Source organism: Cornus florida, unplaced genomic scaffold (assembly GCF_030987335.1).
Source record: "Cornus florida cultivar Cherokee Brave unplaced genomic scaffold, ASM3098733v1 CherokeeBrave_3.0.0_Hap2_Chr01, whole genome shotgun sequence".
NCBI classification, from domain to species: Eukaryota; Viridiplantae; Streptophyta; class Magnoliopsida; order Cornales; family Cornaceae; genus Cornus; species Cornus florida.
In genome coordinates, this window is record NW_026775571.1 from 58,701,509 (window position 1) to 58,845,687 (window position 144,179).

General features: G+C 34.5%; 4 protein-coding genes, 1 non-coding gene and 4 pseudogenes across 5 annotated transcripts; 7 read left to right on the plus strand and 2 right to left on the minus strand.

Annotated features, from left to right (window-relative positions):
* Positions 1-29,823: 29,823 nt before the first annotated feature.
* On the minus strand, positions 29,824-30,423 carry LOC132272946 (NDR1/HIN1-like protein 10). Its single transcript, XM_059774007.1, has one exon. It carries the CDS (start codon positions 30,421-30,423, stop codon positions 29,824-29,826), a length of 600 nt encoding a protein of 199 aa, XP_059629990.1.
* A 7,553-nt stretch (positions 30,424-37,976) lies between these two features.
* Positions 37,977-64,191, plus strand: LOC132272954 (probably inactive leucine-rich repeat receptor-like protein kinase At5g48380; annotated as a pseudogene).
* Positions 64,192-70,945: 6,754 nt separating this feature from the next.
* LOC132298171 (wall-associated receptor kinase-like 8) lies at positions 70,946-78,151 on the plus strand. Its single transcript, XM_059794960.1, has 2 exons — positions 70,946-71,890; positions 72,126-78,151. The coding sequence occupies exons 1-2, from the start codon at positions 71,071-71,073 to the stop codon at positions 72,131-72,133; spliced, it is 828 nt and encodes a 275-aa protein (XP_059650943.1). The 5' UTR covers positions 70,946-71,070; the 3' UTR covers positions 72,134-78,151.
* LOC132298203 (wall-associated receptor kinase-like 5) lies at positions 72,252-107,350 on the plus strand. Its single transcript, XM_059794961.1, has 2 exons — positions 72,252-72,341; positions 105,935-107,350. The coding sequence occupies exon 2, from the start codon at positions 106,112-106,114 to the stop codon at positions 106,664-106,666; it is 555 nt and encodes a 184-aa protein (XP_059650944.1). The 5' UTR covers positions 72,252-72,341; positions 105,935-106,111; the 3' UTR covers positions 106,667-107,350.
* Positions 96,312-96,410, plus strand: LOC132283168 (small nucleolar RNA R71; annotated as a pseudogene).
* Positions 99,592-100,918, plus strand: LOC132298187 (wall-associated receptor kinase-like 5; annotated as a pseudogene).
* A 2,918-nt stretch (positions 107,351-110,268) lies between the features above and the next one.
* LOC132298737 (wall-associated receptor kinase-like 1) lies at positions 110,269-115,290 on the plus strand (annotated as a pseudogene).
* Positions 115,291-117,024: 1,734 nt separating this feature from the next.
* Positions 117,025-117,122, minus strand: LOC132282517 (U6 spliceosomal RNA). Its single transcript, XR_009471789.1, has one exon. It is a non-coding gene; the product is annotated as a U6 spliceosomal RNA (small nuclear RNA).
* Positions 117,123-121,743: 4,621 nt separating this feature from the next.
* Positions 121,744-123,174, plus strand: LOC132272971 (uncharacterized). Its single transcript, XM_059774027.1, has 5 exons — positions 121,744-121,939; positions 122,052-122,098; positions 122,147-122,314; positions 122,411-122,638; positions 122,752-123,174. The coding sequence occupies exons 1-5, from the start codon at positions 121,744-121,746 to the stop codon at positions 123,172-123,174; spliced, it is 1,062 nt and encodes a 353-aa protein (XP_059630010.1).
* Positions 123,175-144,179: the final 21,005 nt, after the last annotated feature.

Here is a 144,179-nt window from a genome sequence, read left to right on the forward strand (position 1 = left end):
ACTATAATACAATTATGACTACAATCACCATCAACCTCAATTCGTGCCTTAATGACCAATCCCGTGTCATGCCAAATATGTAACACAGTTATGTATATGCGAATCTAATCTAGCATACATCATATGTCATGCTCTTTATATTGGAATCAAAACAAGTTAAACAGATAGCATACCACATATAGCACATAAGCACCTAAACATGTTATCAAACCAAAATATGTTATCATGAAGCATATAAGCACGTAAAATAAAGCAATAGAAATGTGATATGCACCCAAAACCCGTCGTCTCAAGGTATTCAAACCTGGGAGCTCTAATACCACTTGTGACACCCAAGTTTTGTAAACCCAGTGCGTCAGTGATGACCAAAAGATGACCCGATAACGGATCTGAAATGCGGAAGCGAAAGGAGAAACAACGGTCTCTAGAGATACAATGCATCTCTAAGACACCAATGTGACCCTCAATGAGGTCGTGGAACCCAAAGGAAAACAAATACGGAAGTGTCGTTTCAAAAAGGAACCCAGGGGCAAAATGGTCATTTTGTAAAAAAGTGGATTCAAGTGCTATCGAGTACACCACTGGGAAGACAATGAAAAACTAATCATGATGGACTCAAGAATTTTATTATTCAGATTCCGGATGAAGGAGAAATGACAAAACAAAGAAAAACGAGCAATAAAGCTAAAAGGGGTAAACTGGTAATTATCCAGAAATATCTAGGTGCAACCGAGCATACTGTTGGATAGACAATGAAAAATTAATCAATTTCAAAAAAAAAAATTCACTTGATTTGGAGTCCGGATAAGGGAGAAAGGTCAAAAACAAAATCGACGTCGCGACGGCCCGACGAAAGCTGTGACAGCTACAGTGCCGTCAACCCACTACTGCTGCAACTGAGAGTAAAAACGGGCATCTAAACGGACTTTTCTGGAAAAACTCAAAGAAGAAACCCCCCCTAAAATCAAGTTTCCTACCCCACTCGTGAGCGAAAATAAATAAAAAAAATCCATTGTAAAATGCCCAGAATGCCCCCAAGAAAATCTGGTCAAAGGGGTAAAAATTTCTCCGAGCTGCTGCCAAAAAGAAAAGAAATAGGGCTTCGGGAGGTTTTTAAATTGCCTAAATTGAAAATAAAATCTTAAAATACACCCATAAGACCCCCGGAAGTTTCAGATCGGTCGTCACACTTTTCAAAAAAAAGTCGATGAATAGTACTAAGTACATTTGCACTAAAAATCTACAAAACCTGGCAGCAAGGATTTTTCAGACAAATATGGATTTTTGAGGGCCAAGATGGCCTTTTTTGGAAAAACACAAAGAAGAAACCCCCTCAAAATTGAGCTTTCTACGTGACTAATAAGGAAAAATGAAAAAAAAATGTATTGTGAAATACCCAAAATGCCCCTGGAACAGAATAGGGTAAAACTCCCTAAAAATGCTACTTAGAGTTTTTGTTTCATCAAGGATGGTGTTGTTTGCCAAAGTGAGTATGCAAGTGCATGCAATATGATAAAATAGATGTACCAACATGGCCTAAAGCCTCTTTACATTCCATTAACAAGTTTTAGCATACAAAGCCTCCATAGTTGATAAAAATACATTTTCAAGCAAAATATGGCACCAATTGAATACAAGTGCAAATATAAACTTGCTTGGCCCTTGGCCTCATGTCCTACATGTCAAATGCATTAAAAAGAGTGTACTTATGTGCACTTTACATGCGTAGAATCAAAGAATACAAGTTTGATATATAAAGCTACCAAACGATCCAAGGCAATGAAATCTTCAAGTCTTGAGTCATGTACCAGAAATATGCCCCAGTATCGTAGGGATGAGTAATATAAAGCTACTCGTAAGAGATGAGCATGCATCGACCTAGCATTTTACAATTTTATCACCTTAAGGTGAAACATATCAAAGGGGTTCATGCCACCTAACGTCTATGTCAAAATGAGACTCAGGAAGTATCCTAAGCTACCTTAAAACATTTCTAGCATAATCACATTGTTCATGCAATTCAAACAATATGGAAACATGTTATACAAAGCAACAAGATATAGATTCTCAAAGTCTTCAACTTGAAATCCAAGATACGAAAACAATAAGAGTGGGTCATGCCACCTAACGTCTATGTTCAAAGTAAATCTATAGGATCATTCCTAAACTACATTTGAACATCAAAACACAAATTATGATATCGATGCAATTTACCCAACATTGGAACTTCCAATACAACACTTAAATCATGATTTCTCAAAGTTAACATCTTGCAACTTAAAATGGGAAATCAAACAAAGAACAACAAGTTACGATATCATCTAGTTATCAACTTGAAATGAAATACGAAATCAAACAAAGTGGATACTCAGACGTCACGCCGGATCAGACTGACAACATAGTTACTTTAGGGTTACTAGCCCATGGGTAACCTCCCTATGTGCGCACTAGACTATATAGAGGGGCAATCCCCCGTACTAGAACCAAGTCCTAGCCGTAGCCAACAATGACATCCCCAAGTTTCCAAAATCTACAAATTGTGCAACAACGTATATATATCAACATGTATATACAAGATATCAACCATTTACTAAGCACAACCCAATTTTGGAAACATATACAATACATGCTCAAGGTTTACAACTACTACGGCATGAAAGATATCAAATACAAAGTGTGCAATTCCTTACACATAGCAACAATATATTCAATAAGGAAAAACATATTCTCATAAATATAAAAGTAACAACTATGTTATCCAATACTCAAAAGTAATCAAGTGAACATATACCAAATCCAAATCCATGATTTAAATATAAAAACAACTTCCAAAATGCAATTAAATCCATGGAGTAATAAAATAGAATTTAATTAGACATAAATAGTTAAATTCTCTAAATTCCAAGTTAATCCCAAATAACCTCAATTTAATATTTATTGAAGGACATGTCATGGTCATCACATATATAACATCAAATGACAATTTAAGTGATTAAAGCACTTAAAACAAAATTAATCAAGCTAATTAATTAATTTCCTCTAGATTTTTAATCAATTCCAAATGCCCTCAATTTAATCTATGTTAGAGAACATGCCAAGGCCTATTTAAATACCACATTACAACTTGATTTCATGCTTGATACAACCATGTAAATTAAACTTTCACTAAAGATAAATATTAAATAAAAGTTGTAATTCTTAATCAAATAAGTCGAATTTAATATATATTAACCAACATATCCAAGCATAATTTCCTAGCATGTTACAATTCAATTCCAAGTCATACATATCTGTGAGCATTAAATCCTTTTAAATCCTTTACAAAGAAATTAATTAAAATTAAATTCCAAGATTTATACAAAACATGCATACAAGTTGTATAAGCATTTATAATCATCAATACAACACAAATATAATCCTAAGACATCCCCTACCTCAATTTGAGATGAAAATCTCAAAAGCCATCAAAACGAAACGGCTCCGAATCCGACAAAACTCCTAGGTTTTGTCGGGGACAACACGATCTATATGAATCTCCAAGAAGCCCCATGAAAATCCAAACTTGGCCTAAATCCCAAACTCAAAATTTGGTCAGAAGTGGTTTCTAATGAGGGCTAATGGTAGAGCACGACGAGGCAAGCAACAAATGCAAAGGCCGAAGGATTTTCACTTAGGAAAAGTAGGTTAAATGAGGAAAGAGAAGATGGAAGCTCCATGGTCATCCATGGCTGCCTTTGGTTGTGCAAGGAGAGGAGGAAGAAGAAGAAAATCTAATTTTTCTTCTTTAAGGCACCTATTTATAGTAAATTACAAAAAGTGCTCCGAAAGGGCCTCGCGCAGGTCTGAAAAAGGAGATTTTGAGTAAACAGACTAAAATGGCAAAATTTTGTGAACAAAAAAGATTCAAAATGAGAAAATATGAATAAAGGAAGAAACGGCATCAAAAATCGAGTCCCGAGCAGAAAGTTATGCCCCGAACAATTTCGGCGGCAACCGGATCCAGAAACTCTGAAACTGGAGAAAAATGACCAGAACGGAATTCTATGAATTTACAAGTCAACAAAAAGTGAAAATGAATCCCGTACGAGGATCCAGGCTCCAGACAAGATATTTTGCAATAACTTTCGTTAATTGCACAATGGCCCCTACAAAAAGGGTTAACTGCGAAACTGCCCCAGAATGAAAATATCTTCCAAAAGATATTTTCTTAGATGCCCCTGAAATAAAATATCTTCAAAATATATTTATGAAAAACACCCCAAGAAATGAAATTAATTCTAAAGATTTATGCATCCATGACCCTATGGGCACCGGAAGCAACAAGAGTATTTTCTTGCAAAAGTAAAGATACGTATTTCGTGGAAACCACTCATGATAAGGATACGTGAAGCCAAAAACCAACTCCGAGCACAATAAGTGAGGTTGTGCCAAAAACTGACAAACGGAGATAAGACGAAATAGGGAAAATGACAGAATAGGGAAAAGACGAAATAATGCATACTGTCCAAAAACGAAAAATACGAAAATGACTCAGTCTCAAAGGAAGTTGTCAATTCACATGAAAGAGTCTCAGAAACTAATTCTGAGCACTCGAGATGACACTAAGGGACGAAAAACCATCCACAGAAAAGAAAAGACAACGGAAAAAATTTATCCGCAAAATTTGAGGAAAAAAGGAAAAGGAAGAAAATGACCGGGTCATTACAACATCTCTTCGTCTATTACTTTCTTCTAGTCTACACTTTCTGAATCTCTAACAGCTTGTCTATATGTATATGGAATATCATCATTAATGGGTAGTGCGTATGCCACCATGTGTAATGACCCGGTCATTTTCATTCCTTTCCTTTTCTCGGATTTTCACGGATATTTTTTTTTCCGTTGATCTTTTCCTTTCTGAGTTCGATTTCTTATCACTTAGTGTCATCTTGAGTGCTCAGGAATGGTTTCTGAGACTATTTTCCTTGGATTGACTACTTCCTTTGAGGACCGAATCATTTTCACATTTTCACTTTTGTGACATTATTCACTTTTGTCTTTTTCCCGTTTATCACTTTTTTAGCACGTCACTTTTTGTATTCGGATTTGATTCTGATTTTGCATGCATCCATGATATTTAAATTCCGTGCTATGTGTATTTTTACTTTTGTAGAAAACTATGCTAAATGTTTACTTTTCTTGTAAGGGGTATGGATGCATAACCTTTTGTAAATACTTTTAACTTGTGAAGTTTTAATGTAATTAAATAAAGTAATTATTTTTCATCTTAAGGACCATTTTGTAATTTAATTTGGAAGATATTTTCAAAAAGGACCTTTTTGCAATTTCTAAAAAATGTGACAAGTGTCACACTCTCATTGGTCCACTTGTTGACATTTGTGTGGGGACACTTTGATGCCTTGGATGATGACATGTGGAGGGTGGAGATTGAACCACTTGTTGACCTAGGATTGGAGCACTTGTTGGCTTGGATGGTTAACAAGTGCAGGCTTAGGATTTAGCCTAGGATGAGGCCTTAGATGAGTGACAAGTGGATGCTCTAAATTAAATCTTGCAATTATTTTTGGACTACTTTGGGATTATGGTTTTAAAAAAGGGTTTTTGTGCAATTAACCAAGACTTGTGTGTGTTGACCTTGGTGTAAGACCACATAGTGAGTGGAGGATTTCTATTTCCTCCACTCACATTCTTTCACACTTAATTTCTATCTCTTCCCTCTTTTGTAAAGAAAACACTAACCTCCATGAATGGAGCTTGAAACCTTTGGCCTTGATCTTGATTTTTGATAGCCTTCCACTCAGCTTAGACCATGAAGCTTGGAACACTTTTTGTTCCCCTCATCCTCCTCTACATAACCCTTGATGGGTTTGCCATTTTGTGTTGATTTGCCTTGGATTCTAGAGAGACTCTTCTCTAGTGAGGTATGGGGTGTTATAATTTATTTTCCAAGTTGTTTTTCTTGCTCTTGTATGAAATATAAGTTGTATGCATGACTTTTGTTAATTTGAGAAATTAGAGATTCATCATAGCTTGCATATAACTCATTTTAGACTTGGTAAATGGCATGGCCATGAGTTGATATTTGATATATATTAATTTGGAATGATTTAGATGAGTTTTCAAATCTAGAGATTAAATGGATTTAATTTGATTTAAATTCTAGTAAATTGTGTTTGGCTTGTATTCCATTTTAGACTTGATACATGGTATGACCATGAATTAGTGCTTGATATATATTAATTTGAGATCATTTGAACAACTTTTGAAATCTAGAAGTTTAATTGATTTAAATTAAATAAATTCTATTTGATGATATCTTGCTCATCTTGCACTTTTGATTTAATATATGTAAAGACCATGATATGTTGCTTAACATATATTAATTTGAGATTATTTGGAATAGATTTGAAATCTATAGACTTTTCATGATTAGGTTAAAAATCTCTTAAAATATGGCATTTTAATTATCTTGTGAGCATGCTACTAACTTGATGTAGAATTAGTACTTATGGATCCTTAACATGGTAATTGGACTTAGCATGATATGGAATATCATTGACTTGAATGGCTTGTTTACATATATCTTGTGTAGGTATATAACTTGTTAGAATATTATAATTGACTAGAATATCATTGCATGACTTGTCTTAATATGGTTTACTATACTTGGAAATGTATGCTTGTACGTTGTATAATATGTTTTAACATTGCTTAGTATACTTGAGCATGTATACTTGTATGCCGTAGTTTATCTTAATTGCATGAGTAGCTTTGGATGCTCCCTGAATCTCACCTTGATATAGACATTAGGTGGCATGACCCTTTTGAACTGTATCATGTTAGTCCTAAAAATCTCTAAAGAAATTGAGTCGATGCATGTTCATCCTCTACGAGTAAACTTGTTTACTCACCCCGAAGTTACTGGGGGGCTGTTTCAGGTATGAAGACTTGGTTCGTGCTGTTCATCATTGCTTGGATGGTAGTTGACTTGAAGGCTTTAATTTTTATAAAGGTTTGCTTGAAATGCCACTTGTAGCCTCAGTTGTCAAAATGTGTATATTTGATTCTATTTATATAGTGTGTACATAAGTACACTCTTTATAATGTATTTGACATTTATAAGATAAGGCCGGAGGCCAATGACATGTATTTTGTATCCTATGTAATCTATAACTTCATGAAATATTATGGAATTATTGAAAAATGCCAAGTCATTGGGTCACCATGTTTGCATCGGGTTTGGGAATTCCATTTTGATTCTTTCGTAGGATCTCATTAGTCATGTATGAGGTGTGGCCAAGGGCCAAACGGTCATTTGAGGACATTCATTAATTTTGGATTTCAAAATTTCCATTTCAAGTTCATTTTCGCCTTTTTGGCCGTTGGGGGGTCGGATTTTGACTCGGCTATTTTTGGGAGCCGCAAACTATTCCCACATGCTCAAAATCACTTATTATGTGTGCGTGCATATTTGTTTCAGCTTAGAAGTGAATTTGGGGTCAAATGTATGCTTGGTGCAAAGTTGCATTTTCGCCGTTTTGAGCCTAAACTAATCTAAGGGCATTTTAGGGATTTTATTTTGGAAATAAATTCCATTCTCAATTTTGTCACATAGAAAATATGATTTTAGGGGGAGTTTCCTTTTCATGTTTTTCTGAAAAATGTCATCTTGACCTTATAAACCGCGTTTCAAGTTCAATTTGCTACTAAAAACACTGTTCCTGCATTTTTTGAGGTTCCAGCCCATGCCACTGCCCCATTTGGTGGGCCCCCATAGCCATTTGGCGGGCCCCCATGGCTTACTTCCACATTTGGTGGGCCCCCATAGGTTTTTGGCAGGCCCCCGAGGGTATTGTTCCTGCTTCAAACATTTTTTTTCAACGGGCCATATCTTACTCGTTTTAACTCCGAATTGGTCCGTTCTTAAGTCTAAACTGACCGTGTCAAAATAAGCTTTCCAATGGTACCAATTAGAGCTTTAGATTCCATTTTTAGCTTAATTTATTCATGTTTTAGTGAAGTAGTGTCAGGATTTGGTTCGAATCGGGATAGGGTTTCCTTCCTTCGACTTCGGGACTTGATATCTTTTCGGTCCGGACTCCGAACCAGGTGATTCTTAAGTCTAACTTCATTAATTTTTTGTTGTATTTCCAATGGTACCAGTTTTAGTTTCAGATTTTTCTCCTAACTCAAGATATCTTTGTTTTAGTGAAAGGGTGTTGGATTTGGTTTGAACCGGGATTAGGTTCATCTGGGATTTCTCTTCCCTTGGCCTTGGGACTTCATGTGAAGTTACCAAATGATGTTTTAGGATTTTTTAGATCTAATTTGACTTGTTAAAAGTTAAATTCCTTCCTCTTAGGATAAAATGACCATTTTACCCCTGGCTCTTCTCTTGTAGGGTTTTGATGCCCTTCTCTTCATTTTGTTTCCATTGAGTTTTGAAACTCTTTGAAAGTCAATTTTTGTGCTCTAGGGATGACGTACATCTCTAAGGACTTGTCTTTGTTTTGCTTCCACACTTTATTCATTTGAATTTCGTAGTTTCATAAGGAGTCATCGTGGTGCCTAGGGATGACGTACATCTCTTGAGGCCATTTTGCTTCTTTTACTTCTGCATCTTGGATCCGGTTTGGGTCATCACAGGACACACTGGGTTAAAAAATTCAGGGTCGTTACAAGTGGTATCAGAGCTCCTAGGTTTGAACACCTTGGACGACGGGTTTTAAGTGCATATCATGCTTATGTTGCCATGCTTTATGTGCTTATATGCTTCATGATAACATGTTTTGGTTTGATAACATGTTTATGTGCTTATGTGCTATATGTGGTATGTTAACTGTATAGCTTGCTTAGATTCAATTGTAAAGAGTATGACATATGATGTCTGCTAGATTAGATTTGTATATGCATAACTGTGTTGCATATTCGGCATGACACGGGATTGGTCATTGAGGCACGAGTTGAGGTTGATGGTGATTGAAGTGACAGTCTCGTGGTAGTATAGGTTGTTGTTGACCTAGGATCGACTTTGAGATAGGTGGTGAGACACCTTTTGTTTAGGCTCTCGTGAGGTGAGTCATTTGGCATTGCCGTAGTGCTGGATTTGTTGGTTTTAGGCCATGATGAGGTTATGGACCTCTTAAAATCCTTGGTTGATCGGGATGATTCCTCTAGGATTACAATTTTCATGGGCGGGTACATTTATAGGCGGGTGCATGGCACTGTCATGCTACCATACTAGCTAGCTACAAGTGCAGTTCAGATGGAATCAGCGTTGGTTTTGTTGTGATAGGCGTTGTCCTTTTGAACAAATGATGATGATGTTTATTTTGGAGATCAGTCGTAGTGATTGATTTGGTTGTTGTTGGTATGGCTATAGTTGTAGTTTTCTTTAATTTGGTTGTTGTTGGTGGTTTTCTTTGTTCTGAGATGGGTTGTTGTCGCATTGGGTTATTGGAGACAGTTTATAGCTAGGACTAGTCTTTCCTTTTACCTAGACATTCTAGTACGCGATGTCCATAGGGTTCATTATTGCATAATTTTTATCTTCTGCAGTTTTGTTTACTACCATGTTAGTAGTATAAATATGATATTGTGATGCATGAGTAGGTGGAAGTGTGTCCACATTACTTTCTTGTTGTATGGCATTAGCATGCCTCATTTATATGCTTAGAGATGCCATGTTGTTACTGTACTTTAGTGACATGATTTTGTGCTTACGTGGAGATGTGCTGCATGTGACCTTGATTTTATCTATGTGAGTAGATTTACCTTCTTGGTAGTTGCATTTCCTTGTTATTTGCATGACTTCCATGTTTAGTTCTTCCTTTTGTTCCCCTTTCGTACTCGTCGTGTTGACATTTCTTCTCTTTTCTTGGTTCGAGTAAGGGACTTCACAAGGAGTGAGTCTCTTCTCTTCGTTGCGTTATGCACATCTTTGAGGTTGGCTGGTCCGTGAGGATCACCATTGTTGTCTTGAGTCCTTGGTGAGGATTTGGTTGATTTTGGTCGACTTACTTCCATGTAGGGGGTGAAGTCTTTGACCTTGTGTCTTTTGTTTTAGAGACAGAGTTGTGGTGTTGTCCTTCTTAGGATTGGTGGTTCCCTTTCTTCCGTGTCTTCCCTTAGGGAGTTTTTGCCATGGTTGTTGATGGGTGGTGGTGCTTAGAGTGAGTGGATTGGTGTGAGATCATTTTTCAGGGACTTGTGTCCATATCATTGAGGATTTGTTTGATTCGTGAAGTGAGCTCGATGCTCTTTTGAGTATCTCTTTTGGAGACTCGTTTCAGTTTTGGAAATCTTGATGTGGTTGACTTTTAGGAGAAGTTTTGAAGGATCATTGTTGGATATGGCTTGTTTGTGGAGTCGTCTCATCCTAGTTATGACTAGGTATAGTTTTGAGGAATCGTAGTTCCAGTGATTGTTTATGGATGGAAATTGAGGAATTTTGACTTACCTTGGTGTTACCAAGTACGGTTTTGAGAGACTCATTTTGTGATTTTGATTGTTGTCAGAATTTTGATATGTGTGCCACTTGGTGGACTTGTGTTTTGAGGATCTAGTTATCCGTAGGGATGTGAATCCGATGTTTGACTTCGGTATAGTCTTGTAGTTGATCTGTTTCAGGGAGATATGTAGGACTTTCGATGAAATGTCTTGTAATGAGATTCATTTTGGTTTCTAGATGTTTTGACTTATTTTTCAGGATTGGGACTCTTGATTGATATTGTTATGGAAGTATTTTGAAACATTGGAGTTGTCAGCTTTGTTGTATTGAGAATTTAAGGCCGGAATCTATGGCATTGTTGTCAGAGTTTGGGATTGGCCAGGATGGTCCAGCCGGACGTCTTTGGACCATATCTCAACTCTCACAACTTGTCTGGCCTCCGTGGTGCTTTTGGTATTGATCATTTTTGACATTGATGTCATTTGTATCGAGAGATTTTATGGGTAGACCTAGTGGGGGCAGGTTATGAACTAGTGCCTTATACTGTCATGCTACCATACAAAGTTGTGTGTTGTGGGTGAGTGCTAGTTGCCGTCGATGCTACCTTACTGACGAGTAAGTGTGGGCGGGCACTAGGTACTGTCATTGCTACCACACATTTGAGTATGTCGTAGGCAGGTCCTGGTCGCTATTCGTACTGCCATGTCGTCCTTGTTCGGTACCTTGATTTGATACGTGGTTATCTTGGAGTTCTTTTGGTGATTGTTTTCAGATCCGTATGATAGTTCATCAAGAGGGATGCTTACGGTTATGGTCTTCCGTTCCTTTGTTTGTCCTTGAGTTATGTGTGTGAGTTTTGACTTGTTGTGTGGCCAAGTGGTCACTTTTCTTTTGAGAAGTTGTCTTGTCGTGAACACGTGGGTACGAACGACATTGGTTTGTGCTTTGTCTTTCAATTCTGGGATTTGCTTTTGTAGCATGTTGTGTGGGATACTCGGAGATGTACTCCGTAGTTACCATGGTTTCGCCTTTTATTTTGTTGAGGCTAGATTTCGGGGACGAAATCCTTTTAAGGTGGGAAGGTTATAATGACTCGGTCATTTTCATTCCTTTCCTTTTCTCGAATTTTCATAGATATTTTTTTTTCCGTTGATCTTTTCCTTTCTAAGTTCAATTTTTTGTCACTTAGTGTCATCTTGAGTGCTCGGGAATGGTTTCCGAGACTCTTTTCCTTTGGATTGACGACTTCCTTTGAGGACCGAGTCAATTTCACATTTTCACTTTTGTGACACTATTCACTTTTGTCTTTTTCCCGTTTATCACTTTGTTAGCACAACGTCACTTTTTGTGTTCAGATTTGATTCCGGTTTTGCATGCATCCACGATATTTAAATTCCGTGCTATGTGTATTTTTACTTTTGTAGAAAACCATGCTAAGTGTTTACTTTTCTTGTAAGGGGTATAGATGCATAACCTTTTGTGAATACTCTTAACTTATGAGGATTTAGTGTAATGAAATAGAGTAATTATTTTTCATCTTAGGGACCATTTTGTAATTTAATTTAGAAGATATTTTCAAAAAGGACCTTTTTACAATTTCTGGAAAGTGTGACAAGTGTCACACTCTCATTGGTCCACTTGTTGACATTTGTGTGGGGACACTTTGATACCTTGGATGATGACATGTGGAGGGTGGAGATTGAACCACTTGTTAACCTAGGATTGGTGCACTTGTTGGCTTGGATGGTTGACAAGTGTAGGCTTGAGATTAAGCCTAGGATGAAGCCTTTAATGAGTGACAAGTGGATGCTCCAAATTAAGTCTTGCAATTATTTTTGGATTACTTTGGGATTATGGTTTTAAAGAAGGGTTTTTTGTGTAATTGACCAAGACTTGTGTGTGTTGACCTTGGTGTAAGACCACATAGTGAGTGGAGGATTTCTATTTCCTCCACACACATTCTTTCACACTTAATTTCTATCTCTTCCCTCTCTTGTAAAGAAAACCCTAGCCTCTATGAATGGAGCTTGAAACCTTTGGCCTTGATCTTGATTTTTGATGGCCTTCCACTCATCTTAGACTATGAAGCTTGGAACACTTTTTGTTCCCCTCATCCTCCTCTACATAACCCTTGATGGGTTTGCCATTTTGTGTTTATTTGCCTTGGATTCTAGAGAGACTCTTCTCTAGTGAGGTATGGGGTGTTATAATTTATTTTCCAAGTTGTTTTTCTTGCTCTTGTATGAAATATAAGTTGTATGCATGACTTTTGTTAATTTGAGAAATTAGAGATTCATTATAGTTTGCACATAACTCATTTGATTTTGTATAAGTGTCGAACTTGTTGATTTTGGAAAGCTTGTGAGGACATAAATTATGTGATGGCTAGGGTTTGGCTCTAGTACGGAGACAAGAGTCTTTTAAGTCATAAGTGCACACTAGGTAGTACCGTGTGGGTCGTAATTACCAGAAAATACTTGTTTGGTCTGGCGACCACATGTCCTAGTCTTTCAAGTATTTGATTTCACACTTAATTTCAAGTTGTTAATCATGGATTACTTATAGCTTGAGAATTAATGCTTACTTGGATATTTGAATCCTATTCAGTATACTTGAACTTGTATACTTGCTCCACGAGTTTAAATTGCATTTAGTATACTTGTGCTATGTATACTTATCATATGTGCAATCTTATTAGGTTAGTATATTTGTGTCAGTATGCTTGATTTACAAGATTTTCATATAAAATGCATACTTGTGTAAATACGCTTAGACATTGCACGACTTGTCTTAATATGATTTAGTATACTTAGAAATGTATGCTTGTACATTATATAATATGTTTTAACATTGCTTAGTATACTTGAGCATGTATACTTGTATGTCGTAGTTTATCTCAATTGCATGAGTAGCTTTGGATGCTCCCTGAGTCTCACCTTAACATAGACGTTAGGTGGCATGACCCTTTTGAACTGTATCATGTTAGTCCTAAAAATCTCTAAAGAAATTGAGTCGATGCATACTCATCCTCTACGAGTAAACTTGTTTACTCACCCCGAAGTTATTGGGGGCTGTTTCAGGTATGAAGACTTGGTTCGTGATGTTCATCATTGCTTGGATGGTAGTTGACTTGAAGGCTTTAATTTTTGCAAAGGTTGGCTTCAAATGCCACTTGTAGCCTCAGTTGTCAAAATGTGTATATTTGATTCCATTTATGTAGTGTATACATAAGTACACTCTTTACAATGTATTTGACATGTATAAGATGAGGCCAGAGGCCAATGACATGTATTTTGTATCCTATGTAATCTATGACTTCATGAAATATTGTGGAATTATTGAAAAATGCCAAGTCATTGCGTCACCATGTTTGCATCGGGTGTGGGAATTCTATTTTGATTCTTTCGTAGGATCTCATTAGTCATGTATGAGGTGTGGCCAAGGGCCAAATTGTCATTTGAGGTCATTCGTTAATTTTGGATTTCAAAATTTCCATTTCAAGTTCATTTTCGCCTTTTTGGCCGTTCGGGGGTCGAATTTTGACTCGGCCATTTCCGGGAGCCACGGACCATTCCCGCATGCTCAAAATCACTTATTACGTGTGCATGTATATTTGTTTCAGCTTAGAAATGCATTTGGGGTCAAATGTATGCTTGGTGCAAAGTTGCATTTTCGCCGTTTTGAGCCTAAACTGATTTAAGGGCATTTTGGGGATCTCCTTTGAGAAATAAATTCCATTCGCAACTTTTTCACATAGAAAATGTGATTTTAGTGAGAGTTTCCTTTTCGTGTTTTTCCGAAAAATGTCATCTTGACCTCATAAACTGCGCTCCAAGTTTAATTTGATGCTAAAAACACTGTTCTCGCATTTTTTAAGGTTCTAGCCCATGCCACTGCCCCATTTGGTGGGCCCCCGCAGCCATTTGGCGGGCACCCGCGGCTTACTGCCACATTTGGCAGGCACCCGCGGCTTACTGTCACATTTGGCAGGCCCCCACAGGTTTTTGACGGGCCCCCGTGGGTACTATTCCTGCTCCATACATTTTTTTTTAATGGGCCATATCTCACTCGTTTTAACTCCGAATTGGTCTGTTCTTGAGTCTAAACTGACCGTGTTGAAATAAAATTTCCAATGGTACCAATTAGAGCTTCAGATTCCATTTTTACCTCAAGTTATTCATGTTTTAATGAAGTAGTGTCAGGATTTGGTTCGAACCGGGATAGGGTTTTCCTTCGTTCGACTTTGGGACTTGATATCTTTTCCGTCCGGACTCCGAACCAGGTGATTCTTGAGTCTAACTTCATTAATTTTTCATTGTCTTTCCAATGGTACTAGTTTTAGTTTCAGATTTTTCTCCTAGCTCATGATATCCTTGTTTTAGTGAGAGGGTGCCGGATTTGGTTTGAACCGGGATAGGGTTCATCTGGGATTTCTCTTCCCTTGGCCTTGGGACTTCATATGAAGTTACCAAAGGATTTTTTAGGATGTTTTAGATCTAATTTGACTTGTTGAAAGTTAAATTCCTTCCTCTTAGGATAAAATGACCATTTTACCCCTGGCTCTTCTCTTGTAGGGTTTTGATGCCCTTCTCTTCATTTTGTTTCCGTTGAGTCTTGAAACTCTTTGAGAGTCCATTTTTGTGCTCTAGGGATGACGTACATCTCTAAGGACTTGTCTTTGTTTTACTTCCACACTTTATTCATTTGAATTCCGTGGCTTCATAGGGAGTCATCGTGGTGCCTAGGGATGGCGTACATCTCTTGAGACCATTTTACTTCTTTTGCTACCGCATCTAGGATCCGATTAGGGTCATCATAGGACATACTGGGTTAAAAAATCCAGGGTTGTTACACCATGTCTGCAGGTTTCTAGATCTTTCTCCTTGGTCTACCAACTACAATCGAATATAATTGTTGTTCATACTCTTGGGTTAAAGCCTTATTTTCATTTGTACATGTTTCCTCATCATCTGAGTTACTGACAGGTCTCTGTAGAACAATTGGAGCCTAAAACTCCCCCCGGTGCAAAACTCCCTTGGTTTTGTTCTATATAAGAGAACCTTTCAGCATCAAAGACTCTTCAAAAGTGACATCCCTAGTTTTAGGAAGAGATTTTTGGAATTTCTTTTAGCAACCTAAAGGCCTCCAAACATTCTCTAAACCTCCCAAACCTTATTTCCATCATCCCAAACTCTAAAATAAGATCATATTCTCCTAATTTCAGCCTTCAAAACTCCATTGAAGACAAAAAAAGAAGAAGATAATCCCCATTTTCGAAGAAGGAGCCTTCACCACTTGAAGATCTGGGTTGAAATAAGTTGATCCAATAAAGAAAGTCTCTTGTTCTTATTTTTTTATTTTTAGAAGACTCAAGGTAAGGTTTCTTCTTCTCTGCATTCCTCCTTCTTTAGTTGCATCTCTAGGGTTTTTATTTTGATTTTTCTATTTATCGTTTTTGCATATTCCCCATCTTCTACTTTCCTTTTTCTTTTTGCATAGTTTGAGCCCATATCTGTGTGCAAGTACCTTGCTTACCAATCTCTTTACAGTAGGCTAAAATGTTGTACGTCCGATTAGTAGTATCACGCACTGGGTGCCTTGATACGTGCCGAAACTGAGAGAATGTAAGCACCTCCCATGGCTAACCAACTTTTTCAACCCTAGAACCCTTTAGCCTTTTTACCTATATATATATTTTTCTTGTGTGCATTCATAAAAAATTATCATGTTTGATTAATTTAGCATGTTAAAAAATCATAAAATAAAAGGAAACATTATCAAAATTTTGTTAAAATTGGTTTAGACTTTTTTTTTTTACCCTGGCAATAAGAAAAATAGTCATACGGCATCTACAAAGAATGCCAAAAATGGTCGTACAAAGACAAACAAATCATGAAGCAATAGAAGAAAAACTAAAGAACGGGCTCCTGATTTGTTGAGAAACAACACAACAGCGGAAACCACCAAGAGAGGAAATCAGCAACGGGAGTGACCTATAGGTCAGGCCATCGTCAAGGCAACTGCTCCAAGGCTACATCCATAAGGGCCCGCGGACTGGAAAAAAACCCCTTAAACCCCGCACAAGAGGCAGGGACAAACAAAATCCACATAGAGGCGAGGACCGCAAAATCCGCACAGAGGTAGGGACAACAAAACCCGACATAGATCAGAGATCAAGCCGGAGACAAAAAGCAGATCTACCTTATCAAGCCAAAAACAAGCCTAATAGGAGCTGGTCTAACAAAACAACAACAAAACGGCATAAAAACCCACCCACCGAGTAACTAATTACAACACGCCGAGTTTATTAAGCAGTGGGAGGCGAGGATCGGCACCTCCCCACCCCCATGCACCTCCCCACCCCCATGGGAGGGGGTGGGGAGCAAATAGGGGGAAAGAACGAAGGAGGCGGCTGAGGGTTAGAGAGAGGCAAATTGGTTTAGACTTAACCATCGGCTAAAATCATGATTTTAATAAATTTTATAGATTCTCCAACAGGTTTAGATTAATTTAATCATTAGGATCATGCACCTTTAGGTCCCATTCATTAGGTTAAGATTTAGGACACTCCCATTGTTCTGCGGAAATTTTGACAGAATTCGAAAATCAACAGTTTTGATTATTTTGTAAAAAACATTTTTCAAGAGGTTTTCATGGTGCTTTTAGAAAAAATTAACATTCATTCTGGAGTTTCACTTTTAAGTCTCATGAAAACCCAATAAATTATTTTAAAAATTTGCACTTTTTTTTAAAATTTGTCAAAACTGGTAGAATATGTCAAAAGCAAAAAATTTCAAAAAGAAAAATATTTTGATTAGATTCCCAGCACCTTTTCAACTTAAAAATACTTTGGGAATAATATTTTCATCACCCAAAAAACAAAATTCTTTCTATCATGGGTTCAATCCAAGTTTTGTTCAAATTACTACTGTTACTATTTTGCCTTGGTTTTTAAAATTAATAATACTTTAGGTTGATTCACATTTTGGCATCTTATTTAATCATTTATAGTTCTATCATTTATGTTCTTAAAATATTATAAAAAAATATTTCCATCGCGTTCATATGTACATATGCTAAGCGAAAATGCTACTGAAATCATGAAACGGCCTCCTTTTGACCCATAAAGTGTTGTTATCTAAATATTCAAAATCAAATAATTTTTCACACTTTTCCAAAAATTTGAAATTTTATTTTGATTGGTAAACTCATTTTTGTGGCCCTTTTCAAATTTACAAATATTTACCAAAGATAAAAAAATTTGGCAGCATTATTATTTAACATAATATGCATATTTTGCATGGTTTTAAATCAGTTACAAGAGCATATTTTGGACAAATTCATAAACATATTTAGGTGTTTTTAAGTTTTGATCATATCATTAAAATATGGTCCCTAGGTCCTTAAGACATTAACCTAAGTTGGTACTTGTCAAAATTTCATCAAGGGATTTTCCATGCATCGTATTGCATACCATTTAAAACTTTTAAAATTTTCATAAATTTTCCAAAGGGTTCATAAAATACTCTCAAATCACTTTTACATTCAAAAATATTTCTTTTCAAAGTGTTCAAACACTCACTTTTGAGGAAAAAAAATCTTATCGGATTTGAGACAATTACCACTAGGTCAAAACTTGTTTTGTTCGAACTATATTGGATTTGATTCTATCATGTTTAAAGGAGGGATATGTAGGCAGCCTAAGGCCACCCTTGGGTTCGATTCCATCATTAAACTAACTTAGGTTTGTCTAAACTTCACTTAGTATCAGTTGCATTTTTCATTTCCCACATAAAATGCTTAGGTCATTTTTGGAATAGGTTAGTTCATATCGTCACTATGCTTGAGTCAAGTCTTTGGATAGTAAATTATTTGCATTGTGCCAATAAGAAATGAGTTTAGGTGATCATAGATTTAATCTCATCTTAAAAAGGCCAAAACAATAAAGAATCTTTTATGCTCAATTCAGTAAATAAAAAATAAAAAAAATAAAAAAAAATAAAAATAAAAATAAAAATAAAAATTGATGAAAGGGAGAGAATTAAAAAGGGATGGATGAGACATCCCTAGGAAAAGATTGTATATTTTTTTTATTTTTGTTTGGTTGGATATAAGAGAAAAGTATAAATTTATAATTTATTATGTTCATTAAGAGAGAATGAAAGAGAAAGTTTTAATTATTTTTACCATTATATCCAATAATATTTATTATATTATAATTTATAGAGGATAATACTGTAATTTAAAACTTGTATAATTTATGATAGTATTTAATTTTAAACTCCTATAATAATACATGTTGACCAAAAGGATTCTATCCAAGGACAATCTAAGTGTTGTGATGATAACAAACCATTAATGGTGTTTAAGGAATAATGTTTACATTGAGTATTATAGATGATTTACATTCAAAGAAGAACCTCAATGAAGATCATAAAGACCATTCCAAGTATTACATTACTCAAGATCACATCTATGGAAAGCAAAGGAAAATGAAGTTGTAAGGAACCAAATGCAAAGTCCATCCAAAAATAGCTTGGACTACAGCGAGCAAAAAAGTAACTCAAACAAAGGAACAAAGTATAACTACCTCAAAGCCTACACGATCATGGACAAAGCATGAAGAAATGGGTAGATAGGTTAGTGAGTGTTTAGGATTCATTGTCAAGGTATTTATGAATCCATTTAAAGCTCATTTCTATAGGACCATGCATATCATACATCATTCATCTGCTTCTATATCCATTAACAATAGACTATGCACTTCATTCATATAATTGACACATGAAGTCTTTACTAAAAAAAATGAGTTAGTTCAAGCTTGCATAAGCTTAGAAAGAACTCATCACTTGTGCTAGAAATGCTAAGACCATGCACATCAATCACATGATTCATATTAGTCAACAATTAAGGCATAAAAAGCCTTCATTACCATAAGTTGGTAACGGACTTTAGGACCCTTGTATGCGTATCATGAAAACTGTGTTTTTGACTAAGTGTGAAAAATGAATTTTTGAAGAAAACATTTTTCTAAGATAATTTTTCTGGTAAACTTAAAATAAATAGACATATAAATACTATAAAGATATTTACTTAAATGTTTTCAATGGAAATAAGTTGTGAGCAGAAGTCCTGTGCAAAAGCCTGTTGCAGACCACAAACAGTTTGAATTTCTGGTAAAATGCAACTGAGCCGACTTAGTCTCAAACTAAGTCGACTTGTGTTGGCCGAGAGTTGTATAAATGAAAACCTCAACTTAGCCGACTCAATTAACAATTCAGACGACTCAATTAGGTCAAGGCTCATCAAGATTAAAAGACAACTCAGCCAGTTCAATTGATAATCCAACCAACTCAATTCACAACTGAGCCAACTCCCTTCTCAATCCAGCCGACTCAATCAAGCCGAGGCTTATCACTTTCAGGAACTTAAAAATACATAACTCAGCCAACTCAGTTATTAACCGAGCCGACTTGTTCTTGAACTGAGCCGACTCCGTTCTCAACTAAGTCGATTTCTTTTGTTGGTCAAATAGATTTGGTATATAAATCCTTCATCTTTCAACCCGTGCTTCACTTTATGCTTTTGCAGTTTCTTACCCATGCGTATACTGACATAATGACTATACTGTAGCTCTGTTAAATTGTTTTAATCTTGAAAGGGAATAGTCAACGGCTATATTTTCTATGAAAGGGCCAAATACATAATTCTAAATTAGATGTCTGCCCAATGCATAGAGCATCTCTACCAAAATAAGGTTTCTCTGTCAAATGAAGTTTCTCTGCCAAATAAAGCACTGATATGTCTTAATCTCGAAGAGGGTTTACAACGGCTATTGACCAAGGAAGAGTCTATATATGCTGATATATGTTGTTTGCAAAGGGCGTGATTAAGCTTCAAAGAAATAGAGCTGAGGGAGCCATTTTCATAAATCTAAGAGAGCCTTTGCTTTACCATTCTACAGGGCTTTTGTTCTAGTATTACTCTTTGATAGAGCTCATGTTCTGAATAATCATTCAACCTCTCATATACACATAGCCAAAACATAGAGAGAGAAGTTGCGAATTTATTGAGCATTTTTCATACCATCATTCAGAGCTTTTGTTCTTAGATATTCACATTGATACAGAGCTGATATTCTGTTTTTCATCCTCTCACATTCATCACACTTAAAGAAAGAGATCCACTTGCATTCATTGATTCTCTAGAGTGAGTTATAATCTGTAAATCAGAGAAAGTGGGAAGCTTGTAAACACTTCTATATTTCAGTTGAAAGCCTAAGAGAGGTTGTCTCTTAGCAAGGATATTGTAAGGGCTGGTTTATCCTAAAGGAAGTCTAAGAGAGGGTGTCTCTTAGCAAAAAGAAGTAAGGGAGTTGTTTCACTACAAGGTTTGCTCTCCACGCATAAGGAGAAGCCATAGTGGATCGGGAAGTCTTAAGAGGGGTCTTGAGCCGAGGAGTAGGAGTTTCCGAACCTCGCTAAAATCGTCGTGTCTATGTTTGCAATATCTCTTCCCTTATCTCTCTTATTGTTGTGCCATTAACTTGCTGAATTTATATCTCTAATATTACACAATAGCTACAATTTACTTACTAGAAATTGAAGTTGCATAATCTTAAAAGTCAGCAACAGCTTGCTACTACATCTATTTGCTGATTTTGTTTTGCTCATAGTTATCAAATAAAAATTGCAACTTGCACATCTACTTAATTTAAAATCTTTTATTATTAGATAATGGACTCTATTCAACCCCCTTCTAGAGTCCATTCTTGTGCAATAAGTGATATCAGAGCCTAAACTCTATATAAAAGACTTAACCGTTTTAGAGTACGATCATGTCTAACATTAGTATATCCACTTCCTTAGAAGGACATTACATTGATAGACCTCCTTGTTTTGATGGAATTGAATTTATCTATTGGAAAATTAGAATAAGAGTCTTTCTAGAAATTATTGATATTGATGTATGGGAAATCATAGAAAATGGTGACCATATCCCAACCAAAGTTATTGAAGGAAATGAATATCTTAAAGCAAAAAAGGAATGAACTGAAAATAAGCATAGATTAATTAAATGCAGTGTTATTGCTATATGCTATCTTTATTGTGCATTAAGTAAAAATGAGTTCAATAAAATTGTCTTTTGTAAAACGGCTAAAGATATTTGGAACTCACTTGAATTAACCTATGAAAGTATATGTCAAGTTGAGGAATCAAATATGCACCTCAATGAATATGATTCTTTTAGCGTGAAAGACAATGTATCATATGTTGAACTGTATTCTTGTTCTACCAACATCTCTAACCATTTGAATGTTCTTCATATAACTCATTCATACTCCTATAGTGAAGAAGATGGAGTAACTCAAGAAAAGAGTATAGCTCTTTACTGTTCTAGCAAAGAAGCAAGTGTCATCAAAGAGGAAATTAAAAATCATGAAGATGCTGCCTTGTGTCTCATGGCCTTTGAAGAAGAGGTAAACTCTAATCTAGACTCATTGTGTGACGAAGTTATGTCTTGTAATGAAATAGTTGATGAGTATAATGAATTGCAAAATGTCTTTAAAGATATTCATGATAAGTTGGGAAAAATGCTTTTGAAATGTACTTCTCTTAAAAAGGAAATATTTTCTTCAAAAGCTTGAAAAGATTGAAACTGAAAATGAACTTTTAAAAGAAGAAAATGATTGTGTTTTGCATAAGGAATCAATTGACTTATGTTCAGAAAATGAGTCATTAAAACTTGTCATTAAGGACCAAATTGATGTTTTACCTAAGCACACTACAGAAAAGGAAAACCTATCAATTATGCTTGGAAAACAAAGAAGTGTCTACTTCAAAAATGGGATAAGATTTGATCCTTACAGTAAAGATGCATGTTTATTGAAAAAGAGAAACTCTTTCGTTAAGAATTATTCTCAATGCATTTATTGTAAAAAGTTAGGACACAAAATTCACAATTGTCCTTTTAGAAAGAAGATAAGGACTAAGAAGATTTGGGTTCCAAAAGGAACTTATATACCATTGTCTAACTTTCATGAACCAAGAAAATTTAGATACCAAAAGAAGAATGCTTGAATTTGTCTTGTAGGCTTGCTTAATGGCATCGTATTCATTCAAGGATTTCCAAGGAAGCATTATACCTTGGAACAACTTCAGGGGCAAGGTAATCAGTAAAACTCTAAAGGATATTTCCATGCTCAAAATTGCTTGACTATGTACTTTCTTGATATGTTGAAATCATCTATGAGCATTAAAGGGCTAAATGAAAATGTATTCATCATGCCATAAATCATTATATATAAAGAATCCTTGAATAAGGTATACAAGATCGTTGAAGATAATACGCTATACATTGTGGAATTTTTATCATCTTGGTATAAGCACACATTGAAAATGCAAACTGTTTTGGAATGAATGTTTGATTAAAAAAAGTTTTGGTCATGCATTACCATCTAAATATTGCTTGAGAATGAACTTTACTTTCCATTATGCTATCACTCCTTAATAATGAAATTTTGATTATGGAAAGAAATGCATCTTCCTTATTATTGATGAATACTTAAGGATTATAAAATAGGAACTTTATTCATTCTTACCTACTTAGGAAGATTTTTGTTCCTCTTTGTCAATGCTTGAATCTCACCATTGATAACGCACATGGAATTACACAATGATCCATATATGAAAGTATACCACTATAATCAATTTTTATTCATTTCATATGGATTCATTGAATTGAATGCAGCCATAAGCATGTATACTCATTGAATTGACAAATACACTAGCATGCTAGAAACATTTAAATTGCCAATTTGGTTTAAAGCATGTTGATTAAAGAGAGCATCACATTTGTGTTTTATATTGAATTAAGTTTCAAAAGGAACCTTATCAATGTGTACTAACTCATAATAACTCATAAGGACCCTAAAAGTGTTGGGTATCAAAGAATTCCACTTGAGTGTGTTTTGTAGGTTTAAAATCATATTCACTCAAGAACAAGTGGATTCTCAAAAATGGATTACTAAAGTGCATAAAGAGAAATCAAGTCAAGATTTTCTCTTGCCTACAAAAGGATGAAGGATGCACTACATTGAGAAATCATGCAAAAGCTAATGGAATTACTTACTTCGGTAAATATCTCCTTCTTTATCACAAATGTGCTTTTAGTTGATAAGCTTAAATACAACTTGATTGTGCTAGATAACAGGTAATGCATGATTATTTTCATGGCATAATTAATGTGGATGGTGATCGTGACATGAATGCTACATGTTGCTAAAAATGTCTATATTATAGATTTTGATGACTTATATGAAATTAGTAAGTTTTGGCATATTGTTGACTCTTAATACTACCTCATTCAAAGTTAATCAAATCTATTAAAGTAGCTATGTACAAGAAAGTCATTTATGCAATTTTGTGATCTTAAATGGTTTATCTACATTTTAGTGGTATCATTTCTTGTGTATATGAAATGAGGTTACTAAACTTGAAATATTTTGTTGGACTTAAGATAATGAAAAATCAAATAAGTCCTCACTTGAAAATCTTAAGGAACAAAATTTATTAGAAGATCCATCTAATGTGATCTAAGAATGAAAGTTTATAATACCTTCCTAAGAGTTAAAGAGTAGTTCACCTTCATTTGTTGATCCATTATTGGTGAACTTTATAAATGTGCTAGTTATTGGAACAACTTTGTTTTGCTATAATATTATCTTAGTTCCTTAACTTTGTTTTCACATCATAATATGCAGCATGTGTCATCATTTGGCAACTAAGCTAGAATATCTTCCCAAGTCTTCAACCATGAAGAATGAATTAAATGAATGACTTTGTGCACATGTGACTTTGATTAAAGGAACAAAAATGCTACATGTTTTTACATGAAATTACTTTTATCAAATGCATAATTTATTGACTTCATATCTAAAAATTCTATTGAGGAAAAATCACCCGAATTTGAAATGTATAAATTTTGAACTAGATGTTTAAAATTATCTTTTACATTATATACTTATAAACAAGCTCCTAGAGCTCATTTGGAAAGGCCCAAGTGATTTTCTCATGAGTGATAGTTTTTGACATAATTGGTATTTATGTATCTCACCACTTTCAAAACCATTGCTGTCATTATGTTGATTGCACTTGTATGGATGATATTGTCTTTAAATCAATATTTATGTTTCGTACAAAGAAGTTTAACACTAGCATGCAAAATGAATTAAAATTAGCATGATGAGTAAACTTGAATTCTTCTAAGGTTTAAAACAATACATGTGTAATGAAAATTAAATTTCATATATCTATTTGACACTTTAGTCTTGGAAATATATCATTCAAAGAACACTTTTTTCTAACTTAAATGACTAATGTGATATCAAATGCTATTCTACTTTGATGTATCCATTTTTAACATTTTAGAACTTCATGTGATGTATGTACATCACTCCTTTTGGTATCAAGGCCTTATTGTTAATTATTTTGGCCATACTTACTTCTATGTGTTAGTATTATGCATAAACTTGCATTTGTAAATCTTGGTTGTAACATCTCACACTTGTTTTCATGATTTATTATATTGTTTTATTTGCTTATATACATTTGGAAAACCCATGAACTTCAAATGTTGCATCTTATCATTTCCATTAATGAATTAAGGGTTTTTAAGTATGACTTGCTTCATGATATATCTTAAGCATACATTACCTATCATTGCTTCATTGTTCCATTGATTGCATAATCATTGAATAATATATAACGGAAGCATGTTGATAGGGGGAGATTATTGGTAATCTCTTGTGAATGATTATTGCAAAATTTGCTAAGCTTTATTGACTCATCTTGGAAATTGTCAAACATGCTACAAAATGACTTGTTAGTCATTATATTCATATGAGCTTTCATGTGCTTAATGTTATTTCCCTCTTTCTTGAAATATCAAATAGGGAAATAAAATTAGAACTTAAGGTCTATTGAGTTCCTAGATTTGCCTTTGAGAGGTTGTTTACCTTTTTAAATTATTCTAGTTTATACTTCATGTGTGGTTTATGTCTTATTATGTATACTTTTGTATATAACCTGAATCTTAATGATACATTGAACTCATACCTTTCATGAAATTGGCTTCTTATGATATAATTGCTTACGTGTTTTATTCCAAAGCATATTATAGTCATTAATTCTTCAAATGCCAATTCTTGACTTTACCATGTCAATTCACTATGCTAAATGATAAAATGCTAAAAGAAGATGTCTTAACCTCCCACCTTTTTGAGATGCCAAAGGGGGAGAGAAATGTGATGTGTTAAATGATCTTAAAAGCATGTTTATGTCTAAAATGATTTATGATATAAAAAGCATGTTATTTTATGATATTATGTTCATTATGTTCACTTTGATAGGGGGAGCATTTTTCAAATGCTACTCCACTTGATTACGAACACATCAATGTTTGGTCATCATCAAAAAGGGGGAGATTGTTGACCATAAGGATTCTATCCAAGGACAATCTAAGTGTTTTGATGATAACAAACCATTAATGGTGTTTAAGGACTAATGTTTATATTAAGTGTTATAGATGATTTACATTCAAAGAAGAACCTCAGTGAAGATCATAAAGACCATTCCAAGTATTATATTACTCAAGATCACATCTATGGAAAGCAAAGGAAAATGAAGTTGCAAGGAACCAAATGCAAAGTCCATCCAAAAATAGCTTGGACTACAACGAGCAAGAAAGCAACTCAAACAAAGGAACAAAGCATAACTACCTCAAAACCTACACGATCATGGATAAAGCATAAAGAAAGGGATAGATAGGTTGGTGAGTGTTTAGGATTCATTGTCAATGTATTTATGAATCCATTTAGAGCTCATCTCTATAGGACCATGCATATCATACATCATTCATATGTTTCTATATCCATTAGCAATAGACTATACACTTCATTCATATAATTGACACATGAAATCTTTGCTAAAAGAAAGAGTTAGTTCAAGCTTGCATAAGCTTAGAAAGAACTCATCACTTGTGCTAGAAATGCTAAGACCATGTACATCAATCACATGACTCATATTGGTCAACGATTAAGGCATGAGAAGCCTTCATTACAATAAGTTGGTAACGGACTTTAGGACCCTTGTATGCGCATCATGAAAACTGTGTTTTTGACTAAGTGTGAAAAATGAATTTTTGAAGAAACCATTTTTCTAAGATAATTTTTCCCGATAATTACCCCTTACACTTTTAATAGCCTAAACTGATTTTATGGGATTTTTTCATCAATTCTACATGAGCCTACATGAAGGATCAAGTTTTACCAAAACTGTCGGGAACCCCAATTTGTACTAGAACTGAATTTTCACATTTTTGATTTAGTTGGATTTCAATTTTCTTATATTTTTTGTTGAATCCAAATGGGGGGTACTTCCTGATTTACATTGTAAACTTAAAGTAAATGGACATATAAATACTATAAAGACATTTACTTAAATGTTTTCAATGGAAATAAGCTATGAGTAGAAGTCCTGTGCAGAAGCCTGTTGCAGACCACAAACAGTTTGAATTTCTGATAAAATGCAACTAAGCCAACTTAGTCTCAAACTAAGTCGACTTATGTTGGCCGAGAGTTGTATAAATGAAAACCTCAACTTAGCCGACTCAATTAACAATTCAGCCGACTCAATTAGGCCGAGGCTCATCAAGATCAAAAGACAACTCAGCTGGCTCAATTGATAATCTAGCCGACTCAGTTCACAATTGAGCCGACTCCCTTCTCAATCCAGCCAACTCAATCAGGCCGAGGCTTATCACTTTCAGAAACTTAAAAATACACAACTCAGCCGACTCAGTTATTAACAGAGCTGACTTGTTCTTGAACTAAGCCGACTCAGTTCTTAACTAAGTCGACTTCTTTTGCTGGTCAAACAGATCTAGTATATAAATCCTTCATCTTTCAACCTGTGTTTCACTTTATGCTTTTGCAGTTTCTTACCCATGCGTATACTGACATAATGACTATACTCAAGCTCTGTTAAATTGTTTTAATCTTGAAGGGGAATAGTCAATGGCTATATTTTCTATGAAAGGGCCAAATACATAATTCCAAATTAGATGTCTGCCCAATGCACAGAGCATCTCTGCCAAAATAAGGTTTCTCTGTCAAATGAAGTTTCTCTGCCAAATGAAGCACTACTATGTCTTAATCTTGAAGAGGGTTTGCAACGGCTATTGACCAAGGAAGAGTCTATATATGCTGATATATGTTATTTGCAAAGGGCATGCTTGAGCCTCAAAGAAACAGAGCTGAGGAAGCCATTTTCATAAATCCAAGAGAGCTTTTGCTCTACCATTCTACAGAACTTTTGTTCTGGTATTACTCTTTGATAGAGCTCATGTTCTGAACAATCATTCAACCTCTCATATACAAACTTGCATAGCTAAAACATAGAGAGAGAAGCTGCGAATTTATTGAGCATTTTTCAGACCATTATTCAGAACTTTTGTTCTGAGATATTCACATTGATACAGAGCTGATGTTCTATTTTTCATCCTCTCACATTCGTCACACTTAGAGAGAGAGCTCCACTTGTATTCATTGATTCTCTAGAGTGAGTTATAATCTATAAATCAGAGAGAGTGAGATACTTGTAAACACTTCTATATTTCAGTTGAAAGCCTAAGAGAGGTTGTCTCTTAGCAAGGATATTGTAAGGGCTGATTTGGCCCAAAGGAAGTCTAAGAGAGGGTATCTCTTAGCAAGAAGATGCAAGGGAGTTGCTTCACTACAAGGATTGCTCTCTACCCGTAAGGAGAAGCCATAGTGGATTGGAAAGTCTCAAGAGGGGTCTTGAGCCGAGGAGTAGGAGTTTCCGAACCTCGCTAAAATCGCCGTGTCTATATTTGCAATCTTTCTTCCCTTATCTCTCTTATTATTGTGCCATTAACTTGCTGAATTTATATCTTTAATATTGCACAATAGCTATAATTTACTTGCTAGAAATTGAAGTTGCATAATCTAAAAATTAGTAACAGCTTGCTACTACATCTATTTGCTGATTTTGTTTAGTTCATAGTTGTCAAATAAAAATTGCAACTTGCACATCTACTTAATTTTAAATCCCCCTTCTAGAGTCTATTCTTGGGCAACAGTACACTTGTCTTCCATCTTTTCTTCTACCCATTTTTAGGCAGATGAAAATTTGTAAAGGATGAAGGATGGGTTATCGTTCATATTCTTATTTTTTTCCTTGAATCATCTCTACCGAATAAAGGAAATTCGTTACTTCCTTCCTATTTTCTCTCTATACCTCTTCTTTCATTCCTAGCGAATACAACATTTGGGATCGACATGCACTAACACACACACAATCACAAGAAATTTTGGCAACAATGCATGAGTGTGGATGTATGGGGTGCCTAACACCTTCCTCATATATAATCAGACCTTCGATTCCATTCATCTAGTTCGTTAGACCATATGGATGTCATCTCATAGAGCTATCACATATAACTCACATGTACATATTTTAGGTGACATAAAACATCAAAATTCGATGTTAGGTGACAACTTCGTTCTTCATGCCCTATTCACATTTTTGCTTATTTTCTCAAAAATATATTCTTTTACACAAATATTCACCACACCATTCGATCCAGAATGTTGTAGGAAAAGTTAGGGTGCGACAAGTTACACACTATTATTGCTTGTTAGGATTAAAAATAATACTACAAGACCATTTAGAAGCAAAAAAAAAAGTGTAATCCTTAAAACCAATTCTATTCCTGTAAAAATATGAATTGGACATAACAAATAAAGTAAAGTACGTATTGGATTGAATTCAATTTTTATCAATTCATAAGAATCCGATTGAATTGTGTTTGAAGTCTGATTGTTTTGTCACTCTAGTAACCCCATCAATTGGCAATAATAATAAAAATAAAAATAAAGCCATGCGTCACTATAATTTATTGAAGTCGACTACCTTAATCAACTATATCTTCTCTAAATACAATGACTAAAAGAAAAACGAAAACCAACAATTAAATATATAAAAACAAATAAAGAATCACAGAAAAGAAAAGAAAAAAAATACACTAAATTGACAACACTCGCAAAAACAAATAAAATAAAATGAACAATTCATACGATCTAGATCTGTCATGATACTAAATACTCCTTATTACATAATACATATCTCCAAAATCAACACAGTCAAAAAAGAAAAACATAACCCGCGTAAAGAAAATAACCAAAAGTATCAATCCATGAAACAAGAGAAAGAAGATTTTTATTTTATTTTTTTATTTGTACACAAGAGAGACACAACACAGATTATAATAGAAGGTCAGAAAGTATCACAAAATTAAAAATGAGAGCACTTAGAAGCCTGAAAAGTAGCAGATATTGTGCCCTTAGAAAGCAATGGAACCTTGAAGTCACACTTAACCACGGGTTTAATGGTGGTAGGGTCCATCCCACTCGTCTTGTCCGTAATCCGAAGATGGAGCTTCACAGCAATATGGTATATTCCAGAACTTTTATCGGAATTATATTGAGCAAGCTCAGAATTTCCAAGCATTACGATGTTCTGCCCTTTAAATACCGGACTCAACGTGTAGTTCTTCTTGTGACCCAGAGAAAATGGTGTCATAGTCACGGCATCAAACATCTTGTCCTCGTAGTAAGCCCTAGCTTCGATGCGCTTGAAGTCTTCGCTGATCTGCTTGTTAGGGTTGCTGATGGTTATATTGAGTGCGAGGTTGTAGTAGAGGGTGTTGGTGGTGGTGTTGAGGTTGAAATCGGCGAGCATAGCTTCAGTAACGTGGAACTTGATCACTTTCGGTTTGATAATGACAAAGACGAGTATCAGGGCCAAGACGGAGGTGCAGATTATAGTAACGATCCATTTCCCGATGAGGAAACAGCAATCACGAGCGCACTCACGATCGGATGATCTGGACATAATAAAGAGAGAGACGGTGGGTTAGTGATATATATAGTGATAAATAGGTTTTTCTCTTACATAACGCGGTTGCTCTGGAGTGTTATGCTTGATTAAATGGAGGTCGAAGACTTTTTTTTGTTGGGGGGTGGTGGGTTTTGATTTATAACATGGGAGTCGGGACATAGATTTATAACATGGGAGTCGGGACATAAACCGCGGTTGCTCTGGAGGGTTGTGCTTGGTAATTTCCCCAAGTCAATGATACCAGTCTCCCTTTCTTACTTAAAATAAACACACACATATATATTTTATAGTATACATGGAGTGTGGATTCGAAGACTTTTATTTGGGGGCACATTGATTGATAGTGTGTACTATTATAATTTATATATATCATGATTTATGGAATGCTGATCTCAAAGTATAATTTATAAATTAAAAGGGCCAATTGTAAAAAATTCTCTCCACTATTAGTCATTGGCAAATATATATTTTAAAAAAAAAAAAAAAAAAAAAAAAAAAACTATTTAAAAGAAATGTTTTTAACTGATGTCCATTTAAATAATTTTTTGAGGAATTTTTTCGGACAACTTATTAAACTGTCTTCATACATTCTCAAATAAGAGAGTAACTAACTACACAATTGATCAAATGTAAACTATCCCATGGTTAAAAATCGAGTCAACAGATAATCAAACATATAAAAGGGAAAAAGTCCTTATTAGTTCTATTTTTGGAGCTGAAAGACAATCAAGTGCTAAAAAAAAATTTTGAGAACAAATAAGTCATATTTTTACAATTTATTTCCAAATAAGTTCAAATTTATTTTGTTTTCCAACATTACCCTTGTTTTTAAACTACTTTAACTCTCTCACAAATATCTGGTCAAGTACTTCAATTTGCAACTTAGCATTTATATCAGAAGGAGGAGGATAATAATAGTTGATGATTGTTAGCCCCAACCTAGATGGAACTCCAAAAGTATTTTAATATGCTCACATATCCTCTGTGAGTTACGACAATCCCAATTGGTTGACCTTCTCTGAGTTTCAAGGTGGCAATGGCATTCCTTGCTCGTGACTTCACAGGCCTCTGGCCTGTAATGAGGGCTAAATCATTCACTGCTGCATCCAACCCCTTCGCGTTCTGCACAGCATCTCCCATACCACAGTTCACCACAATCTTCTCAACCTTCGGAACCTACCCAAATACCACATTGCAACATAAAAAAGCTAATAAACTATAGACATTGTTTCTTTTTAACATCAAACATCTTGTAGAAAAATATATCCAGTAAAAGTATAAGTAATTTTTGGAAAGCTCTATTATATAGATATATCTATAGCTACATGTATATACAGTGTATTGGGTTTAGTCTCAGATTCAAAATTCCATCTTTTATCATTCTGTAGCATTTTCTCATCAATTGTTTCCTAAGATGGTGCAAAGAAGAAAATCTAACACATTACTCAAATTTATTTTCTTCTCCTGCATACCTCAGAAACCAAACAGAGAAACAACTAAGAAACCCTAAAATTACAAAGAAAACGAGAAACAGAGAAGACAGAGGAGTGACCCGGAAGAAAAAAAAAAGTATTTTAATAACAAGGGTAATGTTGAAAAACAAAATAAATTTGAACTGATTTGAAAATAAATTGCAAAAGTAGGACTTGTTTATCCTAAAAAAAAAAAATTAGAACTTAAATGTCTTTCAGCTCCAAAAGTAGGACTAATAAAGAATTTTCCCCATATAAAAATGAATCATAACTCAGGCCTACCTAATGTATGGCTCAGATCCACAAGTCAGTTAACCATGTATGGGTGTTACAAGGGGCCATTTGTCCCATGCACATTAGATCTTGATAGAAAAATGATTGGGTATAAATGGGTGGATATGTAGCATTATCCAATAATTTGAGTTTTTGGATAAATAGGTAAGCATTTACCCGTCCGTTACAGTTGGTATTAGAGTCAGACCCAATTCTTGATCCAGCGCTACGCTAAGCGCTCGGCCCGGAAAGCGTCCGGGTGAGCCATCCCGGGTAGGTAGAGTGACCAGACCGCAATGAGTTAAGGCATTGCAAGTTCAGGCGGGGAAGAATTTTACAAGAGACCATTTGTCCCACATCGAATTTGAATGGATAAGTGATTGGGTATAAATGAGTGAATATACAGTATTATCTAACAGTTTGAACTTTTAAATAAATGGACAAGGGCTCACTCGTTACAATAAACTAGATGAAACTGAGCATTTACAGTATTAAGCATGGAAGACAAAGTCACCCCAGCAATTTGACACATTCAACCCACTGTCCAATAGACACCTTAAAAGGACTTGCACACTTTTCTTTACCAATAAACTAAATCCTAAAATAAATAAATCAAATTCAAAATAAAAAAATCAAAATTGATTTAAAGAAAGCATCAAGAGAGCTAAAGGAATAAAAATATATCAAGAATAGTTGAGAGGAAGAGACCTAAAATATGCAGACCCCTCGCCTGAGAGATGTCACACTATTGTATGCCTTGATGGCTGTTCCAAAAATAATAAATTGTCTAAAGAATAATATGAAAAGAGAAGTTCTACCCAACTACAAGTTTCATATTCACATTTGTTAATTGGAGATATAGTGAGATAAAGCACCAAATCTAGTTCCGGATGGTTATAAATTTAGTCGGAATATCCTTGAAAGAATGAGAAGGCTTTGCTTAGGGAAAGAGAGAAGTATATAAATTGTCTGAAGAATAATTTGTTAAGGGTAATTTCATTTGAAAAATTACCTTATAAAATTACTTAAACGGACATTGGTTAAAAATACTCCCTTGGAATAATTGAGGGGGGGTTTTGCCAAAAAATATTTATAAGGGGGTTTCCACAACTGACTAATAGTCGATGGGGTTTATATTGCGATTCACCCTAAAAAAAAATGATTCCTCACTACATATTGTCAATGCTGGTTACATATATTCACTACAAGCCAGCCAATTTGTAGGTAATGTTAACCATATATGAAAGATAGACTAGGTAAAATTAAGGGACGAAGTGTCGAGAACATTCCTAAAGTATACTTCGCGTAACATTTTTACCCTATATTTGAAAAAATTGTGCAAAAAATACCCCTAATCTTTTCACATTGTGCAAAAATTTCCCTCAATCAAAAATCTGACATAAATTAGTGCTATAATACTTGTTTTGCCTTTTTACTCTTCCAAAAATTTCCAAGAGGATATATATGTTACTAACCTTATAGTATATGGGTGTTATGTGCACATTACCTTATATATATATATTTTTCGAAATTTTATTCTCTATATATATCTCTAAACTTTTTTTTTTTTTTTTTTTTTGAAACTTTCAACAATTTTTAGAATAAGGATTTGAATTTTTTGATATTTCAGTTTACTGTTTTCTATTAAAAAAAAAATTTCTTTATATATATATTTTTTCATACCAACACGGTTAAAAAAAAAAAATTTATTGTGCACTGGTTTTCGAAGTTTTTAGTAGAATTGTTTTCTTTAGTTTGCACTTTATTTTCGTTTTTTATTTTTTTATTTTTATCTTTACTTTTCTTTTATATTTTTAATTTTGTCTTTACTTGTCCATTGTTGGCGTCCTTCAATAGTGTCATTTTCGGTCATTTTACAAAATTATTTATTTTATATATTTTATAAAATGGTTCAGTAAAAGTAATTTAGTCAACTTGGAGTTTAAATTTGTGAGAGATACCTATTTACACCAAATTAAAACTTTAAAGGTGATTTTTGCATGTAAAGATGTGATATGTAATGTAAACATGTTTTAGAGGTGTTTTCTGCACTTAATACTAAAATTAAGGTTAAATAACTAGTCTTTCTACTCATTACTCGCCTACCTAGTGAATTTGAGTGTAAACTCTCGTAATGGAGGTCAAGGGTTTGAGGCTGCTAGAGACAAAAGATAGAAAATATATATATATATATTCTATCCATCTAGCCAACCTACCTCCAAGTAGAATATGTAGACTTCACCATCACACATAGGGATTAAAAAAATAAAAAAAAATAAAATAAAAAATAAAAAAAGGAACGAAGGAAGAAAATGTAGACTTCACCATTACACCTAAAGATTTGTTGTTTGTATTGTATCATGAAGTTGAATCATAATTTTCTTCGTCTAATGAAATACTTTCACACGGCGCAAGTAGAAAGTGCGAGATGTATCTTTCGAAATAGTAGGATTAGCTATCTAATTAAATACTAGAATCTATCAGCTTAACACGTCCAAGTCTACCAGCAAGTATTATTTATTTAATATTAGGATCAACATCAAACTACCCATGGTTGGTATCCATATAAAATAGAACAATTTGATTTATAGTTTATTCATCCTCAACAATATTAAATTCTCAAAAGATTGATTTCTTCTTGAGGCATTATTCAACGAGATCTTTATTATAAGTTGGCACGAAAGGTAAACAACATTATAAAATCATTCATTGTGAATTAATAATTTAGAAGAAATATTAGAAGAATGCGTTTTAATTATCTGGGTTAGATATCACTTTGCTTTCTCGCTAAAGTCTCTATGTATATCATCAACACCTTAATTTCATATATAATTGGAGTTGTCACAATATATATAACTTAGCCATGTATAGATGTAGATGCAAAATAATAGTCCTTTCTATTAATGGAATGTTTTCTTTTTACATCATATAGTCCACCTTCCTTTTTTCCCATTCCTATTTATAGTACATTCCTCTTTAGTCTTTACCCTAATTCCCCTTACTTGGGTTTCAAATTGGAAATAAAACGGACGTAGTTTTCCCTTGGGCCGTCCCATTCTGGGTCAGGCCCGATTTGAAATTGACTGGACAAGGATATTGCTGGATCGGATTCGGCCCAATGGTGTTTTCGGCCCCCTTCAATAGAAAAAAAACAACTCCTTAGAAGGTAATCAATTTAACCAAAATTAGTGCGAATGAGAGTTGTTTGTTTGCAATTTCACCTGCTTGCTCCCCAATGTCCTCATGTAATTGAGTGGGTAATAAGATTTTTTTTTTTTTTTTTTAAATAATAATAATAAGAGCGGTAATAGGGAACGCGAAATATAAAACGCGAAAAGTTTTCGAATCTTATGTGGTTGGCCACATCATATACTTTAAAAAATGGGAAGAGTTTCCTTACACAGGAGTATAACGGAAAGGAAAATAAAATAAAATAAAATAAGAAACAAAAAATTGTTTGCTTCCCCTTTCCTCACAAACTGAAAACTAAAAGGTCTTCACAATTAGCCTGAGAGAGATAGCTTTGTTATAGATCGCTCCAATAAAAATAATACAAAACTATCATCTTGTTTCTTGAAAGAGAAAAAAAAAAAAAAAAAAAAATACATCTACATTTAGAGTCTAAGCAAGATTGCACATAATATTAGGACTTCGATCCGTAGTATAGGTCCCTAGAATTTTGAAATTGTAAAATCAATAATCTTACCTCCAAAACCCAGCACTTCAAAAAGAGAAGACTTCAAATAAGAATAATGGGTGTTGCTGTACATCTTCTTCTTCTACCCCACCAAGTGTTTTAGTTCTTCTTCTTCTACCCCACCAAGTGTTTTAGTTTTTGGGTTTGTGAGGGAAGAGGATGAAGGCTATTTTTCTTTTCTTTTTTTATTTGTATTTTTCCCTTTCAGTTATACAATTAAGAGAAACCTTTTATTTTATTTTTTCCCTTTTAAATTATTTGACGCTGATCAGCCACATAAGATTCGAGAACTTTTGGTGTTTTATATTTCGCATTCCCTATCATTTTCCTAATAATAATCAATTTAACCGTTAGCACTAACTCATTAATTATAATTTATAAGATGGCTTGCTTCACTGATGGTATATTTTTAGGGAAATTATAGTTGCACCCAACAGATTAGCCAATTTCTCATGTTGAATAGATATATATGTTGCGTGGATATAATTTTTGGGTTTCTCTCTCTTCCGTTTTTCTCTCTTCTTTTTCATCTTCACCCAACAGACTCTTTTTTTTTGTCTTTTTTCTTTTTTCATCTCTCTTTTGTTTTTCTTTCCCCTTTCTCATCTTCACCAATCTCTCTCTTCCATCAGGCATCGCAGCCTGCCCTCTTCCAAGGTGATTTATTAATTTCGGCGGTAATCGGTGGAGTTGTGAACTTGTGAGTGTGCTTGAACTAAAAGGTGAGAAGCTGGGATGTCCTATCGCCCATTGGTGAGTTCGGATGCAAGGGCGGAACTAGAAATTTTAATTTGGGGGAGCCGAGTTATATATTGTCACAATATAATTTATTTTTTTTTAAAAAAAAAAACCTAATAGAGAAAGGAAGCAGTAAATTACTGGTAAAAAAAAGTAATGGATAAACATTATTCAAGAATTAGATTTTGTTCAATAATTGTTTTAATTTTTTTAAAATTTAATTTTCAAAAAAATTTTAATTTAATTACTTTGATTCCACTTTGAATGTTGTTATTACATTGACAAATGACTAAGAGAAAAAAATGTAACATATTAACTAAACAAATTTTAACTTGATATAAACACATTAATTTTAATTAGTAACTTATACAAGTAGTTAGTATAGAATTTTAATTGCCATCTATTAAGTGATAAATTACAAATATTATCATATATATAAACCCTAGACGCTAATAATATTGTTGTTGATGACATTCTGTATCATTTTTTTTTTTTTTTCTTTCTCTTCATACATGTGTTTGGCCTTTAAAAATTAGGTTAAAATGGTTGAAATTGAACAATTTTATGAATTTTAACAAGATATGTCTCTCCGACAAAGACAAAGTGGATAACGATGATGAGACTCATAATTATTGGGGTCAATATATGAGTAAGTGCTTTGAAGTATTTTGGGGGGCCAATTAAAATTTATATTAATTTTTGGGGTCACAAGTTAGATTTATTTGCAATATAACAATTTTTTGATGGCCCAAATTGTTTATACATACGTGTATATATAACATTTTTTGGTGGTGCCAAAATTAATAGTATAAAATTAAAAATTAAAAAAATAATAATAATATAACAATACTTGCCTACTCACCTTCTTAATTTTGTAATCACCCATTTGTGATTGGATCACATCAGTAATATAAGGATGGATTATTCACTGGTGAATAGGCAAGCATTGTTCTTTTATTTATACCATTTACAAATATTCTCTTTTAAATATATATATATGGTTACAATTATATTATTTAATTTTTTATTTTATACTATTAATTTGGCCCCACAAAAATAAAACTTAAATATTTTAAGCGTGTGGGTAACATTATAGGCTCTCAAATGTAAATATATACAATATTTTCCTTCTCGCTAACTTTGCTCACTTAAGCTGTGTTTGATCTCTTCTGCTCTAATGGCTTCCAAAGTTTCTCTATTCAGAGGAGAAGCAAGTCTTTTGTTTTCAAATGAGTGCTTTAATGGATGGAGTAAGGGCGGATCCAGCCTTTCTGAATGGGATTAGCTAATTTTGAACTGGGCTAAATTTGAACTGGACTACCATTACAATTTTATTTATTTATTTTTTTGGCTGGGCTTAAAGTAATATGGTAAAAAAAAAAATTTTGGGGTGGGCTGAAGCCCAGATTCGCACACCGTTGGATCCGCCCTTGGATGGAGCAGTACGCAACAATACTGATAATGGTGACAAGGGTGGTGGCAATGTTGGTGGTAGTGTTCGAAGGTAGTAATGGTGGAAGGCGGTGGCACTACTAGCATAGAAGTACGTGGTGGTGGAGGCTACCATGGAAGTGATAGTGGTAGAAAGCAATGAAGGCAATGACGGTGTGGCACCGTGGCGGTTGAAGGCGGCGACACACTGTTTACACATATTATTTTCCACACATAATTATATCTAATTATACCTATGTAAACAATGATGGATGGACATGCACTAGCACCGAGGCTTCACCATAGGTAATGAATGTTTCAGCGTCTCGTTGATATGCTAATAGTGGCCGACTTTCAAAGCAAATAAAAGACACACTGGCTAATGGTGCACGGACACCAAGGCACAAATCTCAGCAACATTGGTAATGTACTGTATAAATAAAATAAATAAATAGATTAATTTTATGTACCAAATTTAGATTGATTAGTAACCTTTTAACTTAAGAGAATAACAATAAGCAAGAGGAGATTCACTTTGTTTTGAGCGCATTTAACAATTACTTGGATCATATGCTCCACCCTAAATCACTTTCAAAGTCGATCTGCTCAACAAGTAACCCGTGATGCCTTTTTCGTTCAAATGAAACATGAATCATACAGTGACAATAATTTAATTATACTCATCTCCTCAAAATAAATCTAAATAAAAATAAAGATAATTTTAAGGGTTAAGTGCAAAAAAATTTATGCAGAACTAGTTCCTACTTTTTAAAAATGTGCACATTTACCTATAAAATTTAAAAAAAGTGCAAATAAACCACTCTAACTACTTTTTGACAAAAAATAAATATGAAAACACAATTTTGCCCTTTTTATCCTATTTTGCCCCTCTCAAACCCTGTAGGTGGACAAGAGAGAGAATAGGGATGAGGAGAGAGAGAGAGAAAGAGAGAGTAAATTGAGGCCTATGAAACCCTTGTGGTTCAGACCAGTGAGGATCGAGTTTTAATAATAGCACATACGTGTTTGGCCGATAGTAGCAGTTCGATGCTGAATTCATGTCGCATAATTATATTGCAGTCAAAGCCGCGTCGGCGATCAAGAACACTACCAAAGTCCCAACTATTTTTAGATGAATTTTTTTAGACGAAATTGTATTTGACAATGACTGGGAATATTGCTTTGGAGTATGAATTGCCTGAGGATGCGAAGTTCGGCTTGTTGCCAGAGACATTTGGGTCATCGGAGATTAAGAAACTGTGATGTAAAACAGGTGGATTACCGCCATCACCATATCTGTTTCTTCTGCAATCTCAAGTAATGAATCAAGCGATGTTGTTACAGGAGTAACAGAATCATTGGTCTCTCAACAGCCTCAATTTGATCTCATCAAAACCCACTTCACCCTAATCACCAGGAGCACAAAAGATCAAACAAAAAATTTCAGATAAGCAGCATTTCTCGAAATATAGCTTGATGAGGGTCAAATCCACTTGATTCCAGTAAGTAGCAGCTAGATATTAGGAGCCACAGCCTATTGTTAAAATCATTCCTAGATCAACCCCTGCTGAAGTCCAAACATGAATTCTCATAAAAAAATAATAATAATAATATTAATAAAAAAAAGGGTACACTAATATGGATATGAAATTAACATACCAAATAAATAAATAAAGGACGATAAAATTGGCAATTCCTTCTCATAGTTGTGGCCATTCTGTGTTAATTTTTATAGACACATGCTGAATGAGGATTTACCTATATGCTAATAAAACTGTAGTTCATTCACAAAACACCCATACTCCATAATCATATGCATGTTTAACTAAGCCCTAAAAGCCGTTCATGAACTTTCTAGTAATATTCATTCTCAATGTTAATTGGCTGTAGCCTGTTGTATAAAGATCTAGAAAAGCAGAGCTCATCACATTCTGAAGCATAAATAAATCGAATATGAAGGGAAATTTCAATTTTGTGATAACTTTTTGCAGTAAAATCCCAAGGAATGTCAAAAAACTTTTGTAGATGGATTGGGTGTTTGCCTGTTTGGGCTGTGACATTGTGCGTGTTGAAGAAGATGAACAGTTACATATGGGCATAAGGCTGTGTTTGGGTTGAGGGAAATTAGGTTTAGGTGGTGTTTGGGATAAAAGGGTCATTTTCACATGGCCTATATTTATACTTATTAATTTATTCAACTAAAGTGAGGGTATTATTATCATTTTATATCACACAGGGACCTATTTGCACCAAATTAATAATATATGAGGGTTTCTACCACACAGTGACTGATATGCACTATATCGATAGTAGAGGGGGTTTTTTGCACTTAACCCTAATTTTAAATTTATCAAGTGCTCAAACATTAATCCAATTAATCATCTAACAGTACCCATTGAAATAATAAAATTATTCATATCATAATCCAAACTAAATAAGCTAGATAAAATTGTAAGCTATTACAAATCCGAACTAAAAATAATAATTCCAAAGTTGACATCAAAATAATCAAACTATTATAAATTCTCGAAGCCAAGCAACAGTAAGTAATTATTTCTCGTACCATCTCTTTCATCGGCAAATTTTTTTTAGGAGGAGGGGGGAGCAAAGCTCAGTAGAAAATACACTAACAAAAATAACCAATAATATATGAGATGCAACAACCAAACAACTTTGATGAAAGCATGAACATAATAATAATAATAATAATAACAACAACAACTTTTTAATCAATTTCATCCCAAATATTCATCACAAATATTTATCAAGTCTCAATCAAATAAATTCTGGGCATTGACCGTAATTCCGTGCACTTGACATCACAAGCCACGTAATACCTACTCGGTTCACGGGCTACTAACTCGGCGGATACGAGCACCACTTGGCCAAGTCTAAGGTTTTTCACCTAAGGGCACTGAGCCCTATCTTGCTTTTCCGACGCAACCCCGTTAACTAATCAATTAACACTTAAACCAAATTCCACACATTTACTACGTGTGTTAAAATATAATCGCTCAATGAAGTATTTTATCAACACCTTGAATGCATTAATTCTCAAATAAATAAAAAATCAAAATTTAAGATATTCATGTTATATTAGCAACTAACAATATATTCTCAATTAAGACCAAAATTGAGAATATTCGTATATAGAACATGATACTCAACAAAATAAAAAAGAAGAACAAAGCACATAATTAAGGGTTATTAAGGTTAATATATCCCTACCTTAATCAAAGAAAAGCAAAACTCTAGAAGATTAACCAACCATGAATCAGTATTCCAATAATAGAAAATTGTAGAGTACATTGAATAGAGCAACTTTAGTTCTTAAACCCTTTGTAAAATCCCACTCCAAGATCTTCAAATTTTAAAGAAAATAATTGAAGAAGAAAGGGCTCAGGGTTTATAAAATTCCCTCTCTCTGTTTCTCACTCTAGTCTGTTTTGTTTTTACGTCACACCTAATGCCCTTTACACCTGTGTACTTTTATATATATTAGGAAAAAGACACGTGCGATGCCCGTAATGAATATGTTATACTAATGACTCGTTATGATTAATATTTTTTTAGGTCTATATTTTTATAAGAGGCTTCTTTGTAATCCTTTAAAACACAAAACTGATGTGGAACAACTTTTAATAAGCTTCAAAATCAAAAAGCCGAGAAAAGTATGATTAATATTTTTTTAGGTCTGTATTTTTATAAGAGGTTTCTTTAAATCTATATTTTTATAAGAGGCTACCATGTAATCCTTTATAACTCAAAACCAATATGGGACAGTTAAACTCTTTTTATATCAATTATATTAATAAATAAATACTGTAAATTTAGTGTAAATTTAGTTATTAAACTATTTTTATATCAATTGATAAATATTTTTTATATTAATAAATAAATATTGAAGCAAAATTAAAAGGCCGAGAAATGTATGATTAATATTCCTTCAGTCTATATTTTTATAAGAGGTTTCTATGTAATCCTTTATAACTCAAAACCAATGTGAGACAATTAAACTCTTTTTATATCAATTATATTAATCAATAAATACTGAAATACTGTAAATTTACACAAGAAATGTATGATTAATATTTCTTTAGGTATATATTTTTATGTGAGACTTTATAACTCAAAACCAATGTGAGACAATTAAACTCTTTTTATATCAATTATATAATTAATATTTCTTTAGGTCTATATTTTTATGTGGGACTTTATAACTCAAAACCAATGTGGGACAATTAAACTCTTTTTATATCAATTATGTTAATAAATAAATAATGAAATACTGTAAATATAGTGTAATTTTTTTTAGTAACCCTATTTTTATATAAATTAATAAATATTTTTTATATTAATAAATAAATACTGAAACAAAACCAAAAGGCCGAGAAAGGTATGATGATGAGCACTGAAAAGTGCGTATTTAAACCCGTTAAGCTTAAGCATTCTAGTACCTTTATCTATCTTACTTTGCCGTTTTAGACTTATTACGTGTTATTTATATTTTCAGGCACTAATCCCAAAATTGAGCTAACTCAGCCAAATAAAAGCTTAATTGAAGCAATCCTGAGATAAACCAAAGGAGGGAGCAAAGTGGAGAAAGAAAGGAGCAAAAAGGAATCAAGTTGTGCAGCTGAAAAGTTCGATCGATCCAACTTAGAGTTCGATCGATCGAACATCTATGATCGATCACAGTACTTCTCGATAGATCTAACCTTGGCCTTTGCTGAAATTCCAAGTTCGATCGATCGAACATCATCTACGATCGATCGAACCCTATTTTATCCTATTCAAATGATTGATCTTATCCACAGCTGTACGCCTACCAACCACTTTTGTCTTTTTCCCCATAAATATCTTGAAAATATCCCAGCCTTGTCATTATCCGGAGGAGTCAGACCACTTCGATCGATCCAAGATGCAGTTCGATCGATCGAACCCATTTTCGATCGATCCAAGTTAAGGTTCGATCGATCGAACTTCCTCCAGCGAGAAAAAGTTAAAGTCCAGCTCATTTATTCCGTCCTTCATCCAATCATTGGAGAATATGCCTTGCACGACCACAGTTCATCATGGGGTGTATTTGACCTACCTATATAAGGAATATGATACACTTTTTGGGGGGAGTCTCTAGAGTCTCTTGTCACACATTGAAAATCATCTTGGAGGCTATTCTTGGAGAGAAAAAGGGAGGAAGCTAGAGCACCATTGGAGGAGATCTTCACCAACAAGGAGCAGCCATGGAGTTAGCCCTTGAGGGTTGGATCATCACTACCATGAGTGGCTAGACATCCTCTTGGGGCTAGAGTTAGCCCCAAGCATGCTTTCTATACTCTAATCTTGTGTATTATTGAGAGATTAGTGTTGTATGATACATCTTGATATTCATGTATATATAAACCTTGATTATTTCATGGTTTGTATGGTTTAATGCTTCCAATTGACTATTCAATTCTATCCATATGTCTATGTATACTAGAGTAGGATATTCATGTGCTTATCCCTAGATTTAGTGTTTTTAATGCATGTCTATGTGTATTGATGCTATAAATCTAGAGATTATCAAGATGATATGCTTAATGGAATGCTTTTGTTATGTCTTTTGATGGTTCATACTTATTCCTTGATGGATTGTACCTCTCCCTTAGTTTATTTTCATGCTAATAGTGTAGTTGTAGTGTAGTGTTAGATGGGGGAGACAATTCATGCTTGTTCTTTGATGTTCCATACTTTTGAATGCAAGAAGCATATGCTCTAATATTGTGTTGTATGTGGATTTTGAGCTTAATGAAGGATTAATGACTAGTTATGATATGTTGTATCTTTCACATGTGTTTAGACAATTTATTCCTCTCCCAATAGATATTTTGTACATCTCACATGATGTTTAGATAATGCATGTTTAACTAAGTCATCCTTATGGATTGTTTGGACTATGAGCTTAATGAAAGGTTCAATGACTTAAATTGTTATTTTGTTATCTTCACATGACGTTTAGACAATATATTCCTCTACCAATAGAGGTATTGTGGCCTCACACATGTTGATTGAGACAATTTGCACTTGTTGAGTCACCCTTACCAATTGAATGTCTTTTACACACACAACATTGTTGCAACACATTCATTTCCCTCATTAGTCACTTGATTATGGTTTAGAAAAGTATTGCTTGGTGGTGATCTCTACACCCCAAGACCTCTCTCTCTCTTGTTTACTTCATATTATTTTATTTAGTTGAATTCAATTTAGCTTAATCAACCAACCCAACTCTCTTTTGCAATCATTTGGTACGCTAGAGTCGAAGTTGAAATTCCAACACGTATAATCCCTTGGGACGATCTCTACTCACTCTTGCTACGTTAGTAGTGGTGTTGGTAGTGGTTTTTATAAATTTAAATTTAACATAAAAGGCTTTTCTTGAACCACACATTCACTACATTCAGTTTGGCATATTGGAACGACCGTCGTCAAGATTTTGGCGCCGTTGCCGGGGATTAACGGTTTTGTTGGAATTAAACTAGACAATAGTTTTCATTAGATTGCTTCTATTTTTATTTTATTTTCCATTGTATATTCTTTTCTCTTAATTCTCATTATTATTTGTTCAATTAGGTACTTGACTACAAGGAAGGCGAACTTTAGAACTTAAAGCAATCATTGGAGCTTAAAAGCTAAATTTGGAGTTGAAGTGCTAAAGGACCATTGTGAGCAATTCTTGGAACTCTTGTATTTTAATTGTTTCACTTCTTTGCATGCTTGTGATAGCCCTTGTTGAGGCTTATTTCATTACTAAATTTTAAGTCCAAGCATAGGCCTTTGTTGAGGCATTATTTGTTGCATTTGGATTTTAAATGTGAATGGAGGAATTGTTTGATCCAAGTTTGGGGGGGAATTACATCCCTTCACCTTATGCTCCTCCATCATGTTTTAATCCTTATGAGATTGAGTCCAATTCATTTCATGCATCATCTTATTATGGACTTGATCACTCATTTAATCCTTCTTGTGACTATTACCCTCCCCCACCATTTTATGATGAATCAATTCCACCACCTTCTAAGTACTCACCCGGATTTGAAGAAAAAGTGTTAACTTTACTTGATGCACATATTTCACACACGTCACTTATTAATTCTCATTCTCAAACTTTAGCCAACTTAGAAGCTCAAGTTGAGCAAATTGCAAGTACTCTTTCTCATCAAGAGGAGGAGGAAGAGGCAAATGAAAAAATGGCAAGAACTTCAATGTATATAGATGAGGATGCTGAGAGTGAGGAGAATGAAACAAGTGAGCTAATGCCTAGCACTCTATCTTGTATAGAGGAGGAAGTGGCAAGTGAGTTAGTGGCTAATCCAATAGAACATAACATGATTAATGAGGACTTTCCTTGTTTTGATTATGATTTTATCTCGGAGATGGCTACTCTAGAGAGTGAGGAGATGTTGACCACACTTGAGGTAGGAGAGAAGGAGGAGGAACTTGTTGAAGAAGGCCTTCCTTCTATTATCTCTAATGACCCTCTTGAGGAATGTCTTTTGGAAATGTATAAAAATTGTGGTTTTGACTTTAAAAGCTCTAAAAATGAAATAAACTCTCTAATGGACTCCTTAGCTTACTTAGAAGGTGAGGAAATGGTAATTTATGAGGAGGAGAAGAGGGATGAAGAGAGGGTGTTTCTTATTAATCCAAATGAGTCTTTGAAAGACAATGCCTCACCAATTATCAATATGGATGATCATTTGAATGTGTTTCAAGAACACAACAAAGAGGCAAGCCTAACCATGATTGATTTTGTTTTCAAGACCGTGGATGAAAGGAACAATATCATCTCTTTTATTTCTTTTCAAGTCATTCTTTTGGAGGATGATTTTATTGTCATAAGTGGGACATTAAATGAGAAAAGTGAAAAGAGGGTCAATAAGGATGTTTCATATCCAGTTTTTGATTCATTTGATTAGTGAGTTGACCTAACGTCTTGCTAGAGACGTTAAACACTAGTATTCGTAGAGTTTCACAACTCTATTCCTCCCTCATTTCTTTTTATTTTTCATTCTTGTGTACATTCTTCCATCTATTTTTCAAATTTTCATTCTTGTTACCATCATTGGGGCTTAGCATAGGATTTTCTGCACTTTCAGTTCAAAATTAGGCATTTGGTGCCAGTTCGATCGATCGAATTGTTCTTCGATCAATCCAACTATGGATTCGATCGATCGAACTCCACTTGAGTCCCAACACTTAGAAAAAATTTTGAGCTTTCATCAATTTTGAAAGTGCATGCTCTCGGGATCTCCAGGATTTTCACTGTTCGATCGATCCAACTACAATTTCGATCGATCAAAGAACATTTGATCGATCTAACTTTATAGTTCGATCGATCTCGAGCTTCAACACTTAGGAAAATTTTGGACATGTTTCAATTCTGAAAATGCATGCTCTCGGGATCTCCAAAATTTTACATGTTCGATCGATCGAATTTCATCTCGGATCGATCACAGCTATGTTCGATCGATCGAACTTCATCTTCGATCGATCACAACTTTGCCCCTTTGACCCTTTCACTTTTTGACTTTTTTCTATTTTTATTTTTATTTTATTTTATTTTTTTATTTTATTTTATTTCATTTAGTTACCTCTCTCTCTTGACTAAAAAAAAAAAAAAAAAAGAAGTTTTTGGAAATTTGTTAAAAACACAAAAATATTTTTGTTAATTTTATTTTCAAAAATTCCAAAAAGATTTTTATTTTATTTTCATTTTTACTTTTATTTCCAAGCTTTATTTTTATTTTTATTTCAAATATTTAAAATTAAAAAAAAAAAATCAAATCCCAAAAACATTTTTCTTTTATTTTATTTTATTTCCTTTTATCTTATTTCCAAAAATCCAAAAATATTTTGTTTAACTTTAATTTTTAATTCTTCTAACTTATTAAAAAAAATAAAAAAAAAATCTTTGCATTCCTTATTTTCTTACATTTTTATTTACTTGCCTTTTTTATTTTTATTTGTGTACATATTTGTTTTGTCTAAAAAAATAAAAAAAATGAGACGATTTTTCAAAGAAGCATTCCGTCTTGCTAGAGACGTTAAACTTAGAACCCATTTTGCATATTTCTTACATTTTTCATTTTTCTTTGCATATTTTCACATATATATTAAAAAAAAAAAAATGAAAAACAAAAAGTAAGAAAATTTTGTATATACTTGTATTGTACATATTCTTTCCATTTTTTTTGCATTGTACATGTTCCTTTTCATTTCTTACATTGCACATATTGTTTTTCATTTCTTACATTGAACATATTTTTTTATTACATTTTGCCTTATTTAATTTTCTTTTTATATTTTGTTCATGCATTTTATTCTTTGTTTTTCTTGCATTTTGTATATACTTGCTTTCATTAAATGAAAAATATAAAAAGATTCATCATTGTGCCCTTATGTGTAGTCATGCATACTTTATGCTTTAGTTAGGGCTTGATCTTATATCTCTCTTGCATCATGTGTTACATTGCCTTAGAATGCCTGATTTGATTATTCTTATCCCATTTAATATTTGATGTGAGTTTGCTAGCGTGGTTATTCAAGTAGGTCGTTGATTCTAAGTTTTGGGGAGACGTCTTTCGAATTGGATCATGACCGGGCTTCATGTCTACACCACCACGGTATACTCTTTTCACTTTTTTTTTTCCATTGTTCTCATTGCACATTGAGGACAATGTGCGGTTTAAGTTTGGGGGTAAGGTGTCTTGTTGCATTCTACTTAAGATTTGAGCTTTAAATGCATGATTGAGATTTGAGATTGATGTTAGCTATGATTTTGATCTTTTGAGGACTATATTGCTTAAAATTTAAAAATTGCTTGACTTGATAGTCCAATACTCTTTGTATGCCTTGAGGATGCCATTTAGGAGTAAATTGTTCAAAAGATTGATATCTTGCTTGCATTTGTGGTCCACATCATCCTGAATTTGTGATTGTTTTGAGATTCATTTTAGGATTCTACACTAGCACCGGTGCACACTAGCATTCATTTGTGGGGTACATGCTTTGTTGATTATTGAATTGGTTATATCCCAATTGGGCTAGTAGTGCATTGAAAGCTTTCATTCTTAATAAAGGTGGATAACAACCATTTTCATTGAGTAACCGGGATTCTTGCCTCATTAAGCAGTGAACTTCTCGCGCCGAAAGGTGGAGGGCCCAAACTCTAGGTTAATAATTGATTAAAAAAAAAAAAAAAAAAAAAAAAAAAAAAAGAGAAAAAGTTGCAAAAGTAATAAAAGTGAGGACTTCTCCCAAAAGGTGACAAGTAGGAAATGATTAGATGGTTGTTGTCTTGATTTGTAACCTAGTTGATTTGAGTTTGTAAGTCCGTAGGGGTGTCTTAACACCTAATGCCCTAAAGCCATCTGGTTTGGGAGTCATTGACCTAACGCTCGCTACATGAATCTTCTAGAAAGCTTAAGAGATCAACACATTGCACAATATTTCCATCTTTGATCCTCAATAAAAAAAATAAAAAAAATAGAGTGAAAAGAATAAACGCACCTAGAAGAATAAAGCTTTAATAAAAGGTTCACTCTCTTATCTTGATGATCTGTACTAGATTTGTGTGCTAGTTTGAGGGAAAGGATGTGATTACTTCTCTAGTTGGCTAAGATAACAACACACTTGATGCCGGACCTCTCACATGGATTCTAGACTTGTTTTGATTTTCATGATCATTTTCTTGATATGTGGAGGACCATACTTGCTTGCTTGATATTGAAATTTTGGGAGATTGCTTGGAAATGGTTGAAAATTGCATACTTGAGGTAGTTTTCTCCCAATGCTTGTTTGCAATATTGGTGCCTCTTTTGAAAGAATGAGCTTAATGTTTATGGGTACCATTTCTGGAAACCCTCACGAGACTTTACTCGTCCACTAGGGGTAACCTAGGGGTTTAAAAGGCTTGTTGCATATGCTAAATGCAATCGTGTTCCCTACGAAAATAGTGTTATCATTTTACTTGCTTTCCAGTTTACACTTGTATAGTTGTTTATTTCATTCCTTTACTTCTTAGTTCATTGCTAGGGACTAGCAATATTTAAGTTTGGGGGTGTGATGAGCACTGAAAAATGCGCATTTAAACCCATTAAGCTTAAGCATTCTAGTACCTTTATCTATCTTACTTTGCCGTTTTAAACTTATTACGTGTTATTTATATTTTCAGGCACTAATCCCAAAATTGAGCTAACTCAGCCAAATAAAAGCTTAATTGAAGCAATCCTGAGATAAACCAAAGGAGGGAGCAAAGTGGAGAAAGAAAGGAGCAAAAAGGAATCAAGTTGTGCAGCTGAAAAGTTCGATCGACCCAACTTAGAGTTCAATCGATCGAACATTTATGATCGATCACAGTACTTCTCGATAGATCCAACCTTGGCCTTTGCTGAAATTCCAAGTTCGATCGATCGAACATCATCTATGATCGATCAAACCCTATTTTGTCCTATTCAAATGATTGATCTTATCCACAGCTGTACGCCTACCAACCACTTTTGTCTTTTTCCCCATAAATATCTTGAAAATATCCCAGCCTTGTCATTATTCGGAGGAGTCAGACCATTTCGATCGATCCAAAATGCAGTTCGATCGATCGAACCCATTTTCGATCGATCCAAGTTAAGGTTCGATCAATCGAACTTCCTCCAGCGAGAAAAAGTTAAAGTCCAGCTCATTTATTCCGTCCTTCATCCAATCATTGGAGAATATGCCTTGCACGACCACAGCTCATCATGGGGTGTATTTGACCTACTTATATAAGGAATATGATACACTTTTTGGGGGGAGTCTCTAGAGTCTCTTGTCACACATTGAAAATCATCTTGAAGGCTATTCTTGGAGAGAAGAAGGGAGGAAGCTAGAGCACCATTGGAGAAGATCTTCACCAACAAGGAGCAGCCATGGAGTTAGCCCTTGAGGGTTGGATCATCACTAGCATGAGTGGCTAGACATCCTCTTGGGGCTAGAGTTAGCCCCAAGCATGCTTTCTATACTCTAATCTTGTGTATTATTGAGGGATTAGTGTTGTATGATACATCTTGATATTCATGTATATATAAATCTTGATTATTTCATGGTTTGTATGGTTTAATGCTTCCAATTGACTATTATATTCTATCCATATGTCTATGTATGCTAAAGTAGGATATTCATGTGCTTATCCCTAGATTTTGTGTTTTTGATGCATGTCTATGTGTATTGATGCTATAGATGTAGAGATTATCAAGATGATATGCTTAATGAAATGCTCTTGTTATGTCTTTTGATGGTTCATACTTATTCCTTGATGGATTGTACCTCTCCCTTAGTTTATTTTCATGCTAGTAGTATAGTTGTAGTGTAGTGTTAGATGGGGGAGACAATTCATGCTTGTTCTTTGATGTTCCATGCTTTTGAATGCAAGAAGCACATGCTCTAATATTGTGTTGTATGTGGATTTTGAGCTTAATGAAGGATTAATGACTAGTTATGATATGTTGTATCTTTCACATGTGTTTAGACAATTTATTCCTCTCCCAATAGATATTTTGTACCTCTCACATGATGTATAGATAATGCATGTTTAACTAAGTCATCCTTATGGATTGCTTGGACTATGAGCTTAATGAAAGGTTCAATGACTTGAATTGTTATTTTGTTATCTTCACATGATGTTTAGACAATATATTCCTCTACCAATAGATGTATTGTGGCCTCACACATGTTGATTGAGACAATTTGCACTTGTTGAGTCACCATTACCAATTGAATGTCTTTTACACACACAACATTGTTGCAACACATTCATTTCCCTCATTAGTCACTTGATTATGGTTTGGAAAAGTATTGCTTGGTGGTGATCTCTACACCCCAAGACCTCTCTCTCTCTTGTTTACTTCATATTATTTTATTTAGTTGAATTCAATTTAGCTTAATCAACCAACCCAACTCTCTTTTGCAATCATTTGGTACGCTAAAGTCGAAGTTGAAATTCCAACACGTATAATCCCTTGGGATGATCCATACTCACTCTTGCTACGTTAGTAGTGGTGTTGGTAGTGGTTTTTATAAATTTAAATTTGACATAAAAGGCTTTTCTTGAACCACACATTCACTGCATTCAGTTTGGCGTATTGGAACGGCCGTCGTCATATGATTAATATTTATTTAGGTCTATATTTTTATAAGAGGCTTCCATGTAATCCTTTATAACTCAAAACCAATGTAGGACAATTAAATTCTTTTTATATCAATTATATTAATAAATAAATATTAAAATACTGTAAATTTAGTGTAAATTTAGCTATTAAATTCTTTTTATATCAATTAATAAATATTTTTTTATATAAATAAATAAATACTGAAATACTGAAACAATGAAACACTTTGCACATTTAATAAAAGTATATATATATATATATACAATAGTGTATGTATGTATATATACTATTATTAAATGTGCAAAGTGTTTCATTGTTTCAGTATTTCAGTATTTATTTATTTATATAAAAAAATATTTATTAATTGATATAAAAATAGTTTTTGTAAAAATCGTTTCTATAAAACTTTAAAAATTACCTAATAAAATCAATCACATTCTATATAAAACTCTTATTTTTAGTTATTTTTTATGGATAATTATAGTTTCTATAAAACTCTAAAAATTAACTAATAAAATCAATCACATTCTATATAAAACTCTTATTTTTAGTTATTTTTTATAAATAATTATCACAATATAAGTGGCCAATTATGATTATGTCATTATCAGAAAAGGACACATGCCATTATTCTATTCATCCAAGAAGCCTATAAATAGAGGCATGGAGGAAGGAGGAAGGGGTACAGAAATTGAGAATTCTAGAAATCCAGAATTTCAGAGTAAAATACAGAAGCTCTGCCAAAGAGTTTCAGTATTTATTTATTTATATAAAAAATATTTATTAATTGAGTTGAATTTTTGAGTAAAATACAAAAGCTCTGAAAACTCAATATTTATTAATTGATATAAAAAGAGTTTTTATCTATATTATTATTAGATGTGTAAAGAGTTTGAGTTTTTATCTATATTATTATTAGATGTGTAAAGAGTTTCATTATTTATTTATATAAAAAAATATTTATTAAATGATATGAAAAGAGTTTTTACTAAAACCAAAAAAAAAAAAAAAAAAAAAAAAAAAAAAAAAAAAAATCTATAAAATAGTAAAATCTACATAATAAAATTTAAATTAACCTATTTATCTGTTTATTATTATCCATTTTTAATAAAAGAAAATCTAATTAGAAAAGATTTATTAATATAAAAAATATTTATTAATTGATATATAAAATAAAATAATTTTTATAAAACTCTACCACAAATTAACTTTTATTATGAGTATCTTAATAAAATTAAAGTATATATTTAAAGAAAATAAAATAATTTCAATAAAACTCTATTACAAATTACCTATTTTATTATCAATAAAACTTTATCAACAAAGATATATTTAAAGAGTTTGTATAAAACTCTAACACAAATTACCAATTTATCAATTTATTATGAGTTTTTTTAATAAAAGGAAACCTAATTAAACAAGTATTATTAATATAAAAAATTATTTATTAACTAATACAAAATGAGGTTTTTAAAGAGTTTTTAAAACACAAATTACCTATTTATCTATTTATTTTAAGTTTTTTTACTAAAAGTAAATCTAATTAGACAAGAATTATTAAAATAAAAAATATTTATTAATTGATATAAAAAGAGTTTTTAAAAGAGTTTATATTAAACTCTAACACAAATTACCTATTTATTTATTTACAAGTTTTTTAATAAAAGAAAATCTAATTTACCTAATAAAACCAATCACATTCTATATAAAACTCTTATTTTTAGTTTTTTTTATGGATAATTATAATTTTTATAAAAATTTAAAAATTACCTAAAAAAATCAATCATATTTTATATAAAACTCTTATTTTTAGTTATTTTTTATGAATAATTATCACAATATAACCGGCCCGGCCCAGTTATGATTATGTCATTACCAGAAAAGGACACGTCATTATCTTATTCTTCCAAGAAACCTATAAATAGAGGCATGGAGGAAGTGGTACAAAAATTAAGAATTCTAGAAATCTAGAAGTCCAAAGTAAAATACAGAAATTCTGTCAAAGAGTTTCAGTATTTATTTATTTATATAAAAAAATATTTATTAATTGATATAAAAAGAGTTGAATTTCAGAGTAAAATACAGAAGCTTTGTCAAAGAGTTTGAGTATTTCAATAGTTATTTATTTATATAAAAATATATTTATTAATTGATATAAAAATAGTTTTTATATATACAATTATTAGATGTGTAAAGAGTTTCAGTATTTATTTATCTATATAAAAAAATATTTATTAAATAATATGATAAAACACTAAAATCTACATAATAAAATTTAAATTAACCTATTTATTTTTTTATTATTATCAATTTTTTAATAAAATAAATCTAATTAAACAAGAATTATTAATATAAAAAATATTTATTAATTGATATATAAAATAAAATAATTTTTATATAACTCTACTATGAGTTTCTTAATAAAATTAAATCTAATTACACAAGTATGTATTTAAAGAAAATAAAATAATTCTATAAAACTCTATTACAAATTACCTATTTTATTTTCCATAAAACTCTATCAACAGCGTTTCTATAAAACTTTAACACAAATTACCTGTTTATCTACTTATTATCAGTTTTTTAATAAAAAGAAACCTAATTAAACAAGTATTATTAATATAAAAAATTATTTATTAACTGATACAAAAAGAGGGTTTAGAAGAGTTTTTAAAAAACTCTAACACAAATTACCTACTTATCTATTTATTATTAGTTTTTTAATGAAACTAAATGTAATTAGACAATAATTATTAAAATAAAAAATATTTATTAATTGATATAAAAAGAGCTTTTAAAAGAGTTTATATTAAACTTTAACACAAATTACCTATTTATTTATTATAAGTTTTTAAATAAAAGAAAATCTAAGTAGACAAGAATTATTAATATAAAAATTATTTTTAATTGATATAAAAAATAAAATAAAATATTTAAAATTCTACCACAAATTACCTTTTATTATGAGTTTTTTTTTAATAAAAGCTAATCTAATTAGATAGGAATTATTAAAATATAAAAATATTTATTAATTCATGTAAAAAGAGTTTTAAAATATTTTCTATAATACTCTAACACGTATTACAAATTACAATTTTTTAATAAAAGAAAATATAATTTTCAGAGTAAAATACAGAAGTTCTACCAAAGTGTTTCAGTATTTATTTAATTATATAAAAAAATATTTATTAATTAATATAAAAAAAGATTTTATCTATACTACTATTAAATGTGCAAAGAGTTTCAGCATTTAAGTATCTCTTTATAAAAAAATATATTTATTAATTGATATGAAAGGTATTTTTTTTATTTAAAAAAAAAAAAAAACTCTATCAAACTCCAAAATCTATCTAATAAAATTTAAATTAACATATTTATCTATTTATTATTATGAATTTTTTAATAAAAGAAAATTGAATTAGACAAGAATTATTAATATAAAAAATACTTATTAATCGATATATAAAATAAAATAATTTTTCTAAAACTCTACCACAAATTAACTTTTATTATGAGTTTCTTCGTAAAATTAAATTAAATTAGACAAGGATATATTTAAAGAAAATAAAAAATTAAATGTGCAAAGAGTTTCAGTATTTCAGTACTTATTTATTTATCTAAAAAATATTTATTAATTGATATGAAAAGTGTTTTTATAATAAAAAAAATAAAAGAAAAAAAAACTCTATAAAACTCTAAAATCTACCTAATAAAATTCAAATTAACCCATTTATCTATTTATTATTATGAATTTTTTAATAAAAGTAAATCTAAAGTTTCAGTATTTATTTAAAAAATATTTATTAAATGTGAAAAGAGTTTCAGTAGTTCCGTATTTATTTATTTATATAAAAAAATATTTATTAATTGATATGAAAAGAGTTTTTATAGAAAAAAAAACTTCTATAAAATTCTAAAATCTACCTAATAAAATTCAAATTAACCTATTTATTATTATAAATTTTTTAATAAAAGAAAACCTAATTTTCTGAATAAAATATAGAAGTTGTGCCAAGGTGTGTAAGTATTTATTTATTTATATAAAAAATATTTATTAATTAATATAAAAAAAGTTTTTATATATAGTATTATTACATGTGCAAAGAGTTTCAGTATTTAACTATCTACTTTTATAAAAAAAATATTTATTAATTGATATGCAAAGAGTTTTTATAAAAAAAAAAAAAAAAAAAAAAAAATGTCAATCAAACTCTAAAATCTATCTAATAAAATTTAAGTTAATCTATTTATCTATTTATTATTATGAATTTTTTAATAAAAGAAAATCTAATTAGACTAGAATTATTAATATAAAAAATATTTATTAATTTATATATAAAATGAAATAATTTTTCTAAAACTCTACCACAAATTAACTTTTATTATGAGTTTCTGAATAAAATTAAATCTAATTAAACAAGGATATATTTAAAAAAAATAAATTTTTTTTATAAAACTCTATCACAAATCACAAATTTTATTTTCAATAAAACTCTATCACAGTAGCCAAAGATAGAATATTCAAAGAGTTTCTATAAAATTTTAACTCAAATTTTCTATTTATATATTTATTAAGTGTTTTTTTAATAAAAGGAGATCTAATTAGGCAAGTATTATTAATATAAATAATTATTTATTAATTGATCTAAAAAGAGTTTTTAAAAGAGTTTCTATAAAACTATATCACAAATTACCTATTTATCTATTTATTATGAGTTTTTTTAATAAAAGAAAATCTAATTAGACAAGCATTATTAAGATAAAAAAATATTTACTAATTAATATAAAAAGGGTTTGAAAAGAGTTTTTATAAAACTCTAACACAAATTACCTATTTATCTATTTATCATGAGTTTTTTAATAAAAGGAAATCTAATTGGACAAGAATTATTAATATAAAAAAATATTTATTAATTGATATAAAAAGTGTTTTTTAAAGAATTTCTATTAAACTGTAACCTATTTATTTATTTATTATAAATAGATTTCCAGAAAATATGATAATTTCTATAAAACTCTACCACAAATTATCTATTTTATTTTCTTTTAAACTCTATCACATATAATTTGTTTTTATCTATTTATTATGAGTTTTTTGATGAAGGAAATCTAATTAGACAACGATATATTTAAATAAAATAAAATATTTTTTAAAAATAGTTTATATAAAAATCTAATACAATTTACCTATTTATGTATTTATTATGAATTTTTTAATAAAATATAATATAACTAGACAAGAATTATTAATATAAAAAATATTTAATAATTGGTATAAAAAATGAAATAATTTTTCTAAAACTCTACCACAAATTATCTTTTATTCTGAGTTTTTTTAATTAAAAAAATCTAATTAGACAAGGATATATATATTTAAAGAAAATAAATAATTTATATAAAATTGTACCACAAATTACCTATTTTATTTGCAATGAAACTCTATCACATTAGATAAGGATATAATTAAATAATTTTTATAAAACTCTAACACAAATTACCAAAACTTTACCACAAATTAAGTATTTTATTTTCTTTAAAATTCTATCGCATATAATATGTATTTATCTATTTATTATGAGTTTTCTAATAAAATAAAATCTAATTAAATAAGGATATATTTAAAGAAAATAAAAAAATTTGTATAACTCTATCACATTAGACAAGAATATATTTAAAGAAAATATATAATAATATAATAATACAAGAATTTGAACATTTCAGTATTTATTTTTTAATATAAAAAATATTTATTAATTAATACAAAAAGAGAACTCTATCTCATATAAGTATATAACCCTTCTATTTATCTATTTTTTTATAAGTTTTTTAATAAAAGAAAATCTAATTTTACAAAGATATATCTAAATAAAATAAAATAATTTGTATAAAATTCTACCACAAATTACATATTTAAAGAAAATAAAATATAACCTAGGGTCTTCCAAAAACCACAAACTACATATAATAAATTTTTATATCAATTTCAATCTAATGTATAATTAGTATAATTGAATTTCTGTTTTAAAATTTAATTAAAAATTAATATAATTGAATTTCTATTGTAAATTAAAAATTATACTAAATTTCAAATTATCAAATAAAATTCAAATTACAAATTACCTAATAAAATTCAAATTACCTAAAAAAATTTGTTACTTTGCAAAACTCAAATATTTCACTATTAAGATAAAAAATTATTATTTAATAAAAAATAGAATATACATATTTCAGTATTAATATAAAAATATAGAAGAATTTATTAATTTATGAAACTTAAACTCTATCACCAATTTCAAAATATTTTAGTATTTATTTATTAATATAAAATAAATTTTTATTAATCAATATGAAAACAAAAATTTTATAAGTTACAAAATATTCACCACGTGCATCGCACGTGCCTTTTCCTAGTATATATATGTTGTACGACCTTCCACACACACAAGCACGTTTCTTTTTGTTTTTTTTCTCACACAACCTGGCCTTGGTTAACTAAGGCATATAATATAAACTAGCTACCTCGGCACAAACGCCAAGATATTCTAACCTATATAATATACCTATTTATTTTCTTATATAACTGCACTCCCAGATTGGTCACATAAAAATGCCAAGACCCATGCATTATCTTTTAATCTATTAAATATACTACCAGCCTATAACAAATATCAAGGCGCGGGGACACACACACACACACACACACACACATATATATATATTAGTAAAAGGCACGTGTGATACACGTGATGAATATTTTCTAATTTATATAATTTATATTTTCATATATTTTTTAATTGTTTATAGTTTTATAAAAAAAATAGGCAAAATAGTTTCAGGCCAGAATGCCTTAGAGAGCAATAATTGTTTCAAAAGAAACAAAATGAGGTTTTCCATTAATGTATGAATGAATACTACAAATATTTAAAAAATATATAAAAATAAAATTGTATAATTTACAAAATATTCATAAATAAATACTATATAAAAATTCTTTATATTATAAAATCTGAAAGGGTACCAACAATTTTTAAATTGTAATAATTGTTATCTCAAAAGAAATAAAATATATTAGAAAATCCAAAACTATAACTGTTTGAAAATAAAAATATTCCTAAATTATTTATTTCTCAGTCTTTATCTTTTTTGCATATCTCATTTCTTTATGTAATGAATCATTGTCAAGTGTCAATTCTTTTAATTCTTCCACCGCAAAATAAGTTTTCACGACTTGTTGAGTATTGTCTATCTTCACTAGAAAAAGAAAATATTTTCCTTTGCAGCTTGTCACTTTGTTGCTAAATTCATCCTTGACTTGCAAAAAGAACAAATATAATTTAGAGCTACTGAGAATTTAGAGCTATTAAGAAATTCAAGTAAATATTTTTTTAATTTAATTAAAATTTTACGAATAAGAGTGAAAAATTACCTCAATTTGTAATTGTAATAAATCATCTAGTGAACAATTTATTAATGTTTGACAATCATTGAACACTGTTCGGGTTACAAGTGTTCCAATATGTTCCATACTTCGTACTTTAATTATCATCATGGATCTGCACATGAGTAAAGATAAAGAATTATGTATTTGTAATATTATTAAACCATTGAAATAAATACAATAATAAGATTTAAGATATAATAATACTTTTGAAAGCATTTTGGGTCTGTTGTGTTGCATCGAGGACAATATACTCTATCTTTTTCAACTTTAATTTTCTTGTTACATTTCTCATATGCGTTGTACCACGGTTTGCAATCATTGACGACATTTTCAATTGTTGCTTCGAAAGAGTAATTTGTTTTCTGCAGGTTATGCAACAAAATATAACTTCCTCAATATATAAATTGAATATAAAAACGTAATACATAATTAAGGAAGATTAAGAATTATACTAAAATTTAAAACCTCAAAGGACATTGTAAATTTTCCTATTATGTCTTGAAATTTAACCTTTCAGCACCATTGAATTTTTGATCTTTTATACTGGAAATGAAACTTGTTATATCTTTGTTATTTATGTTCTTTTTGGACCTGTCCACATATAAATTATCTTGTAAAATAATTACATAAATAAAACAAAAAAATATGTTCTCTTTCTACAAATAGTGTATATATAATGTAAAATAAGTTACAATAAATAACGAATCAATATCTTAATGCTTTGACACTTTCAACATCCATATTAATTTGTAATGTAGATCCTTTTGTGTTTGAAGAGACAGACCTGGAATATACATTGTTATTTGTAAAAATTTGTTATTATACATTTACTTAATAATATATAATATAAATAATATCAATTTGTATGATAATTTACCTTTGTAGGTGTTGATTGACACGTGTAACTGTGATGATAGGTCTTTCCTGTATTAGCTCCATGATAAAGTTTTCTTCATTCTCAGCAAGATCCTCCCATAACGTCAAAGTAGTTGTCCTTCAACTATAATAAAGATTAATTACTTTAGTCATTATATTATATTTGCATAATTATGATTGTATATGTAATATAATAATAACGTACCTCATATCCATTATAATGACTTCCCGCTTTTTGGTTGTGCATTTGTTTTTCTTCTTACATATTCAATGAAGGAGATACCTCAATAACAATTCCCAAAACATCTAGCAAGATTAAAAATAAAATAAAAAATAAAATATTAATGTTAATTTAAATTTTAAATTTTAAAATTTTTTTTTATTAATTTTTTTTTATTTTATATATGTACAAGAGAGAACATATATATGAAAAGTTGATAATTAAACGAAAACTAACCCATAATTTTTTTTTTTTTTTGCATCAAAGTACTTGTTCAGCTCCTTGAAGTCCACAAAATTAAATTTTATTATTTCTAAGCTTACTACTTCAAGCTCCTCAACTGCAATTGAGGTGTTATTAATAAACTTCAATTCAACAACTTCAGTTCCACCATTATGAATTTGGCCAGTCAAATAGTCAATTTCTTCTCAGTTTCTTCAGGGGTTAAAATGCTGAGGGTTATTCTACAGAGAACATCATATTCGGGAGGCATAAGCCATGGACATATAAAAGAATTCATTACTCAAAAAAATAATAAAACAATGCATGATCTGGGTATGAGACAAATAAAAATTAATAAAACAATTCATGATCTGGATATGAGACAAATAAAAAATAATAAAACAATGCATGATATGGGGGTGAGACAAATAAAAAAATAATAAAACAATGCATAATCTGAAGGATAAAACAATGTATAATATGGGGATTACACGTACCTTAGAAAAAAACATATAAAACTAATGTGATTACATAAAGGCAAAAAAAGACTTATATATAGAGAGAGTATAGATTTTTTTAGAAACAACAAATATATAAAATAGGTAACTTAAATTTTATTAGGTAATAATTTTCAGATTTTTATAGAAACTCTTTTCTTGAGTTTCCATAATTTGAAATATATTTTGTATTAGAGTTTTAATAAATATTTTATTTGAATTTTATTAGGTAATAATTTTTAGAATTTCTATAATTTGAAATATATAAATTGAAATGTATTTCGTGTTAGAGTTTTAATAAATATTTTATTTGAATTTTATTAGGTAATAATTTTTAGAGTTTCTATAATTTAAAATATATAATTTGAAATGTATTACGTGTTAGAGTTTTAATAAATATTTTATTTGAATTTTATTAGGTAATAATTTTATATTTTATTTGAATTTTATTAGGTAATAATTTTTAGAGTTTCAATAATTTGAAATATATTTCATGTTAGAGTTTTAATAAATATTTTATTTGGCATTTATTATGTAATAATTTTAGAGTTTGTATAATTTGAAATATATTTTTTGTAGCAAAGCAAAAAAAGATTTATATATAGAGAGAGTGCATATTTTTTTTAGAAACAACAAATAGATAAAATAGGTAATTTAAATTTTATTAGGTAATAATTTTTAGAGTTTATAGAAATTTTTTTTTTTTTTTTTTTTTTTTTTTTTTTTTTTTTTATACATTTTTTTAGGTCGAGAAAGTAGTACTACACTTGATCTTAGCTAAAAAGGTCGAGAAAGGTGTGATTATTATTTATGTAGGTCTATGATTTTATAAGAGGCTTCCATGTAATCTTTTTTACTTAAAACTAATGTGGGACAATAAAAATGAATTTTATTAGGTAATTTGTAATTTGAATTAAACTCTTTAAATTAATTTTTATAAATTTTATTAGATAATTTATAATTTGAATTAAATTCCTTAAATAATTTTTAGGTAATTTTTTGTTTATAAAAACTCTTTTTTATTAATAAATAAATACTAAAAGCCAAAAGGCCGAGAAAGTAATACTGCACTTGATCTTAGCCAAAAGGTCAAAAAATGCGTGATTATTATTTCTTTAAATCTATAGTTTTATAAGAGGCTTCCATGTAATCTTTTTTGCTTAAAACCAATGTGGGACAAGAAAAATGAATTTTATTAGGTAATTTGTAATTTGAATTAAACTCTTTAAATTAATTTTATTAGGTAATTTGTAATTTGAATTAAACCTTTTAAAATAATTTTTAGGTAATTTTTTGTTTATAAAGACTTTTTTTTTTATATTAATAAATAAATACTGAAAGTCAAAAGGCCAATAAAGTAGTACTACACTTGATCTTAGCCAAAAGGCTAATAAAGGTGTGATTATTATTTCTTTAGGTCTATAGTTTTATAAGAGGCTTCCATGTAATCCTTTATTTCTTAAAACCAATGTAGGACAAGAAAAATAAAATTTTATTAGGTAATTTGTAATTTGAATTAAACTTTTTAAATTAATTTTTATAAATTTTATTAGGTAATTTGTAATTTGAATTAAACTCTTTAAATAATTTTTAGGTAATTTTTTGTTTATAAAAACTCTTTTTTTATATTAATAAGTAAATACTAAAAGCCAAAAGGCCAAGAAAGTAGTACTACACTTGATTTTAGGCAAAAGGCCGAGAAAAGTGTTATTATTATTTCTTTAGGTCTATAGCTTTATAAGAGGCTTCCATGTAATCCTTTTTACTTAAAATCAATGCAGGACAAGAAAAATGAATTTTATTAGGTAATTTGTAATTTGAATTAAACTGTTTAAATTAATTTTTATAAATTTTATTAGATAATTTGTAATTTGAATTAAACTCTTTAAATAATTTTTAGGTAATTTTTTGTTTATAAAAACTTTTTTTTTTATATTAATAAATAAATATTGAAAACCAAAAGGCCAAGAAAGTAGTACTACATTTGATCTTAGCCAAAAGACCTAATTTTATAAGAGGCTTCCATGTAATCTTTTTTTTACTTAAAACCAATGTGGGACAAGAAAAATGAATTTTATTAGGTAATTTGTAATTTGAATTAAACCTTTTAAAATATTTTTTAGGTAATTTTTTGTTTATAAAGACTCTTTTTTTTATATATATTAATAAATAAATACTGAAAGTAGTACTACACTTGATCTTAGCTAAAAATCAAGAAAGGTAGCCAAAAGCCGACCTAAAAAAATTTAGTACTACACTTGATCTTAGCCAAAAGGCTAAGAAATGTGTGATTATTATATTGTTAGGTCTATAGTTTTATAAGAGGCTTCCATGTAATCTTTTTTACTTAAAGCCAATGGGGGACAAGAAAAATGAAATTTTATTAGGTAATTTGTAATTTGAATTAAACTCTTTAAACTAATTTTTATAAATTTTATTAGCAATTTGTAATTTGAATTAAACTCTTTAAATAATTTTTAGGTAATTTTTTGTTTGTAAAACCTCTTTTTTTTATATTAATAAATAAATACTAAAAGCCAAAAGTTTGAGAAAATAGTACTACACTTGGTGTTAGACAAAAGACCAAGAAAGGTAAGTCCAACCCAAAAAAATTTAGTACTTTACTTGATCTTAGTCAAAAAGCTGAGAAAATAGTACTACACTTGATGTTAGACAAAAGGCCGAGAAAGGTTAGCCAGAAGGCCGACCCAAAAAAATTTAGTACTATACTTGATCTTGTGTGATTATTATTTCTACAGGTCTATAGTTTTATAAGAGACTTCCATGTAATCTCTTTTACTTAAAATCAATGTGGGGATAAGAAAAATGAATTTTATTAAGTAATTTGTAATTTGAATTAAACTCTTTAAATTAATTTTTATAAATTTTATTAGATAATTTGTAATTTGAATTAAACTCTTTAAATAATTTTTAGGTAATTTTTTGTATGTAATTTTTTTTATTTATATTAATAAATAAATACTGAAATACTGAAACACCTTACATGTTTAATAATAGTATAGATGTAGATATTCGGGTCTTTACAAGACCGTTGTGGTATGTTATTTGCAGTTTTTCTTTCTGTTTTTTGGTGGGGAGATAAGTCGATGGCAATTAAAAAAGTCTTTGTTGATGACTTCTATAATGTAATTTTAAGGGTGTTGAATGCTGGGACCTGGGCCAAAATGCAGTCATGGATATCGGCTTACCCAACATGGTTCTCAAGGGTCAGTTCCCTCCCTCGTGGTATCGAGAACTACACCAGCCTAACAGGCTTAGACCTCTCCAGCAACCACCTCTATAGAATATGGATGTATATCCCGAATGCTTCTATACGTGACATCCCTTGATCTCTCCTCCAACAGTTTTTCTGGTGAGATTGTCAAGCGAATTGTAGTTATTTGAATGTCCTTAAGCTCGATCACAACCGGCTAACTGGTAACATCCCGAAACAACTCAGCCTGCTTAAGCGGATCAAGACATTTAGCGTTACGAACGATCTTCTGAAAGGTCCCTCAGTTTGTCGATGTAAACATCCCAAGTGAGAGCTATGCAGGTAATTTAGGACTCTGTGGGGAACTTCTAAAAGCTTGCTGGAATCTTCCAGACACCAGAATCATTGCAGGGGCAGCAGTTGGCGGCGTGATAGTTGCCACCTTTGTTGTGGGCATATTTATTTACTACTACTCGCGTGGAGTACTGGCTTAAGAAGAAGGAACCAAAGGCATCAAGCTAGACAAGTTTTTCTTCTAGGCATTATTAGTCTATATGGTATGATCTCTTCTCTTCAAATTGGAGGCTGAGTATTTGAGCCAGTAAAAACAATATTGTGAGTGCATGGGGCCATTTGAACTTTCGGAATATATATATATATATATATATATATATATATATATATATATTGTTCTAATTCTCTCTTTCTATATAGAGTCTATTATTCATATGTATTGTTTCCTGCCAGTGCCAGCTAGAATTCATTTTTAGTTTGCTGCTAACATAAAAATGATGTTGTGATGCCAAAGGTTCTGAAGATTGTTAGGAATTATGTCTCAAATTCCCATTATTATTAGTTTCTATTTTAGAGTGTATTTTTTTATGGTAATTTCTTGTAGAGACATGTATTGGGCTCTAAGAAATTGTAATCCTTGTCCACCAAGGAATTGGGTATGTGACTCTATAAATAGACACTTAAGCTATTGTTGAGAGTTATGAGTTGAAAGAGATGTAGCCTCATGAGGGAGTACGTTAATGGTAGGGGTGAGTTACGGGTTTGGTAGAGTGAACACTGATGGCAAGAGGGAGTCTCGTGGAGTATATGGAGAACTTGGTCAAGAGTTTGTGTGCATGGTCCGGTGTTGAAATTCTCTACTATTGTAATATCTCTACATATATAGTGAATCTTTTCTCATCCATGGATGTAACCCTGATTTTGGATGAACCACGTATATATCTTGTGTTATGGTTTGAAGCTGTTCCCTAACAAAGTGGTATCAGACCTCTAGGTTGACAGATTGCCAGGTTGGCAGTTTGAGTTATGGAAGCAAATACGAGTAGAATGATTAATTTAAATGGTTCAAATTATCACATATGTTAAGGAAAAATGGATGATCTTCTTTATGTGAAAGATTATTACCTACTGGTGTTTAGTGCTGAAAAACCAGAAAACAAATCTGATGTGGAATGGACTTTGTTACATCGACAGGTGTGTGGGTATATCAGGCAGTGGGTAGATGATAATGTTTTGAACCATATTAGTGGAGAGACACATGCACGTTCTCTATGGAGTAAGCTTGAACAGCTATATGCTAGACAGACTAGAAATAATAAATTTTTTCTGATTAAGTAGATAATGGCTTTGAGATACCGGGACGGGACTCCTTTATCTGATCACCTGAATACATTCCAAGGAATTATTAATCAGCTAGCTGGAATGGGTATTAAGTTTGATAATGAGATACAAGGGTTATGGTTGCTTGGTTCATTACCGGACTCGTGGGAGACGCTCAGAACTTCATTGTCTAACTCTGCTCCAGAAGGTGTAATCACAATGGATATGGCCAAAAGTTGTTTGCTAAATGAAGAGATGAGAAGAAAAACACAGGGATCCTCTTCATAGTCAGAGATCTTAGTTACAGAAAAGAGGGGGAGAAGTAAGAGCAGAGGTCCGAAGAACAGAGACAACAGCAGAAGCAAGTTCAACAAGTTTGCAAATGTTGAGTGTCATCATTGCGGGAAAAAGGGACACATCAAGAAATGTTGCAGGTAATTGAAGAAAGAAAACAAGAACGAGAAAGGGAAGGGAACGAAGAATGGAGATGATAAAGATGGTGATGACAAAGTTGCTACCACCACTCCTGCAGACTTCCTCATTGTTTATGATGATGAGACGATAAATGTTACATATCATGAGACCAGTTAGGTGATTGACAATGGTGCCTCCATTCATGCTACATCTCGGAAGGATTTCTTTACATCTTATAAATCTGGTGATTTTGGAACAGTAAAAATGGGCAACGATGGCTTGGTTAAAGTCATTGGAATTGGGGATGTGTATCTGAAGATGAATAATGGCACGAGGTTAGTTCTCAGAGATGTGAAGCATATTCCTAACATTTGCTTGAATTTGATTTCTGCAGGTAAACTTGATGATGAAGGGTATTGCAGCACTTTCAGTGATGGCCAGTGGAAGCTCACTAGGGGTGCTATGGTTGTGGCTCGAGGTATGAAGCACTTTGCACTGTACGTTCTGCAAACAATGATCTCCAACGACATTGTTAATGCGATGGAAGATAATGATACAATAGAATTGTGGCACAAGAGACTGGCTCACATGAGTGAGAAATGATTAGCTCTACTAGGGAAGAAAAGTTTACTATGTGGACTGAAAAGTACACTTTTGAAAAGGTGTACTCATTGTTTGTTAGGGAAGTAGAGCAGAGTCTCCTTCAAGAATTCCCCTCATTCGAGAAAGTCAGAGATACTGGATTTGGTACATTCTAATGTGTGTGGCCCTATGAAGACGAAAACACTTGGTGGGTCTAGATACTTTGTGACCTTCATAGATGACTATTCAAGGAAGTTGTGGGTATATACCTTGAATTCAAAAGACCAAGTGTTGGTAGTGTTTAAGCAATTCTAAGCCCTAGTTGAAAGACAGACTGGGAAGAAACTGAGATGCATTCGTACTGATAATGGCGGAGAGTATTCTGGTCCTTTTGATGAGTATTGTAGATAACACGGTATCCAGCATCAAAAGACAACTCCAAAAACTCCTCAGTTGAATGGCGTAGCATAAAGGATAAACAGGACACTGGTTGAGAGAGTGAGATGTTTGTTTTCACAAGCCCAATTGCTAAAATCTTTTTGGGGGGAGGCATTGAGCACAGTTGTTCATGTGTTGAATCTTACACCCTGTGTTCCTCTACAGTTTGATGTGCCAGACCGAGTTTGGACAGGTAAGGATGTATCCTATAATCATCTGCGGGTTTTTGGGTGTAAAGCATTTGTGTATATTACAAAAGATGAAAGGTCCAACCTTGATGTGATAACGCGACAGTGTATATTCCTTGGCTATGACCAAGATGAGTTTGGGTACAAGCTTTATGATTTAGTTGAGAAAAAAATTGTGAGAAGCAGAGATGTCGTGTTTGTAGAAGATCAGACGATTAAGGATATTGAGAAAGCAGGGAAATTTATGTCTCAACAGGGTGATATCTTGACTGATATAGATCCAGCTCCTCTGAAGAATCTGCCATCTCAGGTTGAGAATAATGGTCAGGATGACCACCAGTGTACAGGTGATATGGATGTTCCCTTACAGGTTCAGGGAGATGTTGAGACTGATGAACAGTTGACAGCGCCAGAGATTCCACCAGTGATTCCATCCAGGAAGTCTGGCAGAGACTGACGTCCTTCCACTCAGTATTCAGCAGAGCAGTATGTGTTATTGACTGACGGGGGAGAGCCCCAGTGTTTTGCAGAAGCCATAGAAGATGAACAAAAGACAGAGTGGGTTAAGGCCATGCAAGATGAGATGCAGTCATTCTATGATAACCACACCTTTGAGTTAGTGAAGCTACCTAAAGGAAAAAGAGCTTTGGAAAACAAGTGGATTTACAGGAAGAAGCAAAATGAGTTATCTTCACGGCCACGGTACAAAGCTAGATTGGTTGTCAAAGGGTTCGGTCAGAGAAAAGGTATTGACTTTGATAAGATCTTCTCTCCAGTCGTAAAGATGTCATCGATCCGTATAGCACCGGCCTAGCAGCTAGTCTTGACTTGAAAGTTGAGCAAATGGATGTGAAAACTACCTTTCTTCATGGTGATTTGGAGGAAGAGATTTATATGAAGCAGCCAGAGGGTTTCAAAGTGAAAGGGAAAGAGGATTATATGTGCAAGCTGAAGAAAAGCCTATTTGATTTGAAACAAGCACCGAGACAGTGGTATAAGAAGTTTGAGTCTGTTATGGGGAAGCAAGGCTACAAGAAGACAACTTCTGATCACTGTGTATTTGTTAAAAAATTCTCTGATGATGATTTTATTATTCTACTGCTTTATATGGATGACATGTTGATTGTTGGCAGGAATGCTTTAAAGATTGACCAGTTGAAGAAGCAATTGAGTAAGTCATTTGCTATGAAGGATTTAGGGCCAGCAAAGAAAATTCTTGGCATAAGAATCAGTCGTGATAGGAGTGCCAAGAAGTTATATTTGTCACAGGAGGAGTACATTGAAAAAGTGCTTCAGAGGTTTAATATGGACAACACTAAAGTGGTTAGCTATCCTCTTACTACCCACTTCAGACTGAGTACAAAGCAATGTCCTTCTACAGATAAGGAAAAGGAAGACATGAAAAGAGTTCCTTACACCTCAGCAGTAGGAAGTTTGATGTATGCAATGATTTGCACAAGACTAGATATAGCCCATGCAGTTGGTGTAGTTAGCCGATTCTTGTTAAATCCGGGAAGTGAACATTGGAATGCAGTGAAGTGGATCATGAGGTATCTTCGAGGCACTTCCAATTTGAGACTTGGTTTGGGAAACGGACAACAATTATTAGTTGGCTACACAGATGCAGATATGGCAGAGGATGTGGATACTCGTAAGTCTACTTCGGGTTATTTGATCACTTTTGCAGGTGGGGCTGTAGGTTGGCAATCGAGACTTCAGAAGTGTATTGCTCTTTCTACCACAGAGGCAGAGTTTATTGCAGCAACAGAAGCAACTAAAGAGTTGCTATGGGCAAAGAAGTTCTCGAGAGAACTTGGTTTCAAGTAGCAGAGGTATGTGTTGTTTTGTGATAGCCAGAGTGCTATTCATCTTGCTAAGAATTCCAGTTCCATGCAAGATCTAAACACATTGATGTACGATACCATTGTATCAGAGATGCGTTGAACAATAAGTTACTTGAACTTGAGAAGGTTCACACTGATTATAATGGCTCTGATATGTTGACAAAGACATTACCAAGAGAGAAGCTTGAAGTTTGTTGTTCGATCGCCGGGATGGCGATTCCCTCCACATAGTCGGAAAGGGGGAGATTTGTTGGGTTTATTTCCTTCTATATGGAGGAAAGCTCAAGTGGGTTTTATTAAAAGCCCAAAGCCCAGCCTTTAGGGAAAAGAAAACCCTAAGGAAGTTAGTATAAAAAGAGAGAGAGGTTAGCCGCAAGTAAAAGAACAAAGAGAAGAAAAACGCAGGTTTTTCCATTCTGCCCAGGTTTGATCAAACGTCCGATCTTGCTTTGTTCGTGGTCCGATCAAGCTGAAATTTGGAGTAGAGGTTCATGACTCAGTGATGCACAATCTGAACGGTGGAGATCAGATTTTAAGCTCGAGAACAGTGATTCTTGCCCTTGAACAGTAACCGGATTTTGGTAGAAAAACGCAAGTTTTTCTATTCTGCCCAGATTTCATCAAATGTCCAATCCCGCTTCGTCCGTGGTCCGATCGAGCTGAAATTTGGAGGAGAGGTTCATAACTCAGTGACGCACAATCTGAACGGTAAAGATCAGATTTTGATCTCAGGAACAGTGATTTATGCCCGTGAACAGTAACTGGATTTTGGTATTTTTCTCTCCAATTCTCTTTGTTTTTGCCAAGATTGTTGCTATCTTGATGAAATGTTTTGTAACCTCTAATTGCGATTAGAGAAAACTTTGTATACCCATTATTTGGTTGATAGTGGAGATTTTAACTAGACTAGGTCCCGTGGTTTTTCTTCCTCACACTGGGGAAGTTTTCCACGTAAAAAATTGCTTGTGTTCTTGTGGCTTGGTGTGATTGATTTGTTCTCTATTATTTTCAGCACATATAAAAGTAGAGATATACTATATTTTCTTGCATATAGGGAGAAGAATTATTTCGCTGTGTTTGTTTATTGTCATCTCTCCCAACAAAGATGATATTGTGATTTACAAGTTTCAATGTTTGAAAAATGAGGTCTGCACAATGTTTACACTCAAATATGTCATACATTCGGGAGAGTTTTTTAAACTAGTGAAGCCTTTGATTTATTCAACTAGGACCCTTTGCTAGCCTTTAATTTAGTTTGAGTTTAGCTACTAACTAACTTCGTAACTATTTACTAATCCATCAATCTGAGTTACAAAAAAGGCACTATCTATTTGACATTGTAATTGTCATTTTCTAAGCAGGTATAATTGATTGCTTAGGCAAGTCTCCTAAAGGGTGAAATTGAAGCTTCACAACAAAGTAAAGGTTCAGACCATGATCCAGATATATGTTTCGGTTTATCGAGTTTTGATTCTTATATCTAATTTTGTTAACAATTAATTTGCATTTAAATTGTTATTGTCATTGTCACATCGTCATCACTATTATTAGAATAAAGTTTTTTTGGTGGAGTGGGTAAACTAGCTTGGACACTTGTAACAGGGTGACAATTCTCTATTCTTCCAAGTTTTTTTTTGTTTTTTACATTGTGACATGGTGGCTCACAGTTTGTGTAGTTGGGCTCCTGGTGTTAATTCAGAGGATCTCCAATGGTCTAACTGGCCAGATTGGTTGATCCAAGTCATTAGGGTTGATCTTTTTTTTTTTTGTTTCTTCAGGCAAACCCTGTGCGCTGGATGCTCGTACAGTTCGGATGACCCGATGCACTAGGCACACCCAATACCTTCTCCTATCTCCATAAACTGACATATTACCAAAAAAACATACTTGTTTAAGGAGCGTTTTTCAATTATTGAAAACGTATGTTTTCCAAGACAAGAAATGGATAGAAGATGCCAGAACGTTCACGTCAATGTCATCCATCAAACATAAAATTGTTACAAGACTATCATAAGATAAATAACCCACGAATACAAGATACGTTTATTAATTATTTTCTTATGGCCTTGATCAATTTGACTTGTACATATTGGATGATTGGTTCAATGATGAAACTAATGGTCAACTATGGTAGGCTCCAACCTTTAACGCTTCTGAAAGACTTCTTTCACAATAACTATGGTCTCCAACATTCACTATGACTAATAGATGGCAAAGTTCTTCTTTCATCTCATTCTTTGAAAAACTCTGGTGAATCTCTTCCACAGGATCCATCTGCTGAGAGAAAGAGAGAATGGTTATTCAATTGATGCAGCAAATCACCCTATTGTTCTTGCTAATTGGAGCATCACTAGCAAGGCCTGGTTGTCAAGACAGATGCGGAAATGTTATCATTCCCTACCCATTTGGAATTGGGGCCAATTGTTCTGCTGATGAGTCGCTTGAGATAAACTGCAACCATTCTTTCACCCCACCCAAACCTTTAATCACTGGCATCAACCTTGAGGTGCTTGAAATCTCGTTATCAGAAAGCGCTGTCCTCGTCAACAACCCTGTAATCTCTTCTAATTGTGAAAACAGGACCAATAATCAAGATGCGTACTTGAACGGCCCTTTTTCCTTCTCAGACACCAACAACCAATTCACGGCCATGGGTTGTGACAACCTCGCCTTGATCACCCGACAAGGAATGGTCATAGGGGGCTGTATGTCCCTATGCAATGTTACTACAAGAGATACAACTTGCTATGGCCTCAACTGCTGCCAAACCACAATCCCTCCATTCCTCAAGTTTATCAATGCATCTTTCAGAAGCATAGATTCAAACAGTGATAATAAAGGGTGCAAATATGCCTTTATGGTGGACCAAGAATGGTTCACTAACCTGACTGACCCCTTTGCTGTGCAGGAAATGGAGAAGGTCCCTGCTATGCTGAATTGGTACACAATTGGGACGTGCCAAACATTCGGAGTCTACAATTCCAGTGTGCCTAATAGCTTATTATGCGGCACTAATGCTTCCTGCAGTTCTACTTCTAATCAAAGCTCAAGTTACCGATGCCAGTGTGACCTTGGCTATAAAGGAAACCCATATCTGCCTGATGAATGCCAAGGTAAAATTCTGCAATTAGTAAATTTGCACCACGAATTTTCAGTTTAGTAATGCATTACTGGAACATTACTTCATCAATTGATTACCAACAAAAGCAAACACCTAGAGACTTGTCTATATTAACTTTTAATATATTGTCACTCTTAATTTCTGAAAAAAATATTGTCAATCGTCTGTATTTGGCAAAACTTACGCATAGCATATGGCTCAACTACTCTCCATGTTGTCCTATGCAGGTGTATAGACAAACATGTTAATAGCTTATTTTGTTTGATTTTGAATGTCCGATATCAATGGATGTGCGCTGAGTGATATGAATCACTATGAGATGATCTGTGAGAATACACCAGGGAGTTACAAGTGCAATTGTCCACCTGGGTACATATCTGTTGGATATAGTTGCTATAAACTCAAGGACAATGAAGGCAACAGGGTTCGGATCATTATTATAGGTACGTCCTCCCCACCCCCCGTGCAAACACACAACAAAGAAATAACACGCACAAATTGGAGGTTTTGATTATTGCTTGATCAAAATCAAGACAATTGATCGATTCGGTATGAGTCCATATTAAAAAGAACTAAAATTTGAGCCAAACTGAAGAAGAAGAAAGAAAGGAAAAAAAAAAAAAGAAAAAAAAAAAAAAAACACTAGATTTTTTCATCAGTCAACATAATTTTTTAACACAAATAGGATTCCCTTTTGACAGTTCAACGACCATAGGAAACATGGTAGCAACTAAAGTAGCTCCAAATTAAAAGTAACCATATAGTCTAGATCATATTTGTGGACTAACAGCTTAAACTCAAAGTCAAATTTCATTTAATATATGAAATTGGGTAGTTCTGCACTCACACGGTCACACCAGAATACTGGGAAAGGATTTGTCTTTCTTATGGAAATAGATGGGATATGAACAAATCTAGGGAATATTAGCATATACGAGTATTTTTTGTATTCAAGCATAAAATTTTTAGGTGAGAGGTGAGTTTTCCCTATTATGTTCTGTAGGTACTAGCACAGGTCTCGGAATACTATTTTCACTTATTGGTACATGGGGGATGATTAAACTAGTCACAAGAAAAAGGGAAATTAAGCTCAAGGAAAAATTCTTTAAATGAAATGGGGGCTTGTTATTACAACAACAATTGTCTTCAGGTGAAGGTAACGTTGAGAAAACCAAACTCTTTGACTGGTCTGCCGCACTACCGTCAAGCTTAAAAGAGTGTGTGCATTTTAAAGCGAGGGCCAAGAGTTTTACATTTATAGAAACCACTACTACCTTTCACTATAAATATAGCTAGGGCGAGTAAGGATCGTCCCAAGGGATTGTGAGGATCGAACAAGGTTGTGGAATCGCTATTAGGGCTAGTAGGTTGAGTGATCAAACAATTGGTTAGTTGGTTGATTAAACTAGAGAATAACTAAATTAAACTAAATAATTGAATGCAACAAAGGGTAAGTAAGAGAGAGAGAAATCTTAGGGTTTAGAGGTCACCTCCAAGCAATGCATTTCTATACCATTGACAAGTGACTAATGAGGGCAAATGGTGTGTTGCAATATTGGTGTGTGTGTGTGTTTGGTTGATTCAACAAGCAAGGATGACTAGTTAAGCATGTATTGTCTAAACATCATGTGAAAGGCATAATATATCTAAGCAATGAAGCATAAATTGTCTAAACAACATGTGAAAGGCACAATAGATCAAAACAAGTCATTAATCCTTTCATTAAGCTCACAATCCAAATACAACATAAGGTTAGAGACATATGCTTCTTGTATTCAAAAGTTTGGATCATCAAACAACAAGCATGGATTGTCCTCCCATTTAACACTACACTACAACTACACTACATCTACACTACTAGCATGAAAATAAACTAGGGGAGAGGCACAATCCATCAAGGAATAAGTATGAACCATTAAGAAAATCACAAGAGCATTCCATTAAGCACTATGTTTTGACAATCTCTAAATGTATAGTATCAATACACATAGACATGCATCAATAACACAAAATCTAGAGACAAGCACATGAATATCTATTCTAGCATACATAGACATATGGATAGAATGAAATGATCAATTGGAAGCATTAAACCACATAAATTATTGAATAAACAAGATCTATATATGTAAAAGTGTCAAAACATTAATTACAACACTAATCCTTCAATAATACACAAGATTAAGATATAGAAAGGATGCTTGGGGCTAACTTTAGCCCCAAGAGAATGTCTAGCCACTCATGGTGATGTTGCTCCAACCCGCAAGGGCTAACTCCATGGAAGAAATTTGCTCCTTGGTTGATGAAGAGTCTCCAATGGTGTCTCTAGCCTCCTCCTCCTCTAAACTTCCTCTCCAAGAGAATAAACCGTAGAATTGTGTATATCTCAAAAAGTGCATCATATTCCTTTTATAGGTAGGTCAAGTGACACACAAAATGAGCTGGGGTCGTGCAAAGAATATTCTCTAATGATTGGATAGAGGACTGATTGAACAAGCTGGAAATTTAAGTTTTTCGCACTGGAGGAAGTTCAATCGATCGAACTGGCTGAGATCCATCGAATTTAGGCTGGATCGATCCAACTGGTTGAGCTTTTTGGGAAAAGACAAATCCGAGATATTTTGGGAGATATTTTTGGGAAAAGGACAAAATTGGTTAGTAGGTGGTACAACTGTAGATATGATCAATTATTTGAATAAGGACAAAAGTGTTCGATCGATCGAAGGGTGGTGTTGGATCGATCGAACTTTGGATTTTTTGCTTTTGGGCTAAGGCTTGGATCTATCTTGAAGTGCTGAGATCGATCATTGTTCGATCGATCGAACCTTGAAGTTGGATCGATCGAACTTTGCTACTTTCCACCTTTGGCTTCATTTGCTTCTTTCTTTCTTCACTTTGCTCATTTCTTTGTTTAATCCCAAAATTGCTTCAATTACGCTCTTATTTGGCTGAGTTAGCTTATTTTCAGGATAAGTACATGAAAATGGAAATAATACGAAATCAATCTAAAACGGTAAAGTAAGATAGATAAAGGTACTAGAATGCCTAAGCTTAAGGGGTTTAAATACGCACTTTTCAGCGCTCATCACACCCCTAAACTTAAATATTGCTAGTCCCTAGCAATGAACTAGAAAGTAAAGGAATGAAATGAATAACTATACAAGTATGAATCTAGAAAACAATAAATGGATAACGCCACTTTCGCAGGGAACACGATTGCACTTAGCACATATAACAAGCCTTTTAAACCCCTAGGTTACCCCTAGTGGATGAGTGAAGTCTCGTGAGGGTTTTCAGAAATGGTACCCACAAACATTAAGCTCATTCTTTCAAAAGAGGCACCAATATTGCAAACAAGCATTGGGAGAAAACTACCTCAATTATGTAATTTTTCAAACATTTCCAAGCAATTTCTCAAAATCTCAATATCAAGCAAGCAAGTATGTGATGCTTACCCAAACGTGTGCACAAAATAATGCACAACACTTTGAGTTTGGAGAATAGTGTCAAGTGGGCATCATACTTAAATTTATAAACCGCTTAACACCTATACTATGTAGTATGAGTGAGAAGGGGTCGTCCTAAGAGATTGGAGTCATACTTGAATGTGAAAATGCAACTAGGGTCAGTAGGTCGAGTGATCAAACAAATGGTTGGTTGGTTAAGTAAACTAGAGAGCAACTAAATTAAACTAAGTAATTGAATGTAACAAAGAGTAAGTAAGAGAGAGAGAGATCTTGGGGTCTAGAGGTTACCACCAAACAATGCTTTTTTTACACTTCCAACTAGTGACTAATGAGGGTAAAGTGTGTTGCAATATTTGTGTGTGTGTGCTTGGTTGATTCAATTAGCAAGGGTGACCAATTTAAGCATACATTGTTTAATCAACATGTGAAAAGTACAATATATCTAACAATTAAGTATATATTGTCTAAATAGCACGTGAAAAGCACAACATATCTAGCAAGTCATTAATCCTTTCATTAAGCTCACAAGTCAAATACACCACAAGGTTAGAGACATATGCTACTTGCATTCAAAAGTATGGAACATTAAACAACTAGCATGGATTGTCTTCTCATCTAACAATTATGCTATCACTACATTACAATTAAACTAATGGCATAAAATTAAACTAACTAAGCTAAGGGAGAGGCATAATCCATCAAGAAGTGAGCATGGACAATCTAGAAAATCACAAGAGTATTCTTTTAAGCACAATGTTTTGACAATCCCTAAATCCATAGCATTAATATATAGACATGCATCAATTACACAAGAAATAGAGGTAAATACATGAACATCTATTCTAGCATACATAGACATATGGATAGAATAAAATGATTGATTGGAAGCATTAAAGCACATAAATCGTTGAATAAACAAGATCTATATGTATAAAAGTGTCAAAACATTAATTACAACACTAATTCCTCAATAATACATAAGATTAAGATATATAAAGCATGCTTGGGGCTAACTCTAGCCCCAAGAGGATGTCTAGCCACTCATGGTAATGATGCTCTAACCCTCAAGGGCTAATTCCATGGTTGAAATCTGCTCCTTGTTGATGAATAACTCCAATGGTGTCTCTAGCCTCCTCCTCCTCTAAACTTCCTCTCCAAGAGATGATATGAAAATAATGTTGGCTCCCCTTTGTAAAAGCAATCCTTATCCTTATATAGGTAGGTCAAAATGACACCCAAAATGAGCTGGGGTCGTGCACACAATATTCCCTAATGATTGGATAAAGGACAACTTTCAATGAGATGGAATTTTAACTTTTTCGCACTGGAGGAAGTTCGATCGATCGAACCTTGAACTTGGATCGATCGAAAGTAAGTTAGATCGATCGAACTTAGGCTGGATCGATCCAACTGGCTGAGCTTTTTGGAAAAAGACAAATCCGAGATATTTATGGGAGATATTTATGGGAAAAGGACAAAAGTGGTTAGTGGGTGGTACAGCTGTGGATAGGATCAATTATTTGAATAAGGACAAAAGTGTTCGATCGATCGAAGGATGGTGTTGGATCGATCGAACTTTTGGAACTTTATGCTTTTGGGTCAAGGCTTGGATCTATCTTGAAGTGCTGAGAACGATCATTGTTCGATCGATTGAACCTTGAACTTGGATCAATCAAATTTTGCTACTTGTCACCTTTGGCTTCATTTGCTTCCTTCTTTCTCCACTTTGCTCCTTTCTTTGTTTAATCCCAGAATTGATTTAATTAAGCTCTTATTTGGCTGAGTTAGCTTATTTTCGGGATAAGTGCCTGAAAAAGAAAATAATATGAAATCAATCTAAAGCGGTAAAGTAAGATAGATAAAGGTACTAAAATGCCTAAACTTAAGGGGTTTAATTACGCACTTTTCAGTGCTCATCACACCCCCAAATTTAAATATTGCTAGTCTTTAGCAATGAACTAGAAAGTAAAGGAATGAAATCAACAACTATACAAATATTAACTAAAAAAAAAAAATGAATAACGCCACTTTGGTAGGGAACACGATTGCACTTAGCACATGCAACAAGCCTTTTAAACCCCTAGGTTACCCCTAGTGGACGAGTGAAGTCTCGTGAGGGTTTCCAAAAATGATACCCACAAACATTAAGCTCATTCTTTCAAAAGAGACACCAATATTGCAAACAAGTATTAGGAGAAAACTACCTCAAGTATGCAATTTTTCAACCCTTTCTAAGCAATCTCCCAAAATCTCAGCATCAAGCAAGCAAGTATGGTCCTCCATACATCAAGAAAATGATTATGCAAATCAAAACAACTCTAGAATCCCTTTGAGTGGACCAGCATCAAATATGTTGCTATCTAAGCCAACTAAAAAATTAATCACATCCTTACCCTCAAACTAGCACATAAATCTAGTACCGATCATCAAGACAAAAAGTGGACCTTTTATTAAAGCTTCATTCATCTAAGTGCGCTTATTATTTTCACTCGATTTTTTTTTTTTATTATTTTATTTTATTTTTTTCAGGATCAAAGATGGAAACATGGTGCAATGTGTTGATCTATTAAGCTTTCTAGTGATCCATGAGATCGAGCGTTAGGTCAATGACTCCCAAACCAGACGGCTTTAGGGCACTAGTTGTTCAAACACCCCTACGGACTTACAAGCTCAAATCAACTAGGGTACAAATCAAGACAATTTTCATCTAATCATTTCCCACTTCTCACCTTTTGGGAGAAGTTCTCACTTTTTTTTTATTACTTTTACAACTTTTTTTTTTTTTTTTTTTTTTTGTATTCAATTATTAACCTAGAGTTTGGGCCCTCCACCTTTCGGCGCGAGAAGTTTAGTACTTGATGAGGCTAGAATCCCGGCTACTTAGTGAAAAGGGGTTGTTATCCACCTTTATCAAGAATGAAAGCTTTCAATGCACTACTAGCCCAATTGGGATATAACCAATTCAATAATCAACAAAAGCATGTACCCCACAAATGAATGCTAGTGTGCGCCTGTGCTAGTGTAGAATCCTAGAGTGAATCTCAAAACAATCATAAAATCAAGATGATGTGGACCACAAGTGCAAGCAAGATATCAATCTTTCGAAAAATTTACTCCTAAATGGCATTCATAAGGCATACAAGGAGTATTGGACTCTCAAGTCAAGCAATTTTTAAATTTTAAGCAATATAGTCCTCAAAAGATCAAAGTCGTAACTAGATATAGACCAATCATAGAAATATCCCTCAAATACACAAGTCATGCTCAAAGTTTGAATTTAAAACTATCACTGTAAAGCACCAGTCCCCCAAACTTAAATTGCACAATGTCCTCAATGTGCAAAGAAAACAAAAGAAAAAGTATACCAGTGTAACTAAGTAAGAATGATCGGGACTGAAATATCCTAAGTGGGTGGCATTGCCCCCCCAAACTTCAGATGAACTGTGGTCCTGAAAATTGGCACTTGGATAAACTTATCAGATAACAAAATGGGATAATCAGTGCACAGTGGTCATGCAAGTGTAAATGGGATAAACAGATAAAGAAATGAGAGAGGTATAAGGGTGGTCCTGGAAATTGGGTAGCATTCTCTCACTGAAATCACTGTGATGCACCTGATGGAGTTAAAAGGACAGATGTATCAATAAAAGTATACAACATCCATCATAGATAAAAACAACAATTAAGTGTAATACATCCAGTGTCAAAGCCGACAGACCCGGCTGCAAAAATAATAGTATCACAAGTGTAGCAGACACATAACATAGATAGAGAGCATAAAAAGATAAAGAGACTGGGAGTCTTAGGCAGAGGGAGCTCCGCGGATCTCCCTGGCTAAGTCATCAATGGCAGTCAAGATCTCCGTACGGAGGCGAGAAATGTCAGCTCGAATGGCAGCCATCACATTCAGACAAAGGGTACTAATGTCAGCTCTAAGGGCAACCAGCATATCCTCCAAACTCTGAAGGTCCTCCTCTAAGCAACATATCTGATCATGAGCCTCAGGTGCGGCTGAAGTGGAAGAATTGTCATTCTTAGTCATGGTCTGCAAAAAAGAAATCTTGCAATGGGATTAAGTGCTAGAATAATGAATTAAAGGCACAATAGAAACATGTTTGTCAGATAGGATAGACAAAACATATATGACATAAATCTATGCAAGTGATAGGATGTGAAGTATGCCAAGCAATACAAGAATGAAATGCATCCAATGTGGAATATCACAGGCATTGGGCATAGATATGATAGCATGAAATGAATACAAGATGAATGAAGTGTGTGTGTGAGATCTGTGAAATTCGATCGATCAGAAAAAGGAGTGAGATCGATCACAAAAGTTGGATCGATCGAAAATAAGTGAGATCAATCTTATAGCTTTGATCGATCTGGGGCACAAGTTCGATCGATCGAACTGTGTTCTGTGAAAAACTAGAAGTCACAGATCTGGGACTGTGGAAGCACGGGACCTACACAAACATATTTGTGGGCCAATCAATCACAATAATCATCAATCACAATTACCTATAATAGCTCACACTCCCAAAAATCAAAGCAACTCATTACAATGGATATGGCATAAAGACGAAAATTGACATATAAACATGAAAAGCTTAAAACTTCATCCATGGCCAACAATTATCATGAATATGGGAGTGGATCAAACACTTAAAGCATACTGTTAACAAATCATGGTGTGAAATCAATAATGGGGTCTCGGATCTTACCTTGAAGCAAAGAAAGGAGAGATGAAATGAAATGTGAAGATCAAGAAGATCCGGGAAGAGGGAGAGATCGACACCTGGCTCACTATGGAGATCGCGCCGGAGATGGAGGAGATGGGCGAGGGTACGATGGCGTAAGAATTAGGGTTTGAAAATGGGGGAGAATGGGATCTTATCCTCTATTTAAAATCTGTTGCATAAGAGTTCGATCGATCGAATTAGAATTTCAGATCGATCGAAACTTCTTCTTTTTCTTTTCTTTTCTTTTTTTTTTTTTTTTTTTTTTGTTGAATACAAGAATATAAAATAAAAATAAAAATGAAAATATTTTTGGATTTTTGAAATTTAAAAAGTCAAAACAAAGTCAAACAATGAAATGGAGAATTGAGATCGATTGGAACAAGAGTTCGATCGATCGGACAGAGAGCAAAAATATGCAGGTTTTTGGTTCAAAAATTTGGCTAAGTGTTGGAACATGAGATTGATCGAACTTGGAAGTTGGATCAATCGAAGAACTTTCAGATCGATCTTGGAATGTTTCGAACGATCAGACAGAGAGCTGGAATATGCAGGTGGATGCAGGCTCAAAATTTTTCTAAGTGTTGAATCATGAGATCGATCGAACTTGGAAGTTGGATCGATCGAAGGTATCTTGATTGATCTGAGAGTTGGTTCGAACGATGGGGCAGAGAGGTAATTTGGATGTAGGTTTCTGCAGGTCAGAAATTTTTCTAAGAGTTGGATGCAGAGTGGAGTTCGATCGATCGAACTCAAGTTTGAGATCGATCGAACTTTACAGAATGCTCAATAATGACATGAAAGCTCATGCAATCCTCACCAAAGTTCCTTTCAATGCATATGAGAACCAAAAACAAGTATCTAGACTTTGCATGAAATGAAATGAAAGATAGAAATGAGGGAGGAATAGGGTTTTGACACCCTACGAATGCCTTTGCTAGTCTTTAACGTCTCTAGCAAGACGTGGGACTCTTTTAGCCCGGATCAAAGATCTTGCTATGCATCCCCTCCTTATTTGGGTGATGAATGGTTCTTTGAACTTTTCCCAACAAATGGTTCTTTGAAGAACTTGTTGGTTTAAGCTCAAAAGGAGCTCTTGGTTCTTTGTTAATGCAATCTTCTATGTGCTCATACACCGGGTCAACTAGATGTGCAGCTTCAAAATGTCTTTGAAAAACTTGACCCTCTATGTTTCAATCTTTGACCATTAACTTTGAAAATGTTGCCCTTCTTCAAGTTTTTGATTTCAACCGCCCCATGAGGTGCAACAGAGATGATATCATAAGGGCCTTTCCATTTGGTTCTCAATTTCCCAAGAAAAAGTTTCAGTCTAGAGTTAAAAAGCCAAGCTTTTTGACCGGGTTCCAAAGACTTTTTCACAATATGCTTATCATGAAAGGCTTTGGTTCGTTCTTTGTAGATTTTGGCATTATCATAAGTATTGTATCTCAACTTTTCTAACTCACTCAATTGGAGTAACCTATTCTCTCCGGCTTTATCAAGGTTAAAATTGAGCTTTTTAACTGCCCATAAGGCTTTATGCTCTAGCTTAACCGGAAGATGGTAAGGCTTTCCATATACAAGTCTATAAGGAGACATGCCAATGGGAGTCTGGTATGCCGTCCGATAAGCCCATAAAGCATCATTTAGCTTTCTTGACCAATCCTTCCAGGTGGTGTTAATCGTTTTCTCAAGAATATGCTTAATTTCCCGGTTAGACACTTCAACTTGCCCGCTTGTTTGAGGATGGTAGGGAGTGGCTATCTTATGAGTGACGGAGTACTTAAGAAATAAGTGCCTCAAGAATTGATTGCAAAAATGTTTTCCTCCATCACTTATTATAGCCCTTGGCAAACCAAAACAACCAAAGATATTGGATTTGATGAATTGAATGACCACGGAGTGGTCATTTGTTTTGGTAGCACATGTTTCCACCCACTTGGAAACATAATCAACGGCAAGAAGAATGTATTGAAAACCATAGGACATAGGAAATGGACCCATAAAATCAATGCCCTATATATCAAAGATCTGAACAACAAGTATATTGGTCAAGGGCATCATATCCCTTCTAGACATTGTTCCCATGTTTTGACATCTCTCACATGATTTGCAAAAATTGTAGGCATCTCTATGAATAGTGGGCCAAAAGAGCCCACTTTAAAGAACCTTCAAGGCGGTCTTCTTTGCACTAAAATGCCCACCATATGCAAGAGTGTGACAAAACATTAGGACACTTGGAATCTCACTCTCTGGAATGCATCTTCTCACAATTTGATCCGGACAATATCGATATAAAACAGGGTCTTCCCAATAGTAATTCCGGATGTTGGCAAAGAAAGATTCTTTTTGTTCTTCGACCAAGAAGTTGGTAGCTTGCCTACTGCCAAATAATTCACAATGTCGGCAAACTAAGGCATTTTTCCATCAGAAATTTGAAAGAGTTATTCATCCGGAAAAGAGTCACAGATTGGTAGACTGGGGAAAGGCTCTATCGATAACCTAGAAAGATGATCGGCAACCACATTTTCAGAGCCTTTCTTGTCCTTGATTTCAAAATCGAATTCCTAAAGAAGCAAAATCCATCTAATTAGCCTAGGTTTTGTTTCCCTTTTTGTCAATAGATGCCTCAAGGCAGCATGATCAGAATAAACGATAACCTTGGACCCTAAGAGATAGGAACGAAATTTATCAAGAGCATATACTACGGCAAGTAATTCTTTCTCGGTAATGGAGTAATTCAATTGAGCTCCCGAGAAAGTTTTACTTGCATAGTATATGGCACAAGGAAGCTTACCCACTCTTTGTCCCGAAACTGGTCCCATGGCATAATCAGAAGCATCACACATGATTTCAAACGGCAATGACCAATTGGGAGGTTGCATGATGGGAGCAGATGATAATAATTCACGCAACTTATGAAAAGCATCTAGGCATGCTTTATCAAAGACGAAAAGAGTTTCCTTGGCAAGAAGATTACACAAGGGTCGATCAATTTTGCTAAAGTCTTTGATAAAACGGCGGTCAAAGCCAGCATGACCTAGAAAGGAGCGAATCTCTCTCACCGTTGAAGTTGGAGGCAATTCAGAAATAAGCTCGACCTTCACTTTATCTACCTCTATTCCTCTCCTTGAGATGACGTGACCCAAAACAATACCTTCTTGAACTATGAAATGTCTCTTTTCCTAGCTAAGTACAAGGTTGGTTTCACGGCATCTCTTAAGCACTAGATCTAAGTTTTTGAGGCATGCATCAAATGAGGACCCAAAAATAGAAAAATCATCCATGAAGACCTCTAGATACTCTTCCACCATATCTGAGAAAATTGACATTATACACCTTTGGAATGTGGCGGGTGTATTGCACAAACCAAAAGGCATCCGTCTATAAGCAAATGTACCGAATGGACATGTAAAAGTGGTTTTCTCTTGGTCTAATGGGTCGAGGGCTACTTGATTGTACCCCGAATAGCCATCAAGGAAGCAATAATATTGTTGCCCGGCCAATCTCTCTAGAATTTGATCAATGAATGGCAAAGGGAAGTGATCCTTTCTAGTGGCAGCATTTAATTTGCGGTAATCAATGCATACACGCCATGAATTGGTGGTACGCTTAGAGATTTCCTCACCCTTTGCATTCTCAACCACCGTAATCCCTGATTTTTTGGGAACTACTTGAGTTGGACTTACCCATTTGCTATCGGAGATTGGGTAAATGATTCCAGCATCCAAGAGTTTGACAACTTCCTTCTTAACTACTTCCTTCATGTTTGGATTAAGTCTCCTTTGGGCATCCCTAAAGGGTTTTACATCATCCTCCATAAGTATGCGATGCATACAAATAGAGGGGACAATTCCCTTAAGATCCGCCACACTCCATCCTATGGCTTCTTTATTTTCTTTAAGCACACTTAAGAGAGCATCTTCTTGGTCTTTTTAAAGACTTGAAGAAATGATAACCGGAAGAGTTTCTTTTGGTCCTAAGAATGTATACTTGAGATTGGAAGGTACAGTTTTAAGCTCAAGAATTGGTGAAAAGACTAAAGATGAGACCGGTGGAGTGCTAGAGAGTGGAGGAAGAGGTTCTATTGGAGTTTTCCAAGATGGAAAATCTAAGCTTGTAATAGATTCCATGAGATTACTTACCTCATTCATTGAATTTTCATTATCAAATCCACAACTTTCATACATTTCAAGAAGGCAAGAGGCTAGAGGATCATCGGATAAAAGAGATGAAAGACTATCCTTAATTGGTTGTTTCATTAGCATCGTTGGAATCAATTCCTCAACAACCTCATCTAACACATCTACAAGGTAACACTCGTCTTCATCCATGGGATGTCGACTTGCATGGAAAAAATTAAGTTTGATCATCATATTGCCAAAAGAGAGGTCCATAATCCCGGACCTACAATTAATTGTTGCATTTGCGGTGGCAAGGAATGGTCTTCCTAAGATGATTGGGATATGGTTAGAGGGATTAGTAACCGGTTCGGTATCAAGAACTACGAAATCAACCGGAAAGTAGAATTTATCTACCTTGACAAGAATGTCCTCAACCATGCCCCTAGGTGTTTTGACGGATCTATCGGCCATTTAAAGCACCACCGAGGTTGGCTTCAATTCATTCAACCCTAATTGGACATATACGGAGTAAGGAATCAAGTTGACACTTGCACCTAAGTCAAGAAGAGCTCTACGAATTTCATGAGTTCCAATCACACAAGAAATAGTCGGACCACCGGGATCTTTGAACTTAAGTGGAATGTTTTGTTGAAGAATGGAGCTCATTTGCTACGCGAGGAACACTTTTTTAGGGCTTGGTCCCTTGCTCTTCCTCTTTTGTGTGCAAAAATCTTTCAAGAATTTTGCATAAGGTGGAATTTGCTTAATGGCATCCAAAAGAGAAAGATTGATATTGACTTGCTTAAAAACTTCCATCATGTCATGTGTTTTCCCTTTTTGCCTCCCATGAGGTGAAGTTTCTTTTAAAGCATAAGGGAATAGAGCTTTTGGCTCACAAGACTTTGTAATTTGAGAGGATGATGAAGAAGATTGAGAATTCTAATTAGGATCATTTTCATTCAAAGGAGTAGGAGTAGAATTGAAAATTGGATGGGTGACAACTTTAGGTTACACCAATTCACTATCTTCCTTTGGTAGCTCAACCCTATTGTCCACTATCTTACCACTTCTCAAGGTGGTGATTGCTTGCGCTTGAGCTTGGGAAGAATACCCCGATGTAGGGTTTGCTTCCACACAAAATTGGGCCTTTGGATTCCTCTCGGGTTGACTAGGTAATTTCCCAATCTCTCTTGCATTCAATGCATTAGGTATGGTCCCAATTTGGGATTCAAGCTTTGATATAGATTGGGAGTGGGAATGCAACAAGTTGGTATCCTTTTCTAAGCTACCCAAAGCTATCAAGACCTTGTCTTCAAATATGGAATTACTAAAAAGTGCTTGAGGATAATGAAAGCCAACTTGAGAATCATACATGAGGATGTGAGAAGTCATTCATTCTTTGATGATGAAAAGAAGAAGAAACGAACCCTTGAGAACCTCCATTTCTTTTATGAGGTGGAATGTATTTTCTTTGAAGATTTTTAGCTTGATAAGGGTTTTCATTTCACAATGGAACATATGCTTTTGAATAAGGGTGAGCGAATGCGGCATTAACTTGTTTAAAGTGTTCATTAACAACATGTCCATAGGGACAATTGAAAGTAGTATGCAAAACACTTGAACATGTCATGCAAGGCTCACAAAGATGAGTTGTATGATGAAAAGGAGACACATTGGTAGCCGGTTTTTGATTCAACAAGAATTGATCAAGTTTTTAAGAAAGAGTTTTAACCTCGGCTACAATTTCCCTTGAATTATCAATTTGACACACTGTTACACTTTCCTCCTTTTTAGTAAAACCATGGTCAAGCTGAGAAGTGTAATTTTGTGCAAAGAATTTTCGCTCATTTTTTTAAAGAGGTGACAAATGTCATCTTCATGTTTTCCAAAATATGAACCCCCACATGAAGTATCAACTATGTCCTTTTGCATGTCAGATAAGCTTTCATAGAAGTATTGGACAACTTGCCATTTTGGAATACCATGGTGTGGACACTTTCTTAGCAAGTGATTCAATCTCTCCCATGCCTCATGCAATAACTCTCCTTCCCTTTGAGAAAATTCTCTAATTGAAGCACACATTACACTGGTCAAACTTACGGGGTAATTTTTTTTAAAAAACTCATTTTGCATTTGTGCCCAAGATGTTATTGAATTCACCCCTAAAGTATTGAACCAATGCTTTGCTTTATTTTTAAGTATGAAAGGGAAGAGGAGTAATTTAAGAACTTCCTCCGGGACATCCATGTACCTCACAGTGGAACATAGTTCAAGAAATTCATTAAGATGCCTATACGGTTCCTCTTCATCCAAGCCATAAAAGAATGGACACATTTGAATGGTCTCGGGCTTGATTTCATATTGATTAGCCTCAAAATTAGGCAACACAATGCAAGTAGGTGCATGGTATGCATGAAGATTATAATGATCAAGAAGGACCATTGGAGGAATTGGAGCTTGAACTCTGGGGTCATATTGATTAAGAGGTAGGTTATGCATGAAATGTGGGTCTAAGTAGCCAAGATTACCCTCTAGATTTTCCATGTGAATGCCTAGAATGTATGATAGGAAAAGGTCTATACAAGGCTACAAACGACACACAAATCACCACAAAACAAGCAAGCACTCCTCCTTCGTAACAAACCAACAATCAACAAACTTCTTTCACATGCAATGTTCCCATACTCCCATGCTTTGATAACAATGCAAAGAAAAATAAATTGCCTCCACGCGGGCTCACGATTTATCTAAGAATTCAAAAACAAGCCTCCACGCGGGCCGACGATTTAACTAAGGGATTGAGTAAGAAAGTCTCACAAAGGTCCTTTAGTACTTCAACTCCAAATTTAAAGCTTAGCTTAGCAAAAAAAATTTAAATTATTTTTAACACTTTTCCTTGCTTGCCTAGCTCCTTTACTTGATGGCTCGTTTGCTTGCCTTCTAGCTCAATACTCCTTGTCAAAGATGAACAAACATAATAAGTAATCTAAAGGAAAAACAAAGTAAAGACACGATCAAAAGAGTATTAATTCCTGATTAATTCCACAAATACAACGTTACCTAATCCCCGGCAACGGCGCCAAAAACTATGATGCTTACCCGAACGTGTGCACAAAATAATGCACAACACTTTGAGTTTAGAGAATAGTGTCAAGTGGGCATCATACTTAAATTTATAAACCGCTTAAAACCTATACTATGTAGTATGAGTGAGAAGGGGTCGTCCCAAGAGATTGGAGTCGTACTTGAATGTGAAAATGCAACGAGGGTTAGTAGGTCAAGTGATCAAACATATGGTTGGTTGGTTACTAGAGAGCAACTAAATTAAACTAAGTAATTGAATGTAACAAAGAGTAAGTAAGAGAGAGAGAGATCTTGGGGTCAAGAGGTCACCACCAAACAATGCTTTTCTACACTTCCAACTAGTGACTATTGAGGGTAAAGTGTGTTGCAATATTTGTGTGTGTGTACTTGGTTGATTCAATTAGCAAGGGTGACCAATTGAAGCATACATTGTCTAATCAACATGTGAAAAGCACAATATATCTAGCAATTAAGTATATATTGTCTAAATAGCATGTGAAAAGCACAACATATCTAGCAAGTCATTAATCATTTCATTAAGCTCACAAGCCAAATACACCACAAGGTTAGAGACATATGCTACTTGCATTCAAAAGTATGGAACATCAAACAACTAGCATGGATTGTCCTCTCATCTAACAATTATGCTATCACTATACTATAATTAAACTAATGGCATGCAATTGAACTAACTAAGCTAAGGGAGAGGCATAATCCATCAAGAAGTGAGCATGGACCATCTAGAAAATCACAAGAGCATTCTTTTAAGCACAATGTTTTGACAATCCCTAAATCCATAGCATTAATACACATAGACATGCATCAATTACACAAGAAATAGAGGTAAACACATGAACATCTAATCTAGCATACATAGACATATGGATAGAATTAAATGATTGATTGGAAGCATTAAACCACATAAATCATTGAATAAACAAGATCTATATGTATAAAAGTGTCAAAACATTAATTACAACACTAATCCCTCAATAATACACAAGATTAAGATATAGAAAACATGTTTGGGGCTAACTCTAGCCCCAAGAGGATGTCTAGCCACTCATGGTAATGATGTTCTAACCCTCAAGGGCTAATTCCATGGTTGAAATCTACTCCTTGTTGATGAAGAACTCCAATGGTGTCTCTAGCCTACTCCTCCTCTAAATTTCCTCTCCAAGAGATGATATGAAAATAATGTTGGCTCCCCTTTGTAAAAGCAATCCTTATCCTTATATAGGTAGGTCAAAATGACACCCAAAATGAGCTGGGGTCGTGCACACAATATTCCCTAATGATTGGATAAAGGACAACTTTCAATGGGATGGAATTTTAACTTTTTCGCACTAGAGGAAGTTCGATCGATCGAACCTTGAACTTGGATCGATCAAAAGTAAGTGAGATCGATCGAACTTAGGCTGGATCGATCCAACTGGCTAAGCTTTTTGGAAAAAGACAAATCCGAGATATTTATGGGAGATATTTATGGGAAAAGTATAAAAGTGGTTAGTGGGTGGTACAGCTATGGATAGGATTAATTATTTGAATAAGGACAAAAGTGTTCGATCGATCAAAGGATGGTGTTGGATCGATCGAACTTTTGGAACTTTATGCTTTTGGGTCAAGGCTTGGATCTATCTTGAAGTGCTGAGATCGATCATTGTTCGATCGATCGAACCTTGAACTTAGATCGATCAAACTTTGCTGCTTGTCACATTTGGCTTCATTTGCTTCCTTCTTTCTCTACTTTGCTCCTTTCTTTGTTTAATCCCAGAATTGCTTCAATTAAGCTCTTATTTGGCTGAGTTAGCTTATTTTTGGGATAAGTGCCTGAAAAAGGAAATAATACGAAATTAATCTAAAACGGTAAAGTAATATAGATAAAGGTACTAGAATGCCTAAGCTTAAGGGGTTTAATTACGCACTTTTCAGTGGTCATCAGTATGGTCCTCCACACATCAAGAAAATGATCATGCAAATCAAAACAACGCTAGAATTCTTTTGAGTGGATCGATATCAAATGTGTTACTATTTAAGCCAACTAGAAAAATGATCACATCTTACCCTCAAACTAGCATACAAATCTAGTTCGAATCATCAAGACAAAAAGTGGACCTTTTATTAAAGCTTTAATGTTCTAGGTGCGCTTATTCTTTTCACTCGATTTTTTTTTTTTTTTAGGATCAAAGACGGAAGTATGGCGCAATGTGTTGATCTATTAAGCTTTCTAGCGATTCATGAGGTCGAGCGTTAGGTCAATAACTCCCAAACCAGACGGCTTTAGGGCATTAGGCATTCAAATACCCCTACGGACTTACAAACTCAAATCAACTAGGCTACAAATCAAGACAACCTCCATCTAATCATTTCCCACTTCTCACCTTTTTGGGAGAAGTCCTCACTTTTTATTGCTTTTGCAACTTTTTTTTTTTTTTTGAATTCAATTATTAAACTAGAGTTTGGGCCCTCCACCTTTCGGCGCGAGAAGTTCAGTGCTTGATGAGGCTAGAATCCCGACTACTTAGTGAAAAGGGGTTGTTATCCACCTTTATCAAGAATGAAAGCTTTCAATGCACTACTAGTCCAATTGGGATATAACCAATTCAATAATTAACAAAGCATGTACCCTACAAATGAATGCTAGTGTGCGCCGATGCTAGAATGAATCTCAAAACAATCACAAAATCAGGATGATGTGGACCACAAATGCAAGCAAGATATTAGTCTTTCAAAAAATTTACTCCTAAATGGCTTCCACAAGGCATACAAGGAGTATTGGACTCTCAAGTCAAGCAATTTTTAAAATTTAAGCAATATAGTCCTCAAAAGATCAAAATCATCGCTAGATATGGACCAACATAGAAATATCCCTCAAATACACAAGTCATGCTCAAAATTTTGAATTTAAAACTAACATTGTAAAACACCATTCCCCCCAAACTTAAATGGCACAATGTCCTCAATGTGCAAAGAGAACAAAGGAAAGAGTATACCAGTACAACTAAGGCATAGAATGATTAGGACTGAAGTATATGAAGTGGGTGGCATGGCCCCCCCAAACTTGGGATGAACTGTGGTCCTGAAATTTAGCACTTGGATAAACTCATCAGATAACAAAATGGGATAATTAGTGCGTAGTGGATATACAAGTGTAAATGGGATAAAGAGATAAAGAAATGAGAAAGGTATAAGGGTGGTCCTGAAAATCGAGAAGCACTCTCGCACTGAAGTCACTGTGATGCACCTGATGGAGTCAAACATACAGATATGAGAATATAATCATATGACATCCATAGCAAAAACAGGTATATAAAATAGATAAAGTGTAGGTACAACAAAAATATCAAAGCCGACAGACCGGCTGCAAAAATAATAGTGTACAGTGACAAAAGTAAAGTATCAATAGTAAAAAGGGGTCATGAGATAGAAGGAACTGGTAACTCAGGAGGATGAGGTAAGACGGGCAAGTCGGGCTGCGCGGATATCTTTAAATAGATCTCGGAACATAGTCGCGACATCCGTGCGGAAGACAGCAAAATCAGCTCTGTGGGCTGTAAGATCAGCTCGTATAGCAACAACAGCATCCTCAAGATTCTGCAGGCGTACTCCAAAGTCGGGGGTCAGATCTGGAGCCTCAGGTATAGATAAATCAGAAGAAAGCTCTTGAGTCTGCTCCTGCTCGTGAATGGGCGACCAGCTGGAGAGTACTACTCTATGGCGTCTGCAGGGCGCTTTAAGTCAATATCTATATGCTCAGCAGCTGGATCGACTGGTACATCATCCGCTGCGGGATCTGCTACTGCTGCCTGAGCTGTTGCCTGTGCCTCCTGCTGCCTGTGCCTCCTCCTCAGCCTCTAACTCCTCTGCAGCCACTACTGCGTGGTCCTGCAGTCTAGTAATAATGGCGTTGTAGCTCTTGGTCTAGTCTTTTTTCAGAAAGTGACAGGAACCTCTCTCGGGGTGCTCCCGAGGATGAATAGGGTAGCGCTGGTCTATAGGAATCTGGGTGATGAGGTGGCTGAATGGGAGAGACTTAGCCCGTCCGGGCGTCTCCTTGCTAATGTACTCATCATATAGCTTCCTCATCATGCTCCAGATGAGCGCGGGAATGGATACCCAATGCTCAGTGTAGAAGACGTAGAGGGCTGTCAAATAATCCCCCCTCCTCTGAATCTTGTGCCCTGCCATATAGATATTCCGGAAGAGCATGAAATCAGTGAACCACAGGTCATCTGGAAGGAATGTCCGGGTGGCGAAGGTCTCGCCACCAGCATGGTGACCTGTAAGAAAGACTGCCATGTCTGCATAAGAAGGCCTGTATAGCCTCGGATATGTCTCCTGAAGCTCTGGAGGACAGCGGTGTGGGAAGTGGCAAGAGCGGGCTAGTGAGTTCACTGTGATAGTGATCTGATGGCCATTTATAGAAGTGACCAGCTCTGCTGTGGTGCGCGGGGATGGTCGGAGGTTCTGGTAGAACACCCGTACCAGCTGCGGGTAGACTGGTTTTGTGACTGGGGCAAGAATAGCTGCCAGGCCCCTCTGAATGATATCATGGTAAGCTGATCGGGTCAGCATTGATCTGGAGAAAAAGGCCGTGTTGAATACTGACTCATGGTCGACGGCCATATGCGCATATCTAGGCACGGGCCTATCACGCTCCTGGGCTGGCTGAGCTGGTGGAGATGGTACAGGTGAATGCTCAGCTCCAGCATGTGGTGGAAATGGCGATGGAGTAAATGTAGGATGAGTTGCAGAGGTGGATGGAATATGATCAGCCTCTACCTCAACCTCGTGAGATGGTGACTAAGGTGGGGTAGCCTGTGCTAGCTCCTGCTGTGCATGAGAGGGCTCTGCTGGCTCTTCTGTAAGTAGTCTAATATGGCGCTGAAGCCCGTGTTGCCTGTTGGCAACGGTCTTCCTCTTAACCATGGCTTGCAAAAAGAAAAAGAAAAACTTGCAATGGGAGTTAGAGCCAGAATAAGAAATTTTAAGTACAATATAGAAACATGTATGTCAAGTAAAAATAGACAAAACAGATATGACATGAATTTATGCAAGTGGCAGGATATGAAATATGCTAAACAATGTAAGTATGAAATGCATCCAATATGGAATATCACAGGCATTGGGCATATATGAGATAGCATGAACATAAGATATGAAGAATGAAGTGTGTGTGTGAGATCTGTGAAGTTCGATCGATCAGAAAAAAGAAGTGAGATCGATCACAAAAGTTGGATCGATCGATCTCACAACTTCGATCGATCTGAGACATGAGTTCAATCGATCTCTCAAGATTGATCTGAGATACAAGTTCGATCGATCGAACTGTGCAACGAATGTAAACAGTTACAGATCTGTGACTTTGGAAGCATGGGGCCCACACGAACGTGTTTGTGGGCCCATCAACACGACAAATCAATCAATTCCATCACTTTTCAAAGCCCAAACTCCAAATTTAAATCGAAATACACAAATACATAAAAACATATATATATATATATATATATATATATATATATATGTGTGCACACAGTGTTTCAAAGCTTCAAAAATGGTGGTTTCATCATCTCAATATCATGGATGCAACATCTAAGTCATGTATACACGAGGTTGAAGCTTGAATCACAGAGGATGGATTCGAATCTTACCCAAATCGATGAGAGAAGTGGAGATATGAACGAGTGAAGATGAATCCGAGAAGGGAGAGAGAGATTGGCGCTTATATCTCGCCGGAGAACTCGCCGGAGATGAAAGAGATGAGGCTGCACAGTGGCGACGAAGAGGGGTTGGGGTTTGGAGGTTGGATCGATCTTGAGACCCTCCAGGTCTATTTTAAAAACATTCCCGACAGCGTTCAATCGATCGAACTTCAACTGAGATCGATTGAACTTTGATGAACTCTCTTCAAAATATTTTTGGATTTTTGAAATTTTTGAAAAATGCAAAACTAAAATTAAAAATTAGAATTAAAATAAAATTGTAAAATAAAATAAAATAAAATAAAATAAGATATTTTTGGGTTTTTTTTTTTAATTGAATAATCAATAATAATTACAACAAAATCTTTTTGTATTTTTGAAATATTTTTGAGAAATAAAATAAAATGAAAATAAAATAAAATAAAAGTGAAAATATTTTTGGATTTTTGAAAATTTGAAAAGTCAAAATAAAGTCAAAATAATGAATGAAGAACTAAGATCGATCGAAATAAGAGTTCGATCGATCAGACAGAGAGCAAAAATATGCAGGTTTTTGGCTCAGAAAATTGGCTAAGTGTTGGAACTTGAAGATCGACCGAACTTGAAAGTTGGATCGATCGAAGAAGTTCAGATCGATCTTGGAATGTTTCGATCGATGAGACAGAGAGCTGGAATATGTAGGTTTATGCAGGCTCAAAATTTTTCCAAGTGTTGAATCATGAGATCAATCGAACTTTGAAGTTGGATCGATCGAAGGTCTTCTGATCGATTTAAGAATTAGTTCGAACGATGGGACAGAGAGGTGATTTGGATGCAGGTTTCTGCAGGTCGAAAAATTTTCTAAGTGTTGGATGCAGAATGGAGTTTGATCGATCGAACTCAGGTTTGAGATCGATCGAACTATGCAGAATGCTCAATAATGACATGAAAGCTCATGCAATCCTCACCAAAGTTCCTTTCAATGCATATGAGAACCAAAAACAAGTATCTAGACTTCGCAAGAAATGAAATGAAAGATAGAAATGAGGGAGGAATAGGGTTTTGACACCCTACGAATGCTTTTGCTAGTCTTTAACGTCTTTAGCAAGACATTGGGCTCTTTTAGCCCGGATCAAAGATCTTATAATGCATCCCCTCCTTGTTGGGGTGATAGATGCTTTGAACTCCACCCAACAAATGATTCTTTGAAGAACTTGTTGGATTAAGCTCAAAAGAAACTTTTGATCCTTTGTCTATGCAATTCCAACCTTTGGGCTTCCATGCCCTTTCAAAGCAAGAATTTGAAACAAGACTTTGAGAATGCAAGGTTAAAGATGATCCTTTGGAAGTTTTGGTCTTACATAAAAGCTCATTTCCTTAACATTGAAGATCATGACATTTATCTACAACATTAACCTTTCCTTCATATTTGTCAAATGAATTGGGCGTGGGATTAAAGATATTCAACTTCACCTTCATGTGGCCAAATGAGATCTTCATTATCTCCGTCCTACAATTGATGTTGGCATTAGCGGTTGCCAAGAAAGGACGGCCAAGGATAACGGGAATTTAGCTCTTAGGATTGGGGACCGGTTCCGTGTGTATGACAACAAAATCAACGGGAAAGAAGAATTTGTCAATTTTTATCAAAACATCCTCAATTATACCCCTAGGCTTTTTAATAGATCGGTCGGCAAGTTGCAAAACTACCAACGTCGGTTTCAATTCACCTAGGCCCAATTTGACATAAACCGAGTATGAAAGAAAGTTAACACTTGCTCCTAACTCAAGAAGCGCCCGATTAATGATATGATCACCAATAATGCATGATGTAGTGGGTGAACCAGGGTCCTTAAACTTTGGAAGAGTGTTATGTTACAAAATTGAGCTTACTTGCTCGGTTAAAACCACTTTTCTTAGTGCTTGGCTCTTGTTCTTCCGCTTTTGGGTGCACAAGTCTTTCAAGAATTTGGCATAAGCCGAAATTTGCTTGATTGCATCCAATAGTGAAAGATTAACTTTCACTAGCCTAAACATTTCCATAATTTCATTGGTTTTTGCCTTTTGCTTGTCTTTTGAAATGGATCCTTTTAAGGCATCCGGAAATGGAACTTTTGGTTCAAACACTTTTTCAGAATTTTCTTTTGAACTCTCTTCAACACAAGAAGTTTTTAAATCATTTTGTTTCAAATCATTTTTTAACAAAACTTTTTCAACATCATTTTTTAAAACTTCTTTTTCAAACACATTTTTCAAGACTTTCTCATTTACAAGATCATGTATATGTAATGAAAGAGAAATGGGATGTGAAACGGGACGGGTGACAACTTGAGGTTGCACTGGTTCACTCTCTTCATTAGACATTTCTACTTGATTGTCCACAACCCTACCACTCCGCAAGGTAGTCACCGCATTAACATGTTCAATAGTGTGGCCTTCTGATGAGGAATGGGTTTCCACAACACATTGTTGCTTAGGTGGGGCATTAATGGGCATCTTTCCCTTCTCTCTTGCATTGAGAGTGCTTGCTATTTGCCCTACTTGGGTTTCTAGCTTCGCAATAGATTGAGAGTGAGAATGAAGCAATTGTGTGTTAGCCTCTAAAGTGCCCAAAGCATTTAAAACTTTTTCTTCAAAGGCGGGACTTCTAGTATTTCCTTGGGAATAAGATTAGTTGGGAAAATGAGAATTAGCAAATTGATTCCCTTATGATTGATAAGGTCTATAACCTTGGGATCCTTGGTTTTGAAGTGGAGGTGGAATGTACTTCCCTTGAAAACCGCCTTGGGAAGGGTTTGAGCCCTCTCCTTGGTTTTTCCAAGAGAAATTCAGATGATTCCTCCAACTTGGATTATAGTGAGTACCATAAGGATTGTTTCCTTGGTTCACAAAAGCTGCATTGACTTGTTCATTATGTTCATTTTGCATTTGTCCGTGAGGACAATGAGAAATAGAATAAAGAACATTAGAACAAGTCACACATGTTTCATTTGATGCACGATGAGAATGGTTAAGGAAGGAAGATACTTGGTTCGCCGAGTTTTGGTTAATCAAAAATTGATCAAACCTTTGTGATAAAGTCTTCGTTTCGGCGGCTATTTCATTTGAATGGTCGACTCGATGTAAGCCAACACTCTTCCTACCTTGTGAATTTCTAACATTCTTGGATGATAATGTTCTATGCAAAGAATTTTCACTCATGCTCTCATAAAGACGCCACACCTATCAATGTATGAGCCACCCATGGAAGCATCAACCATACCCTTATAGTTGTTCGATAAACTCTCAAAGAAATATTGAACTAATTGCCATTTGGGCATGTCATGATGTGGACACTTCCTAAGCAATTCATTGAAGCGTTCCCATGCCTCATGAAACGTTTCTCCATCCCTATGTGAAAATTCTCGAATTGAGGTCCTCATGGCATTGGTCTTTAAAACCGAATAGTACTTCTTCAAGAACTCTTGTTGCATTTCTGCCTAACAAGTGATTGAAAAAGGCCTAAGATTGTTAAACCAATACTTTGCCTTGTCTTTTAAGGTGAATGGAAAAAGTTTGAGTCTTAAAACCTCTTCCGGCATGTCCGTATATTTTACGGTGGAACATACTTCAAGAAACTCATCCAAATGCTTGTAAGGTTCTTCACTTGGAAGTCCATGAAAGTTAGGAAGCATTTGAATGGTTTGTGACTTAATTTCATAATGATGTGCTCTAAATGGAGGCAATTGGATGTATGTAGGTGCATTATACTCATTAGGCACATAATGGTCTCTTAAAGCAAGAGGTGGATTAGCTACTTAAGGTGCAACATGAACACCTTGGTTTTGAATTCTTTAATTGATGATGGGAGGTTGTGGTGCATACATTGGCCTTGGCATTCCATATGGAACTTGGTCTTGTTGTTGTGGTGGTTGGTGAATGTATGGCCTAGGCATGCCTAATAGTACTTGTATGTTCTCATTGTGCACATTAGGATGAAGGATACCTTGTTGGTCTATGTGACCAAGGTCCGCAACATGATCATCATTATGGTCATCCATTGATAGATTGGTTCTATTTGAACTTCCTCTTCCCTTAAGATTTCTAACGATGGATTCAAGATGCAAATCAAGATGGACAAGAATTGGTCTCAATAAACGACGTCCATGCATGCACAATGCAAAACACAACAAGCACAAAGAATGACAAACACTATGCCTTCACAACAATGCAATTAGATTTATTCCACAAACACTTAATTCATACTCCCATGCTTTAATAACAATGATGCAAGAACAAATAAAAATAAGCCTCCACGCGGGCCGATGATTTAACTAAGGGATTGAGTAAAGAAAGTCTCACAAAGGTCTTTTAGCACTTCAACTCCAAATTTAAAGCTTAGCTTAGCAAATTTTTTAAATTTTTAGCTTTTTTCCTTGCTTGCTTAGCTTGAATGCTCCTTTGCTTGCTTCCTCTCCAACAATACACCTAGTCAAGTAAGAACAACACAATAAGTAACCAAAAAGAAAAATAAAAATAAAGTAAAGACACGATCAAAAGAGTATTAATCCTAATCGATTCCACAAATCCGACGTTGCCAAATCAAATCAATCAATCCCCGGCAACGGCGCCAAAAACTGACCGGTCCACCGCACTATCGTCAAGCTTAAGAGAGTGTGTGCATTTTAAGGAGAGGGCCAAGAGTTTTACATTTATAGAAGCCACTACTACCTTTCACTATAAATATAGCTAGGGCGAGTAGGGATCATCCCAAAGGATTGTGAGGATTGAACAAGGTTGTGGAATCGCTATTAGGGCTAGTAGGTTGAGTGATTAAACAATTGGTTGGTTGGTTGATTAAACTAGAGAGCAACTAAATTAAACTAAATAATTGAATGCAACAAAGAGTAAATAAGAGAGAGAGAAATCTTGGGGTTTAGAGGTCACCTCCAAGCAATGCATTTCTATACCATTGACAAGTGACTAATGAGGGCAAATGGTGTGTTGTAATATTGGTGTGTGTGTGTGTGTGTGTGTGTGTGTGTGTGTGTGTGTTTGGTTGATTCAACAAACAAGGATGACTAGTTAAGCATGTATTGTCTAAGTATCATGTGAAAGGCACAATATATCTAAGCAATGAAGCATATATTGTCTAAACAACATGTGAAAGGCATAATAGATCAAAACAAGTCATTAATCCTTTCATTAAGCTCACAATCCAAATACAACACAAGGTTAGAGACATATGCTTCTTGTATTCAAAAGCTTAGATCATCAAACAACAAGCATGGACTGTACTCCCATTTAACACTACACTACAACTACACTACATCTACACTACTAATATGAAAATAAACTAGGGAAGAGGCATAATCTATCAAGGAATAAGTATGAACCATCAAGAAAATCACAAGAGCATTCCATTAAGCACTATGTTTTGACAATCTTTAAATCTATCGCATCAATACACATAGACATGCATCAATAACACAAAATCTAGAAACAAGCACATGAACATCTATTCTAGCATACATAGACATATGGATAGAATGAAATGATCAATTGGAAGAATTAAACCACATAAATTATTGAATAAACAAGATCTATATATGTAAAAGTGTCAAAACATTAATTACAACACTAATCCCTCAATAATACACAAGATTAAGATATAGAAAGCATGCTTGGGGCTAACTCTAGCCCCAAGAGGATGTCTAGCCACTCATGGTGGTGTTGCTCCAACCCATAAGGGCTAACTCCATGGAAGAAATTTGCTCATTGGTTGATGAAGAGTCTCCAATGGTGTCTCTAGCCTCCTCCTCCTCTAAACTTCCTCTCCAAGAGAATAAACCCTAGAATTATGTATATCTCAAAAAGTGCATCATATTCCTTTTATAGGTAGGTTAAGTGACACATAAAATGAGTTGGGGTCGTGCAAAGAATATTCTCTAATGATTGGATAGAGGACGGATTGAACAAGCTGGAAATTTAACTTTTTCGCACTGGAGGAAGTTCGATCGATCAAACCTTGGACTTGGATTGATCGAACTGGCTGAGATCCATCGAACTTAGGCTGGATCGATCCAACTGGTTGAGCTTTTTGGGAAAAGACAAATCCGAGATATTTTGGGAGATATTTTTGGGAAAAGGACAAAAGTGGTTAGTGGGTGGTACAGCTGTGGATATGATCAATCATTTTAATAAGGACAAAAGTGTTTAATCAATCGAAGGGTGGTGTTGGATCGATCGAACTTTGGACTTTTTGCTTTTGGGCCAAGGCTTGGATCTATCTTGAAGTGCTAAGATCGATCATTGTTCGATCGATCGAACCTTGAAGTTGGATCGATCGAACTTTGCTGCTTCCCACCTTTGGCTTCATTTGCGTCTTTCTTTCTCCACTTTGCTCCTTTCTTTGGTTAATCGCAATATTGCTTTAATTAAGCTCTTATTTGGCTGAGTTAGCTTATTTTCGGGATAAGTGTCTGAATATGGAAATAATACGAAATCAATCTATAACAGTAAAGTAAGATAGATAAAGGTACTAGAATGCCTAAGCTTAAGGGGTTTAAATATGTACTTTTCAGCGCTCATCACTCTTCACTTCGAAGGAGTTGGAAAAAGCCACTGATCAGTTTAATTGAGAACCGAATACTAGGTCAAGGAGGCCAGGGTACTGTTTACAGATGCATGTTGGCAGATGGAAAAATTGTAGCAGTTAAAAAGTCCAAAATAGTGGATGAACGCAAACTTGAGCAATTTATTAACGAGGTGGTCATTTTATCACAAACTAACCATAGAAATGTAGTCAAGCTACATGGATTTTGTTTGGAGACATAAGTAGCTCTACTTGTTTACGAATTCATCCCTAATGGAACCATTTTCCAGTATATCCACGACCAAAATGAAGAGTTTCCTTTTTCTTGGGACACTCGTGTTCGGATTGCTATAGAAGTTGCAGGAGCTCTTTCCTATCTACACTCAGCAGCTTCCATACCCATTTATCATCGAGACATCAAGTCCACAAACATACTGTTGGATGATAAATACAGAGCAAAAGTGTCCGACTTTGGTACTTCAAGATCAATTGCGGTTGATCAAACTCACCTAACCACAAAAGTACAGGGAAACTTTGGATACCTAGACCCTGAGTACTTCCAATCAAGTAAGTTTACAGAGAAAAGCGATGTTTATAGCTGTGGAGTAGTTCTTGTTGAGTTCTTAACTGGACAAAAACCGGTCTCATCAATTAGATATGAAGAATGGCGAAGTTTACCAACATATTTTATGTTAGCAATGAAGAAGAATCATCTATTTGATATTCTTGATGCTCGAGTTGTGAAAAAGGGTGGGAAAGAAGAGATCATGTAAATCGCTAATCTTGCAAAAAGATCCTTGAACTTGAATGGGAGAAAAAGGCCTACAATGAAAGAAACTGCAATGGAGTTGGAAGCAATTAGAATGTCAAATGGAGCATCTACTACTCTACAAAACTATGAAGAAGTTGAATGTCCTGTAGCTGAACGCAATGGTCCTTGGGATGATGCTTCAACTTTGATGGGATCTTATTTGGATAGTAATGTATCATCATCTTTAGATGTCCAATATATGTTGTCTAAGTAAATATGATCGTTAAGGTTTTGTTTTCTGGTATGTGATGAGAAATCTCTTTAACTTCTGTTTTCTTTGTAGTACTTATTGGTATCATTTTGTCCCTAAACTTGAATTCTATACAATGCTTGTTGTATTGGTTGAGTAACGATATATCTCCTCTGTTGTTTTATGGTGCTCTAATTGAGTTATACACATTCTAAATAAGAATTGATGTTAGACCAATATGTTGGACATGATAGCAACGCACCAAATTCTACTGGTTCACACTATCAACCACCCAAAGAAATAACTACTAAAAATTCAATCGGACCTTACTCCTCGAATCAGACAAAGAAAGTAGGGTATCCCGTAGAATTCCTATGATTTCATGTCTCTATTGCTATTTCCCTATTACATGCTTATTAAGCTGCCTCCCTAGACCCTAATATCTCAGTAAGAGATAATGATACAAAAGAATCAGCTCAAAATCAACATCTATCAATTCCATGTTTTATCATCTACAACCCAATAAAGAGGGGTTGTATACAGATTCGGCAACGAATGCTACCATAATAGTGGAGAATCTTAATGGCTTCCAAGTTTGTGCACATCATTTTGATTAGGAGACACCAAATTTCTTGGAAATCTCAATCATAACACTCATAATAATGATAAATACTTCATAATATGGGCTTTTAATGTTGGAGCAAAGTGTTGCAAGTTGCTAGTCAATAAGCAGAAACATTAGAGCTAAAAGAGTTTATCTTTTTTAGTGCATAGGGCTTGGAATTTCTAGTCTGATTGGGATATGTTGATCACATAATGCAGGAGTTGAAGTGAGAATTGGCAGTTTCTGCTTACTTGGGATTGTTCTGGTATAAAATGGCGTCGAATACGACGGTGACATGTCCATCACCCATGAAGGCAACATCTAATGGAGCCTTCCAAGGGGACAATCCTCCTGATTATTCACTTCCTCTAATGGAGCCTTGCTATTCGACAATTTTTTGAGATCTGAGGGGCGATATAGTGACAGCCGTCTAGGGTTTCCTAAATGAGAGGGAACACTTGGGCGAAATTGGAGTATGAAAAACCATGGCATTCAAGGTTTTTTGGGATCTGAGGGGCGCCGTCTAGGGTTTCCTAGTTAGACACTAGGGCTGAATGGCTGTGTTCTTGTGTCTACATAGCTGGCTGGCTGTCTCGGTTTGTTGAACCTAACAAAAAAAAAAAAAAAAAGTTCTACTTTTAAATAATTTTTTAAGAAAAAAGTACAAAATTTTTAAATGAGGAGGAGGATACAAGATATATTATGTTTTAAATTTTTTTAGCAAATTGCTCCTGTTTGTCAATTTTGATCAAATTTTTTTATAAAAATTTCAAAATATCTTTTAAATAATTGTAGGTATTTTTTTTTAATAAGTAAGAATTAAAAAATAAAATAAATAATAAATAAGTATATAAATAATAAAAAAAGTAACAAAATTTGGGGCTTTATAAATATTTTAAAAACTACCCTTGTTTTTTATTTTTAAAATTAAAGTTTTACTTATTTATTGTTTTTAATTAATTATGTATTTATTTTTATTTTGCCTTTAAAATATTTTAGGTATTTTAGCATTCAAATTGAAAAATTGTCCTTATTTGTTCAATTTAAAAAATATAGAGGGGATTTTTTGAACCTTAGAAGAATATTGTACATTCTGTTTCAATAATCCAAGAGATACTTCATTAATAAATTTGTATTTAATTGTTAATTAGATATTGATTTGTTGTCGTTTTTTTTTAATAAAAAAGTAAAATAATAATGTCTAAGGAGATCGAAAAAATAAAAAACATAATACAAATAAAAAACGAAAAGAGAGAGAGAGAAAAAAAAAATAAAAAATAAAATAAAAGAAGAAAGAAAATTAGATCTTTAATTTAGTCTTTGTTAAAGAAAAACTTTGAGAGTAAGAAAAATTAGAGAGAAAAAAAAAAAAAAAAAAAAAGGATAAATGAATAATAAATTATTTTGATAAAATGTAAATATTACGTATTATACTATTACATAATACATGTTTAAAATATTATATATTATATTTTGTCAAGATCGAATTATTATGGAATTAAATACTACCAAGTTAATTGGGCATCTGTTCGAAAAGTGCATCTCGATGGCCAAGATTATACACTTAAAATTTGAATGTAAAAAATAATAAAATAAAATAACTTATATAGTATATAAACAGTTGGCAATTGTAACTAGACTAGGGTTGCAACTTAGTCAAGCCCACCCATGAACAACGAGAGTCCAACTCAATTTTTAAACGGGTTTGGACATTTTTTACCTGACCTAAATTCATGTTGGGCTCAGAAGGAAATGTTAGACAACTTAATCCCAACCCAAATTGACATTTTTGCTCTCTATGTTTTACTTTTTCTGTTCCAAAATAGTGGATAGTAATTTCTAAAGTATCTAACTATTTTGGCCTATTGGGACAGAAAGAGTAGCATAGTATCTTTGCCTTTGCAACTTTATACAAAAGCTAATTTAGGTTTTGTTTGGTTCGCATTTTATTTTAATTCGAAACAAAACAAGTATAAAACATATTTGGTAACGTCTATTTATTGCAAGATTTTTGGAAGTAGCAAGTTTAAACAATATAATAATTTTTAAACTAATCATTATATACACATTGCTAGAGTATTGAAACATGAAAAAATTCCAAATTAATATTTAGATTTTTGACAGCTATTTATGAAACATTTCGATACTGGTCCTTATCCGACAAAAACAAAATGCATACCAAACAGGCCCTTAAAGTCTCTTGCCCTTGGTTTAGTTTTAGATTATCCCATACCTTAGGTTTAGTTTTAGATTATCCCATAGTTTAGTTTTAGATTAGACTGACTTGTACAACTCTCATAGTTGTGCCTTCATGTATTACGTACAATCCTTATTTATCCCGATCATCAAATTTAGCATGGTGTTAATGAAATGAAATAGCTCTAAATGCAGCTAAAACCTTTCCAAGTTTCAAGGGCCCTTTCTGTGAGGAATTAAAAAGGAGATAGGATTCAAGGAATCAATTAGTAAACTCATAGAGAATATTCAAAATAAGTGAAACTTTATCAATCTGAGTTACAAAAAGACACTATCTATTCTGAGCCAGGTATGGTTGGCACTATCTATTTGACATTGCAAAGTCATTTTCCGAGCTAAGGCTGAGACCTGGTCCATAATGGCTCCTCTCAAGGTACATGTTAACCAAGATTAGGGCTAAAGTTACTCAAAGTAGTCAGACCAAGTCACTCCATTAAAAAAACATAATTTTCCAAGACAAAGGATAGCAAGAAAATGCCAGAACGTTGATGTCAAAGGCTCAATGTCATCCATTAACCATTAATTTCTTGTAAGCACTTTATCACAATTGACAATAAGGTAATGCTAAACATTAGGTTAAAAATAGCCAAGTATGGATGATTGCCTGCAACTTTGGGATAACGATTTAGGGACCCTGCCGACCACCATCGACTAAAGTCCAATAGATGGTAGTCTTCTTATTGCTTCTTTCCCTTCCTTTTTCCAAAAACTGTGTGTGTGTGTGTGTGTGTGTGTGTGTGTAAGAGAGAGAGAGAGAGTGGTTATGCAATTGGTGCTGCAAATCACAGTATTGTTGTGGCGAACAAAAGCATCATCAGCATTAGCAGCATCACTAGCAATAGCAAAGCCTGGTTGCCAAGAAAAATGCGAAAATGTTTTCATTCCTTTCCCATTTGGTATTGGACCCAATTGTTCTTATGAAGAGTCGTTTGTGATAATAAGCTGCAACACATCTTTCGACCCACCCAAACCTTTCATCACTATCATCAATGCTGAGATGCTTGAAATCCCATTATCAAAAGGCACTGTTCGCATCAACAAGAAGGTAATCACTTCTAATTGTGTAAACAAGGTTAGTAACTATGATGTGGACACGTATGCTACTGTTTTACCTTCTCAGACACTTACAACCGATTCACGGCCATGGGTTGTGACAACCTCGCCTTAATCAACTCGGGAGAAATGGCCATGGGATGCGTGTCCAACTGCAATGTTACTTCAACAGATAAAAGATGCCTTGGCATCAACTGCTGCCAAACCGCAATCCCTCCATCAATCCGGTCTCTCAATGCATCGTTCAGAAGCATAGATTCGAACAAGGATAATAAAGGGTGCAAATATGCCTTTATCGTGGAGCAAGATTGGTTCGCTAACTTGACAGACCCCTATGCTGTGCAGAAAATGGAGGTGGTCCCTGATGTGCTAAATTGGTATGCATATGGGTACTACAATTCATCAGGTGTGTATACATTTGGGAAGTCATTATGCAGCACTAATGTTTCCTGCACTTCCGCTCCCTATCAAAGCACAGGAGGTTATCTATGCCGTTGTGACCCTGGCTATGAAGGAAACCCATATCTGCCTGATGGATGCCAGGGTAAATTTCTGCACTGCAAATTTTCAGTTTAGTTGTGCAATACTGAAGCACATCTTCATCACTTGATTACGAAGAAAAGCAAAAACCTAGCCACTTGGCACAACATAAGCATGCATAGCACATGCCTCAACTACTCTGTATGCAGTCCTGTAGCAGTTGGTTAGACAAACATGCTAATAACTTATTTTGTTTGATTTTGCATGTCAGATATTGATGAATGTGCAACGAAAGAGACCAATACCTGTGAGAAGATCCGTGAGAATACAACTGGGAGTTACAAGTGCCATTGTCCACCTGGGTACTTACCTTTTGGACTTAATGAAAGTAATTGCTATAAACTCGAGGTACGCAACAAAAATGGGATAATTATTGCAGGTATGAACACCCCCTCCCCTCTTCTGCGCCTGATCAATTAGGTTTGAGTCCATATAATAAAGAACTTAATTTTGAGCCAAAATGAAGAAGAAAGGAAGAAGAAGAAAAACAGACACACATACTAGATTTTTTAATCTGTCAACGCGATTTTTTAAGCTCTCCAACTACTATAGATAGGAAATGTGGCAGCAATCAATGTAGCTCCAAAAAGTAACAATATCAATTCAAAGTCAAAAATTATTTAATATTGCTAACAGAATTCATTTTAGTTATTCCTAGTTACTGTTGACAGTTTAATTGGGTAGTTCTGCACTCACAATAAAACTATGTAGCAAGGATATAGTCCCATTGCAGCACTCTCCTTACAACTTGCTGCCTATTTAAACACTAGAATACTGGAAATGACTTGTTTTTCTTATGGAAATAGATGGGATATGAACGAACCTAGGAAATATTAGCATATGCAAGTATTTTTTTCACTCAAGCATAAATTTTTAGATTGAAAAGATGTTTCTTTCCAATTGAGTTCTGCAGGTACTGGAACAGGTCTCGGAATACTATTTTTACTTGGTACATGGTGGATGATTAAGAGGTGAAGGTAATGTTGAGAAAACCAAACTCTTCTCTTCAAAGGAGTTGGAAAAGGCCACTAGCCACTTTAATAAGAATCAAATACTAGGGCAAGGAGGCCAAGGTACTGTTTGCAAATGCATGTTAATAGATGGTAAGATTGTAGCAGTTAAGAAGTCCAAAATAGTGGATGAAAACCAACTTGAGCAATTTATTAATGAGGTGGTCATTCTATCACAAATTATCCATAGAAATATAGTCAAGCTACATGAATGTTGTTTGGAGACTGAAGTACCTTTGCTTGTTTATGAATTCATCCCTAATGGAACCCTTTTCCAGTATATCCATGACCAAAATGGAGACTTCCCTCTTTCCTGGGACATTCGTGTTCGGATTGCTATAGAAGTTGCAGGAGCTCTTTCCTATCTACACTCAGCAGCTTCCATGCCCATTTATCATCGAGAGATCAAGTCCACAAACATACTGTTGGATGATAAATACAGAGCAAAAGTGTCCGACTTTGGGACTTCAAGATCAATTGCGGTTGATCAAACTCACCTGACCACAAAAGTACATGGGACCATTGGATACTTGAACCCTAAGTACTTCCAATCAAGTAAATTTACAGAGAAAAGCGATGTTTATAGCTTTGGAGTAGTTCTTGTTGAACTCTTAACCGGACAAAAACCGGTCTAATCATTCAGATCTGAAGAATGGCGAAGTTTAGCAACATATTTTATATTGGCAATGAAGGAGAATCGTCTATTTGATATTCTTGACGCTCAAGTTGTGAAAGAGGGTGGGAAAGAAGAGATCATGCAAGTTGCTAATCTTGCAAAAAGATGCTTGAACTTGAATGGGAGTAAAAGGCCTACAATGAAAGAAACTGCAATGGAGTTGGAAGCCATTAGAATGTCAAAAGGAGCATCTACTATTCTACAAAACTATGAAGAAGTTGAATGTCCGGTTGCTGAACTCAATGGTCCTTGGGATGCTGCTTCAAATTCAATGGGATCTTATCTGGATAGTAGTAGTGTATCATCATCTTTAGATGTCCAATATCTGTTGTCTAAGTAAATATGATTGCTAAGGCCCTTTTTTTCTTTTCTTTTTTTCTGGTATATGATAAGAAATACTCTTACCTTCTGTTTCTTTAGAGTGTTTATTGGTATTGTTTTGTACCTACACTTGAATTAATGTTTCTTTATAACGTTTATTGGTATCATTTTGTACCTAAACCTAAATTCTATACAACGCTTTTGGAATTGGTTAAGTAACGATATATCTCCAGTTGTTTTATGGTGCCATAATTGAGTTATGCACATTACAAATAAGAATTGATGTTACACCAATATGATACCAATGCACCAAATTATACTGGTTCACTATCAACCACCCAAAGGAGATGATCCAAAGAAATAATTATTAAAAATTCAATCAGACATTCCTCCTTGAATCAGACAAAGAAAGAAGGGAATCCTGTTGTATTCTTATGTTTCATGTCTCTATTGCTATTTCCCTATTACATTACTAAGCTGCCCCCTAGACCCTAATATCTCAGCAAGAGATACTGATACAAAAGAATCAGTTCAAAATCAACATCTATTCCAAGAAAAACTCTCTTCTACAACTTTCTGGTAGTGTACTACAACCCAATAAGGGCAAAACAGCACTCAGAAATCACATTGAATGCATTGATAGCTAAAAGGCTGCATCACCTCAGATGATCAGCTACCAAGATAGCCAAAAACCAGAACATAGAAGTATGGCAAGGGAAAAGAAAGAACAAAAGAACACTTGTAATGTAACGAAATTAGAGCACCATTAGAAATACCGATGGACTCCGAATTTAGTGCAAGGGTAGCAAATTGCATTTATGTCCCAGGATAATTAGGTTGCCCCTTTTAACCCATGACAAACATAAGATAGAATAATGGCCAAAACAACCACTTGAAACCGAAAGAAATTAGAGCACAACTAAAAATGTGTGGTAAAGTCCAAGGCTAAATATGAATCATATTATATGCCACAATCTCTTGACAATGAACAAAATGGATTTAGAAGGAACTTAAGTTACAGTTCAGTTACAATGATGAGGAGGACTTGCAAAAGAAAAGGAATGCTACCAGAATAGTGGAGAATCTTAGTAGCTTCCAAGTTTGTGCACATAAAGATATATAGGGGCACTTGGTCTAAATGTATATACATTGATGACATGTTTCAACTCAATTTACAAAATATTCATCACAACAACATGGTAAAATATGAAATTTTGGAATGATTGAAGTAAACAAGAACCAAACTATGGAGAGTGACAGAGTTTAGCTCCATTATTCTGAACAGTGCTGAAGTGAAGATACACCCAGAATTAAACAAAGTCAACATCCTAAAAACTGAATCTTAAATTCCCATTGTATGGGTATCGCTTATAAATTAAAATTATATTGGCAATTAAAGAAAGGGATTGAAACTGAGTGTGCATGAAACTCGTCAAATCGTGTCTGTCCTCATCCTCAGAACTGATCAATTGGGATCCACACAGGCATATATATATATATATATATATATATATATATATATATATATATATTACACAAAATTATTCAAAAAGCAAATTTTTTGATCCAAAGAGATGAAATATATAGCAAGAAACAATCATAAACATGAAATTAATGGTTCCAAAGAGAAATTGATAAAATAAGTTGTTGATTCCTAACTGACCTCAGATTCAACTGAAAGCAAAAGGAAGATGAAGGGAATTGCAGAGCACACACGCAAAAACAATACAATACCAATTTCTCGATTAGTGCGTGTCTTCCTTATACAAACTGTAAGATATTGCCATGTGTAAGCGATGTGGGAATCAAGTTAAATAAATATAATTATTTGGGTAAAGTGAAAAAAAAAATCCCCTAAGATATACTTCTGTTTTTTCTTTTTTTCAAGTGCATATAACACTTTGTATTTTGAAAATTTATAGTTGTCAATTTTGACCAAATTTTTTTATAAAATTTTAAAATATCTTTAATAAAATTTTAGGTATTTTTTTTAATTAAAAAATAAATAAATAAGTATATAAATAATAAATAAAGTAATAAAATTTGGGGCTTTATAAAATTTTTAAAAAATACCCTTGTTTTTTAATATTTTTATATTTTTTAAATTAAAGTTTTATTTATTATTTTTAATTAATTATGTATTTATTTTTATTTTGCCTTTAACATATTTTAGGTAGTTTAGTCTTTAAATTGAAGAATTGTCTTTGTTTAATTTTAAAAATATATAAGTAATTTTTTGAATACTAGAAGAATATTCGTACATTTCTATTTCAATAATCCAAGAGGTATTTCATTAATTAGATATTTATTTGTTATGATTTTTTTTATTTTAGAAAAGTATAAAATAATAATGTCGAAGGAAATCGGCAAAAAGAGAGAAAACATAATACAAATACAAATAAATTAAAAAAAAAACGAAAAGAGAGAGAGAGAGAATTAAATCTGTAATTTTGTCTTTGTTAAAGAAAAACTTGAGAGTAGGAAAAATTAGAGAGAAAAAGAGGATAAAAGAATAATATAATATTTTGATAATATGTAAATATTACTCATTATAGTATTAGAGAATATATGTTTAAAATATGAGTAATGATAGGTCTTCCGATTTCAATTGTCGATTCCTCCTCCGAATACAACGTGGTTGGAAATAAGTCGAAGAGAAAGAAATATTTACGGAATTTCTTTTAAGAGTTTCAAAATGATCCAACCACGTTGTATTCGTAGGAAGAGTCGATAATTGAAATCGGAAAACCTATCATTTTTCTTAAAATATTATATATTACATTTTTTCAAGATCAAAGTATTATCAAATTAAATACTACTAGTTAATTGGGCATCTGTTTGAAAAGTGCATCTCGATGGCCAAGATTATACACTTACAATTTGAATGTAAAAAAAATAATAATAAAAAACTTATATATTATATAAACCGTTGGCAATTGTAACTAGACGGATTGCAACTTGGGCAAGCCCACCATGAACAACGAGAGTCCAACTCAATTTCTAAACCGGTTTGGACAACACTTTTTGTTGTGTGGGTTGAAATTTTTTTACCTGACCTCAATTCATGGTGGGCTTAGAAAGAAGTGTTAGACAACTTAATCCCAACCCAAAATGAACATTTTTGCTCTTTATCTTTTAGCCTAGTATCTTTTCCTAATTTGCAGCTTTGTGCAAGAGCTAATTTAGGTCTTGTTTGATTCGCATTTTTTTTTAATCTGAAACAAAATAAGTATATTGTTGTAGACTATTTTGAATAGTAATCGGAAATATATTTGCTAACATCCATTTATTGCAAGATTTTTGGAATTAGCAGATTTGAAAATATAATGATTTTTAAACTAATCATTATATTTTTCAAAAAAAAAAAAAAAAAAATGGCTGCTATAGTGTTGAAACATGTAAAAATAACAAATTGGTATTTTGATTTTTGACTACTATTTATGAAACGTTTCGACACTATGCCAAGTTCAAGGGCCTCTCATCGAGGAATTAAAAAGTAGATAGGATGCAAGGAATCCATTAGTAAACTCATAGAGAATATTTTAAATAAGTGAAACTTTATCAATCTGAGTCACAAAAGGATACTATCTATTCTGAGCCAGGTATAGTTGGCACTATCTATTTGACATTGCAATGTCATTTTTCGAGCTAAGGCTGAGACCTGGTCCATAATGGCTCCACTCAAGCTACATGTTAACCAAGATTAGGGCTAAAGTTACTCAAAGTAGTCAGACCAAGTCAACCCATTAAAAAAACAAAATTTTCCAAGACAAAGGATAGAAAGAAAATGCCAGAATGTTGATGTCAAAGGGTTAATGTCATCCATTAAACATTAATTTCTTGTAAGCATTTCATCACAGTTGCCAATAAGATAATGCTAAACAATAGGTTTAAAATGGCCAAGCATGGATGATTGCCTGCAACTTTGGGATAACGATTTACGGACCCTTCCAACTGCCATCGACTAAAGTCCAATAGATGGTAGTTTTCTTATTTCTTCTATCCCTTCCTTCTTCCCAAAAACTATGTGTGTGAGAGAGAATGGTTATGCTGGTGCTGCAAATCACGGTATTAGCAGAATCATCATCAGCATCATCAGCATTAGCAGCATCACTAGCACAGCCTGGTTGTAAAGACATATGCGGAAATGTTATCATTCCTTTCCCATTTGGTATTGTAGCCAATTGTTATTACGAAGAGTCGTTTGAGATAAGTTGCAACAAATCTTTCGACCCACCTAAACCTTTCATCATTATCATCAACCTTGAGCTATTTGAAATCTCATTATCAGAAGGCACTGTCCGCGTCAATAACCCTTTAATGACTTCTGATTGCGAAAACAGGACCAATAATCAAGCTGTGTCCATGATTGGTACTCCTTTTTCTTTCTCAGACACCTACACCCGATTCAACTGGCAAGGAATGGTGCGCCATAGGGTGCGTGTCCAACTGCAATTTTACTTCAAGAGATAAAAGTTGTTTTGGCATCAACTGCTGCCAAACCACAATCCCTCCATCACTCATGTTTATCAATGCATCTTTTAGAAGCATAGATTCAAATGATGACAATAAAGAGTGCAAATATGCGTTTATGGGGAACCAAGAATGGTTCACTAACCTGACAGACCCCTATGCCGTGCAGGAAATGGGAAGGTCCCTGCTGTGCTGAATTGGTATGCATACGGGACGTGCCAATCATCCGTTGTACATGCATATGGAACGTCATCATGCAGCATGAAAGCTTCCTGCATTTCCCCTTCCAATAACAGCTTAGGTTATCTATGCCAGTGTGATCGCGGCCATGAAGGAAACCCATATCTGCCTGATGGATGCCTAGGTAAAATTCTGTAATTAGTAAATTTGCACTGCGAATTCAGTTTAGTTATGCAATACTAGAACATATCTTAATCACTTGATTATCAAGAAAAGCAAACACCTAGCCACTTGTTTTTAATAACTTCTAGCAATACCTACACAAGTCATAATCTATTGTCACACTTCTGTATTTGGCACATATCATATGCATCAACTACTATGTGTGTAGTCTAATGTGCAGGTGCGTAGACAAACATGTTAATAACTTATTTTATTTGATATTTCATGCCAGATATCGATGAATGTGTGATGACAGAGGCCAATCGCTGTGACATGAATTGTTCAAATACGCCAGGGAGTTACGAGTGCTATTGTCCACCTGAGTACTTCAAGGTTGGATATTATTCTTGCTATAAACTCAGGGGCAATGAAGGCAACATAAATGCGATCATTATTATAGGTACATCCTGGGGAAAAAAACACACACACATTAATTATCGAAAAAAAAAAAAAAATACATACACACACACAAACATTAAAAATTTTAACCTGTCTTTTTAACACAAATAGGATTCAACTTTGCAAACCTTGAATCCCTTAGGAAATATGATAGCAATTAATGTAGCTCCAAAAAGTAACAATATAGTCTAGATCAATTTTGTGAACTAATTGCTTCAATTCAAAATCAAGTTTAATTTAATATGGTTTAACTGAATTTATTTGAGTTGGTTCCTAATTACTGCTGGCAATTTTAATTGGGTAGTTCTGCACTCATAGTAAAACTATGTAGCAATGACATAGTCCCATTGCACTTACTTCCCATTGCAGCACTAAAACCTTACAACTGACTGCCTTTTTAAACACTAAAATTTTTGTCTTTCTTGTGGGAATAGATAGCGAGGCTAGGAATTATTAGCATATACAAGGATTTTTTTCCTCTCAAGCATAATTATTTAGGTTGAAAAGGTGATTCTTTTCTATTGAGTTCTGCAGGCACTAGAACAGGTTCCGGAATACTATTTGCACTTAGTACATGGTGGATGATTAAACAACCGAAAAGAAGAAGGAAAACTAAGCTCCAGGAAAAATTCTTTAAACGAAATGGGGGTTTGTTACTATAACAACAATTGTCTTCAGGCGGAGGTAATGTTGAGAAAACCAAACACTTCTCTTCAAAGGAATTGGAAAAGCCCACTTACCACTTTAATGAGAATTGAATACTAGGGCAAAGAGGGCAAGGTACTGTTTACAAAGGCATGTTGACAGACGATAAAATTGTAGCGGTTAAAAAGTCCAAAATAGTGGATGAATGCCGACTTAAGCAATTTATTAATGAGGTGGTCATTTTATCACAAATTATCCACAGAAATGTAGTTAAGCTACATGGATGTTGTTTGGAGACAGAAGTTCCTATCACGACCCGAAAATTCAAATAAAATCCTCAATTCATTCAAATACGAATACATCACTATACTCCCATTATCATAAAAAAAAATGCCCTCTTTTATACAAAAATCAATTTATTCAAATATACAAAAAAATTCTCCAAATAAATAAAATAAATCATGCAACGCCGACTCTTCCACCTAAGCTTGAAACTAGCAATCCACGTTCATCTTTTGTACCTGAAACTGGAGGGTGGTGAGACAGAAAGTCCCAATAGAAAAAAACCATAACAAGAATTTCATGAAGGTTTAATACAACAACTTCACAAAATATATATATTCAGGTGAATATATAAACAAAATACATATGCATTTAATTAAAACATTTAATAAAATCATTTGAAGCAAAACCACCCCAAGCCATTCAAGGTATAGAGAACTCTACCATGAAAAATAAATCATTCCACAAATAAACACCAAGTCACCATGTCTCGGCCTCTCTGCAACTCTCCTCTCTCTCTATCCTCAAACTCTCTCTGTTTTCTAATTTTTCTCTTCTCTGTCTCATCTTTATTCAGTGGCATGAACACACATTTAAATAAGCAAATATCCACCGACACACTTCACACAAAAGCTCACCACACAAACAAAATATCAAAGATAATCATCAAAAGTGAACCCCGCCACCACCACCTTCTTTTTTCCTTCTTATCATTACATCTATCAGATTCTATACAAAATATATCACAAGTAAACAACAACCCACGTGAACAATTCAAGGCCAGAAGATTTTTGGTCAAACAAAACTCTTTAGTGGGACCCGCCACTAACACATCACCATAATCATAATCCCCTAGTGGGTCCCACGCCAAAACCATTTCTCTTTTCCTTTTCCCTTCCTTTTTCGGTGGCCTGCTGCTACCTTCCTTCTTTCTTCATACAATATATATATATATATATATATATATATATATATATATATATATATATAGCACAAAACCAAATAAACTTCTAAAAAAAATCTCCTAGTGGGTCCCATCACATCATTACCCTTATCTCTCTTTTCAGCCAACCTGTTCCCTTTTCTTTCTTTCCTTCAATTCGACTACCACCTTATCCCCTTTAGATGCTACAATATATATATATATATATATATATATATATATATATATATATATATACAAATGTAGCAAAAATCAAACTAACCCATTAAATAATTCATGTGGGTAAATCTCCAATAAAAATTAAATACTCAATCTTGACTAAAAATCATGAAATATAATTTAAATATAAATCTTAAAAATCCGGGTTGTCACAATTCCTCTGCTTGTTTATGAATTCATCCCTAATGGAATCCTTTTCCAGTATATCCATGAACAAAATGAAGAATTCCCTCTTTCCTGGGGCATTCGTATTCGGATTGCTATAGAAGTTGCAGGAGCTCTTTCGTATCTACACTCAGTAATTTTCATACCCATTTATCATCGAGACATCAAGTCCACAAACATATTGCTGGATGATAAATACAAAGCAAAAGTGTCTGACTTTAGGACTTCAAGATCAATTGCAGTTGATCAAACTCACTTGACCACAAAAGTACTGGGGACCTTAGAGTACTTAGATCCTCAGTACTTCCAATCAAGCCAGTTTATAGAGAAAAATGATGTTTATAGCTTTGAAGTAGTTCTTGTTGAGCTCTTAACAGACAAAAACAGATTTCATCAACCATACCTGAAGAATGGCGAAGTTTAGCAACATATTTCATATTGACAATGGAGGAGAATCGTCTGTTTGATATTCTTAATATTCGAGTTTTGAAAGAAGGTGGGAAAGAAGAGATCATGCGAATTGCTAGTCTTGCAAAAAGATGCTTGAACTTGAATAGGAGAAAAAGGCCTACAATGAAAGAAGCTGCAACAGAGTTGGAAGCGATTAGGATGCCACATGGAGCATCTATTATTCAACAAAACGATGAAGAGAATGAATTTGTGGTAGCAGAATTCACTGGGCCTTGGGATGCTACTTCCACTTTGACAGGATAGTAGTATATTATCATCGTCAAATGTCCAATATCTATTGTCCAAGTAAATATGATGGTTAAAGCCATATATTACATGTTCTTGTTTGAATAATAGTGTATAATCACTGAAAGATTTTCCTACTTCTAGTGTTTAAGAAATCATCATCAGCAAGAAAATTTTATTGTCCTCTTATCTTATTTTCCATCTTATGTAAGCTAATCACAATGAAAAATAGTCTTAATGCTTTTTTTTATACATCTCTTCTGCTGTTTTCTAGTGCTCCAGTTATGTTATGCCCATTTTGAATTAGAATTGATGAATTCTCTTATATGTATCGACCAATATGGGATCCCTATATAAACTAATATGGTCAACATAATATACAGATGCACCAATTTCTTCTGGTAGGTATTAACTACCCAAAGGATATGGTCCAAAGACACTCTCCATTTGGCCATATCTAAAGAAAAACAAAATATATTATGATTATTAAGAACTCAACGGGATCTTCTCCCTCAAATCATACAAATAAAGAAGGGAATCCCTTTAAGTTCTTACGTTTTCATGTATCTATGTTTATTTTGCTATCGGCAAGAGATAGATTATAGAAAAGAAACAGCTCAAAATCAAGATCTATTCCAAGAAAAACTTTCTTCCACAAAATTTCGCTAGTGTATTAGTCTTCATCAATACTATACTTCATCCAAATAAAGGCAAAATGGCGCTCAGAAGTCACGTTGGATTCATTGATATCTAAAACGCTGGAACACCCTCGGATGATCAGCTATACAAGATAGCTGAAAACCAAAACACAGGAGTATGGCAAGGAAAAAAAAGTTAAAAATGGAAGGACATTAGAGCACCATTTGGAATACTGCTAGACTTTGAATTTAGTGTAAGGATAACAAATTGCAATTATGTTCTAATCATAGGATTAATCATAATCTTTTGAGAATGAAATCTATTGAGATTTTAGTGATAAGGAGGGTAAGGGACAACTCTTTCATGGACTTGGGAATAAAAAAAAAAGGAAGTTTGAGCGCCAAAAGAAGGGTTGTATATGAATTTGGGACAGAGTGCTACCATAATAGTGAAGGGGCTAAATGGCTTCCAAAGTTGTGTATATAAAGACATATAGGGCACTTGATCCAAATGATTTCAACTCAATTTACAAGATTTTCATCACAACAGCATGGTAAAGTATTAAATTTCGGAGAATGACAAAAGTATAGCCCCATTATTCTGAACCTTTCTAAAGATTCACTCAAGAATTAAACAAGTCAACATTCTAAAAACTGAATAGAGATTAAAATCTTAAGTAGACCACCTAAAGGAAGTGATTGAAATTGAAAACATGAAAAGGGTATACAAGAAACTCATCAAATCGTACCTGCCCTCATCCTCAGAACACCGATTCAGTTTCAATTGGGATCCATACATGCATATTAATGTATAATCACACACAAATTTTCTTCAAAAATAAAACTTTTTAACAGTAAATTAAAAAAAATTATAAATACTTAAAAAGAGAGGTATGTAAATAGGATAAGAGTTATGATTATTTATTTACGGTACGATTTGAGATAAATATATATTAAAAGAAATTCATATCATTCATCATAAATATCAAAAAGGATAAAATTAATGGTTTCAAAGAGAAATTGATAAAGATAAGTTGTTGATTCCTTACTGACCTCAATTTCAGAAGTGGAACTGAACTGAACAGGAAAAGGAAGATGAGGGAACTGCAGAGAACAGAGGAAAATTAAAAAAAAAAAAATTAGACCAATTTCTCGTTTTATTCATGGCAACCTTGCACAGGGGCCATGATAACCTTATCTGATTTTGGTATAAATAAACTCTCTGATTTTATCTGGTTCTTTGAGGTTTATAATTCATTAACAAATTTTCCCTTCCATATTAATGTTAGTCAAGTTCAATTTTTACTTATTTTATTTCAATAAATTAAAATTTTGAAGTACCAATTAGAATGACAATGCAAATAAGGAAGTGTATTGGCTCCACAACACACGAACCATTCAAGTCAGGAGTACGATTCAAAAGCGAAATCTCAAGGATTTACTTCCTAAATTTCTGTCAACGCCGTTATAACCTTGGGGCATGGAGGTTTATAAGGTTAAAGTAGTAAATTTATTTAAATATGATGATAAAATAGTAGTAATATTTAAAATGTAAGTAATTTTTTTTTTAAAACGGTCTACATTTTTCTTTAACCATAGGTTGAAATTTAAAATAATTTAATTTTTCCAATTTTCTTACTTATTGTAGAAATGGGCAGATTAAGGTTAGTAGTATATTGTGGAGGGAAAAAAATCCCCCCTTCAGTAAGAATCGTCTACGTCATCACACTACAAAATTATCTTAGATACAGCAAAGGCCCAATCGGTGTCAAGCCCAAATTGGGAAAACCCAGTCTGGAACAAGCCGAGACAAAGTCTTGGCTTCCATATAGACTGCTGACCCAAGCCATCCGGCCCACTTACTAAGCCCAGACGTCAACAGCCCGGGACGCCAAGGGTGAACTCCAAGCCCATTTACTGAATCGTCTGGATCAGCCCACATTCAGCCCAATCCTAATTAAAGGTAGACTAGTCCTGTTAGACAAAGGAATCAACAAAGAAAGCAAGTTATGTGCAAAGAAAGTTCTGCATGGAAAGAATTGTAAAAAGGAAAGGATTATAATTGTAAAGAATGTCATGTATGGAATGGATTGGAGAACCATTCATGCGAATCCTACCATAATTCCACCACCTTGTTTCTTATAAATAGAGGCCTAAACCTCCAATAAAAGCATCTAGCATTATACACTTATTTCTAAGTATTATATTAACTTGTTTTAAGTGAGTTGTATTTATTCTTTTTATTTATTTTAATAGAGAGAAATTTTGCACTTACACTTTGGCGCCGTCTGTGGGAAACGTATAGAAAGATACTCCCACTTTTGTTTCAAATTGTTTTTGTTTCCACGATCTGGAATGTCGAACGGAGAATCAACGGCGGCTGATCAGCAGATAGAGTTGATGCAAAAGATACGAGAAGAGTTCTTGCACCAATTTGAAGCACTTCGTCAGGCGAATGAAGTCAGCGTAGCCCAAATTACATTGCTTCAACGGCAAAACGACACCCTTCAAACGGCTATGGCTCAGTTGACACCTCAGCCACCACCATATGATGTGGCTGCGCCTCTTCTTAACCAAAACGAGCCTCAAATCAATCGGGTTCGGCTTAATGAAGTTCGGCCCAGCGAAGTTCAGCAAGAGTAGAGGATACGGTCCGAGGCGGTAGCTTCGGACAATCTTCCTCGTTGTACACAGGATGAACAGGACGAGTCCAGCCGTAAGCTTACCGTATGGTCTAATAGTGTTCCAGATGGTGCAAGAGTAAAGGAGGCATTTGACGAAAAGAGACTCCTGAGAGTTCAAACGCCTGCCGAGATGGCCAAGGAACATAATAATTCTCTCGTGAAGACCGCATTCACTGATGATGTGTACCATGTTGACAGACCTAAGAAATTCACTATGCCTTCTTTTACCTAATTTAATGATACGGGAGATCCTTCTCGGCACCTAGATCACTACGCACAAAAGATGGCCCTAGACGATCACAATGACCCATGAATGTGCAAAGTTTTCCCTACCAGTCTAACAGGGGTTGCACTGGAGTGGTTTAGAAATAGGCCACACAAATCTATTCTAGACTATGAAACTCTGTGCACTATGTTCCTGGCGCAGTATTGCGGTAATAAAAAGTAAAAGAAGAGTATTACTAACCTTTTCACTATAAGGTAAAAGAAAGAAGAAATATTACAGGAATTCTTGTCCAGATTTAAAATGGAGGCTTCGAAAATAACAGCTTGCCATCCTGCTATCGCAATAGAAACTTCAAAATTGCAGTGATTCAAGGAACCAAGTTCCATACATCCCTAGTTAAATATTTCCCTCCGGATATGCAGATTCTTAATGCTAGGACACAGATCTACATTCAGCTTAAGGAGAATGTGGTCCACTGAGCGCAACATGCCACCTTCGTCACAGTGGAGAACAAGCCTCAGGAAAGGGTTTCAACCTCAAAAAGCTGAAAAAGCCAGCATGCTTCAACACCAGTCATTCAAATACCCGAGAAAAGGCAAAGGATAGAGGAAAGGTTCACACCTCTTCGCACAACCTTGGCTCGTCTATTCCATGAGAATAAGATGATGTTTGTAGCCCCTCAGCCAATAAGACAACCTTTGGAACAGAAAGATAAGAACAAAAACTGCGCCTACTATAGAGATTACGGGCATACAACTAATGATTGCAGATCCCTTAGGCGGCAGGTAGAAAACATGATAATGAGAGGTGAATTGACAGACTACCTCACAACAAAGGACTACGTGAAGCCCCGGGAGGTCAATCCTCGGAAAGTCGATGGTAATCAAGCGAAGGTCATCCATGCAATACATGAAAAATCGGAAGATGATCAAGAGTCAGAGGAGGTATATAGGTTCCGATTGAGAACAACCCATTAACTAAGGAGGTTATTCTCAGTGAACGTTATCGCTTTGGGAAGCGTCAACATTAGGTTCGGTAATGGAGATCTATCCAGAATTCAACTCCCCCACGAGGATCCGTTGGTCATCAGTCTCTTGGTGGCGAATTGCATGATTAAGAGGGTTTTGATAGACCCGAGTAGCAGTGCCAACATCATCACAAAGGCGGTCTTTGAGCAGCTGGAAATTCCGTCATCATCAATTCGGTCCACCTCCAGCCCCTTGATGGGGTTTGATGGCACAAAGGTGGACCCCCTTGGGGTAATTGACCTATCCGTAACTGTGGCAAAGAGGACACTGAAGGACAACTTTGTTCTAACGGAGATCCACCCTTCATATAATCTTATTATGGGAAGGGGCTGGATCCACTAAATGAACGGGTTCCATCTACCCTTTATCAAGTGATGCGATGCTTGTCTCCGGACGGTAAAGAGGTTATTGATCTTAGGGGAGATCAGGTCGCTGCCAAAGAATGCTACATGTTGACACAGAATGAAGCAAAGAAGGTAACAAAATAGTCTCAACCAATCACACCTCCTGGGAGCATGTCCAAATAGCAATTACAGAACCCTCTGCCCAGGTATCTGAAAGAAGCAGAGGATGAGGCCGAAGCTGAAAAGCCTACCGAGGAGTTTCTGGAGGCTGTCGAAGTAATCCTCGGCAATCCTCAGAAAGTCACCTACATAGGTTCTTCCCCCATAGCCGAATAAAAGAAGGCATTAATTGATGTTATTCGACGGAACGCAGATGCATTTGCTTGGGAGCATTCAGATATGGTAGGAATCAATCCTTCAGTCTCATGCCATAGCCTGAATGTGGATCCAGCGTTCAAACCAGTTAAGCAGAGGCATAAAAGGTTCGCTCTTGAGCGCAACTGAATTATAGCTGAAGAGGTAAGCAAATTGCTTCAGGCGGGCTTCTTCCGAACGGTGCACTACCCACAATAGCTCTCTAATATGGTGGTAGTTCAGAAGAAGAATGGAAAATGGAGGGTGTGCATAGTTTTTACCAATCTCAACAAAGCCTACCCTAAAGACAGCTTTCCATTACCCAAAATAGATCAGATGGTTGATGCTACTACTAGTTTTGAAAGGCTCATATTTCTTGATGCATACTCCGGCTATAACCAAATCCCTATGAATCCAGAGGATGAAGAGAAAACTGCTTTCATAACAGAGAAAGGTATTTACTGTTATAGAGTTACACCTTTTGGACTCAAGAATGCTGGGGCAACTTATCAATGCCTTGTTAACAAGATCTTCAACGAGATGTTGGGAAAGACGGTCGAGGCTTATATTGATGATATGGTGGTCAAAAGTGTGAAGAAGGAGGAACATCCTAAGCACCTCCAAGAGGTCTTTGACACTTTGAGAAGGTTTGGTATGAAGCTAAACCCTTCGAAATGCTCCTTTGCGGTTTCTTCAGGACAGTTCCTCGGCCATATTGTAAACAAAAGGGGAATTGAGATAAGTCCGGCTCAGGCTCAGGCCCTTATACAAAATCAAGAGCCAAAAACTCGCAAGAAAGTACAGGTTTTGACTGGCCGAATCGCAGCTCTCAGTTGATTTATCTCTCGATTGTCAGATAAGTGCAAACCATTCTTGATGCAATAAGGTCCAAAAACAAAGACATATGGGGACCTTAATAGTAGGCTGCTCTTAATCAACTGAAGTGCTACATGGCTGAACCCCCGATTCTGTCAGCTCTGAAATCTGGTGAAACTCTTATCATATACTTAGCCATCTCCAGCATAGCCACAAGTATAGTATTAATTAGAGAAGAAAGTAAGAATTAGTATCCAATCTTCTACACCAGTAAAACAATGACAGATGCAAAAACACGATACAACAAAGCAGAGAAGATCATACTAGCATTGGTGTATGCAAAGAGAAAACTTTGACACTACTTTGAGTCGCACAACATCAAAGTTCTTACCAACTACCCCATGCGAGTCATTCTTTCCAAGCCAAATTTATCCGGAAGAATAACGAAATGGGCAATCGAACTCAGTTTCTTTGATATATCCTATGAACCGAAGGTGTCACACAAAGGACAAGCACTGGCTGATTTCCTCTTGGAGTATGAGGATAAGCCCAAAGAGCCAGGCCCTTCCGAGCTACAATGGGAGCTTCGGGTGGATGGTTCGTTGAACCTTTATTAGTTCCAAGGTCAGAGTTGTTATCACAACCCCCGAAGGCACTAAGCTGCAGCGATCAATCCGTCTGACTTTTCCTACCACTAACAATGAGGCAGAATATGAGGCCTTGCTCGCAGGACTCCAGTTAGTAAGCCAGCTTCAGGTAAGGTGTCTAAAAGTTTTTAGTGATTCTCAACTTGTTGTAAATCAGGTAACAAGCCAGTATCAGCCCAAGGAAGATAGAATGAAAGCCTATAGGGAGGCTGTGGAGAATACCTCACGAGGGTTCGATCAAATCGAATTCCATCAGGTACCTCGCGAGGAGAATTCTGAAGCAGATCAGTTGGTTGCAGCAGCGTCTTCTTTAGATGAAGATTTGGTCTGGATCGTACCAATTGGCATCCTAGACGAACCAAGTATTAGCCCTCGGCAGGAGATAATGGTGATCCCAGATGTTCCACGCGAACCATGCTAGGTGGATCCATTGGAAGCTTACCTTAAGGAGGGGACTCTTCCGAACCAGGAGGCCGAGGCACGGAAACTCAGGCTCACCGCAGCCAAATATGCTATTATCAATAATCAATTATATCGGAAGTCATTCTCAAATCCTTACCTGAAATGTTTAAGTCCCACTGAGGCCCTCACGATTCTAAACAGATTTATGATGGGGATTGTGGCAATCACGATTCTAAACAGATTTAAGGTTATTTTTGGCCTTATTTGGCTCAGAATGCTGAAGAGTATGCCAGAAGATGCGATAAGTGCCAGTGACATGGTCCAATAAAACATCAACCCGCTGAAGATTTGCACGTAAAGGTGAATCCATGGCCATTCGCTCAATGGGGGATTGATATAGTCGGTCATTTACCCAAAACTGTGGAGAAAAAGGAATACGTGTTGCTAGCCACAGATTACTTCACTAAATGGGTTGAAGCCGAAGCTTACATAAGCGTGACCTATGAACAAGTGAAGAGTTTTCTATGGAACAACATAATCTGCCGATTTGGGGTGTCGAATGTTATCATGATGGACAATGGCCCAAACTTGGATAACCGAAACACAAGAAAGTTCTTCGCCAAGCATGGGATTAGGCAGAAGCTGGCTACAGTTAGCCATCCTCAGGGAAATGGGCAAGCTGAAATAACTAACCGAACCATTTTTAGCTGCTTGAAGAAAAAGTTGGAAAAGCTTAAATCAAAATGGTACGAGAATCTACCTCAGGTGCTTTGGGCATATTGAACCACCCTACGAAGGCTAACGGGAGAAAGCCCTTTTGCCATGGCCTATGGGTCTGAGGCTGTCATCCCCATAGAATCGGCAGTTCCAACTATTCGGACCCACTTGGTGCTCGAAGGTAACAATAATCAACAGCTTGAACACATCCTCGATCTCTTGGAAGAAAAGAGGGATGCCGCAACAATTAGGCTTGCTTCGTACCAGTAACAGTTGTGTAACAGTTACAACAAGCGAGTCAGGTTCAGACATTTTTTGGAAGAAGATTGGGTGCTAAAACAGGAAACAGCCCATGTAAAAAAGTACAACCCAATTGGATTGGACCTTAGAGAGTTACAGAAGTAGTAGGGAAAGGAGCTTACCGATTGGCGGAAGCTGATGGGTGTCCAATCGCACGTCCATGGAATACAATACACTTGAAAAGGTACTATCATTAGATAATATGGTTTACTTATTTTTCATTTATAGACAACATACGTCTGTTTTCTATCCAAGTATGGCTGTTTCTAGGCCCATATAATAAAAGTTTCTTGAGTTATACACATCTTTACTCTTTTTACTTTAGTAATATGGGGTATTACTTGTTGTTATTTTCTTTTGTCGTCATAGGGGGTAATACATGTACCCTACTATTGATATTGCGACAAAAGCATGTACCCTATTACTGATATTATGACAAAAGAAAGATATTACCACAAAACAAACAAAACAAAGCTATATAATTTTTTTGCTTTTTGGTGATACTTACAAATCCTTTTTCATGAAAACGTACTTTAGAGTGCATGTGCATTACAATGAATGCCCATTGAACATTCAGGCTCTACTTAAATCATGGACCCAAAGGCACTTTACAGTTTTTCTTTCGTTTTTAGACATAAACCGCAAATATGTGTAGCTCAAAGCACTTATCTACTGTGGTCCCACATCGAAAAAAAAAACTACTTCTATTCATACCTTTATATAGGAAAATATTAAAGTATTTGGGTGCATTGCAAAGAGGGCTCGTTGGTAACAGTAACGGCCCAGCCCAAGTTGTGTTCAAAGCCCTAGTACCAACGGGCATTCTTTGCAATAATTTTTGTTCTTTCTTTCCAAACAAACCAAGTTTTTGGCCCATAGTAAAATATATTCCTTATCCCATATCGAATAGGAGTACAAGAGGTATATAGTAAATATAAAGTTAATATACCACATTTGGTTGCCACGAAGAGAGTCTCTGTGAAGAAAAGTCTCCCAAACAAATGAATGAGGGACTTCTCAGTTACAGTTACTCTCTTTCTTAGCCTCATGTCATTTTCGAATTTTCGGCTAGCCTTACATACTTGATAAGGTTTCTAGATCAGGCTTATAGCCGAGAAATATAAAGCTTCGAACCTTAAGAGTCCGACATAATACAATTCCTCTCAGGCCCATAGCTGAGGAGTGCATTTCTTTAAACCTCAAGAGTCTGGCACAATACAGTTCCTCTCAGGCCCATAGCCGAGGAATACATCGTTTTGGACCTCAAGAGTCCAGTACAATACAGTTCCTCTCAGGCCCATAGCCAAGGAACACATCACATCGCTTCAGACCTCAAGCGTCCGACACAATACAGTTCCTCTCAGGCCCATAGCCAAGAACGCATCGCGTCGGACCTCAAAAGTCCGGCACAATACAGTTCCTCTCAGGCCCATAGTCGAGGAACACATTGCTTTGGACCTCAAGAGTCCGGCACAATACAGTTCCTCTCAGGCCTATAGCCGAGGAACGCATCGCTTCGGACCTCAAAAGTTAGACACAATACAGTTCCTCTCAGGCTCATAGCCAAGGAACGCATCGCTTCGGACCTCAAGAGTTCGGCACAATACAGTTCCTCTCAGGCCCATAGCTAAGGAACGCATCGCTTCGAACCTCAAGAGTCTGGCATAATACAGTTCCTCTCAGGCCCATAGCTGAGGAACACAATACAGTTCCTCTCAGGCCCATAGCTGAGGAACACAATACAGTTCCTCTCAGGCCCATAGCTGAGGAACGTATTGCTTCGAACCTCAAGAGTCCGGCAGAATACAGTTCCTCTCAGGCCCATAGCCGAGGAACTCATTGCTTCAGATCTGAAGAGTCCGACACAATACAGTTCCTCTCAGGCCCATAACCGAGGAATGCATCGTTTTGGACCTCAAGAGTCCGACACAATACAGTTCCTCTCAGGTTCATTACCGAGGAACGCAACGCTCGGACCTCAAGAGTCCGGCATACAACAGTTCCTCCCAGGCTCATAGCCAAGGAACACATCGCTTTGGACCTCAATAGTCTGGCGCAGTACAGCTCCTCCCAAGCTCATTGCAAAGGAACATATCGCTTCGGACAACAGGAGTCCGATGCAATACAATTTCTCTCAGGCTCCTAGCCAAAAAATATACCACCTCAGACGATTTGAGTCCGAGGCTACGCCAGTAAGGAATAAGACCAACTGGGGGCAAAAGTTCCATATGGTAACACGCCCACAGATCCTTTTTTAATGGACTAATGGTATATAACTCGTGAAAAGTTTTGTCACACATCGAAATAATACAAGGAAGGCAAGTATTGATATATCTATGCCATACGAATCAGTGGCAAGAAGGTTCCCTTGACGGTTAAAATACTAGACGGAGAAACCATCCACAAACCATCCACAGATATTGATTAAACAGTCAAAGAGAGTCCCTTCTTACCATTTTTCCTGTTTTTGCTTCGGATCACAAAAGGTACGAAGTTCTCAGGCAATGAGCCTTACTCCTCGAGGATAGGAGCACATTATTACAATGTAATAGTGTAAACATCAAAAGCATTCACAAGCATGAAAGATACTTCTAAATAAATGTAGTTATTGCATTTCAAGAACAAAAATACATATAGTTTCTACATTCATTCTTTCAAAACAAAATAAAAAAAAATTACACTACTCTACTTCCTTTTTAGATCAAAGGGAGCAGAGTCAAAATCATCCACTACATTTGGATTTATAGATAAAGGAGTCGGCAGGTCAGAAGATGGAGGAGCAGGTAAGCTTGAAGCTGGATGACCCTGTGGATGAGCCTTCACCATCTCAGCAAAGAGCACCTCAGCCTCTTGGGCTTTTGGACCCTCAGCATAAAGGAAGGACACCTCCATGTCAGCATCAAAGGCTTCTGCATTCCTTTGCTTTGTCACCAGAGCCCTGGCTGAAGCCTAACCTAAAAGCCTTTGTATTGGATAAGCGCACAATAGTGAAGTAGCGTCCTTGCATTTGCTTCTTAGCAGTAATGCAGGTACCAATAGCATCACTTAAGCGCTGGACTTCAGCTTCCAGAGTCTCCACCTTTTCCTCAAAAGCTGCCAGGCGATTCTTACAGACATCCCTCACATCAGAAGCAATCTCGCATTCATAGCAACATACGAAGCCTTCTTCTCAGTATTACCCAAGTCTCTTTCCAGTTTCTTAATGGAAAGAGACTAAGCTTCAGCAGTGGCACATAGTGCCATAGTCTAGTACAGACTCTGCATAATCAACAATGACAATATTAGTAAGTGTGCGGTAAAAAGAAATCTGAAGAATTAAGCAAGTGGAGGGAAAATAATAAACCTTCACAGCATCAACTAGGGCGGATGGTAGTAGCTGATCCAACCCCAGATTCCCAATGATCTCTTCATCCTTGGGTAGCTACATCCCTCGCGCAACTGCCAAGGTAGTAGAGGGGTCAGAGATTATTGAATCCCCAGAGTGAAGGACTGACTTGTCAGCCCTTGAGAAGATAGGCCTCCAAGGTTCTCCAGATTCAGCTTGAGCATAAGCCCGCACTTCCTCCTCTAAGTCAGTTTCCCCAGCCTTTTTCCCCTTGCTTTTGGGGATGTTTTTGCCCTTACTGCTAGAAGGAGGGTTCGAACTTGTCTTCTTAAGAAGAGGTTCATTTACCTCCTTCTCATGCTCAGTCGACCTAATGACTAGCAGGAGTTGCTCTTCAGCAGCTTTCTTCTTCAGAGCTTTAGCTCTTTATTTTTCCTCCTCAGTCAGGGGGAAGCTGTCAAAGGATGGAAGTGCCAAGTCCATAAGGTCTGCAGTTGCGGCACTGGAAGCAATTTCTTGAAGGTTAGATGAAGTGAGTAGCTCTTCAACCGAAGGGGGCTCGCTCTAAACTTGTGTTTCGAGAAAAGTAAGTCTCTTCTTAGCTACAGAAGAGGGGAATGTTGCTGAAAGAAGATCAAGAAATTCATAAGTATGACGAAATAATAAAACTTGACATGGGAAACAACCTAAACACTTGTCATGAAATGAGGGAAGATATTCTATACCTAGCTTCCCAAATTTGCAAGGAATGGGGAGGCTATTCGATTTATCCACGGACCAATTCCCCTTCACAATTATCATCCTCTCTTCCACTTCTTCTCGGAGGAAGAAAGATCCGTACATAGCCTCTGCTGAAAGAGGGGAAGTGAAGTAGAAACAGCTAGGCTCAGTCCCATACCTGGCGATGGTGTAGGTAATGAGTGAATTAGCAAGAGTCAAGTTAAGACTCTCCAGCCTTCGGCGAACTAGAAATGCCGAGACCACTCGAAAAAAGTTAAGGTTTACTTGGAGAAGGGCAAGTCCTGACTTATTAAAGACTAGATGATAGAAGGGGTGAAGAGGAAATCGAAGAGCGTTTAGATGCCCAACTGATAGAAGTAATTCATTGTCCCCTACACCTTCGCCAGAACTAAATCAGCCCTTTCTGGGTATTCGACAATGTCTACCCCATCAGGAATCTCAAAATCCTGTATTACAAACTCAATAGAGAACTTAATACGCCGAACAGACAAAATCAACTCTCTCTACTCTTTAGAAAACACACAATCTGACCCAGAAGTGGATACTTTAGCTTGTGAAGGAGAGGCATCCATTTGAACAACTGAATCATTTATGAATTTAACGAGGTCAGAAACCCTAAGGAGAGGGATCCTAATGAGATTGGGAGAAGAAGAAGGTATGGAATCCGAATCTACAAGATCTATACGGTCATGAGTGGGTGAGGAGCTCATGATGTGAAAGAAAATTGGACAAATGAATGAGAAATTAACCTGAGATCACGCTGAAGCAAAAAGCACAGTGAACGTCGCAGAGTCAGGAACAAACTATGAAGAGGCCTTTTGGTCAGAATGGCAATGGACACACCTTGAATTGCCTTTTGAAGAATTGGCAACCGTGTAACTTCAATTCCCTTTTAATTATGAACCGTAATCCAATTAAAGAGGAAATTGGGGGCAAAGTGTAGAGGGAAAAAATCCCCCCTCCAATAAAAATCGTCCTCGTCATCACATTACAAAATTATCTAAGATATAGCAAGGGCCCAATCGGTGTCAAGCCCAAATTGGGAGAACCCATTCCGGAACAAGCCCAGACAAAGTCTTGGCTTCCATATAAACCACTGACCTAGGCCATCCGGCCCACTTACTAACCCTAGACGTCAATAGCCCGGGGCGCCAAAGAAGAACTCTAAGCCCATTTACCGAATCGTCTGGATCAGCCCACATTTAGCCCAATCCTAATTAAAGGTAGACCAGTCCCGCTAGACAAAGGAATCAACAAAGAAAGCAAGTTCTGTGTAAGGAAAGTTCTGCATGAAAGAATTGTAAAAAGGAAAGGAGTATAATTGTAAAGAATGTCATGTATGGAATGGATTAGAGGACAAGCCATGCGAGTCCTACCATAATTCCACCACCTTGTTTCTTATAAATAGAGGCCTAGACCTCCAATAAAAGTATCAATCATTATACACTTATTTCTGAGTATTATATTTGCTTGTTTTGAGTGAGTTGTATTTATTCTTTTTATTTATTTTAATAGAGAGAAATTTTGCACCTACATCTATGCTAGACTCAATATACTAATTTCTAAATGATGCAAAGTCTAAATGATCAGTAACTATTGCATCTCACCCCCACACCATAGTTTACTAGTTTCATGAATTTTTTTGTGTTACTCCGTTGCACAAAATATTAGTAACATGCTAATAAATAAAATGTTACAGAAAAAAAAGATACGGTTAAAATATATGTACTAAATATTAAAACTTTGTATTATTAAAATGAAAATATTGAAAATTTTAAGATATGATAATTTGGAAAATATTAAAATTTTATATTATTTATTATTTTGTTTTGAACTTTAATTTAATTTTGATTAGTATAATTTTGCTTCTAACTTTTAAAGAAATTTGAGTCACAAATTTTGTAAACGACTACCAATAATATTATGTCCCAAAATAATAAAAGGTAAATTATACTTACCTCTTATGAAGTTTATTAATATCCCACATAGACCCATCTAAGCTTCATAATTTTACTTGCCTCCCCTGTCAATGATAACCGTCCAACTTGATAACGATAATGTATTATTTTACCATTTTGTCCATGAATTATATATTCTTTAAATATGATAGTTCAAGTATTAGATAGACAAAACTGATATTCTATCAAATTTTCCTTATTAACATTCGCAGCATAATGGCAAAAGAAAATTTGTTACATAAATTAAAAGGGTCAAGTGCAAAAAACACCCTTATAGTATATTTATAGTGCCTATTGTACCCCTCCCATGCAAAAAAACACCCCTAAACTATGACATTTGTACAAATAGGTCCTATTTATAACAATTGGACTAAAATACCCTTACCAACACATTATATATATATATATATATATATATATATATATATAATATTTTGTTAAATTAAAAAAAAAAAAAAAAGGGCTTGGCCGTGGTTGTCGCCGTAGAGGTGGAAGGGAAGACTGGAGAAGATGTCGGTGACATCTGCCATCGCCGCCGCCACCGACACAATCCTAATCCCAACCTAACATCCATCAGAGGATTGATTCCTCAACTTGTCAGAGAAAGTGTATGTATATTATATATATATATGGAGAGAGAGAGAGAGAGAGGACAGGGATGGATGGATTTATTTCGAAAGGATGAGAGGAAAAAGAAATTGGTATTGAGAGATACCAGGGGATGGATGGGTTTAAAGGATGGCAGATTTTTTGGTCCAAATTGGGACTACCATAATTGGTCATTGCTGGTGGAATTTGATGAAAAGCTCTCCATGGAACAGATTGTAAAATACGTAGTAGATAAGTTATATATATATATATATATGGATCGAAAGAAAAAAATTTATTAAGATAATTAGATAGATTGGAACAACTAATTTATATACATATGATGGGGTTCTTCTATTTTTTTACTAATTTATGTAAAGATTGAAATTTTAAATGATTCAAAACTAAATGATTCAAACCCAGTTCAGTAGTGATGCAATTGTTGAAGTTCAAGAACAGTTTGCAATTGCGAGTTTTAGGACTAGAAATACATACATACATACATATATATATATATATATGTATATATATACACACACACATATATAATACATATGTGATTCTTTTTGATTTTTGCTGCTTTGATTTCGAAATCCTGCTTCAGTTCTTGTATTCCATTTTTTATTTGATTTCAAGAAGTCAAACTATGGATAGAATGGTGGAGTCCGCGAAGTTGCTGATGAAGATGAGAAAGTCAGCGAAGTGAATTAGTTTAAGGAGGACGACGACGATGGGGAAAAAGGTGGTCTAAATTTTAAGCTGTTTCTCTCCCTCCATTGGCACAACTCAACTCATGGGTTTCACAGATCTCTCTGTGCAACTCCAATTCCCAATCTCCCTCTTAACATTCTTTAACCATATATGTGTATGTATATGTTAGTGTGATACCACCGGCGACATCATGGCTGAGTCGAATTTGTCAGTATTGGGTTTATTAGTTGTGCTTCCAGGTGCGGCACTCCACGGCAATGAAGAAGGCTTCAATCTTACGATCTGGCTTTGCCAGGTGGTTGGGGTTTTGGGGTGGATAGTAATGTTTGGTAGGGATATTTTTGGAAGAGTAAAAGGGTAAAAAATGCATTATATTAATTGAGGGGTGTTTTTGCACCAATTGAAAAGAATGTGGGTTTTTTTTTGTACACCTTTTTAAATAGGGAGTAAAGGTGCTACGAAATGGATACTTCAGGGGTGTTTTTTATACTTACTCCAAATTAAAACCTTAAAAAAAATAAATGGAATTATAAAAACGTAGCATAGATCTTTATAAAATAGTGACAAATTTTATGGGATGTAAGTAAAATTTACTCAAAATTAAATTGTCTAACCTTAACCTTATTTTATATAAAAAAACATGCCGCCTTAAAAGAATAATTATAATCTAAATTAGGCAAATAAAATTTTGCCAAATTAATTTAATTAGTGAGATTTAAGCTCTATATCGTAACTTTGTCTGTGAAATTCTTGGAGGAATTGGTCCCACCAATGTCATATCACACAGCTATGATTGCAATGGAATCGAAGAGACAGAGATTTGAAGTGTAGAAGTCGAGGAACACGAAGAGCCATCATCTCCGGGATTTAGTCTAGTAAAGTACTACTATGGATGGCAACGCCTTAACGGGAACGTAATCCCTATCTTCATCTCCATTTAAAATATCTGCTTTTATCCTATTCTAGAATCGTTTATTAGATAGCCAACGTGAGATTAAACGGGGCAAATTTTTGTAAATTATTTTCGTAATTATAATACGAATTTAACAAAAGTAAATAATAAAATAAATTTTTATATGTGATAAAAAAAAAAAAAAATTTCTTATATACCAAAAAAAATCAAAATTCAGCATCTTAATTGAAACTTAAAATTAAAATTATTGTTAGAACATCAAAATAATATATAAAAATGCTCAAATAAGAATAATCCAAAATAATATTTAGTGGTTGTTCTAAACTCCTCAAGAACGACCCCGCAAAACCCAATTGCAATCACTCTGGTACTTGCTTAATCATCAAAATCAAATCATTATTCAAAAAACACACGCACTTCTATACTCAAGTCACCAGCTATAATGGTACCACGTGTGTGTATGTGATTTAGTTAATTTTGTAGAACTTGTGTTCTTGGAGTGTTGTGTTACTGAGAAATTAATGACTGGTCAATAGCTTAATTACTTTGTAATGACAGGAGCCATGGCCCCCCAAACTTTTTTGAATTTTTTTTTACTATTCCTAAATATTAATTAATTTGTAAACTTTATTCCTAAAATTTATTAAAATTTTCAATTGGTCCCTCAATTTTTATTAAAACACATATATTAACCCAAAATAAAAAATTTAAAAATAAATTTAGTTTGTGTTTCCTTTAAATTTAAATTTTTTCAATTTGCACTCTTTTAACTATACTTGTAAAAACTCAAATATTATGAAATAAAAATTTAAGTTCATTATTATTATAGTCATTTCTTAATCGTTATTGCAACACATTGTAATTTCATTTATATATATACAAGAACAATGTCTATAATATTAATATCAGAGAGAAAAAATAATAATAATAACTAATATTATCTGATGTTCAGTAAAAAGGCATGAAGCATATCCAGCTATACTAACCTATGTAAGAAACAAAACAGCACAATTTGTTTGCAAGTGTGTACGGATGTATTTAACCAAAAAAAAGTGTACACGGATATACAGTTCTTATGCTACAGGCGTGTGGCACTTACCATGCACGTGGTAAGAGACGAAAGCATTATTAATGAATGGAAAATGATTTTTTATCAAATATTTGTAATTAATTGTTAAATCTATTCTTTTAATTGATCAATTATGCAATAAATAAGGAAGTAGGACCCTTCACTTAATTCTTTTGGTGTAAATAGTCAATTAAAAATTTTTCGGTTAGACAATTCACTGCAAATGTTCGATATAAATATCACTACTCTTAATAAATTGCAGTCTTGTTGTGAAAGTGCCTCGTGTTTTTGACAATAAACAACACAAATCTGACGGGGAATGGATTTATGTTCAAGGAAAAACGTTTTTGGTTCACAAATTAGCCTCGTTGAACTTCATGTTCAAGAGCCTTACTTTTCCCAGGTCAAAGGTATTATGTGTTCGCGTTATGATGTACATGGCTGCCCATGACCGGATTATTTTTTGATACTGAACTCTGGAAGTCCTGATTACTTTTGTGCTTGATTTCTTGATAAATTGTTTCTATCTCGTGAATGATTATATTCTTTATTCATATTAATTTGGCATTGCTTGCAGATGGATTGTGCTTTTAAAAATTTAGAAAGCTTAGAAAAAAACCGTTTAACAAACAATTTCTTGAATTCTGTTCCCGCCCCACCTCATATAAATTCCAACTCAATATATATATATATATATATATATATATATATTTTCTTTCTAATTTTTCTACTCAAATTTTAAAAATTCATATTTAGGAATATTTACCAAATAAAAATTCTTTTAAAATTTATACAATTGTACCAAATAGACATTAACAATTTCTCCAACAACAAAGATAGTTTTCTGTCAAAAAGGAATAAGATATAAAGGTAAAATAGTATTATTCACATTTTAACCGTGTGGGGGCGGATAAACTATTAAACAAACCTCTAAAACTGTTTTAAACAAAGGAGTGTTTATGGGACGGACCATTGCCATATCTAGGGGTGTTAAAACAATTCGCTAATCCATCAAATCAATTTGATTCGTGCGATTCGGTTCATTTTTTTATCTCATGGTCCAATGATGATTTTAAAAATTAGCAATCCGCAATGAGCGGTTTGGTTAACCGATTGAACCCTGAAAAAACCGAATCGATCTGTTAATCGAACCGATCCATGAATTATATTATATAATGTATATAATTATATGTATATTGTAATATATTATTTCTATTTATTTATTTTTTATTCATTATTTGTTTTTAAAATTCAGCCCTACATAAGCGTATCTAAGTTTCTAACCCTAGGTTTTCTAATATAAGGTCTGTGCTGCTTCCCAGTCTCAGTCTATCAACTCTCTCTTCCTCAGTTCCTCATCTCCAAAGGACTGATCTAAGTAAACCCCTTAACAATCTTTACTTGCAACACATATGTATATATGCACATGATGCTTACCTTGAGTTATCTTATATTCTCTGAATGTTACTAAAGCATTTAATTGAAGTCCAAAAAGCTAGGTTGAGGCTGCCCACTCTGAGTTTGGTTGTTAGCGGTTGACTAAGACATATGATGTTGTTGCTTTTGTTGTTGGTGCTGTTGAGTTTGGTTGGTGCCGAAGTGATGAAATGCCTACCGGTGGGGTGAAAACTAGGGACGCAAACCTCTGCTGAAAAGATTTCCATTGGCGGCTGGGAGATCCCAAGTTGCTATCTTAAGTCGCAGCACTACAATATAATCATATTGGCCTTTTTGAAAAGCCAAATCCGTGGGAATCGAAATGAACCAATTCGTTATTTCACGGATCAGTTTGGCTCGGATTGAGACCCACGGACCGGTTCGGTTTCAGATTTAGCTAATTCGTGATGATCGGATTGATTTGAATTTTACCCAAAATCAAACCGATTCGTGATTAGCCCTATCCATATCTTCCATTGGACTAGGTATAGAGTGAGCCTATATCAGTCATCGAGTATAACAAATCAACTTATGATTGTTAATTTTAGCAGTTTTTCTTGAAGTGTGACGGTGAATTTTGATTGGTGGGCATACCCTTGCCATATCTAACATTGACCATGAACCGGTAGTTCCGGGTCTCATTATAGAGCCTTGCCCATCCAATTATGTCTCTAATTCTTAAGAAAATGGAGATGGCTGAAAGTAAGGTTAATTGAGAGACAAGTGTTTGAACCCGTAAAAAGCTGAAAGCTCATGGTTTTGAATATTCAAAGGGAGGTGAAGAGAGTCGCTATTATTTAGATCTGTTTTTGTGTGTTCGTGATGGAGAGAAAAGTCAGTGGCAAGGATACAATTCTTTGATGATGACTATTACAATTTAGTACAAAGAAGGGGCGGCTGAACTGATACAATGGCCTTAACGCCTCCACTTGAGAAAGTCTCTTTGAGATTGTGGGTTCCATTACTTAATAACCTTACATCTGTGAACTTAACAAGTACAAATTCAAAACATTATAAAATCTAAATTATGCATACTTTATTACTACTACAGTTTTATGTCTTTAATTTATTTAAAATTCTTCTTGCTTGTTAACATTAATAAAAAAAAAAAATAAGAAAAAAAAAAAAAATTTAATCTAGGTCAACTGACGTTAGTAACTAAAATAATATTTTTTGGTAAGGATTTTTTTTTTGGGTAAGGTGTTAGGATAATATTAGTGCAAATTCAAATTAGAATTGGAGAACAAAACTAAGCTATAAGGTTATGACAAAGTCTGAAGAACAAAAAGGCCACAAAATGACGGTCAAAGAATAGTATCATGGGTGTTACGACTAAATCTCATCAGAAGAAGATGATATTTTCTCTTATGACTCAAAAAATAAGGCAATTTTTTTCAATAACGTTATTCTTCATTCTTATTCAAACTCATCATTCCTACTAATAAATCTATGAAAAGTATGCATTGAATTTTTCATCTACTTTTTAGTTCTTATCTTTTGAGTTTACCATTCATTTAGTTTGTTATTCTGGCGGAGTGCTTGAGGGTTTTGGTTTCGTGGGGTGGGTTTCTAGGTGTAATGCTTGGTCTTCTCTAATAAGAGTGTGGATTGAGAGCGAGAATATTCTAATTTCTCGTGATGCAAAGTCTAAATTATTTTCAACTTATTGCATGTCACCCAAAACCATTGTGTATTAGTTTGATGAATTTTTTTATGTTACTCCGATTGCTCAAAATATTAGTAACATGCTAATAAATAAAATGTTAGAGAAAAAAAAAAATACTGTTAAAATATATGTACTAAATATTGAAACTTTGTATTATTAAAATGAAAATATTGAAAATTTTAAGATATAATAATATGTTTTGGATAAGACTTGCCTACTCACCGGTGAGTAGGTTATTCCTATTGACTGTTGATGTGGTCCAATTACAAATGTACAAATAATTCTCAAAGTGATAAATTAGGAAATCAGGGTGGGTAACTGGATTTATTGCAAAAAAAAAAAATTATTGTCCCTTTTTATCACTTTCTTGATATTGTAATTACAAATTATTTGTGTATTTGTGATTGGACCACATCAGCGGTAAGTAGAAATGACCTACTCACTGGTGAGTAGGCAAGTCTTGTCCATATTTTTTCCTTAAAGGAACTAATAATATTTATTCATATTGGAATTTGGAAAATATTAAAATTTTATATTATTTATTATTTTGTTTTTAAATTTAATTTAATTTTGATTAATATAATTTTGCTTCTAACTTTTAAAGAAATTGAGTTACAAATTTTGTAAACGACTACCAATAGTATTATGTCCCAAAATAATAAAAAGTAAATTATACTTACCTCCTTTGACGTTTATCAATATTCCACATAGTCTTGTCTACGCTTCATAATTTCACTTGCCTTCCTTGTTAATGACGGTTGTCTAACTTGATAACGATAGTGTATTATTTTACCATTTTGCCCATAAATTATATATTGTTTAAATATGTTATTTCAAGCATTAAATGGACAAAACTAATATTCTGTCAAATTTTCCTTGCTAACATTAGTAGAATCCGTTAGGTGTTAGGTGTAGAGGAGGATTTGTTACATATATTGGAACCTTAAAAAAGGCAAGTGAAATTATAAAAACGTAGAAAAGATCTTTGTGGAATATTGACAAACTTCATAAGAGATAAGTAAAATTTACTCAAAATTAAATTATCCAACCTTAACCTTATTTTATATAAATAACATGCCATCTTAAAAGAATATAAAATATAATTATAATCTAAATTAGTCAAGTTAGTAAAATTTGGTCAAATTAATTTAACTGGTAAAATTTACGGTAAATTACACTGACCTCCATTGAGGTTTGGACAAATTTTACATATATAGAGCATTTGAGGTTTATTACTTTCACCTCTCTTGAGATTTGAGGTGTGTGTAGAATGACACCCTTAAAATTAAATTTTTTAATAAAATGACCATGTTGCCCTTCCCTTGTGTAAAAAGACAATAATAACCTGGGCTTGATAACATGAATGTTTCCTGATTTTTATTGTCAATTTTTAATTTTAAGAAAATACTTTCTATTTTTGTGAAGGAAGAGAAAGTGAGAATTCTGTACTTTATTTAATTTTTTACTGTTTACAAAAATTACTTCCTCCATTGTAGCATAATTAATAAAATAAAAAAATTTCTAAAATCAACACCCATCTCTACCTGGCTGCCGCAAACCATCTTTTTTTGCTCTTCTTCTCTCTACCACCACAAACCGCCACCGCCGATGATGGAGTCGGAGTCGCATCCGATGAGCAGAGAGAGAAGACAAACACTTTCTCTCTCTAGTTTCTCTCTCTACTGGTCTGTAGGAGGTGAAAATCAGTCGCCTCGCCGCCACCATTTTTTTCCTCTCTTCTTCTCTCTACCACCACAAACTGCCACCGCCGATGATGGAGTTGGAATCGCATCCGATGAGAGGGAGAAGACAGAAACACTTTCTCTCTCTAGTTTCCCTCTCTAATGGTCTCTAGGAGGTGAATATCAGTAGCCTCAATCTCTCTCTATACTTTTTCTATATGCCCATGGAAATAGCATCAGGATCCCATCTTGCACCAACCAAACCAAGTCAGTGAAATCCTCATCCGTTAAGTGATCTAGGGGCTTCCCAAAGTTCAATTGTAAGAAGCGCGTAAAATGGGCTTTTGATTTGCCTAAAGTTGGGTGGAGTGAATGCAATTGATCTAGAGAATGACACCTATATACAGAGTTGAACCTGAGAGGTTCTTTGGTCTCATCTAAACACTCTCTCTCTAAAAAAATTTGCAAAGTGATGATATATATATATATATATAGAGAGAGAGAGAGAGAGAGAGAGAGAGAGTGAACATGATTCTTCACCAATTTCTTCCCATGCCTGGTGGTCGTTCATTCCGGCGTCAATTGCATCACCAATTTCTTCCCATGCCTGATGGTGGTCCATTCCGGCGTAAATTGCTTCCCATACCTGGTGGTGGTCCATTCCGACGTCAATTGCATCACCAATTTCTTCCCATGCCTGGTGGTGGTCCATTCCGGCGTCTAGTGATAATATACATATATATATATATATATATATATATCTCGTACATACATAGAGTATATAACATTGATTATAAATTTAAAAAACAAAATCAAAAGTAAAATTATTAAACTCGCTTTCTAATTTCTTGCTTTGAAAATATTAGAAACATAAAAAAAAATTAGTAAATATAATTTTACTTTGTATATTCAGAAATAAAAATTATAATTTTACTTTTAAAAAAATTAAAAATAAAAAAATAAAAACGTTTATTAACGGGTGTTTTAATGAAATGACAATAGATCCACCAAAACATAGACTGAAATGCGCGCCATTAAATGTCTCTTAGCTAAATTTCTCTCTCCTATCACACCCATTCCCCTACCATTCATTTTGGGCTTGAGAGAGTGAATTTTTTGGACTTTTCTCATTGATTTTTATTTATTAATTTTGGACTACTTTTTTTTTTTTTTTTTTTTTTTTTTTTTTTTTTTCAACTGGACTTTCTCTCTCTACCCCTTTTCAATTCCACTCCAAACTGACTATGCATACACATATATTAAGCGATCTAGAGAGAGAAAAAGAAGAAATAGTTTTAGAGAGAGAAAGTGAGTGAATCAATAGACCACCTATGAAAAGCCGGCCAGCTCATGAATGAAAGGATGGCAGTGGTTGAATAAGCTGTTGCTAATGCTCTGAGCTGTCACCGGAAATATATATAAGGGGCGCGCTCGATAGAACAGTTTGGCCGGACTAGATTGAAGCTCGCCGTAGTTGGGTCTCTTGAAGAAGCTTTATGTCGGGTGTATCAAGGCTCACCGGATGCGTATGCATGAAAGTGTAGTTCACTGGATGATGATTGAAATGGGTAAGCCTCGCAAAACTAGGTCTCGCCGGTCTTCTTAGTAACGGAGCTTTAAGTTTTGGTCGCTGATAGAGAACGTCGAGGTAGGTCTTGCAGCAACTTGGAGCTCGTGTTGGGTTTAGCTAGCTGGATGCTTAGTACATATCGCTGATGTTCATGAAGTTTGCATGGACCGATGGACGTCTGTAACTTTATGTCTGTTCACAATAGATAGTGCATGCATTTGGGAATCTGTTTATTTTTATCGTTGTTCGGAAGCTCACCGGATATTGGTTGTTGCAGTTGGTTCGAGGTCGCTTGAGACATCGTCGGGCTGAACTGGGTTTCGCCAAGGAGGGATTGAGGTGTCGCCGGACTGAAGCAATCTGTTGGGTCTTTGCTTTATCGGACCTTCTCGCCGGTTTAGTTACTGAGACACTTTGCTAGTTGGGTTTGTGAAGCTCGCCGAAAAGGAGTGCACCGGACAAAAAGGAACTCGCTGGTATCAATGGAAGCTACTGGGTTGAGGTTATTTGAAGTGTCATCGTTGGGTGGGAGCTTCTCGGTTCAATCACCTATGAAAGTTCATGCAATCATGCACATCCGTGGAGCTTATTTGGGCTTCGTCGAAGTGGGTCTTGTATCATCGCCGAACTAATCTCTGAAATTTGGTTGACGTTGTTTGTTTGTTTGTTTGGAGCTCACATTGGTCACTGCTGAAGCACGCCGGAAAATATGAAGTTTGAACGCTCCCGTTGTTGAAGAAGAGAGATTTTTTAGACTGATGTAGGGCATTTTAGTCCTTATGTGATTAAAAGGGCAGTTTGGTCAAATCAAGTGAAATATTATTTTTTTAGTTAGTTTTAAACGAAAAATTAACGAAAAAATGATGATACGATAGACTTTTTAAAAATCAATAGTTGCTTCAGTTGTGACATTAATTGATAATTTTTGTAAAAGGATTTTATGATTTTATCTCTTTTTATTAATTATGACAAGGCATTAGTATATCAATTTTAATAAAAAAAACATAAGAATTATAAAATGACCAAAATACCCATTACTAATCTCTTTCTCCCTCGTAAACTAGGTTTTCTATACATCACAAAATATCACCACCATGGCCGCTGCCACCTCCTCCCAACGTGGCCACCTTCTGTCCACCCTTACATCACCCACCATCGCCATAGCCCACCCTTCCACCCCTCTCTCTCTCTCCACCGCAAACTCCATCCCAAATCGCGGTCGGCTGCATCACCACTGCCTCCGTCTTCCTCCTTCTTGGTGTCACCGGATGATTATGAATGTTGGGGCTCTCAATGATCAAGGGTTTAACTCGAATATGCTTTAATTAACCCGTTATTTACTATAATTTTGGTTGTTTTGTTGAACTTGTACAATTTACTACTTTTAATTCTTTCATTCGAGGGTTTATTTTTGTATTTTTATATCTGTTAATTTTCTTTTCATCTATTTAAAATTTTACTCATTTTGATAAAATTGACGCTTAGTTATGATATTTGCTTACCGTATTAAATCTCTAGCTAAATTTGTCTTTATCCTCTATGGGTTATCCTTTTTACTTTCAAATGAAGTGGGTATGTACTTTTTTGGTTGATTTGTCATTATTTATTTGATGCAACTTAAAATGTTCAGTGTCTATGTTTGTGAGAGTTTTTTTGTTGAAAGGTAGTGTGTGTGAGAGTTATAACAGAGAAAAATGAGGATATAAGGGACTAAGTGGGAAGTGACTCTCTGCAAACAAATGATGGGTGGTTCTGGGTAGACAGAAGAGGTGTGAAAAGCTTTACAAAAATGGTCTTGGTTGCAGATGGTGAAGGCTACGTATAGAGATTACGCGCGCGTGTGTACATATCATATTGCAAGTCCGTTAACTTTTTCATCAAAAGAGAGGACTAGTTTTGTCAATTAAAATAATTTTTAAAAAATTAAAATAGTAATTTAATTATTCAAATAAATCACTTCACAGTCAAATGATAGTAATGATTGTTAACCTTTATTTATTTATTTATTTTATCCATTTATCGCTATTATAACACTAGAATGAAATTATTATTGAGGTGTGAGGTTATTGACAACATTCCCGATTTGTAGCTTGGAGTGAATCTCGAAGGGGTCTGTCCAAAGAGTTCCGTTGCTAGCTAAAAAAAAAAAAAATGATGGTTAACTTTACTAAGGTATTATTATTGAAAAATAGGTCAATCTTCATCAAGCTTAAGGGTGTGACTATAATTATTTCTAAAAAAATATGTAATTTTTTTTAATTTACTCTAAAAAAAAATGATGTGCTAACACCGTTAGCCTCACGAGGCACGGAGGCAACGGAACATTTACACAACAACAATTTTTTAGAAGAAATCTGAATACGTAAATAATGCAGTCATAGCTACAACCGGCATGCGTATGCAAATGTAAAACAATTTCACACTTTTCCTTTGGCTGCCGACTGTGAAGCGGAATGGAAAAACAATGGAGATCATTTGAAAAAGTTATAAATATGCATCAAAGCAAGTTGTTATTCCAGCAAAAATGCTTCGATTTCAAGAAGAAACTGGGAATGAAGGATATGGCATTACTGGCTAGAAATAATATGACCCAACTACTGCTCCAATAACATTGACGATGATGATGAAAAGGAAAATTAAACATTGCATCATAGAGGAATTTAGTTAACTTAAGACAATTGAGACTTATCAGGCAGTAATAATGTGAATGCATAACTCAAGATATGGTTTTTAATCATTCGGACAACACCACAACACCTTTATTTTTGTATTTTAGATAATGCGGGGCGGACAAATCAATTAAACAAACCTCTAAAACCGTTTTAAATGGAGCATGTCACATTGGACAGACCATTTCCATCCCTACCATTGACCGGTAGACTCGGGTCTCTTTCTAGCAGGGCCGACCTTGAGATTGATAAAATTTTGAGAGACCAAAGGCAAATTTAAATGTGAGGCCCTTTAATTATTGAAATATACACTAACATACAAAAAAAAGTAATAAAAGGTCATATTCAATTTTGAATTTAATCACCAAGTTTGTAAGGGCCGTAATTTTGAATGGGCTGTGAAATTGGTTTAATCAAAGGGCTCTAAGTGTATTATTATTATTATTTTTTTTTTTTTTTTTTTATTTTTATTTTTTTTTAATTTGGGCCTATCACTCATAGAAAGGGACTTAAGTTTTTTTCTTTTTATTTGGGTCTATCACTTATGGAAAGGGGCATAAGCATTTTCCTTTTTATTTGGGTCTATCACTCATGGTAAGGGGTCTAAGGTTTTTTTTTATTTTTTTATTTTTTTTTTATTTTGGTACCTATCACTAATGGGCCTAAAAATTTTGAGGCCCTAGGCGACTGCCTTGGGCCAGAGCTGACCTGCTTTCTAGGGCCTTGCCCATTCAAATCTGTCACTGCTTCTTTAGAAAATGGAAATGATTCGAAGAAGAAAAGTAAGATTGATTTAGACAAGGGTTGTAAGAAGTTGAAAGTTCATGGTTTTGAATATTCAAAAGGCGGTGAAGAGTCGCTATTATTTGGTTATCTTGTTCGGGTTTTAGGCCATCTGCATCAGCCTCTCTGGATTTTGACTCTCTAAAAATGTTACATCAGCTTTTTCAAGAGCCGCGTTAGTAATTCCAAGAGCCACGTCAGCAACTTTCGCTCTACAGAAACATGCACTCCGTTAGGCTCTCCGAATTTTCACTCTAAAAAAAAAAAAAAAAAAAAAAAAAAAAAAAAAATTAAAAATTATTTTATTTTATTTTATTTTTTCTTAAACGGTTATATTCGTAATGGCTATATTTTTAGTAGTTATATTTTTAACGGCTATATTTTTCATCTTATATAATGAAACTCATTTGTTCATCTGAAAATCATCACTACATTCATCTCTCTCCATAAAAAAATAAGGATTACAAAATCCTATGAGAATAAGTAGATGAATTTGTAATTTTAATTATTTTTTTTATAAAAGTTAAAAAAAAATTATATATATTTTTAAAAAAATTATAACCGTTAAGGCACTATTTGTGTAGCCAAACATTGCCTTAACTGCCAAATGCATTGTTTGTAGTATACATTTAAAATTTAAAGCAAAAAAATAAAAATAAAAAATAAATTTTAAGGGAAAAAAACAAACAAAAAAAGCTTTTTGAATTTATTTTTCTCCCAAATAAATTTATTTTTCGACAAACTATGACTAAACAATATATTTTTTATTTAATGAATTTAATTTAATATTTTTTTTTATTTAAAAAAGAGCCCAAAATAACCTATTTTTAGTTTTTTTTTTTTTAATTCTGCAAACAGTGCCTTTAAGCAATAGAATAAAACAAAACAGGAAACTGAAAACGGCGCCGTTTTGCAACAAAAAAAAAATTTCAAGTGATCGCAGGCCGGCTAGCTGAATACAGTCAGCCGGCCCGTGAGGAAAATTGGGCCCCACGTTTTTAGCTAGGGCGTTGTGCGCCCAAAAGGCCTTTGGCTCGCAGAATTGGGCTTCCACGAGCCCGCTGCAGGTGCTCTTAGTGGTGGGGAAGAAATTTCAGTGGAAAGGAAACAATTCCTTGCTGTTGACTATTGCAATGTAGCATATAGTTGTCATTTTCTTTTTCTATGGGTGTCTAAATCAGAAGTAGATATTGCGTGCGTTTTGCAAGTCACATAATTAGTATATTTATTCAATGACAATGTATTATTTCAAAAGAAGTTAACCCACCTACTTATAAAATTATTGATAACGAGATAATATATTATATTTGATTGAATAAGTATACTAATGACCGGTGTACTCGACTTACTCAATATCTATTTCCAAAGCAGGGCGGCTTAAGTGGCATTGGGGCAATGGGTAAGGCCCCCACTTGAGAAAGACTATTGAACAAAATAACCTTACAATTAAAACTTAACAAATTCAAAGGGAAAAAAAAAATAAAAAAAAAATAACCCCTTAACAAACACAAACTTAAAACATTATAAAATTTAAATTATGCATACTTTAATACTTCTATTACTACTCCAGCGTTCTGTTCTTTAATTCATTTGAAATTCTTCATGTTTCTTTAATTCATTTGAAAAAAAAAAAAATTATCTAGTCCAATTGAAATTTGT

Coding starts and splice junctions, on each gene's coding strand:
- LOC132272971 (XM_059774027.1), top strand. CDS start 121,744: ATGCGAGTCATTCTTTCCAAGCCAAATTTATCCGGAAGAATAACGAAA. Junction 121,940..122,051: donor ATGGGAGCTTCGGGTGGATG/GTTCGTTGAACC, acceptor ACAATGAGGCAG/AATATGAGGCCTTGCTCGCA. Junction 122,639..122,751: donor CGATTCTAAACAGATTTAAG/GTTATTTTTGGC, acceptor TTGCACGTAAAG/GTGAATCCATGGCCATTCGC.
- LOC132298203 (XM_059794961.1), top strand. CDS start 106,112: ATGTTAATAGATGGTAAGATTGTAGCAGTTAAGAAGTCCAAAATAGTG.
- LOC132272946 (XM_059774007.1), bottom strand. CDS start 30,423: ATGTCCAGATCATCCGATCGTGAGTGCGCTCGTGATTGCTGTTTCCTC.
- LOC132298171 (XM_059794960.1), top strand. CDS start 71,071: ATGGTTATTCAATTGATGCAGCAAATCACCCTATTGTTCTTGCTAATT.